The sequence below is a fragment of the Hypomesus transpacificus genome, unplaced genomic scaffold, assembly GCF_021917145.1.
Source record: "Hypomesus transpacificus isolate Combined female unplaced genomic scaffold, fHypTra1 scaffold_208, whole genome shotgun sequence".
Taxonomy (NCBI): domain Eukaryota; kingdom Metazoa; phylum Chordata; class Actinopteri; order Osmeriformes; family Osmeridae; genus Hypomesus; species Hypomesus transpacificus.
Genome location: NW_025813748.1, coordinates 1 through 115,000, shown reverse-complemented (window position 1 = coordinate 115,000; position 115,000 = coordinate 1). Strand labels below are relative to the sequence as shown.

At 49.3% G+C, this 115,000-nt stretch overlaps 4 protein-coding genes across 6 annotated transcripts; 1 reads left to right on the top strand and 3 right to left on the bottom strand.

Annotated features, from left to right (window-relative positions):
- The first annotated feature begins 16,867 nt into the window (after nucleotides 1-16,867).
- zbtb34 (zinc finger and BTB domain containing 34) lies at nucleotides 16,868-29,309 on the top strand. Its single transcript, XM_047013918.1, has 2 exons — nucleotides 16,868-17,018; nucleotides 22,420-29,309. Exon 2 carries the CDS (start codon nucleotides 22,453-22,455, stop codon nucleotides 23,980-23,982), a length of 1,530 nt encoding a protein of 509 aa, XP_046869874.1. The 5' UTR covers nucleotides 16,868-17,018; nucleotides 22,420-22,452; the 3' UTR covers nucleotides 23,983-29,309.
- Nucleotides 29,310-31,570: 2,261 nt separating this feature from the next.
- LOC124462276 (angiopoietin-related protein 2-like) lies at nucleotides 31,571-43,789 on the bottom strand. The gene is made up of 5 exons (XM_047013925.1): nucleotides 43,290-43,789; nucleotides 38,163-39,124; nucleotides 34,740-34,933; nucleotides 33,013-33,283; nucleotides 31,571-32,733 (listed from the first exon to the last, which is right to left on the bottom strand). Exons 2-5 carry the CDS (start codon nucleotides 39,118-39,120, stop codon nucleotides 32,534-32,536), a joined length of 1,623 nt encoding a protein of 540 aa, XP_046869881.1. The 5' UTR covers nucleotides 39,121-39,124; nucleotides 43,290-43,789; the 3' UTR covers nucleotides 31,571-32,533.
- A 12,597-nt stretch (nucleotides 43,790-56,386) lies between these two features.
- On the bottom strand, nucleotides 56,387-100,703 carry hmcn2 (hemicentin 2). Its single transcript, XM_047013919.1, has 81 exons — nucleotides 99,959-100,703; nucleotides 98,155-98,225; nucleotides 97,779-97,937; nucleotides 97,378-97,500; nucleotides 92,808-92,979; nucleotides 92,624-92,730; nucleotides 92,422-92,542; nucleotides 91,702-91,965; nucleotides 91,470-91,614; nucleotides 90,899-91,020; nucleotides 89,905-90,180; nucleotides 89,301-89,442; nucleotides 88,865-88,992; nucleotides 88,235-88,348; nucleotides 87,917-88,075; nucleotides 87,554-87,745; nucleotides 86,390-86,485; nucleotides 86,102-86,229; nucleotides 85,761-85,905; nucleotides 85,075-85,187; nucleotides 84,427-84,586; nucleotides 84,108-84,267; nucleotides 81,658-81,785; nucleotides 81,116-81,367; nucleotides 79,921-80,004; nucleotides 77,521-77,712; nucleotides 77,075-77,205; nucleotides 76,748-76,895; nucleotides 76,502-76,628; nucleotides 76,219-76,376; nucleotides 75,832-76,110; nucleotides 75,089-75,234; nucleotides 74,845-74,995; nucleotides 74,309-74,536; nucleotides 74,057-74,170; nucleotides 73,757-73,944; nucleotides 73,411-73,507; nucleotides 72,811-72,972; nucleotides 72,519-72,632; nucleotides 72,226-72,422; nucleotides 72,063-72,144; nucleotides 71,835-71,966; nucleotides 71,553-71,696; nucleotides 71,270-71,429; nucleotides 70,954-71,078; nucleotides 70,672-70,855; nucleotides 70,460-70,557; nucleotides 69,785-70,063; nucleotides 69,493-69,686; nucleotides 69,264-69,345; nucleotides 69,039-69,175; nucleotides 68,492-68,633; nucleotides 68,110-68,254; nucleotides 67,905-68,032; nucleotides 67,443-67,599; nucleotides 67,221-67,342; nucleotides 66,948-67,112; nucleotides 66,591-66,698; nucleotides 66,363-66,497; nucleotides 66,129-66,263; nucleotides 65,743-66,012; nucleotides 65,304-65,494; nucleotides 64,953-65,166; nucleotides 64,414-64,548; nucleotides 64,069-64,259; nucleotides 63,094-63,175; nucleotides 62,698-62,868; nucleotides 62,449-62,601; nucleotides 62,159-62,296; nucleotides 61,898-62,019; nucleotides 61,492-61,741; nucleotides 61,339-61,398; nucleotides 60,910-61,029; nucleotides 60,344-60,478; nucleotides 59,955-60,074; nucleotides 59,485-59,610; nucleotides 59,066-59,194; nucleotides 58,381-58,674; nucleotides 57,592-57,711; nucleotides 57,364-57,490; nucleotides 56,387-57,090 (listed from the first exon to the last, which is right to left on the bottom strand). Exons 1-81 carry the CDS (start codon nucleotides 100,215-100,217, stop codon nucleotides 56,709-56,711), a joined length of 12,636 nt encoding a protein of 4,211 aa, XP_046869875.1. The 5' UTR covers nucleotides 100,218-100,703; the 3' UTR covers nucleotides 56,387-56,708.
- Nucleotides 100,704-101,523: 820 nt separating this feature from the next.
- Nucleotides 101,524-114,288, bottom strand: ncs1b (neuronal calcium sensor 1b). Of its 3 annotated transcripts, XM_047013927.1 has the most exons (10): nucleotides 114,129-114,286; nucleotides 113,278-113,450; nucleotides 112,232-112,913; nucleotides 109,798-109,822; nucleotides 106,435-106,573; nucleotides 105,309-105,387; nucleotides 105,132-105,220; nucleotides 104,866-104,943; nucleotides 103,186-103,293; nucleotides 101,524-102,619 (listed from the first exon to the last, which is right to left on the bottom strand). In XM_047013927.1, the coding sequence occupies exons 3-9, from the start codon at nucleotides 112,293-112,295 to the stop codon at nucleotides 103,195-103,197; spliced, it is 573 nt and encodes a 190-aa protein (XP_046869883.1). In that variant the 5' UTR covers nucleotides 112,296-112,913; nucleotides 113,278-113,450; nucleotides 114,129-114,286; the 3' UTR covers nucleotides 101,524-102,619; nucleotides 103,186-103,194. The 3 variants fall into 3 exon arrangements, with proteins under 3 accessions (XP_046869883.1, XP_046869882.1, XP_046869884.1); XM_047013926.1 differs by lacking the exon at nucleotides 113,278-113,450; XM_047013928.1 differs by lacking the exons at nucleotides 101,524-102,619; nucleotides 113,278-113,450 and adding an exon at nucleotides 102,623-102,690 and having other exon boundaries at nucleotides 114,129-114,288.
- Nucleotides 114,289-115,000: the final 712 nt, after the last annotated feature.

Genomic DNA, 115,000 nt, shown 5'->3' with positions numbered 1-115,000 from the left:
CTTGGATCTGAGAACACAAGTACACGGTCTTACAGGTACACAGACACAAACACTCCTTGCAATGTGCACTAAAATAATCAATTATTCAGTCTCTTGTCATCACTTCACAGCAGGTTGCTGACGGCCAATTGTTCTGACAAACCTATTAAATGTGTTTTCTTAACAGCACGGGTTTAGTGACGAGCTGGCTGGAATGAAAACCTTGCAGTGTGATTGGCTGCACATTATTGAGCCAATAACCGACATCCTCTCAAGGAAGAGGTAGAGGTTGTGACCTCTGACCTTTCTCCCAGAGATTGCACCAGGTCAGTAGTGTCGTGATTTTTACCTTCAGTGTTAATCAGAACGTTATTTTGTCTTTTGGTGCATCTTCCGCGACAGAATGGACACGTGTTTCGTATACTAGGGGCATTTCTGTCCCCTGGTGTCCCAGACTCCCAGATTCAACCATCAGCACCCTGCCAGAACACCCCTACCTGGACACTCATCCTCATCCTCATCCCTCACCCTCATCCTCACCCTCACACTAACCCTCACCCTGGACCCTAACCCTCACCCTGGACCCTAACCTTCACACTAACCCTCACCCTGGATCCTAACCCTCACACTAACCCTCACCCTGGACCCTAACCCTCACACTAACCCTGGATCCTAACCCTCACACTAACCCTGGACCCTAATCCTCACACTAACCCTCACCCTTGACCCTAACCCTCACACTAACCCTCACCCTGGACCCTAACCCTCACCTTGGACCCTCGTCTCAACCCTATCCCTCACCCTGGACCCTCACCCTGGACCCTTACCCTGGACCCTAACACTCATCCTAACCCTAACCCTGGACTCTCATCTTAACCCTCACACTAACCCTCACCCTGGACCCTCACCCTGGACCCTCACCCTGGACCCTCATCCTAACCCTATCCCTCACCCTGGACCCTCATCTTAACCCTCACCCTGGACCCTCACCCTGGACTCTCATCCTAACCCTCACCTTGGACCCTCACCCTAACCCTCACCCTGGACTCTAATGACAGCTCCATAATGAGCCCGGAGGAAGCCTAGATAATCCCCCCTGTAAACAGCCTCCAAAGGTTAGCACATTTCAGCATATGGATTTTTCTGTGTCTATTCCCCAAATGTCATGGTTTTACACGTCATTACGCGCTGTTGCTCTTTTACAATATTCTGGTGCTTAGGGAGGTTAAGTGTTGGGTTTACGAGGAACTTTATTGGTCTTCCTCTCTGCGTAATTCAGATGGATTTGGAGATGGATGGTGGGTGGCATGAAGACAGCCTGGGTGACCTTTAAGGCTTTTCTTCCTCCCAAAAAAATGAAATGAGAAAATGGCTCCAAAAATAGAAAATCATCAGATGATAATGTGTATGTTGTACTGAAGCCAGATGTGGGGGGGGGGGGGGGGGGGGGGTATTTTTGTATTCTAACTTGACTCAGACATCAGGTGTCACCAGAAGTCATGACCTCCAAAAGTGACCCTGGCAGCAAATGCAGATATTGATTACAGAAGCAGAGCAGAACACACAGAACGCAGAACAGAACAGAGCAGAGCAGAACACAGAACACAGACCAGAGGAGAGCAGAGCAGAACACAGAACACAGAACACAGAACAGAGCAGAGAGCACAGATGCTGTGTTCTGCTGGAGAAGCTTCAGGGAACTGGCAGACCTTCCTGGGAATCAGAAACCAGGACATGTCCAAAGTCCATTTTCACCGTACGACGTGTCAAAAACCCCTTCCTATGACTTTGGTTTCACTGTGGGCGCATCCAACTCCTCCAGCTTCTTGCCCAGTGCCTGGTGAGGGTCTGATCATTACTCTCCTGCTGCCGGACAGGGCTTGGAGACTGCAGGTCATGATGGATGTGTCTCCTCTCAGGGATTGGCTGGTTCCCTCCCTCAGTGGCGTGAACGTACATGAGTTCATGCGGCCCTCTCCCTTGCCTCCCCGTATGTCATCAGACTGCCTGTATCCCTCTCTGACTGAGAGCTCCCAGTGTGCTTCCTGTGCCGAAAAGGGAGAACCGTCAAGTTACATGGTGTTGAGCGCTAACCACCAAGCACTCCCCCAAAACAGGATAAGTAGCGCTCTGTTTAGAGTTCTCTAAACTTGTAGATCTTTTTATAGGTGACTTTCTTTTTATTTTTTTTATTTTTTTTCTTCAGTAAATTAACTTCAAAATGTGTTAGAATATCGTCACAAACAATCTTTAACTGGAATGCAAACAGCCTTGTTTTTGATTCTGATGCAGTGATGAGTTGGATTCGGAGGCGAGGCAGCGAGGAAGCAAGCCCTGACAGAGCGCTTGCACACCACACCATCCTGGATTCAGCTGACAGGGCTCAGAGCTAAAGGCTAGCCACAAACACCCTTGCCTGTGGCGGCCGCTTTGAACGTACCTGTCACGTCTTGTCAACTTGCCCTGGGAACATTGGGTTCCCTTTACTATACTTCAAGTTTTTGTTTAAACTGTCTGGGAAAATATGTGGAAGATAAGCAGTGTCAGGAAAGAGATGTACTAATTCATTAACCCTCCAAATTAAAACTGTTTGCTGTTCTCAAGCCAGTGCTCATCTGCTTACCAGAGAGGGGACAGCCAGTCTTGAGACAGTATGACGTCCTGACTCTTAGCTATTACCTTTTAACTGTGACTGAAATTAGTTTGTGCTGTACATTGTTTACGTTGCTTCAGGTTGAGATGTTTAATCGAGCTTGTATTCTCAAAGTCTAATCTGTCTTCCCCCACGGTCGGGGGAAGCCTGAACCGTAAGGCTGTCACGTGCACACAACTTTTAAATGTACTTGTTCTCCTCCAGTCTCTCCAGCGTCCTCTCTCTGCCTCTTTACGAGAGCAGTATCTCCGGCTCCTCCTGGTCTCCCTCCGTGTCCGCCTGCCAGAACGCCCAGGTACACCATGTACACGAGACGCAGGGGGGGGGGGGGGGGGGGGGGGGGGGGGAGCGTGGCGTATTTGTGTCAGCGCATAAATTGAAACGGAACAACATTAATAGGCCGTGTGGATTGTAATGCGATTATGACATAAACATGCAAAGCGTGTGACTGTGTGTCTGTGTGGCCGTATTGCTGTTGACAGGTGTCAGCCATCTTAAGTGTTCCTGACAAACCTCCCATGGCAAACGATGTCACTCCAGCCGAACTTAATTCATGAACGATGTCAGGGAGCGTGTATCTCCGCACGAGTTTGGACTGAAACAATCTCAAACTGTTAATGATCCCAGCAGGAGGAGACCAGCCGTGAAACAATAAACCGATCTGTCGTGGATGTGCAGGAACAACTCCTGTTACTGTAGCGCCAAGCTCCCGGCAGACTGGAGGTGCTGAGGGAAGTCCTGGTGGGGTTTGGGGTTCTCTGTTGGGTTCTCTCAGCTGATGTGGAACAGCTGATGAAGAACATGCCAGAACCCCCAGAGTTCTTTTGTTCAGTCTCGCACTGCATCTGCATCATCAGTATTGTCTTCCTCCTCCTCTTCCTCTTAATCAACGACATCATCATGATCAGCAACTACATTTTACATTTACATTTAGTCATTCAGCAGACGCTCTCTTCCAATGCGACTTACAGTAAGTACAGGGACATCCCCCCGAGGCAAGTAGGGTGAAGTGCCTTGCCCAAGGACACAACGTCTTTCAGATTACTGGCCCGATTCCCTAACCGCTCAGCCACCTGACTCCCCTACATCCTCATCATCCTTAGTGCAATAGTATGAGAGAGGCTGTCCCTTTTTGGTGACTGTGGAACTGCTGCACCTAGCCCTGTAAGACCCGATTAAAAATTTCAACATCACCATAGCTTTCCAAAAAACACATTTGCAAATAAGATTATTTAGTTTGAACGACCACATTTACATAACCAATGGGTCCTTTTGACTTGCCTTGCAATGCTATTGGATACATTTGGTAAAAAAATAAAATAAAATGAGCAATTAAAGAGCTGAAGGTGACGTTGTAATTTCACAACAAGGGGTCTTACAGGGTTTAAGGTGGCTTGATGGTGTCACCAGTGTTATGTAGACACATCATCTTGCCACTGAAGTTAATGCAGCTTGTTTTGAAGCACTAGCAAAGGATGGTGATGACAACTGCTGGCAACCAACCTTAACTGTTTTGAATCATGTTCCTCATGTATTTAAATGTTTGCATGGTCCCTCTCCTCATGTGACATTGGTGCAGTATGTGTTTTTGGAGGCATCAAAAGAAACATCAAGCAGAAAGACAAGTCAGATATTACTTCAACAAATAGGGATTTTGGCTTCAATCAGCAGTTTATGTTAATAGAGCCAATTTTTCATATAATAAAAATGAGATGTCTAGACAAGTTTATTGTTGCCACTGTTCCTGTCAAGCTAAATGTTAGGTTTGCACATCTGTCTCTATTTTCATATGTGTTTTCACTGTCTATCACAGTGTGGTTTCCAAATGTTCTGGGTGTTTTCTTGAAATACCCACACAAATCCTTCCAACTGCTGTAATACATTTACGATCATATTTTCTCTGTGGTTGACCATATATATTTTATTCATTCTTTCAGATAGTTTTCTATAAACAAAGAAATAAACATGTATCCATTTTTATGGGCAGCATTTTTGCTGAAAAATATAATACACACTTACAGTATTTTTGGTTCATATCAAATGACTGTTTCAGAAAATGCCAATTCGTTCATTATTAAATTTGTTTTCATGAACTTTCATAGCAAGTTCAGCTAGCATCACATCTGATGGTGTCGCCCCCTCAAGTGACCAGGAGAGACTGAATGAGTCCTGTCCACCTTTCAGCAGAAAGGTTCATGTTGGCGTAAGACAAACATTGATGTGCAGTGTCTTGGATCGATTATCAGAAGGAAACACCCAGTTTGGAAGGGCTTAGCGAGTGCAGTGGGATGTTTTCTTCAGAGGTTTTTTCCACAGGGATAAGTTTGCACTCATCTTTGATAGTTAACCCTGCACGACCTGGTCCCTAGGGCCAGTGCAGCTCCCACACAGCAACTCCTGGTCCTCATTAGGGCCTGTCCAAGCGTGTGATCTGGACCCGAAGACCTCCTCTCAACCGTGTGTGTGTGTGTGTGCGTGTGCACACGCATGAGTGTGTGTTGTCCTTGTGTTTGTGTGTCATTGTGTATCTGATTGGACATTAAAGTCATCGCCCAGTGTTGGTTGGTAGAACACGTTACGGTGAGACCTGTTGTGATCCCCTTCAGACGGGACAAAGAGCCCTACAGAGTGAGGCTTGGGGCCAGGGGCCGGCTGGCAGTGGGCCCATCAGACTGACACCAGCCAGCCACCAGCTGCACACTGCTTCAGCTCTGGAACTGTGGAGGGCCTCTCCCTGGATCCCGCTCCTATCCAGCCTGCCCCCCCTCCTCCTATCCACCCTGCTCCCTCCTCCTCCTATCCACCCTGCTCCCTCCTCCTATCCACCCTCCCCTCCTCCCTCTTACCCAGCTTGCCGCCCCCCCCCCCCGTCGCACCCAACCTGCTCCTCCCTCTTACCCTGCCTGAACCCCCTTCCAGCCAACCAGCCAGCTAGCCTGCACCCCCACCCCCACCCCCACCCCCTTCCTACCCAGCCTGGCTCATCTGCATCCCAGCCTGATCCTCCTCCCACCCTCCTATCTGCTCATCTCAGCCGCCCTGGCAGGCAGGATGGAGGACTGTGGTCTCAGCTGCGACCCGTCCTTTCAGCACGCTCTTGCGGCCCGCCTGCTTGTCACATTATTATTGGTTTTGAGCCCAAAGGTGCCTAGCAACATGTGTCTAATATTGTTGTCTAATATTTCCTTGTTCACAAAGCTGCTCGCGTGTCTTTGAAGGACACCGTGGTGATTGGCTCAGTTGTTGATTTTCTATGTAATTGAAGTGTTTAATAATTTCCCCAAAATGTATATATAATTACATCATTTATTATATTTTAGCACACACACACACATTAAGCAACTCAATTTTTATAGAGCATGTATTTATATGATATATATAGATATATAGAAAATATTGGACCTCAAGCTAAAACCAGACTCTTAATATTAGTCACACAAATATGTGTTTTAACATACAGCCCTTGGATCAAGACGGTTGTTGCAGATCTACAAAGCCAATGTGTTGTGAAGGTATTTGAGCAGAATAGGAGGGTTCTCCTGCCATTTCCTGTGCTTCTCTGCCAGTTCAATGGCGCCCCCTGGAAAGCAATCACTGCATCGCAGTCACAATGTGAAAGAATTTTTTAAATCATGCAGCAATCTTTAAGGTTTAACATCTATGTAAAACTCAACCAAAACAGACTGTTTTGATAGGAACCTCTTGATCTTTTAATATCTAACATACACATTTAGTTAGGTACGACTTCAAATATATTCCAATGTTATTTCTACCGCGGAGAGATCACAGAATTTATCAAGGTTCCTGTCTCCGACAATAAGGAAGTGACGCTTCAGAAAACAGAAACTACCCTCTTGTCGCATGTTCTGAATTCCTGTGGAGGCTAGTGCCTGGCAAGATGGCAGGGTTCAAGACGGGAGTGAGATCAGAGTCTGTTCCTCCAGGCAGGGGGGACGGGAGGGAGGTGTGGGGGAGCAGATTTTGGGGATAATTTGATTTCTCAACATATTCCACCCCCTCACGCTCCCACCTCTCTGCTACAGGACAGCCGGCTGGGTTAGACAGTCACCCGCGGCTCAGGTGTCTCTCTCCCACGTGTCTCTCTCCCAGGTGTCTCTCTCCCAGGTGTCTCTCTCCCAGGTGTCTCTCTCCCAGGTGTCTCTCTCCCAGGTGTCTCTCTCCCAGGTGTCTCTCTCCCAGGTGTCTCTCTCCCAATGCCAACTCACGAGCCTGTAGTAGTCGCTGCCTGTGTGCAAGCACACACATGGAGTCAGTGATGTTCCAGGCATCAGCTGAAGAGGGAGTTCACAGAGGGGTCACTCACTGCTGCTTCCCCAGCCGTGATCATCAGAACCAGCTTTGAGAGGGGAGGTAGAGAGGATCCCACCCCAGGGCAGAGAGAGGCCTCTCCGGGAGAGTGTAGCCGTGTGAGAGGACAGGGCTGGGGGTCGGGGGAAAGGAAATTCCCTACGGAGAAAGGAAATTCCAAAACAGTTGTTATTTTTATCATTAGTTTCCTATCAAAAATGACGTAAATTAAAATCCATGTCAGGATGCGAAAAGAACAAACAGACACTGGCTTTTCTAAGCTTTGATCCTTGAAAATTCCGAGTTGAAAGCTCAGACTAGTTGGCAGATGTGAGGGGGGGAGGGGGGGGGGGGGGGGTTGTGAGGGAGTGAAATTATCCTGACCCCATGGAAACCAAATCCTGTTCTTGGGCTGCGTCAGCAGAAATATCAAGCAGGTTCAGATGCAGTTTCAGTCCTCCTCACCAAACCCTGACCGTTTGTCCTGCTCACGGGCACTCTGAGGGAGTCCATTTTACAATGAATAAACATCCTGGTGAGGGGGAGGAGCCAAGATGGCGTCCACAGGGGCACTGGGCGAGGCAAGCTGGGGATCCGACTTGCAGGTAGGTAGATGTAGCAGCGGGAGGGAGAGCATTCGGGCTGTCACATGACATGGGGGTGAGCACCCACGGGGATGGCGTTGACAGTCTCGGGTGAGAGTGTCTGTGCGGAGGTACCGGTTCTGACCAGTTCTTGCCGTGATGAGGCGGTTTTGGACCAAGTCCATCATCGGTAGCAGGTCAGGGTCTCTCGACGGGGGGGCACCTTGTCAGATCTGAGGGGAACACGCTGCGGTAGGCACAGGAGGGAGGGCTTTGATCTCCTGCCGTATGCTTAGCGGTGTGTGCCATGTCAGTAAACTGATCCACTCCCTCCCTCCCTCCCACCATCTCAGGATCCATTTGACTCTCCAAGAATCTGCGTCATTTTCTAAATATTGCCTCTGTCTGACCAATGCAGTCATGGAGTCATGCAGCCAAGCAAGGTAGACACAAACTCTTCCTTTCTCTGTATTTGTATGCTAGTTTGTCTTCATTTAATCGATAGAAAGTGGGTGGGATTAAAACAATTACCTTTCGGGCGTGTGTGTGTGTGTGTGTGTGTGCCTCTGGTGGGTGTCTTCACTTTAAAGGGTCCAGTGAACCATGACAACCTGAGACATGAGATGGTGCCGACCAGCTGTCCCTCTGGAACACGGGTTCATCCAGACAATGTGAGCTGTGCTGGGGAACTGTTCCGAGACCGGCTCCCTCAAACCCTCCTCTCCCTGATACATCATACCTTCACAGGGATCCGACCTGACGAGGGAACACTTTATCAGACAGCCTCAGACATTCCAGTTGATGAATCTCATCATTCCTTTAAGAGCAAAGACTGACCGACCAGGAGTGACTGGTTCACCCAAGCAGAGTCTTGATATTAGGCTCTGCTGTTTGCTGTTTCAGCTCGATACTCTGCCTGCTTCTCTCTGTGGTCCTTGTTTTCTGTGTGGAGGTTAGAGAGTCAGGGGCCTGGGGCCTGGGGGTCATTTTAGCTAGACAGAACCCCGGGATGGTTCCAGACACGCATCCTCTTTTCCCCCTCCCGTCGTCCTCACATCAGATCAACTTGGGGTGAGGTCTGACGGCCGACAATCAAAGCAGCATTTACATTTTCGAGCATCGGGGGTTCACAAGTCCTCTCCTGGGTGCGCTTGTTCGCAACGCGGCCTCTCCCCCGTTCCCCTGAGCGGCACGCGGGGCGGAAGGTAGAGTCGGGGGGGGGCATCGCGGCTAGGGTTACGCCGAGAATTAAAGCTGACACTAAGAAGCGCTCCTCACAATGACCCGCAGAAAACAGCAGACAAAAGGGTCCATTCTGCAGGGGGACAAAGGGGAGGTTACTGGAGATACCTGAGCTCGGCTCGGCCCCCCAACCCGTCTGTCTGGAGGAGGAGGAATGCCTGGGGAGACAGTCTCCCCAGACAGACCCATCTCTCTCTCTCTCTCTCTTTTTCTCTCTCTTTTTCTCTCTCTTTTTCTCTCTCTTTTTCTCTCTCTTTTTTTCTCTCTTTTTCTCTCTCTTTTCTCTCTCTCTCTCTCTCTCTCTCTCTCTCTCTCTCTCTCTCTCTCTCTCTCTCTCTCTCTCTCTCTCTCTCTCCAATCTCTCTGATACACAAACGCTCTCTCACGCATCCGCGGCCAGAAGACACACAAACACACATACATGCATGGAACATCTTCTCTGTCAGACAGGTATCATGTTAGTGTCATAACAAGCAATTTCTCAAGATTTCACGCGGCGCTGTGTTGGCGCACGCGTCCAAAGGAGGGGTTGGAACGGCACGCAACTCCGATACCAGCAGGGCGTGACACCAACAACCTGTTTCTCTCTCTCGCTTTGCGCTCCAGGAGAGTCAATGTTATCTCTCTCCATCTGTTCTCACCGCACTCTTCATCAGGCGCTCGCCTCGATCTTAATCCTCCACTTCATACGAGAGTCAGAATGACAGGCCTGGCCTTTCTCTCTCTCTCGCTCTCTCTCTATCTCTCTCTGTCTCTCTCTGACTCCATTATCTCTCTGTCTTCACTTCGCACAGCACCCTGTTGTGCTGAGACACGGTCGTGACGGGTGACAAATTGGTTGCCTGGAGCAAAAAAAAGGCGACTCTAAAACCGATTACGATTCATTTTCAACAAATGCATTCAGCCATTGTTTTTTTTTTTTTTGGGGGGGGGGGGACTGATGAAAGTCTTTGTTAAACTTATTTCAAGGGTCTCTGAAGGACAAAGGGGCACTGTGCACGTCTGTGCCTACATTTTTTAAATCAATTGCTGTACAAATTACATAATTTAGACTCTCATTGTCGTCTCTTGTCATGCCAAAGCCGTCCTATAAAGAAGCTTCAGTGTTTATGGGCAGGAGGGATTACAGAGGTGTTAAACAGCCGATGAGGAGATGGTGGATACCTCGCCGGTTCTAGTGGTGGGCCAGATCAAGACAGCTGTCAATACTAGTTTTATCTCTACATGGATTTATGTCCACATACAGCTTACACAACAATACCACTTGATTTTGGGCCAACCTTCCAATTGATTTCCCCTGATGTCCCAGAATTTCTATCAATTATTAAGACAAGAGCTTCATCTATTTATTTTACCTTCGTTTTTTTCCTGTGATATCGGGCAGTTAGTCTGAAGGGAAGAGTTTTACTTCACAGATCTCTGGCCTCCACTAGTCACTGTGAGACTTCACTTCAAAACACACATTGAAACAGGAACTCTTTCTAATTGAATTACCATCTTAATCACGATTCCAACATATAAATATTGTTTTGAACTTCTGACCACTGTCATGTCTTAAGTCTTATTGGAAACCATAAAACCTGCATGCCACAACGAGAGACTTAAACCAACCAGATCTTTTATTTTGTTTAAGAGAATAACCTTGGGTCACAAAGTGTCTGATTACTATCTGTTATACAAACTATGGTTTGGATGATTCTACAGTCTCACCGGAGTGTCCCCCAATGGGGTCTTGATAAAACATTTAGGAAAACGTTTTCTGGGAGAGAAAAAAGTTGCCGTAACATGTGCACTGTAGGCTATTTGCTTAGCTATACAGTATAAACACCTGCTGTTTGGGTCCCAAAGTGTGTCCCGTTGGGGTAACCTAAACATATCTATCCAATGAAAGAAGGCTCTACAGGGCACATCTTACCGAGCACATCTCTACAGAGTAGGACCAACCAAGAACGATTCTCCACCATAATCTCCAGGCGGGATCTAGAAGAGGGAGGACAGAGGAGTATGTTGGGGAGAAAAAAATAGCACTTGTGTTATACTTGTTTCTAGGTTAAGGCCAAAGCCATGTCAAATATCGCATCGTTCAGGAATGAGGTGTGAAAACACGTCTGCCAAGCCCACTCCCCCCTTATAACCTCTCCCAGCCCGTAGGCGAGAGTTATTGAGCAGGTGAAGTGACAAGCTCAACAGGTCAAGAGCATTTAAGACTCCGTAGGTTTGTGTTGTGTAGCAAAGATACGTATGTAGTCTCAATCCCTCTCTACTCCTGCCACCGTCTTTAAAAATAAATATCAGTTGGACTTTTGAATGGTGAATTTAAGAATACATTGGAGTTGTTCGACTACACAACTCATCGTTGTGGGAAACCTGAGCATTAATTTGACCAGGGTTAAGGGATTTTCTTTCCTGCTCCTGGCTGATTCCAGTCTCCACGGTTGAAGATTTACAAGCTTTGTTGACCTTCGCTGCTTCCCTGACTTCCTCTGGAGAACCTTCCAGACTCTGAGGAGGTGGGGGGAAAATGACACAGAGAAAAAACACATCAACTGTAGCACAATAAGACCTCTCTTTTTCTCTTTTCTTCTTTGCCTCTCTGTTCTCTTCACCCCAGAATACTTATTAGCAGGCATTCAACCTGCTTTTTGTGTTCGAAGGACTTATGGAGTCATGAGTCAGAGACCACTTAAGAAGCAACAGGGATTATGTTCATGGAAAACTTGGCAAACGGATATCTCTGCGGTCAATCTGTTCTGTTTAACATTCAGGCCAGGGAAATCAAGATTTGCTCAAAGAAAACAGGGGGCAAGCAGTGCAAATCCTCATATTCAGCTGCAGATAGTTTTCCGGTGCGGTGAGGAATGCGGAATGAGCAGCCTAGTCTTGGCAGTCTAGTCATTTCAACCCTATTAGCTATTAGAGAGACGGCATGATGAAACTGCCGTGTGAAAGTGTTCTGCTAGGCCAGGCCCTAAGGGAAGGCTGGGCTTGAGTTCGTGTCTCCGTGGGGTTGTGCTACAGGCACAACACCTGCATGCTTGGTGGGCGCTTTTGATGACTGCGAACTTGAGGTGAGTCTAAGTGCAAAGCGATATCTCCCTCATCAAAATGTCAGAATGCCAGAATGTCACATACCACTGTCACAACTGACACGTCGTTTGAAAGCACAGTGAGGTCTCTTTTTCTTCGATTGCGATAGTTACTTTTAGCGACACCTTTACTTCAACATCAAAGGATGCCAAATCTATATAAATCTTGTTTTTTAAAATGTCAATGGAGGCTTTCTACCCATACACAATCTACACTATCCTCATGGTATCTTAACATTTTAAGTTTCAATTTATTACAGTGGGTCGCGAGCCAAGAATAAGGGTTGTTTTCAACCCAGTGAGAGAATTTCTTTTTTTTCTTCCTAGGTCTGAGATCACTGTCTAGTTCTCAGTGCTCCCATGTAACTGCCTTAGGCTGCAGCTTGGAGATCTCTGTTCTGTTCTGCAGGCCATTTCAAGGTTCTCTCTCTCCCTTGAATGACCTGTTCCATAAACCTTGGTCTTTCATGAGAGATCCCAGGCGCTTATTTAGAAAATGTCAATTTTCTTTCTCCATTATTCCATGTTGGTGCATTCCCAGATCTTATCGGAGAGCCTGTATCTTATTCAAAAGGTTTAAACTTTAATGAAAGATGCTTTTCCTCAGTGGGGGGTGAGCCAGGCCATGGCTCCTACTGGTGTCTGTCAGGAAACACCAGAGACAGTCAGAGGTTAATGCAACGCTCTGGTTCAACACGGACACACAGTGTGTTCCTCTAGGCAGCCAATCATTCAAAGTCGATGCATTTTCCAGTACAAGTTGAATTACTTATGTCTGTCTAGCAAAAAAAGTTGTTGGTTTCACAGTTTGATAAATAATCAATTCAGGTATAACAGGATGCTCAATATTTGTTTTGTGAAAGGTTTATAGGAGAGAGTAAACTATCTAGTTCTTAGTTGTGCTCTGTGACTTTGGTTGGTTAGATGATTAAATCTTGTCAGTTTCGCACCCGATATGTTTAAAGAAGATGTCATTGCAGCTACTTAAGCATTGTTTAAAATCTATCATATAGAATGTCACTTCTTAAGAGGGAGAGAGAAAGCGAGAGAGAAATCAAGAAGAGATTTACTTGACAATCAATTCCCCTGACTGAACTCCTTCAGCCCCCTTAGGGAACATGAAAGGGTCAGGATCACCTTTCTGTAAATCTGGTGATGAAATGTTGACAAAACAACCCATTTTCTGTAATTTTGCCACAGCCGTCTCTCACCAGCCTGGTCATTCAAAACCCCTTCATTTTAAATGGCAGCCCACAGTAACCTTTGACATGCATCTCCTCCCTGCCTTCTCTGGCCAGGCAGTAAGACATAACAGTCTTTCAGGTCAGGTAGATGGCGTTTGAGACCCTGCCGCATAAAGGATGTCTTTGTCTCAGGGCAATCCCGGCACCCGGTAAAAGGATAAGAAATGCAGTTAATAGCTCAGTAGTGGGCTAATCATCAACTGCCATTACTGCTCCAATATCAGCAGGGATGACAGACTTATCAATAAAAAAAACGTCCAGACTGAACCTTCCACCTCTTCCTCATTGTGATCTCTGCTCCAGTAAGCAGGGCTTTCAGTTTCACTAAGCTCCGCATTGCACACCTCTGCTCCTCTTCATGATGTGCCAGCTGTCACTCACCTTTCCTCTGTGTTCCTTCAGAACCCCGGCCATTATGTCTCACAGTTTGGTTTTATTTCTTGGGCCAGTACGATATGATACAGGGAGGGTATTTAGAGTGTAATTATCGTTTGTATCCATGCATGTCCTGCTGCGATTTGGCTGAATTGAGCTTGCGGGCTTTTGTTCAGCTTTAGCTCAGATTGCAGTAGAGTAGATTTCCAGATCAAATTAAGATATGGTCAACAATTCTTTATCATCAAAGTATGTAACTGTTTGAAGATTTGAACGTGACGATGACATGAATTTTTTAGGAGCTGTTATTCAAATAGGTTTTTTTTCTCAAACTATACATCAAACCTCAAGGCTTGGAGGGGATCATTGTCTGATGCATATGCAGTACATTATCAATGTCACGGGTTTTAGTTTGACGACGTAACCAATCTTTTTTTTTTTTCATCACTAATATCTGTATTTTTTCCCGGCTCATCCTGCGACACAGCCTCCACTCCTTGAAGGAGTAACGTGAGAAGAGCAGAAGGCCGCCTCCACACCTGGACAAGCTTTCCTTCTCCCTGACAGGCAGGGTGAGGACCAGCCACTGACAGACTCAAACACCTGCTGTTGGGAAATATGTTCCCCATCAGTGGGTTTCGGGCCCACAGCCGGACTACGAGGACTGGGCTGCCATTGTTCCCCCTCAGCACTGACAGACCAGGTATTTCTGGTGCCCTGATGCAGAGGACAATGGTTTATTCATGTTGTACATATTAGGAGGCACACATATTAAATCTCCTCCAACTGTCAACAATCTTCACAAGTCGCGTTCATAAAAATGTATTCATATGTAATCATTTAGATTAGCAGATGTAATTGTACACAAATTACAGATACACACATTATACACCAAATTATGTATACAAATGGTGATGATGAAAATACATATGAATTGAAAATGGAGCCAAGGAAAATGCTTGTGAATTGAAAAAAGGATGTGATTGTATAGATGGAGTGATAAATTATCAAGCGATTGTATTTGATCAAGACCAGCATCAAAGCTGTTTGAAGATGGTGTCCCATCATTTTCTATGGCAAGTTCTCATTGGCTTCTATTCACTTCTATATTCAATTGATGTGCATTTTAACCCCCTCCATGTTTCTGTATTAATGTTTGTTACTTGCACCTGTCAAAGACATTAACCTGTTCTCTTGATCTGTTATCAAATGTTCAACCGCTGAGATATTCCTACCTGTTCAATAATGGCTTCCAAATGGATGAATGGAACAAAGTGTATCCACAATGATACAATTAGACTACAAGATGTTGAATATCTCTGTTTTCTCCAAACATAAGCACAGTATTTAGAGGTAAAAATATGATGAACCGTATTACAGTATAAATTTATTTGCTCGTTCATTATTGAATCTGTTGAATTGACTATGTCCAGAGAGCGATACAGAACAACAGATCTCATTATTCCTTCTTTCTGACACCTGAGATGTGGCCTTCAGACATATCACCTTGAGCATGTGCCCCAGGACTCGTGGAAGGTGGACACTTGGGAATTTGCTTAGTCACCTGAGATAAAAAGAAAGCCGTGAGTTCCTCCAGAAACCTGCTGTATCCCACCTGGAGACTGATCCTTGCCCCCGCATCACTCCAAACCAAGCCCATTAGTTCACTGCCAAAGAATTCTTGGTGGAGCAAACACCAGTGCAACTAACAAAGAACCATTTCAAGAAAGATTACAACTTAAAACAGGAAAGCCTTTGATTACAAGGCTGTTTGAAATGTTATCAATACCCCCGATCGTTCCTACAGGTCAACAACACCATCTCTAATCACCATACCTTGGCTGCGCCTTCAGTTATGCGTCGATCTTTTGAAAAAAAAAGAGAATACGTTTCTGTTTGAGAATAGAGGAGCAACTTGTTTAACAAGGAGCATGTGCAATGACATGGCGATTCTGCTTCTTATGTTTATCAGCCACCTGCACCACCCAGATTAGGTCAGATATTCACTAGACCTGCCAAGCTGTCACTCACATAATATGAAGGGGAAAAACACACAGAGGCTCGCATTCACTTTTGTCTTTGATAAATGCTACAAGCAACCAAAACCCAAAACCTAGAGGCTATCTGAGTCAAAACGTCTATTTCTCATGAGCTTAAACATATGTATTTTAGGCTGTGATGCAGTTATTTATTTCACACTGCTTGCCATTTCGTAACATAAAAAACAACAAAAAATAAAACTTGTTTTGGCTGAGTGTCAAAATAATTCTGTACTGTCACATTGTGAGCCAATTTATCATGCGTAGAGCTACATAATCTAAATATGTACATTCTATGAATAAACATTTTATACATTGGTTCATACATTCACAGGATTGCAAACTCACCTTTTTGCATACATTGGTCAGTTGCCAGGAAACGAAAATGTTAACGTTAAAGTAAATGTAGCTTCTGTTTTCATTTGAAATAATGCAACCAACATTTTAGTAAGTGTGCATTTGGATACTGTGAATAGATTTGATATGGTTGACAAGGGTCATTTGAGAAAGCTTTGAAAATATTATGTTGTTATGCAACATTAGGCATTAGGCAACAACTGTAGCTTCAATGATTTATTGGACCACACCACTACAAATCACTCTAATAAATCTTGACCTATGAATCTCTTTGCTATCTTGTACACGCTATGTTGGCCTAGCACTCAGATTTGTACTGTTATGTTTCCATGTTTCTAAGTTTCACATTCATATATGTTCTCAGTGTGTGTTTCATGGTTGAATAAAAAAGCGCCGTCAAATCCTGGTGGACCATACACAAACTAGAAAAGCAATTAAAGAGCCTGTCAACATACAACAAGGTTGACTTGAAAGTCTTGACTTGTCCAAATTTGCTTGGGTGTCGGGCGAAATCCAAGGAGTTTCAAAGGCACTTTGTTTAGCGTGTGGCGCCCCGTTGTGGTTAAACTGTTTAACTAAAAACAGACTGATAAAAGACAGACCGTCAATTCTTACTGTTCAGGATGCCATTGTTCTGACCTCAGAGTACAGTTAGAACAAAATGACTATGAAACAGCAGACACGATCTGTGTTACCACATACTGTTGTGAACTACTTTATATTTATGTGCATTATTATCAGATATTGTCTTGTGAAGTAGGTTAGATGATGTATAATAGTGTGTGGGTGTGTGTGTGTGTGTCCACGCAACAGGCACGCCAGCATGATTGGATGATTGACATGCTTACAAGCACGAATTCAATTATGTGGCATATCGCAGAACAGCTCAAACATGAATATAGCTGAGCCAAAATTCATTATTATTTGTTGTTCAAATATGATGGGTAAGTTATGTTTCAAGCAGGAAGACCGCGCATATAGTAACTGTCGACAGTACCAAATGCCGACCAATAAGACAGATACACTTCCGTTTGATAAAAAAAAAGAAAATTGCAGCAGCTTCTGACACAGCTGGAGTGGGGGGGACTGGAGGCCTGGCAGACGCGAAAGAAAACAACGGGGGGGAATGGGCGACGTTTGATTGGGAAAAGGTGAGTTTAGCATTCATTTGTTCGTTTCTTTGATTTCATACTAACATTCTTGAAACGTTTTAGCGGCTGTCACCGGAGGGCGAAAATGTTGCATGTTAGCGCTTTTAGCTTGATCTTGCTAGCTTGCTAATGCTAGCCCAAGCTAGCTTCCCAGCTAGCCCCCCTACTCCCACGTCGAGCTTGGAAAAGCCCTGGTCAGCCGTTCGTGGGAAAGTCATCTGTCGCAAGATAGTCATAATGACGTTTGCTAAATATATGAATTTATGGCACAGATTAATGTAGTCTGATATATACTTGTGGTTATTACTCAAAAACTGTCTGGTTAGCTAAATGTCACAGCTAGCCAAGCCAACACAGTTAGCCACAGTACTGCGAGTTATCCGTGAAGGGTAGGGCTGGCCAAGTGGGCACGAGTCGCTACGCATTCTCTAACTTTCCTGTTTGATATATTAAACTCTAGCACAAAGGTAACATATTGCACTGAGACACAGCCAACGATGTAATGCCTCTATGGACGTTGTGCATTGCAACAACAGCGGCAAAGTTCAACCTCGGAAGTGCAGTTTACTGAATCTTTTCAGGGCGTCGTGGCAAGAGCTGTAAAGCTTGCACTTTTATTTTATGTTATGACAGACACATTTTCAAGGGATTAATTTCTCCAGTGTGTATTTGTTGAGCAGATGGTCAGTACTTAAATACCTATGCAACGACGTACAGTTTGCTTGCTGTTATACATTTTTTAGCTTATCTTAACGTTCTTATCTTACGGTTTCATGGTTCCAGCAAACTTGTGCATGCCAAATAATGCATCCTTCTAGCTAGCTGGCTAGTCACCAAGCTAGCACTAACGTTGGCAGACTTTCTCATGCTAGAGCTTTCTTGTCATTTTGATTCATCGTTGTCTTTTCTGTGTTACTCATTGTATTATGTTTAAGCCTGCAACGATTTAATTGTCAATCCCTTAAATGTGTCAGTTCAAACGCCGGGTTATTTGCATTCCGCGAATACATTTACTGTAAAGGGCTTGCAATACATTTAGTAATTTTTTACCCTAAAATATGTGAAATCCACAAACAAATTGAAACTAAGCAATAATTAATTTACATAATTAATTATGTAAAAATTTAAGTTTAGTTTCATGTCGTAAACACTGCAAACTTGATTGCCATGGCAGTACAAAGTGCAGGCTACAGGGTCATCCGGTGCATTTGAGTTCGCCTTGGGTCCTGAGTCGCTTTTGTGGTTAGATGTGACTGGGACATTACATGACCATAACATTCAAACGTCAATAACGTCAACAGATTCACCAAGAACCTCAGTGTTTTGGGGTGTTTTCCAGCTGTTGTGGTTCTAATGGGAACCTGGCAAGTCCATCTTAACCACTTCGGATACCGAAAGGCATGTCAGAACAGACTTAGACACACCAATTAAGCCTTTTGCGTGAGTAGGCATTATGGCTTTGCACCCATTAAACCCTGCATCTTTATAACCACGGTTCCCTCTGGATAAGCTGTGAAACGGAATAGTCTCACCCTCCCTGTCTGCTACTGGATGGCGATTGAGCAATGCGAGGACAAACAAAACGATAGGTGATAACACGAGGATAACACATGAGGGAGTTGTAAGGACAACCTCCTGGTTGGATAAATACATGCATTTCACTACCACAAATATTTATTTGAATGCTGAGCGGGGCACCAACGATACCTATGTTTTCATGCATGTCAAGTTTAACACCCCCCCCCCCTCACAAACACACACACACACACCAGTATGGACCTTGATTAAATGATTAATAGAAGATTGGAGCTAAGTAAAGAGAGACTGTGAACACGTCAAGTGATGGATGCTAAATGAAGGATGGCAGCTTCCAGTTCAGGATTCATCTCAAGCCTCACTTGGGTTACAAATTTGTGATTGTAAAATGGAGGGAATTATTTCTCCACGGTGTCTACCAAGCAACTGTAAATTATTTTTATCTGTAGATAGGTCAACTTCATGCAAAGTCTGATTTCCCCTGCTAATAGGAGGGGGGGGAATCCATTTTTAATTAGGTCTGGTCTATGATAATGATAATTGTGCTTCTATTTTTTAAAGGAGGCAATCTGGGTATTAGTTGTGATGTGTCAGTCAAAATAACTATCTTAATTGCCCAGACTGTTGTGGATTGAGTGGCAGCGGCCTGTATTATGTCATCCAGCTACAATAACAGCCAGCAGGTCGTCTGCATAACTAGTCTAAACTGAGGAGGACGGACGTGCGGATGAGCTTGTGAATAAAGACCCAGGCTAGATTCACGAGCGAGGGGAGAATGATGCGTCATGGTTGGTATGTAAGTGTAAGCCTAACGGTTGATCTTGGGAGTCCTGAACTGACTAAACTAACATGTTCTGTGGCTCGGCTTCCAAGCAAAGCCTGCTCGTTCCTTAACACGTCTTTTAGTTCACATCAGAATAAAATAATGATTCTGTTGAAGTTGCACACCAAAGCAGATCAAATAATTCCTCCACCTTTTTCGCTTCGACTTCCAAAAGTCTGTCTCTCTGTATTTCCTCTCCTTCTCATATTGCTCTGGCATGCCCTGCTTGTTTAGCAATTTTAGCTTTGGATGCCGAGCAAGCTTTTTAGTCAAATAGGCAAAATATAGCTTATCTTGAAAAAAGCATTCAGTGCTTGTATGCTGACACAGCTTTTTTTGTTGAATAATTCCCAGTATTTTTTGTGAGTTTTCCTTTGCAGTGCTGTCATCCCCGTCAATCAATAATGTCTCAGAGCAGATCATGTTGACTTCTTAGCCTCACCGCTATCAGTCTGTTAGGGACTGTCCAAAGGGTCAGTAAGGCTGTCCTGTATTCGGTCAGTGCAGTGATTTCTGATTGATCAGTACATTGTCTTTAGCCTGGCTGCCAGCCCAATTTAGTCCCGCCCACAAAAGAAATTGGTCGGGAAGTTGGGTCTGGAGTAGCTCGGTTGCGGAAAAACTGTATCCGAACAGGAGCTGTTCGGACCAATGAAATTGTCAGGGCGGGCTTTATACGATGATGGACAGATGATCAACAGTAATGTAATCAACCACATCACCAAAGAGCCCTTGGGTTGAATTTTTTTTCAACAAACAACATATTACGTTGCTCTGATTGGTTGTAGGTTTATCCAATTGAGCGAAGAGGCATTTGTTTTACGAGTTTGGTTGAAACACGCCCCATACTCTCAGCCTAACGGAGAGTTATCAGACTCATATTCTGACCTGAATTATGAGTATGACAATGTCAGGCTACATTGTTTTAGGGATAGGCTAACTCCTATGTTGCCCAGGATAACAACTCAGTTGTTATTTTCTGAAATTTGGGTCATAACCCCCTGCCTTACATTGTCATCAGTACAGAAGGAAGTTTAGACCAGGTTGTTGATTTCAGTGAAAATTGTTGTAGGTAGTTTTAATACAGAAGGATCCACTCAGTTCTTGAAACAGACATGTTGGGCTAATGTACAGTAGGCCTTCCAGTTTCCAGTTTGACCAATCAGAACCTTGGTTGTTCACTTCACCCTTGGGTGCGACCAATCAGATTCTTACTTGTAGACCTCATCCTTGAGTTTAACTCGGCCACCGAGCAGGCATTCTTTGGCAGGCTTTCAACTTGGCAGTTGATCCTGTGTGTATGTTTTCTGGCTGGCACTGCTGATATATTTAATATGCATTCTATATTTAAAAACCCTGTAAGGGCAGAGAGAAAATCTGGTACCATGCTTCATTTTACCGTTCTTTCTGTTTTGCCTACCTTCCCCTTCTCTCCCATTCTCCTGTGCCAGAACATATGGGTTGAGAGACAGGTGTCTTGGCAAGCCTTGGCAATTGGAGAAAGTGTTTACATTCTGAAAGTGCTGACTGAGACTAAAAATGCCCAGAGGATCATGCTGAATTGCTAGGGAGGGAGGGAAAGGGAGGGAGAGAGGGAGGGAGGGAAAGGGAGGGAGGGATGGCATAAAAGGACAGATGGTGAGAAAGAGGGCCGAGATGGATTTAATACTGTATTTGCACAGTTCTGTGCATGGGCTCAATGAAGGAAACACAAACTAGCCTATCTCTAAAGAATGTTGTTAGAGACATTAGCATTTTGTTGTCACGTTTGTTAAATGTCCTAACAGTCTTGTGTTCTATTGCAGTGTTATGCGATGCACATTCTGCTATCCACTGTGATGCATTAAACTCTCCTCAATGTTTATAGAGGTTGCTAAATCCATGTTGTTGTGAACTTGAGGTTTATAGAGGCTGCAATGTTCGTGCAGCAAACATCTGCTTATATTTGTTGTTGCTTTTGGAGATTTTTCTGTTGTTGCACAGATTACACGTCTCTTGTGAACAGAGACAGGACCCTGGACTGAGTGGACTAGCTCTTACATGCAGTCTCAACCTGTAGATATCCCTACTCTCATTCCTTTGGCAAATTACTGTGAAATTGCCCAGCTGTGGGATCTTATTTTGAGCTGAGATTCCCAGATTGTTCTCATACGAGACTCAGTTAGGTCAGCATTGACTCCTGGCAAACTCCGGAGTGACTGTTAATGGCTGTACTTAAATGGGTCAAACACAGGCGTAGTTATGATTGGCTCACTATTTTCTTATCTGAATCAACCCAAGAAAACATTAAGTTAGCTGCAGGCTTATATAATTTTGTCACAAGACGAATGGATCTTTTGTCAGGCTCCACTTGCAACATATTGAGGCCAACTGGCATTAGCAATGTCTATAGCATTCATTTTCTCACTCCTGTGTGAATGTGAAATGAGGCAGCTCGCAGCTCCTGGTTTCTGCCACAGAGTTCCTGATTTCTCGTGTAGCGGGTTGGTATATTGAAATAGCCTCAAGGTGTTAAAGCTGCACAGCTAGCGAGACCTAAGTAACACAGAGCTACAGTACTGGTGCTGTATGTGCGGTTGAATATTGAGATGTTACGATTAGCTTTTGTTTCTGTTCTTGTGTGTGAGAATGAAACAATTCACATGTATTTTATTTCACATCTTCACATTACAGTTATTCATTTAGCAGACGCTCTTATCCAGAGCGACTTACAGTAAGTACAGGGACATTCCCCCCGAGGCAAGTAGGGTGAAGTGCCTTGCCCAAGGACACAATGTCATTTGGCATTGCCGGGAATCAAACTGGCAACCTTCAGATTACTAGCCCGATTCCCTAACCGCTCAGCCACCTGACTCCAATTTCTTGTCAATTTCATACTGGAAAAATAGTGGTCTTTTTACATTTCTGTAGTTTTACTTACCATCTTGTATTGTTTAAAAATCAAGCATTCACAGCAACACTTGAGTGTGAAATGAATATTAATCGTAGATTCACTTATCTTCCCGTAGTTTAATCTTGTTATTCTGCCGTTTCTCCAACCAGGCTGTGGACAAAGTGGCGCGACACCTCAGAGTCATGGAAGACGGCAGCAGCTACATCGAGTTCGACGTGCCGGAGTTCAGCAACACGGTCTTGAACCAGCTCAACGAGCTACGCCTGCAGGGTAAGCTGTGTGACATCATCGTCCACATCCAGGGACAGCCGTTCCGAGCACACAAGGCAGTCCTGGCCGCCAGCTCGCCGTACTTCCGCGACCACTCCGCCTTGGGCACCATGAGCGGCCTGTCCATCTCCGTCATCAAGAGTCCCGAGGTGTTCGAACAGCTGCTGGCCTTCTGCTACACGGGACGCATGTCGCTGCAGCTCAAGGACGTCATCAGCTTCTTGACGGCCGCCAGCTTCCTGCAGATGCAGGCCATCATCGACAAGTGCACCCAGATCCTGGAGGGGATCCACTCCAAAATCAGCTTGCCAGCCTCCAGCAGCCCCGGAAAGGACGGCTCTCAGGCCAGCCGCAACGGCGTGAAAGACAGCAGCCTCTTCATCAACCCCACCCAGATCTCCCCCCCATACTTCTCCCGGCACGGCCACGCGGGGAGCCTGGAGACGCGCTCCGAGCTGGCGGGAAAGGCCCCGGGCCGGGGGCGTCAGCCGGAGGAGGGCCAGTCGGACCGCGGCAGCAGCGACGGCGTGTCCGAGCAAGAGGCGCCCATCGAGGGCGACACGGAGCAGGTGGAGCTCATCGGGAAGGACGGCCAAGTGACGGACGTTCACGTGAAGCTGGAGAAAACCGACCGGCCAAGCTACTCGGACAGCTCGTCCGCCGGCGACGACGGTTACCACACGGAGCTGGTGGACGGGGAACAGGTTCTGGCAGTCAGTGTGGGCTCCTATGGCCCAGTCATCCAGTCCACCGGCTACACCTACTCAGGACTGTCTTCTCCCTGCTTCGTCAGTCTCAGCAGCTCCAGCCCCTCCCGCTCCATGCTCAGCGGCTTCCGGGGAGGGCGCGCAAGGGCCAAGAGGCCAGTGGTCGTCCCGGCTGAGGTGCTGAGTCAGATCAAGCCAGGGGCGGACGAGGGCGAGCCAGGGCTGGGCTCCTCCGGCCTGGAGAACGACGTCCGGGAGAGGAGCCTACGCAGCCAGTGGTACCCCTACAACGAGAGGCTGATCTGCATCTACTGCGGCAAGTCCTTCAACCAGAAGGGCAGCTTGGACCGCCACATGCGCCTGCACATGGGAATCACCCCTTTTGTCTGCAAGTTCTGCGGGAAGAAATACACGAGGAAAGATCAGTTGGAGTACCACATTCGCGGGCACACGGACAACAAGCCTTTCCACTGTCAAATCTGCGGCAAGTGCTTCCCCTTCCAGGGCACCCTAAACCAACACCTGAGGAAGAAGCACCTGGGGGCGTCAGAGGGCGGCAATCACATGGACTCTCCAGAGAGGACGGAGGGAATCTCCGGGCAGAAGGACCCAGAGGACGCCTCAGAGGGGATGGCGTTCGAGGCACAGTACTCTGAGGAAGCACCGGCCAATGACATAGAGGAGGCTTCAAAGTGCAGTCCAGAAGAGGCTCAGGCGTCCAGATGTGATTTTTAGGCCCGTCTTTAGGTCGAGCAGGCTTTACGACATGTTATTTGAAACCTTTTTGCGGACCAGCTCCCTCAAACGTTCAACCTAACATTGTGCATCTGGGGGTTTCTGCCTGACAGTTTGGGAGGCGGGCTTGTTAAAAAGAATTATTTTAAAAGGGAAAAGGAGTTTCAACTTACTATTTGAGGGAGGTTCCAATAATCAAGACCTCCTTTTATCTCTCTTTTTTATCTTTCCATGTTTTTAAAAACATATTTACACAGTAATATAGGCATGTTGCAATAATTGATAATGTGAAAGCTCTGGTAAGATGCTTGTCATATCACCTTTTTACCTGACCTGTTTTTGCACAGGTGGCCAAAAGGGGTCACTTACTCACAAGGAAAGATTTTTCTGCCAGTGCAAAGCTTTCGTGTGACATATCCGTACAATACCTCATGATACTACAACTACATAGTCATAGCAGGCAGTATTTTAGCTTTTTATTCAATTCCACCGGGTTCTACCTCATAGCCAAGAACCTACCAGGAACCGAAGGGTTCTCCGTTCGTTGTAGGGTCAGTTTCATTTGCCAAACCTTGGGCAGAACTCTCTCAACACAAAGCCTTGATACTAGGACGTGAAATATTTATTTGTAATTGTATGAATTCTGCTATAAGTCCGTGTCCTGTGCTTCACAGTCAGGCAGGAAACAGTGAGGATGAAGAAGGTGCTATATTTACATTTAGTCATTTAGCAGACGCTCTTAAGGTGTGGTAGAGATGTTACCTATTATTGTAAGAGAACACGAAGAGATGATCGGCACTGTCTTTTATCAACATCTTTTTGTAAACACACTGCATCATTCATCATCCTCCTCTCATCACTGGAGAGAATATCAAGATGGCAAAAGTGTGTGTGTTTGAGGCAGCCCGTGTAATGGGTGATCCTCCTGCAGTGAAGCCATCAGAAATGTCTTACATTCTGGTTTTTTGTTGTAGTTTTTTTTTTTACTCACAATTCTTTTCTTTTATATAACAGTTATTTTTGTCTCAAGATAACATTGGAAAAACAGGTGTAGTTAAACAGTTGAAGTCCCTTTCCTCAGCCTAGCGCTACAGGAGTAATCCAAATGCCCAGAATATGCAAACTGAGAACATTTAACCTTTTGGGGTTTTTTTGCATTTTTTTCCAGATCCGCTTCTTTATTACCAGACATGGCGGCAGAGCAGAGATGTGCCATGAGAATGTCTTGACTCTCCAAGTCTTTTCAGGCCCCGACGATAAACAATAAAGAAAGACGGAAAAAAAGCTTTTGATCCAAAGTAACGAGTGCACTTTCTTTAAGTAGCATAGAGCAGCCTGATTGGTCACACGTTTCTGTACATCTCACAGATTTCTGAGAAAATAAAACACTTATTTTATTATTTTCTGTCTTAATGTGCACTTCCGATTTGGATTCAGTAGTTGGTGATTAATCATTTGGGAAATTGAGTTATTTTATTCTGTGTTGGTGTCTGCGATTTAGGAGCTTTGACTGGGACTAGGGATCTGCCCATTTTCTTCTGATTCTGAGCATGTTGGCATAGCTAGGACTGGAGCAAGAGATGGGCATCCTGCCATGTAGTAGACCCTGTGGAGCTGGAACTACGGAATACAGTGTAACTTTGGTGATCATGAAAATGGCCTAGAGCAAACGGGTAATTTTGCCAGTTAACTTGTTTGGCTCAAGTCTTGATTGCTGTGTTATCTGGTCACCTGGCCCAAAGGAGCACTTCTTAGCAGTTCACGTCTGCCCCTTTCAGCATTGTGATGCCTTTCTTTTTTCATACGAGTAGTAATTCTGAAATGATTTGCTGTGTTGGAAACAGGTTTTTTTGAATACCCTGGATAGGGTCTAAACTCAAAATAGCCATCCATACAATCGTGCTCTTTTATGCAACCTGAGTAGTTCTTAGTTTTTGTTTAGTTTCATTCAGAAGGATTTCTTAGCCCTGAGATTTGGGTTTCATTTCTCAGTATGTTGATTTTCCGACCATATATTGTATCTGATCACTGATGTAGTCTTTTGTTGGGGCAAATTCTCACTATACAAGTGTCACATTGTTTTACTGTGGACCCATTGTCTTGTTGTACCAGGTGCCATCAAAACTGTCCTGAATGCAAAGGACTGTTTACTGATTGTGAGCTCAGACATTCTTCTGGTTTATTTCTCTAATTTGAATGAACAGGACATACAGTATATATATATATATTTTTTTTTTTTTGTCTTTGTCAAACCACCATATTTTGACTGTCATCCTCCATGGACTGTCCTACAGTCATTGATCTGTTTCTTTGAGGAGATTGTGTTGTCACTTCTTCTTTTCGGTAGTGCACAAAAACTGTGACTTTGCAAGTAGAACCATCTCGGTAAAGTCTTGTTAATTGGATTTCTAAAATGTTCTTCACATCTACATGAAACAAGGAAATCAAGCCCCATGTCGCCCTCATCTTTATGCTATATTGAGAACTGGTTATGGCAGCCACTTTAATGTACATTATTGCAATGGCAGACGAGACCAAAGAGTTAAATTGATATTCAGTCACTTCTGCAAAACTTCTGTCTTCAAAAACTGTATTGACCATAAAGTCCTATATTAATTTGGTGACTAAAGGAACACTTTGCACACATTTGATGTTGCTTAAATTCTTTACATTCAAGGTTAAACCTACCGCCTTCAGTCGAAAGTGGTAAAACGTTCGGTAAAATGTTTAAAACTATCAAATGTCAGTTGACATGACAAAAGTACCCAGTTAAGCCATGCGTTGTGCAATATATCTTTTATTATTAGGATATTTCATTTTTAAGGCCAAATCTAGAATTTGTGTACAAAAATAAAATACAAAAAAGTGATGGGTAAACTTTGTGCCTTGCCACAAGAATTTACAGTTTTGTCTAATCCCATGTTCTGGCACTTGGCTGTGTGTCCCTGGGTCCTATTAGATTAAAGTATTACGGACTTTTTTCCACTCCTTCTAGTACGTTCATTATCTGTGTGATGGATGGGTGTGTTTGTATCATGTTATGTTGTATGGTGCCCTGCATAGCATTGAATCACATTCAATACACCAGGACGTTTGTTTTCAACTGTGTACATGCACACTGTGTGTTATATGTTGGAACTGAGGACAATCTTAAGAAATGTGTTCAGAGAAGCGACTTTAGCTATACTTTTTTTTTTTTTGCGCGCGAAATGGTTCCTTTTGGATTGGGTTGCAACATAAAATGTTTAAAATCTAAGAATCAGAAGGTGGCTCACCTGAATCCAATAGCAGTAAAAGTAATTATATACACAGGATGAATATAGATATTCCATAGATTGAACAACTTCCATCAAGTTAGTTTGAAACAAGCTTTTTTTTTTTTTTCCCTACTTTCACAAAACGTTCATCTGTTTGCTGTTATTTTAGCTTCAGTGTTCTGACAAGCGAACAGTGCTGGTCTAATTGTGATACAGATATATATTGCACGTCTCACCCACATACATTAATAGCCCTTGGCTATTTGTAACTCAATCATTAGTCTCCACAGGCATGCACATACAAATGATTCTACGATTCCTACCTGTTCCAGAAAGGAGGTACTAATCGTTCCATCCTCAGTACATCCTCAAATACTCTTAATAGAAAACTTCTAATCTTGGTGCTTTTAGGCAGGTCAGGTTACATTGATTTTATATACAAATAACTATACGCGTACATATATATGTTAATGGGGGGTAAAGGAGGGGATATTTGTGTAAAATGCTTTTATGAACCATAGTTACTAATGCAACAATATTCACCCACCCACTGAATCTAAGACATACTGCATTCATTCTCTTTGTTCAAGACTTCATAGAACATGAGCAGGCAGACTCTAGTTGACTAGGAATAATCAAGCAAAGTGTTTACAGGAATAGGACTACTTTTAGAATTTTTCAGCTCGTCCGATTACTTTTTAACTGACTAAACTTCAGGTAGTTTATGAACACTGATATAGACTTGTCAAAAAAATCGTAGTCTTCCATTGTTTTGTTCTTTTTTTTTTTTTTCTTCAATTTATCTCCACTGTGTACAGTATTAAACAAAAGCAATAACATTTTTTTAAATGGTGTATTGGTGTCTGTGCACCTAGGCTAACCCTTGGTCTGTCATGTCTCAATCAAACCGAATGTCAGGGAGCTGATTATCTGAAGTAGGACCACAACAATTTGATATTGATTTATTTTTATATTTTTTGTGAAACATTGAAAAAGTCGAGTGAAATTGCTACTTAGATGAGACTGGCATTGCTAATAATCTAAGTGTGCGTTTGAAGCTTATGACTGTCATTGAGCCACGCGCGAAGCTGAATTGGTGATCAAGACTCAAGGTTCAAGTTCAGAAACTCCGTCATTTTTAAGGGGACGATAAGTAAGCTTAGGGGAGGAGCATTTGACTGCAGATAAACAAATTGCAGGAAAAAAAATCTTCCCCTACTGTATACATTGCTTTGGATGAAAAGCGTCCGCTAAATGAATGCATTACAAATAAGGGATTTGGGTCTGCTTCACCACTTATGAGAAGGTCAAACTGTGTTCATGCTGAAACTCTGAGGTCTCCTCTCCACCCCCTAGTGGTGAGGCTGCAGACTGCAGGCCGGGATCGGGAGGAGCCGGTTAGCGCTGCTCGGATCGACGAACAGGCTAACCTACGCTTCTCTCGTCGTGAAACTCCCTGGTCTCAGACGCCGTGCAGCCTCTTGCTATCATTCATTTGGTGACAAGGCAAAAAAAAAAGTAGAACTCAGGGTTTCTAGTTAGTGGTATCTGAGCAAGGATCTCCTCTGAAACGTGCACTTCTCTTCAGGTGGGACAGCTACCCCTCACTCAGTGGTTCCCAAAACATTCTGCCTCAAGGCTCTCTCCCTGAGCCCATATTTTATGTTCCCTCTCTGCATGCATGTGAAAAGCACAGAGTTTCCAGTCCAAGGGCGCAGGGGAGACCAGTAGTTTTACCATGAACGTGTGTGTGTGTCTGCCCTTCTTCCGTTCGTCCTCTCAACACAACCTCACAACCCAACTGTGAACCTCAAAACTCTACTGTTTTGTACAACTATGAAGTGAAGAAGCTAGCTAGAGCTGATGCTGTAACTATGAACTTGCCATTTATGAATTTATTTTATAGCATGAAAATATAAGATATATTTATTCAAATTATATATTTTACTCATAATCATTCTGTGCTGCTTTATTTCGGTTCTTAAGCTTGTAAATTGCTTTTTTATGATACAAAGAAATGTCAATAAAAAATGCGTTTGTTTGTAAAATAAAGATGCTGATTTGGCAACCTCTTGTTTCTTGTATTATTATATTCATTCCTATTATAAGATGATCAGCTCATGTTGGTGTTATAGGGTCTGTTGTAGGTTCATCAATAATTCTGTAGCTGGTAGGTTAACTAGTTTGGTAAAAAAAAAAAATGGTACAACAGCACAGTATTCTGAAACATCTTGAAAATAGTCATAACCATTTGATTCCAACAGAGGATACTGTTCCATTATCTCTGGTGACTTTGGCGCAGTCTTCTGATACACTGAGAAGCCAGTAGAGGGCGATGTCGGATCATCATAGAAGGACTGGTACCATATTCGTTCAATTGCCTCACTGATAATGTTGACACGCTGTTCAGGGGTTGAGTTTCATTATATAAATTGATTGTATGTTATTATCGGTTACAGCTATGAAAATGGCTGTATGGGTCTTCCAAGACTTGTTAGAATTGCATGTTAAAATCTAAACTACACCGATGGGTGTTTATTTTTGCCAAAGTAGATATACAGTCATGGCTGTAAAAAAACGGATTGTGAAATAACAGTTCAAACCGCTGTGTAGTGAAATACTAGAATCAAATTCCCCACATAAAAGCTAAGGGAAAAAGACTTATTTTATTTATACAACAGCAGGGTTCAGAATGAGGGAGGGGGGGGGGGGGGGTTTAATGTTCAAATTCCAAACATAAGATTTCATAACTTTAAAAGTGGAATAAGATACAGATAAGATAAGCAAAACAGCCTGAAGAATTTAAGATGACATTTTCATTGACCTCCCAACATAGGTCACTTTGAACCCTTTCTAACAGTGAGAGTTGTTCAAACACTCTGGGTCTGTGATAGACTGGCCAGGTCTACAACTGAGTCAGTTGGTGAATGCCCGTGATAGTCTTTGAACTGTTTTAGAGGGTCACAGGCAGAAAGCATGTCACTGGTCCAGTGTTTTTTTTAACCTCAGATACCAATGGCAGTGCCCTCACCTGCCTCTCTGGACATACTGTTACTGCCAGAGCACAGTGTAACGTCTGTGCTCTTGAGTGTGTAACTGAAGGATGTTGAGAATTATAGAAGAGACAGGATATAGACCAAACAGAATCCATGTTCTGTTTGTTCAAACCCCAACACCAGCAGCAGGACTGAGAGAGTTAGCCCTTGAGTCTAGATGATGAATTGTGGTTGGCCTGTTTCCTTGTGCACCAAACTAGTTTATTTATGGGTCCTTCTGGTGCAGTATTTCTAATGGCACTTAGTGCTACTAATTTCTGTGGGCGTACCGTAAAGCTTTGATTTTAGTGACAAACAACTCTTAGTTTGCTAGGTTTATTTTCTTTGGTCGTATTTTCCAAAGAGTGATTTGACAAAGTATTTCTTTTTGTTGCTGTATTTGCAGGGTGAAACTGAAATAAGGGAGAGACTTACTGCAACGTCAGTGCTGGTTTCCAAAAAGCTTTTGCAGATCCCTAGTAGTTGAAAGGAATGGAAGGTGAGAAAAAGAAGCATTGAAAGACAGAAGTTATTCAGATGTCAATCGGAAAATGTGTTCTATACCATCATCTGTCTAGCAGCCTTTAACGGGAAAACAGCGAGAGGGAGAGAGAGAGAGAGAGAGAGAGATGAGTGCGCTGACAGAAAGATAGATGTGTTTCTCTCCACTGGAACCTTGTGGTTGCTGTCAGAGTCATAAAGCCCTTTAAACCACCATGTCCATAATGACACTCCTCATCCCGCCTATGGTGACCAGCCTCTACGTACGGCCACAGACTACCAGCAAGGACTCTTGAAATGCACCCAGCAGGAACACAGCCATGACACCCGATCTTCCAGCCGCTGATGAATGAAGCGCTGAGATGTCCAGGGCGTTCAACCTCAGAAAGACTGGCGTGGAACCAGAGAGCCGGTGCTGAAACACAAGTCCATCAGATGTTTGATGAGACCCTAGATCATGTTCTCCAAGCTTTCCATGTCGGGCTCTCCGAGCGCTGTGGTCCTCTCTCACAGATATTGTTCTATTGTGGTTCCTCAAGACAGACGTTCCCTCCAGAGAGGGTATTCTCTGTCTACGGGATGGAAATGTTTAGGCAGCTTGTTCTGGTGGACTGAACACAAGTTGGGTGGTACCATAGACCACAAAGGCCAGTCTGCTGACAGAGGAGAATGGTTAGCTGAGGCTGGCATTCTTTGACATTGTCTACACACACCGTTCTGTGAACGCATCCAACCTATATGCTGTGGGATGTGAATGTACAGTAGCACTAAGACAGGGTACATTAAAGAGAGTCATAAGGAGCTGTACATAATTTATTGCAACTTTATAGTGATACATGATGAACTAGTTACATTATATTACAAATCTTTTATGTACAGACAAAATGTGTTGGAACTACTGATACCAACAATGAATTTATACAGTACATACACTGCTTGGTTTTGTTTTTTAATGCAAGCAAATTTAAAACCTGGGCAAAGCTTGTTTTTGTAATAGTTGTTTTGTGGTGTCACCTTACCCTGTCTCGCAACACTGTAAAATACAGAACTAGGAATGCTGATTTATTGTCTTCAATTGTGATGATCCATGGAAGAGTATTTCATTTCTGAAAGACATTGGCCTCGTTCCCAGGGGGAAGTCAGTATATCTGAAGGATCATCTTGAATATCGGTTGCTACAATTTACTTTCCTGAATAGTTTGTTTACAATGTAAAAAGAAAAGTCACTGGAGATAATGTTCCTGCGTCAACATCTATAGTTATTTGTTGTATTATAAGTATATAGTAGGTTTGCTATCCCAAAGCTACTCATACCGACTTCCCGTGTCCTTATACCAGACACTGCATCTTCAAACATGAAGAACGGTGCTAGAATGAACCTCCCTCGACCCCCTCTCTATCCCGCAACAGCCGCTTCAAAGTCAGACTTTGTGTTTGATACAATCCATTACAACTGAGCAGGAACAGAAGTTAATAGTACACCAATGCATGGGTATAGATGCAGTAGATGTGTGACACCCACTGCCAGCCAACAGTTAATACTGAGGGCTTAGATATTGCACGTTCTTAGTCACTGTCCTGGTGAGTTGTCTGTAAGGTGCCTTAATGCCACATGGGAGGGGAGAAATGGGGACATATCAGTGTGCTGCAGCCTGGGGGACCTAGCTGATGAAAGTAGGCCTGGCTAGTAAACGGGAGAGCTAGCTACAGATAGAAGCGCTAGCTACAGATCGAAGCGCTAGCTAGCCAAAAGGAAAGCTAATGAAATGTATTTGGGTTGGGCCGGATCATCATAACCACTTTCTTTAGAGAATAGGCCCCGCCTCTGAACTCTGCCCAGTAGACACCATCTTGGTATCGACTGCGGTAGTGTCCTCCTCGGTACCAGACTCCGTTGAGGTTGGAGTGGGCACAGGCGTTGTACCACCAACCGCCCTTCTGGTAGTGAGCACAGTTGCCTGGGAAGAATAACAATACAGAATTATCATTGTTATCATTATTGTCAGTATTAGTATTGGAGGAAGTGGATTGCGTTTGAAAGTTGCTAAACGATGCTATTGGCCTAAAATGGTGCTAAAATTGGGTTTCACAGTTATCAGAAGATTTGATCATTCAAACAATGATTTTTACTGAGGAAGAGTAGCATACACAATGTTATTGTTCATTTTCACGTTACCTTCTTCGGTTTAATAACCCAAACATGATGAGACCTGAGGTAACATGCCGTCTGTCCTCACCTGTGTACACGTCGTGGTCTCTGTCCAGCGTGGTGAACTGTTTTCCGTTGTGCCAGGTGAGGGAGTCTCCAGCGTTGCCGTGGTAGCGGCCTACCCTGAGCTTGTAGAAGTCTGCCTCGGGCTCCAGTCGGAAGCTGGCGTACTCTGCAAACACCTTCCTTCCTGACCAGTCCTCCAGGGTTACCAGCAGCTTGTAGTTGTCCTGATTGGTCAGCCAGTAGATGTTCTCCAGTCCCAGCCAATACTCACCGTCTATATTTCCAAAACCTTGCTGGGAATGGCAGAGGGAACAGACAAGACTCTCACAATGGTGGAAAGGCCCTTCATGCTGTCGAAACACTGTGATCGTCTGACATTCAGGACCTCTTCCCCCTGCCCTGGAAGCCACAGTCCCTGCAGGGTTAGACACTGACAATACTCTGTCTCCCAGTGCTGTCTGTGGGGTCAGATGGCTGAGCGGTTAGGGAATCGGGCTATTAATCAGAAGATTGCTGGTTCGATTCCCGGCCAAATGACGTTGTGTCCTCGGGCAAGGCACTTCACCCTACTTGCCTCGGGGGGGAATGTCCCTGTACTTACTCTAAGTCGCTCTGGATAAGAGCGTCTGCTAAATGACTAAATGTAATGTAAATGTCTGAGAGCAGAAAGAGTAACAGCGAATCAACCTCGGGACCATGTTACAGGATTCAGTGCCCAGTATGTTGGAGCAGTTTGCAGTCCAGTGGGGGATCTAGGTCTCAGCAGACCATATGCTTTGAATCTTTGAAAACCCTTCTCAAGCTATGACACGTGTCATTTCTGACTCATGTGGTGTAAGGTGTATTGTAAAGGTCTTAGAAAGATCTCCGGTATTAAACTTGGCAAGGTTTTAAACAAGACCCTTGCATATTTGAAAAAGCTGAAGAACCATTCAACTGCTTTCGCCCTGTTGGAAGAGTTTTACATCCTCTCAGCGTACAGAAGAAACGGAAGTCCCTGCCGGCCATAGACTTCCTCCAGTTCTACTCTCTGAGGACTGAGGATATATCTCTGCAGTAATGTCAATATAAATCACTTTCCTGAAGAGGGAATAATGTCGCGTTGGCCCATTTCTGCACGGCAGCATTTCTTTTCAGGCAAGGCCACCTCTTGCTCCCATGTGTTTCTGATCAGGCCTCTGTGTTTCCTGACTCAACAAAGACCCTCCTCATGTTAGCCGTGGTTGTGACTGACAGGTGGAGCGCCCCACAGATACGCCGGAGCTGAGCAGGGGAGAGCGAGCGAGCCGCCTAAAACCTCAACAACCGCCTCATTCATTATTCCCTCACATCTGTTTAGGGTCAACCACGTGTGAAAGCTACCTGGCCCTGCCCCCCCCCCACCGCGTCAATGCTCAGAGTGTGATGCAACGCTACCTGTCAGGACTGCAAGTGTGGACCCAAAAGCCGATTCCTCTGATTCTCAAAATATGCACCTTTTCTTCTTTTATTGGAAGTTCAAAATATATAAAAAGCAGACCGTCATAAGTATAACCAAGGAACTCTAATGTACACTGTGCCATGTGAGAAGAACGAAGCATCCAAGCCACATAAAAAGCACAGAACAAACAAGGCACAGGTGAAAACAATATATCCTAATGAGAATAGATGAACAGAACCAAAACCAAGAAAACACAGCGAGGTCCTCGGATGGCCATCAAAGGGGTCACAACCCTGACAGCAGGCGGTCCGCCCCGTGTTCTCACACACCTTGTACGTCTCCCAGTTCCTGAAGAAGTTGACGGAGCCGTCCCCCCTCCGCTGGATGACGGTCCAGCCTCCGGGGTCGTGCCTCTGGTCGCACCACACCTGCATGAGGCGGTTAGCGTTCTCCGGCTTCACCAGGTACATGCCGCTGGCCGTGTGGCCGTCCTCCAGCGCCTGCAGACAGTCCTTCCACGGCCCTGCCACAGAACGGCAAACACACACACACACAGGTTTGGGATCACAGGTCACCAGTGTGGATGCTTTACATTTACATTTGAGTCATTTAGCAGACGCTCTTATCCAGAGCGACTTACAGTAAGTACAGGGACATTCCCCCCTTCGAGGCAGGTAGGGTGAAGTGCCTTGCCCAAGGACACAACGTAATTTAACACAGCCGGATTCGAACCGTTAACCTTCTGAATAACAGCCTGATTCCCTAACCGCTCAGCCATCTCCCCCCCCCCCCCCCCCCCTGTCCTGCTTTATTAAAAAGCAGTGTGATTTTGGAAGTGTAGAAGCTCTGAATAGTAGCCTGATGATTCAGCTCTCGCACTGACAGAGGAACTTTCAGTGGCAACGGCTCTCAGCTTTTAGGTGGGATTGAATTTGGCTGCCACTCTCACAGGGGAAATGGCCTGAAGCGATGAAGCCAAGATCAACATTGGAACAGAAGCAAAGGGAACCCTGATTGTGAAATGATGCAACAGCAAATAGATCTTAGATTCCACCTCTCCCTCTTCAGTACCGTGAGCTGTGCCTACAGACATTCCATCTGAATAACGGTGTCTAGAACGCTGTTGGCTTCAAACTCTCATTTGTTAAAGTGGTGATCTTTATCTCAAACTTTCAGACTTCAGCTGAGAAACAGTGAAACAGTGGCCCCCTTCATCTGGAAAGGTCTTGTCACTTGTTGTGGGTTTCAAACGAGGTCTCTCACCAGGACCCAGAGCTGAGCCCTGCTCCCCAGAACTCCACAATGTTCTATGCAGCTGTTGCAAGGGGGTCCGTAGACAGAGCCTTTTTCAGTCAAGTACAAATACAAACTCTGCTCTGTCTTGACTAAAGGTCAAAATCTTTCAAGCGGAGACTGAATCCTGGAGAGGAGGCTCAGAGGAAAAAAGCATATGACTTCAGTTTTGCTTTCGCTCTCTGCTGTTAAGAAAAACTGAGCTGAGGGTCCTCCCTGTCAGACTGGCTGCTTGTCTGGGGAAAGACTTCTAGAACTGTACCAATTTCAGACAACACCAAGTGAAAACCATGAAACCGTTTTTCAGTTCTTGCCATGTGGAGACTTCTGGATCCAAGCCCAAATTCCAAAACAGAACCCATTCACGTGACATTCTTCAAGTAACAATAAATTAGAAAGTAGGCAGTTGAGCACCAATACTTTTGTGAAGTCTGCTTTCGTGGGCATGCTGAGAAGGGATATGAAGAACAGTGATCATCTGTGTTCCTTATCTCAGAGCTGCCTTTCACCCTGTGGTGTCTGTGAGTCCTTTCTCATCTGTATGATTTCATCAAGCGTAAAAAACAGACCTGCGTCTCACAATTGGAAGGTTTGACAGCTGCAGTCGGGATTGTGTTTTATATCGTTCCATTAAAACGTAGGTTTAAACAATGAATGGAGTTCACGTGCATCTCAGCATAACTATGGTTTATGTCTCAGCTGGTTCCATATCTGTTCAAATGAATTGGCTTATTGCCCCATCGTCATTACACTCCCCCTCCAGTCTGAAGCTTACCAGTCAGCAGATTTGGAGAAGAAAACAGGACTTTTTATTGGTCCAGTGGCTCTTCAGCTCTAATTGGATGTGAAAGTGTTTACCTTCTTCAGATTTGGATGAAGGAGAATCACTAACTGACCTAGTTTAGAAACTGTACACAGGGAATGGACACAGACAAGACGGAGAAAAACACACCAAACGGGGAGAGGCGAGAAGCATTGAGAAGAAGAACCTTTTTCATCCCTTGTCTGTCGAGTTACTCCAACACTCACGGAGCACATGAAAACGTGGGAGTTCCTGTTGGTTCTCCAAGCCAGAGCTGCAGGGTGTATCAGTGGTGAGCCGAGACCAGACACAGCTCTCCCCTGATAGGGCCTGGAACAAATGACATCACACATACTCTCCCTGTTGGTCTCTCTTATCTTACTACAGACCTCTTTCTTCTCGAGTCCAATGTGATACTGTACTTTCTCTCTGAGTCTCTCTTTCTCTCCTCCCCCCCCTGGTCTCTTTCATTCTCTGTCTCCCCTCTTTCTCCCATGTGCTTCTGTCCTCTCTGTATCGTCCATCTCCATGCAGGTCAGAGTTGGACAGACCTCCTTCTTAGTGTTGAGGGTTTACTTAACCTTTAGGGTGGAAGTTGCACAGGCCCGGACAGGAAATTGCGCGCCTCTCTTAGAAAGTACTGTCAGAGCACACTGTTCACAGCTCCGGAAAAACAGCAAACTGTAGCTAGACGTTGAGGGATAAAGTGCAGCATGGGGAAGGCAGGGTTTTGAATTCGAAAGCCTTTCGTTTCCGCTGAACAAAGTACATTCCCAGTCCCAGAGCTAGCCTGCTCCGCTCCTGTGAAGCAGGTTTGCGTTTCAATCATAACTGAAAAGTAAAGCTTAGCATGACTTTGTTGTGAAAGCCAGAGTGAGCATTTGTTCGCTCTGCAGTGCCAGGCAACGGCGAGCAAGGCCACACGGGCCCACTTAAACACTCACTGTACGGGGAGAAACACCGTCTGCGTAGAGACAGTTCCCATCTGCATCACATAATAATACCCACACCAGTGCGGACACAAGCTTACAAAACTCCAGGATTGAATTAAAGACTTGGGACGGACTTATCACGCTGCAATCTCGGGAAACAATACGAATTCCATTGATTAAACGGTCCAGATAAGGATGCCAAACTGGATCATCACCACAGGCCAACTCTAGGCTGCCTGACTATCAGTTGTGTTTTAAACGAAGACGCTTCTCTTAAGCTGTTCCAACCGTCCATGACTTCAAACAAATACTGTTTACCCTTTCACAGCGCTGTGTGTGTATCAATCGAGCCAATAGATGAATGCATCTCAAAAGACTGTGTACAACAACAGCCCTGTTGTCCTCAAGGCGTTTCTGGGAATGTGTGTTATTCATATGGACAATGGTGAGGAGAATGGATAGCTGCTTTTGTCTGGTGATTAATGATTAGACGGGTCTATGTGCAGCTATATGTGCCTACGACACACACTTTTTCTCTCTCTCACACACACACACACACAGAGCTTTCTGTTTCACAGTCTACTCTTTTGGGAGAGTTTACTGGAATTTGCTCCCATGGATATTTTCCACTTGTTTACTCTGAAAGGTTGAACTTTGCAACACATCCCACCCCAGTCTTAAGTACAGAACAGTTTGAGTCCAACAACTGAGTTGCGAAAACTCACCCGAGGGTTTGTTGGTGGTGGAGGGGCTGTGAGTGCCGCTCGGCATTGTGGGAAGGGCAGTTCGTTGGAGCTTCTGGTTTTGGTCACTCTGGATCTCGTTGGTGATCTGGTTGGTGAGACGTGGGGAGGGAGGGGGCTGGAAAGGCTTGACAGGGGTCGGAGGTCGTGGCAGGGGCTGGGGTCGGGGTTGGACGGGGGGGACGGGGCGCGGGGCGGGCCTGCTCTGACACTGCTCCTCCAGGAGGGCAATGAGGACCGACTGGTTGGTAGCCAGTGTGGCCAAGTGCTGGTACTTATGCTCCAGGTCCCTGTAGCGATTAGTGAGCATCTGCATCTCGGCGGTCTGGTTCAGGATGCGGTTCTCCATCTGGGCCAGCTCCAGCGAGTTGTCCCTCTTCCTGATGATCTCGTGCAGCAGCTGCATGTAGAGCTGCGTCACCCGGGAGTTCATGTTGCGGCTCTCCTTCCTCAGGAGCTTCACCTCGCTCACCACGCCTCCGTCCACCTCCACCAGCTGCTGCAGGGTTTCCAGCTGCCGCTTCTGCTTCAGCAGCTCGCCGTTCAGAAGCTCCAGCTCCTGCTTGCTCACCCGGTTGGCCAGCAGGGATTCGGGCTCCCTGGAGTTGACGCAGATGGCCCCCGTGACTTTCTGCTGCGGTACGACGAAGGTGTAGGAGCACTTGTCGGCCTCCGGGGGGACGGGTGGGGAACGCCGGCTCCTGCTTCTTCCCCCAGTGTACAGGAACTCCCTCCCCAGGCTCTCTTCGGGGTTCTCCTGGCCCCGGTCCCGGCCCCCGTCCTGGGCCTCGTCCTGGGCCTCGTCCTGGGCCTCGTCCTGGGCCTCGTCCCTGGTCTGGCTGCCATCTCGGGGTCTCCCCTGGTTGCGCTCTGCTCCACAGCCCATGCAGAGCCCATGCAGCAGAAGGACCATCAGCAGCACCGCTGCCGGTAGCTCCATGAGTCTAAGAAGAGAGAGAGGGGGGAGGGGAGGTCACATGGAGAGATGGAGAAAAACAGACAAGATCATAAGAACACATACTGTCAATGAGAACACGTGGCGTTAAAACCCGCTCCTCCCCCCCCCCCCCCCCCCCCCCCCCCCCCCCCCCCCCCCCCCCCGGCCTAAACTTCATAAGCACCATATCGGCTCTTTTTCTGACAGCACATCCAGACACGCTTTTATAGGTCTACTGATTGGGGCCAGACACCCTGTCCCCAGGATGCTCTAAGTGTTCAGTACCACGCTGCTCAGGGCCCCCAAGGGTGCTGGCTACCCCGTATTCATTACCCACCTCAGCCCCCAGGCCGTTAGAGCTGGAGAAACCAGAAAGACCAAATGAAACAATATCCTCCACCCCTGCCGAGCCAGGCCTTGGGACACCGGGGGAGTTATGGTGTTGGTGTTGTGTTGCATGAACGTCAAAGAGGAACGCTTCACTGCAAGGTTCAGGGGACTCTGGTTCAGAAGCTTCCTGCTACCGCCAGACCTATCTTCACCACAGCAGACGCACACACAGACATGTTCCATGTGGCTGTCACTGGTCGCAATCCTTTCCACTCCTCCAAAGGAAACTATGTATTAATTATAATCTGTTCATAAATTATCGGTATCTTTAGAGGCTTTGTTAAGTCTGTTATTGCTGCTGTCCGGGAGGGAAGGAAGTTGTTTAGCTTAGCTGCCTGTCCTGGATCCAACTCTCCCTGGGGCTGTGCCACACCTAGGATCTGCTTCTCTCTGCTCCATCTGTTGCCTCGGACACCATTGCTTATGGAAACAGTGAGACAACTGCAACTGATGCTATTCGTGGAAACTGTTTTAAATTAAATATTGATCTAATTGCATCAGACCGGAACATATATAGAGGTAGGATAGAAGAGGCACTGACTCTGGTGAGATGAATGTGTCGTATTCTTCCCTGGAGTTTACTTTATGTAACTTTTCTATTTTGCTTCAGATAAACAGGATGAACTTTTGCCTTTTTCAACCCTCCCCCTGAGCTCATTGTATTCTGGCCACAGACGACCGGACAGCACGGTTACAGAATGTTTCTCATCACAGATCATTTGTCTGTTGTCTGACAGGAGATTATGACATTCGGTGGGATGATTGTGTTTGGTTAAAGTAATAGGAAGGCCAGTCACAAAGAGAACTCTAAGTGCCATTTAGCGGGCAGAATGAAAATAGAGGCAGTCTAGGCCATGTGTCCCAGAGTTCTGGCATTATTAAAAATCTAACTGGTAGCTGCAGCTGAAGAGGACCTGTTGTTATGAGGAGTGGAGGGGATGCCGCTGAGAGCAGAGGAGAATGTAAGCTCTGTGTAAGGATAACAAGACCTTGCACCCCGAGGGCTTCCTAATGGAAAGCTGCTGCCGATTGGATTACAGAGGATGCTTGGTGGACCACTTCCCCAAACTCAGAACCAGGTCTAGGACCAGGACCAGGACCAGGATCTGGTCCAGAGAGGGGGGCCTGGAGCAGGCTTCTCAGCCACACCACCCTCAGTGTCCTACGATGCACAGCTCTGGTCATAAACTCTAAGAGGAGCTCAGTGAATCATGCTGTTTCTCTGGGAACGAGGCCACCACTGGATCAGAAAGATGTTGACCTCCCTAAGAACGAGCCTTTCCCTGGTCTCTGGTCAGTTTCAAACCACTATGGTTTGGTTCTCTGTCTAATAAATCCTCTGTTGATGAATTGAAAGGGACTGACTGAGTCCCCAGAGTTCAGATAGACGATGCAATCTTAGCACGTTTTTTATGCTAAGACAAAGAAGAACATCAATGGGATTAACTACACATTTTAAACACCCAATCATCTCAGTGAAGTAACTGCTTTCATGGTTTGGTTTCAGAGATATCAGAGTCTTCAGAGACTGTCAAGAAACTTCATAGGAATTTGCCCAATCAGTTCCAATACCAGCAACAACAGCATCATAGTTTATACACTAATAGAAACTAGTGTGTGTCTGTCCAGGAAGCGGATGACTAGGATTGGTTCAGTGGAACGATGACACATGCAGCAGGCCTCCCTCACCTCTGAACAAGGACAGGAGTGTGTATGTGTGTGTGTCTGTGTGTGTGTGTGTGTCTGTGTGTGTGTGTCTGTGTGTCTGTGTGTGTGTGGAGAAGGGGGTGGCACCAGGGAGAGTCCCATCTGCCCATGAAGAAAGCCCTATCATTAACCTCTCAACCCCTACAGCCACAACCGCCTCACATCCACCCCTCCATCCATCAACCCCTCCACCCACCCTCCCACCCATCCATCCATCCACCCACCCCTCTATCCATCCACCCCTCCATCTCTCCGTCTGCTATCTCATGACAGCCTCAGTCTGGTACAAACTAAAGCTACACAGCCAGCCAAGCTCATTACTGTCACGGCATCATGTGAGTTGACAAGCTGTCGGTGACGGGACACCCGGTTCCCATGATGACCAGGTGTTGAGATCATGTCCCTGTGGAGGACACCCTCCAGAGGACACCTCGGGACGCTACACCCCCAGGAGGGACCAGGACGGGGGAGTGACAGACGATGATACACAGTCACCACACAAGTGGATCAGCCTTCGAGAGCGAGAGGAATGTGTCTCAGTGACCCGTTCTGGGACAGATAGCCGGCGTGGTGACAGACTTCCTGCAGTGTCCCACTGCCCACATATTCACAGGTCTGTGGCGGAGGGCTGTCGTCCGTGTCTGTTCCTCTTAGGATTCAAGCCAGCACGACAGGCAGGGCTTTGTGTCGGTCAGTGTGTCTGCAAAACAGCGGTGCGCCCCAGTGTTTTGTTCATGTTCAGCACGTAGTAATTAGAAGGAGAGCGGACCATTCAGAGCCCATGTCTCTCGCCCCCAGCCCCTCTCATTTTACCGTGAGTGTGGCATTCCTCACATTCTTCACGACCTCATTAGAGGTGTGCAACCACGGACACATATACAGACACGGTTAAAGAAACAGACACATCAAAGCTACAAACACAGCTACAGACACAGCTACAGACATAGTTACAGAGACAACTACAAACGCAGAAACATTTACATTTAGTCATTTAGCAGACGCTCTTATCCAGAGCGACTTACAGTAAGTACAGGGACGTTCACCAGAGGCAAGTAGGGTGAAGTGCCTTGCCCAAGGACACAACGTCATTTTTCTCGGCCGGGAATCGAGCCAGCAACCTTCTGATTACTAGCCCATTCCCTAACCGCTCAGCCACCTGACTCCCTAGAAACAGACCATTAGGTTCCATAGGTGAAAGTGGGTGCCATGTCACAACTGTCCCAGTCAAAGCCTCCTTATTTTAAACAGAGAAGCAGTACAGATATAAGGCAGCTGCTTGCCCAGTTTTGCCCAACCTGGCCCATATCTAATATCTTATATCTATAATATAATCATATATCTTATCTAAGCTCTGCCCAACTCCGCTCAGCCCCCCATCTGAAGCCAGGATGCCATCTTACATTTTAGACTTATTTTCAGACATTATTTTCCCCTCCAATAATTCAGGATATCACAACTATCAAGCCAAGTGAGGCTTGGTTTTCTATATCTGTATTCTGCTACTACAGCGTTCTAAACATCTTGGAAATTAAGAAGCTGTTCTTGGGAAACCAACAGCCCCTCTCCATGCGGTCTCTTGTGCCTGTCTGTCTTTGTCAGGTGAGTGTGTCTTTGCAATCTAATGCTGCGAGGCTGAATGTTTATCGGTAGTTGACAAGCACTTCTGTCCCTACCTGGTGGAGCCTTAATGCATCCACTGCTTCTCTAGCAGCCCCAGCTGTGCTCTCCTCAAACAGGAAGGCCTGGGACAACAAACCTTTCATTGTAACCCCAGACAGAACCTGAGGGCTGAAACAGATCAGGATGAAAAAAAATAAATAAACGCTCTCTCTTTGAGCAGCATGAGAGCCAGCAGTCTCACACTCTGCAGCTGCTTTGCCTCACAAGGTAAGTCCTGGTTTATTAATAGATAACACAACTGAGCTCATGGAAGATTTCAAAAACGTTTGCGTTTACTTGAGTCTCTTTTATCAAGAACATCCCTCACTGAATCCCCAAATCCCCCTGCCTCTGTTTTCCAGTAGGCAGCGTGTCATGACGATGTAGTCAAAAGTCCAAAGACAACAAACGCTTACCAGATAACTGGAGACTGCTACTAATCCTTTAGTTCCCTTCTCTTCCTGGTGGATGAAGTTCCCCCCGAAAGAAAGTCATCCCCGGTCAGAAAGCAGCTCTGGGGTCTCTCTCTCTTTCCCCTCCCTCTCTCTCTCTTTGGTACTTTGTCACCCGAGTCCAGTCTGGCAGTTAGAGGTGACGGAGGGTTGAAGCCTATTATTAAAACACCTCCGTAGCTCCACCAGCAGCTTGGCCGGCTGGGGACTGAGCAGAGAGGCTGGAGACGACGACAGACCCCAGTCTAGGAACAGGAGAATACATCCACTGCAGGATGCAGTGTCTTCAGAAGCACAACCAGATTGTGAGCCAGTGAGATGAGATGGTGTTTCTCTCTGGATGGACTGGTCTGTCGCTGGCTGTCACTGGCTGAGAGCTGATCCCATCACTGCTTCATAGTTCTCAGAGGCAGTCTCTCTCTGAAGCACCCTGACTCCACTTCTCCTCTCTCTCTCTTTCTCTCTCTCGCTCTCTCTCTCTCTCTCTCTTTCTCTCTCTTTCTCTCTCTCTCTCTCTCTCTCTCTCTCTCTCTCTCTCTCTCTCTCTCTCTCTCTGTCTCTCTCTTTGGCACAAGGTCTGCCCTTTCTCCTCCCCTCGCAAAACAAGATCCTCACGCTTGAGATACAACCTCTCCACCCCCTTCTCTCTCTCTCTCACACACACACACACACACACACTCACACACACACACACACACACTCGCACACACTCACCACTGACACTCCTGGTTCACCACCTCTTTCTCTCTCTCTCTCTCTCTCTTTCTCTCTCTCTCTCTCTCTCTCTCTCTCTCTCTCTCTCACACACACACACACACACACACACACACACACACTCACACACACACACACTCACCACTGACACTCTCCTGGTTCACCACCTCTTGCAAAAGAGAGCAGTGTTGTCAACCAGGATCAGTTATCAGGCATGTGGACAAATCCACAGTATCCTGGCTCTCCTTGTTGTAAAGTTGTATTAGCTTGTTTTTGTCACGCTATGTTGCTTATTGGGAGTTAGTTATTGGGAACATGTTATTCATCCAAGTTGATGAACTTACTCTCATGTCAGTGTGTTGACAAACTTACCAAAGCTTGAAAAATAGACGATTGGTCACACAGAGAATTGGCAGTGATGGTGTTCCCCACCTGACTCATGGAGTCTGATGGAAGTTTGGTTCTCATCTGGAATGTTCTCGTGTTGTTCTCCTGTTCTGGATCAGGGCTGTGGGGGCGGAAATGTTTTTGTTCAGAGCAATCATGTTGTAATCTAATGATGTTGTGACTGAGTGCTTCTACTAGCTGTTTATTTACTGACTCAAACCTCCCTCCATCTCGAGTCGGTTGTTTACAAGGTAAAGTGTGTGCGATACTACCTTGTGGAAGTCAGTAAATCAAGTCATAAGTGAACCAAATATTTTTAGATGCCCTGCTAAATGCTCATCTATGTCAATGACGAGTGGACGGCAATTCTGTTTCAAAGCAAATTCGAATGTCAGTATAAATATTTGTGATGAAAGCGTGTCGCAAAATTCAGTGCCTGTGTACAAACACAGACTGTAACATGCAACAAGTCTGTAAGGTTTCGTAAACATGCCACTTGTCAGTGTTTTATGTTAGTCTTGTGGACCATAAAAAACACCAAGTAAAAATGCAATGTTTTACAACATACAGGATGTCAGTCTTCGCCCTGGAGCACATTACAGTTTATTAACGCACGTGTGTGTCTGTGTGTGTGTGTCTGTCTAGCAGATTTTAAAATGGATGTTGTGTTCTTACCTGGTCCGGATCAATACATGGGAAGCTGAATTATGTCTGGTGTTGATCTCTGTCTTATTTTGGAAGACCAAAAGGAACAGGATTACAATTATCCAGCCTGTGAGTCCTAAAAGCGTGCACAAGCCTCTTAGTATTGACCTGGGAGAAAAACAGACTCACTCTGTATTCTGAGAGATAAAAGGCAGATTGGATCACATTCCGGTTTTGAGCATTGAACATTTGATTGGAATCTAACACATATATATATAAAAAACATAACACATGTTTTTTGCATCATGTCTTGCTCCTTGGTTCTCTCACCAACACGTTGACAGCTGGATACATGTGATCATAGTTCTGTTTCATAGATGATAGACTTGTTGTTCATTACAGAAGGAAAACGTGAGTTTGTCCAATGAAGATACAGCTGTCTTTGTAAAACACCAGGGTGGAGGATAAAAAAAGTGAGGCCATGGTGTTTTTAGAACACTTTATTTTGTCCACTTTTCTAGGTCAAACAAAATTAGGTGGTCACATGTTAAAAAGACAATCCCTCAAAGCTATCTTTGTTTCCCACCAAAAGTAGTTAAACTTCAACACACGCTCTCCATCTGTTACCAGAGGGCTATTTGGTAGGTCTCCTTCAATGTGAGACTTCTTCTTGTCTCTCGTCTCTCTGAAACAGCACATACGCACGCTGTTTCAAAAGTGAATAAAACAGTTCCCCTGCTGGTGTTGAGACAGAATGCATTTCCCTGGGCCAGATCCAAACTTGTGGTATGGAACCAGTGATTGCTCCTCTGTCTCGTTGCTGTACTAATCCAGAACAGGTGCGGGAACAAGGTCATGTAAAAATGTCAGAGGAAAATGTTCCTACTATATTGACATAGAGACTGATCACTATGTTATAAACCAAAGATCCCCCACATGGGAACAGTCTGGTAAGTACGTCCACATCTTGATATGTTTCACAGATGCTTTGTCTGTATTGGTGAATGAAAGTGCTGGAAAAAACGTTGGTTTTGAACACCACTCATCAACAGTTTACCAGGAGAGAGAGAGACAGAGAGAGAGAGAGAGAGAGAGAGAGAGAGAGACAGAGAGACAGAGAGAGACAGAGAGAGAGAGAGAGAGAGACAGAGAGAGAGAGAGAGAAGGGGGGAAAGCCCAAGGAGAACTTCAACAGAACATAATGAATGAGGCAACTTAGAACGGATGTGGAAATGTAGCTGACTGTTTGAAACGTGTTTTCAGTGTTGCCAGCCAATGAAACTCACCTGTCTGTAAACGCGTGCTTCAGATGAAATATAACATGAAAGCGTTTCCTGGACAACTGTGAGCTGTTGTCCTCTCGTCTCGTCACCAGGGTAACATTTTCCCCAGCAAGCAGGACGCAGACGAGGTGTGTTACTGAACCACTTTTGTTTCTCCAGCTTGTTTCATGAAGTGCCAAGTGTACATCTGGCTTGTTGGGTTCCTGCATTATTATTATCATTATCCTGCATTATCATTATCATTATCATTATCCTGCATTATCATTCAGCGTCATTCAGCCCGTGTGTGTGTTTGTGTGTGTGTCTCTGTATGGAGAAGATTTGAAGGGTTTCAAGTGTTTGAGATGCAGTGTAAGAGACATCTCCATCATAGACAACCATGACTGTGAGATTCACAGAAGAAGAAAAACTGCTTAGTTCATCACCAGAATTCTGGTGCTTTTCTATATATATATATATAACAAAAAAAATTAAAATATTTTGTGGAGAGACGTTTGATGAAGAGCATGTCATTTCAGTCGACCACTGGATGTTTAGGGACTTTGCGTTGCTTCAGTTCTACTCAGCAAAGTAGAACTAAGTTCACAGACACTGCAAAGGGGAGACTAGTGCTGTAGCTAGACCTGGGACATCCCCAGGCTAGTGAGGGAAGCTGCACCATGGTTGAGAGTGTGTGATGTGTGCGACCCACAGTCGGAGTAAACACAGGTCTGAACCGGTCTGAACCGGTCTGAACCGGCCCGCCGTGTGGCCCTAGCTCAGCACACCAGTGATGGATGGTTGCCTGGTAACCTGCAGTGACCTTGTGACCCCTGGTCAGTCCCACACTGTTAGTCACTGTTTGGGATGTCTGGTTGACTGACAGATCTGTAGACCTGAGGAGGAATACGAGAGTGAAGAGAAAGCCTGGTCTCGTAAGTCATACTGTGATGTGACTGGAAGCCTTGTCTGTGATTTAGCACGTTGAGCTTATGACTGGAACCGAGGCTGGTTCCGACAGGAAGTTTTATGATTCAAGTGGAAAACATCAGTCTGGCACGGGACTTTGTCAGAATCACCCGACTGTTACGAAGCACCAAATGAGAGCCGTAAACGTGGAATGTGTGAGAATCCCGAGGAAGGGGGTTCTGATCCAGACTTTATGAGTCTGAAGCTGGGCTGAGAAGCCGTCTGTGTGGCCTGCTGTACACATTTTAGAACCAGTAAATATGAAACCATGCGGTTCGTCCATCTCCAACGCTATTTCAACTACAAACGTCGAGCTGAGGAGATCTATACACCTGGTCTCAATCTTTACACTGTACTTTGTGACGTATAGCATACCATTACTACTCTTCATACCATTGCTATTTAGGATTTTTACTCTACCCTGAAAACGCTACAGGGTTAGAATGAGCTAGATAACCCAGTGCAGCTGTCCTAGGCACTTAAACGCATTTGACAATAGATACTCTCTCTGTACCATGCCACTTAAAGTTCAGGGTTACATTGGTATGTTGTATGGAAAAGTCAGAAGGGCTTCCAAAACTGTTCCTCATGGGCTCCAGACACATATTTAACGACACTGACTCGCGTGTGTGTCACTGGAAAAGAATCCAGGAAAAGATGGTGATTAGGTAAAGCTTTCATCATGTGCCACGTGTCTGGGATCACGCTTACAGGCCGGAACAGCAAACAGAGGCAGGAACCGCGCTGATGCACCGCTTGAACACAAATACTGACCTAACAGAATGAGGTCACGAAGAGACAAATGACCTAGGCCCGTTTATCTTGATTCATCATCAAGAACTGAGGAGAGCTTCTCGAAGTACAGAGTCTGTTTGTGTCATGACCAAATGACATTAAAAGGGAACTGTAATGAATGGTTCCTCTTCCATCCAGCTCATACAGTGCTGCCACACACTCGCCAAATACTTAACAAGTTACTCCTTATGTTAACCAGTGACCCCTGCATGTCAGTTATTCTAACACGCTCATACAACATGTTTATGTGACAGCTAGCTTTATGGCAGCGTCAATAAATACCTGCTCTATTTTTCGCACCGTCGACAAACGTCTCGTTTTCGCAACGGACAAATTCTTAATTGGCTCCAACGAGGGGTGGAAAAGAATCGTTTCTGACCCAGATCTGGCTGAGGCGGTCGGGGAGTGCTCCCGAGCCAGGTGTGACAGGGAAGAACGTGAGCACAGGCCCGTTTACCTCACGCCTCGCCCCGCGCGACCCAGGAGAACAAGGTGGGTTCTGTTGCCACGTGTTTGGGTTCAGGTCTGCTGGCTTTAAGGGCCGACGTCCCAGGGACACCAGCGCAGTGGGGGCCCCCCTGCCCAGGCTCATCCTTCCCTCACGCCACCCGGGTTTGTGGAACTGCACTGTAGAAGGGGCACCTACTGGAGTAGAGTATGTGCTTTGTATAACCGTGGTGTAGTATGTGCTTAGTGCTATGCTTTGCATAGCATACTTCAGTGTATAGTGTGGTATCGAAGTACACCGTCCAGGTCACATGATCGGGAGCCCGGGTCAGGAGTGGATGGTCTCTGTCTAAGCAGAGCATCTGTATTTGTGTGTCCCTGTCAGCGAGTTTGGGTCTGTCTGTGCTTACATAACCCCTCCCCCCCCCCCCCCCCCCAGTGTCCAGATGTCCCTGAGACACCAGTGACTGATGAGGCTGTCGTCCACCGTAAGACGCACAGCAACTCTGGATGTTTGAGGAGTCTGTGGAACCTCCTCGCTCTGCAGGGGGTCCAGTGATGTCACTCGGCCCTTCAGGACCGTGAACACAGTCAGGTCAGGGTCAGGTCACAGTCAGGTAGGTGGACTGGGACCACCTTGACCTCGCTTTGAAAGCTACCGCTGTTTGGCTTGGACCATTAAAGCTCAAACAAACTGTCTGTGCTTCGCTGGACTCCTTGCTGTTCGGTAGCTGTGTGGCTGGTAGGCCTCGGTCATCTAGATGAGGAAAACAGTCTTCAACTTTAGTCTTCCTTGGAGGAAGTAATACTTGACCTTGTAGCGTGGTCTCTTAACGACATTCTCACATTGTAGGTTAGTCTCTGTTCATGAGGAGAGATCTGCATTATGCCCTGGAAACACATGCTCACTTCTCCACAGGCATTTTCCATCAACGAAATCTGTGATTCAGCCGGAGAACACGCTGGAATGATTCCAAATGTTTACAAGCTCTCAGAGTGAATGCTCTCTTATCCCTTGATGCATTCTATTGTCATTTCTTCTGCGTCTGATCCAGGTCCAACCAATCACGTCACTGCTTTGGATGGAGTGGTTTCCACTTCCTGTTCAGGCCCCGCCCCTCTGAGTTCCCACTCATCCCAGCAAGACAAAACCCCCACTATACAGCAGGCCAGTGGGCTGGAAAAAGACTAGGGGAGGAGGGGGGGCAGGTTGGTGTCTGTGGTTGGAAGGATCTGCTGACTGGAGGCCGTCTCCTGCTTACTCTGCTCTGTGGGTCTGAGAGGAACCCTGTGGTTCAGTGAGGAACCCTCCACTGTTGATGTTTCCCATGTTTTGGACCTTCAGTGCCAGGATCAGAGACCAGGGGAGAGACCAGGGAGACACCAGGGGAGACACCAGGGGAGAGACCAGGGGAGAGACCAGGGGAGACACCAGGGGAGAGACCAGGGGAGAGACCAGGGGAGAGACCAGGGGAGAGACCAGGGGAGACACCAGCGATACCTCAGAGATGGACTTTCTGTTTTCCCGCTGCGTATGAGATGATGCGATGAAAGCGGGGCGTTCCCGGATTCAGACACAGACTGGTACATTATGTCCACCACACGTTTCACCTGATGATTTCTCGAGGTTTTGATTTTGAGTTACAAATCCTCTCTTCTCATCAGGGCTTGGTTCGCCTTGGCTTCACCTGCGAGAAAGGAAGCCCCCCTTGTCTCTTTTTTTTTTACAGTCCAAGGAGAATCTGAGCTATCAGCTTCAGTACTCTGTTTCTGCTGATGATATGGACTGCTTGTATGGTATCCCAGGAGAAGCTGAAGCAAAATCTGAAATTTACAGTTTCACATTTTAAATTCAGCAAGTGGTTGAAGTGTTTAATTTCCTCCAAGTGGCTGGGTTCCGAGCAATAATTATTTCCTCTAAACGTCTTTTGACAGATGAAGCTATAAAAGTCACATGTCATAGTCGGGGACTTGACTTTAGGATGTAAAATCCTCGCAGAGAGCTCAAACGCTGCATTCATCCTGCACCCAGTATTCTAATGACACGTTTCACTGGGTTCCCCTTGCCTAACTGGCAGCTCGATTCACTCTGGAACAATGAGGCATCTGTTGATTGAATGCACAAATAGGTGGACTACTTCATAACATAAGCTGGAGCTCTGAAGCCAGCCACCAAGCCTGCTTTTCCAGGCAGGATGTCCTTAAACCTCTGGAGATATTTAAGCTGCAATTACCAAAGCATCCATTTGAAAGCATTGCTGTTGAACACATGGCCAGTGTGCTCCTTGAGTTACACACACGAACAGAACCCACAAGTTTTGTGCAACGAGCAAAGCTTTATTAAAGTTGAGCCGAATCGTTTAACAATACCCTACTCCGCTATTATTTCGTATGACGTTTCGTGGTTTTATCAAGCATTAAAATACAAATATGCATTCAGTCCTCCAGTAAATTGCTCTCCACATGCCATGTCTCCCATTAATGTCTTCACCACTTGAAAAGCTCCAGCTACCTAATGACCATCAGTTAGAACTTGAATGCATTAGAAGCCAATGTTTAGCTTTGACGAATGTGTCATCTCTTTCCGTTGGCTTTGGCAATGCCTCTTACAGTGAGCGTCTGAGCTCCAGACAGACTGACTGGCCCTCGACTGAGTGTTATTCCAGCAACTGTCTGTCTGTCTGTCTGTCTGTTCTCTCTCTCTCAACCAACATCCGCCCCCACCCCAACCCAATCTCTCTTTGCTCCAGGCACCCTGGTTCATATCCATGTGGCAGAGGCCTGTTTGTCTCACCAGCTCAGAATAGATGAGCTTAAAATACGACATCGTTCTCCACAAGACCTTTTATTCATGATAGCGGGAGTCTAACAATGCTGTCCGTGTAGACTTACACAGTATGTTACTGTGTGTGTTGAGCTATTGGTGGTGGTTCCTGGAAAACATGCCTCACCTATTGTGCTCTCAGATGAGAGGGCCTCCTGTGCTGTTAAAGCTGTTTCTCAACAGCCAGCCCCAGTCACACCTGTCCGGGGAACACCTGGTGTTATTCACCACGGAGGGCTGTGTCACAGAACCACTGTACCTCAGAGCCCCAAATTAGCTGGGTTTCTACAAAAAGACGCTTTCTGCCATGACTGTAAAGAGAAAGGGACAAACAGCGGGGTCAGATGGCTTAGCGGTTAGGGAGGCTATTAATCAGAAGGTTGTTGGTTCAATTACCAGCCATGCCAGATGACGTTGTGTCCTTGGGCAAGGCACTTCACCCTACTTGCCTCAGGGAGAATGTCCCTGTACTTACTGTAAGTCGCTCTGGATAAGAGCGTCTGCTAAATGACAATGTAAATGTAAAATGTAAACACTGACTCATCTTCTAGGAGGAGCACTGGTCAGATTCCTGATTGATAGCAGGGAAAAAGAGAGGTTGTTTGTTATATTTGTGGCCACATGCACATGCACATACACATGCACCCCGTATCTCATCCACCTTGCCATGGTAGAGTGTGCGTGGTCTATTTGAGTTGTAGAAGTCCGAATGGGAGAGGCTAAATATAAGCATGTATTACATTTCAAGCTGCGTAAACCATGGAGTCTGTAAATGTCCGTGGCTGGGCTGGTCAGTGCAGTCAGGCAGGAGGTGCCAAGGAGCGCACACTCCAGGCGTGCCCCGCTGTCTGTTGGAAAGGAACGTGATGGATGTTAGCCCCCACCACTACCCACACTGGGTCAGCTCTACTGGAGGCTGGTCTCTACTGGAGGCTGGTCTCTACTGGAGGCTGGTCTCTACTGGAGGTTGGCCTCTACTGGAGGTTGGCCTCTACTGGAGGCTGGCCTCTACTGGAGGCTGGACTCTACTGGATGGTGGCCACCAAACTCTCTCTTTTTCAGGAAGCCCAACTCCAATCCACGTTTCTAGACACTCATAAACTTTCAGATGTGTCCTAAATTGAGCCAAACATAATAATATATTTAGGAATAGTGACTTACTAAGTTACTGTTGGCCAAGACCTTTCTGGTAAAGTATGCTAGTATGTGTTTTTTACACATTGTTGTTAAAATATAAAAATGGATGGCTGACTTGTCGGATTTGATTTACTCAAACCTTCTGCCGGTATATAAAGGGGTTTCACACCTAAGTGTCAGCTTGTGGAACTGGTATGAAATGTGTCAGTAATTCTTATTTGTCTTTTCACTTTCTTTTGGCCTTCACGTCCCCTAGTACTTTAATACCCTTCTCTGCGGGGTGCCAAGCCCTGCAGGTCCAGGTCACTTCAGACCGTGAGGCCTCTCGCCAGGAGAATGTAGAGGCCAGGACAGAGACCAGGCCACCCTGGCCTGCTCCTACCCTCACACACGCCACTATTTCAGGGAGGAGGTTTGGGTTTCAGTCAAGGTCCCTGCGCTGGGCCTCCCAAGGTCGTGACCTTTCACCTCATTACACATGTTACACATCCGACAGAAGTATATATTAGTATATCCACGTTTAAGATGGTCACATTAACCTCGGCCGTCATTGTGTTGTAGAAAGAAAGAGGCTGATAAACCATGTTTTACTGCCTTGTTGATAAGGATGAAAGTGAACATGATTTAAGTATTCGTAAAAGTCAGTAGTTCAAGACCCAAGTCATGATGACTGCCTTGTCTGCCTGGTTTGTAAATCAGCTCCGTCTAAACAGTCATCAATGTGACTCCTCTCCTACATACACAGAAACAGCTGTGGTGACCAGGGACTATGAACAAGCCTGAAAGTTTGGTTTGAGATATCTGTTTACGAGTGCCTGATTAGAGACAGCGACTAGCATGGCATCTGTTTCAACGTTGGGGAGGAGCGAGGAAAGGAAGGCCAGCTGACCCCCCCCCCCCCACCTCTTCCGCATCTTCACCCTGATAGTTATTTTTTAGAATACCATAAAACATGGCCCTGTTTCCCCTGTTATATGGTTGGTGCCATGTGTCAAGGACTGTTCTGTTCTTTTCACTTTACAGACCAGGGTGAAGCTGATGGCACCCTTGGTCCGGGCGTGAGAAAGCAGTCCTTGGTCCGGCATGTTCCCCCAGGGCAAACATGGGAGTTATAACCAGCGGAGGATTGACAATTACCTGTCCAACCAGCTCGTAAATCTCAGCCCTCTGATTGGTGGATGGGTGTGGGAGTGAAGGATGAACCTAGCAGACTAGAGGCTCCTAAAGCCCCTCAGGGCTTGTCAGAGTTTCCCTTGATTACCCCACCTGGCTGGAAGTGTGGCCATCTAAACGGCAGTGAAGGTGTCTTTTTTTGTCAGACTGACATGTAGTATTGGAGTAACTCTACATGGTTAGGTTAGCCTTGGGTACTAACCTGTACATCAGTTGTACCGAAATCTGTGACCTAGCTCACTAATTTGAAAGAAAACGGAGAAAACTGTGGGGGAAATAATCGTCTCCTTCTACCCATCAGCCCCTCCTGGTAAGAGTAGGACGTGGAGCGTTGAGGGGGAATGACAAGCAAGGTGGAAGGCATCCATGTGGTTAGTGCTGCGAGGATGAAGTCAGCGTCTGAACCACATGAGACATCCTCTACGTCTGGAATCAGGCATCTTTATGCTCTGCAATAACCACAGAGAGGAGCCCTTTGTAGAAAGACGGCTTATTCCTGATCCTCTGGACCCTGGATAGACACAGCTCCGTGGTGGGGGATGGGGGGGGTTAGGGTGAAGGTCTGAGCGAGGTGGGAGGTTTGGAACCAAGCCTTTCTCAGTGGTGGAACTATGATGTCATTGGCCTCATGTTCTAGAAGCAGGCAAGCTAGTGTTATACAGGACCGTAAAAGGTAGACGTTGACCTGAAACTCTGAAAGAAAGCTCTGTTTTCTTTTAACAGGTTGGTGTCGTGTGCTATCCAGAGCAACCCGAGGATTGAGATGTGAAGTGTTTGACCGTAGAGTTTCTGCAGAATGTTCCTCCCAGCTTAGTTTGTTTTCAACATGTTTAACTCTGGGGCAGAGAGATTTAATACAAATACTAGTTTCAAATAGCTGACATTCATTGGCTGTGATGTTTGAATTCATATGGACATGCATCCCTGGCATGTAATGGTGTGTTCACATGTATGTTTTTTTAAGTAACTTGTTCAATCTTGTTTTTCTCAGCTGCCATAGTAACACAGTGACATCACAGTCCTTTACTTCTCATGACAGCTAATCACCAGTCCAGAACACATACACACCTACTAATGTGTTAGCCACAGTAAACGAGGGAATTAATATGTCATCTGGAAATATACAGCATTCATAAATGTGTCTCCACAGTCGAGCAAAGATGACAAATGACTCCATAAAAAGTAACTTTTAAATGGTTTTGAAAGTATGTATCGAGCCGCTTTTCTACGTAGCGCTCGTCATTTTAAGATGCAGGAACAGTTGTGCAGTCTGACTACATGTGATTGAGCACTTGTTCCCCACGACCTAACATGTCTACTCTCCCGTCACACATCTTTGTGTTACTTCATCCACAGCAGCAACCCAGGTGGCCCACCAACATAAAACACTTAAAGTGTTTAAAATATATATTTTAATACAACACTCTCTTTGGGGAAGATCAGTGATGGGGAGTTTAACTCAAGCCTACAGTTTACATAGTACACACACCTATCCAGTGAGCTTCCAATCCTGGAGGTGGCTTTTTTCACTACATTCAGCATAACTTGGGCTTATCAATTACATTTGCTATGGTTTGATCATGCGGTTTACAAAAAATTCCCATAGGATTCCTGCCATGTTTAGGCATTTCGACGCGCCTTGTAGCGGCGCTAACCACAACCAGGACCATCGTGAATGTGTTGACAGCATTTCTCCCGTCTCTTTTGAGAGTTCACTGTAGCGACGTATCTTCAGTAGTAATGGACTCATAGGTTGTCGTGTTCATTAGAGAGTGGAGCTGGCAGAGGAGCCGTGCCCTGCTGTCTGGGCTATATAAAGCAGCAGGTATGAACAGGCCACGGGCCATCCGCTCAGCATGCACCGAACTCAAAACAAGTCCACTTCCACTAGCACTTCGTGTTTTATAGCGTGGAACAAACCCCCAAGACTGCCCTACAGATGGTAGAATGTGTTACGGGGAATATGTAAACGAACCAGGATTTAATTGAACTAATAGAAGTGTTTTTCCCCAGAATCTCGTGCCTATTTCCTAATGATTTCCATCTTATTAGATGCTTTGGTTTGCTTCAATGAGGCAAACGATGTTGCTTTTGCTACCATGCGGTTTTAGGACTATTACAACCCAAACTGCATACTCAGCATTGTCCTAATAGGCTTCACATGTCTATGGGGTTGTTAAATGACTGTTTAGCCTAGAATCAGGGAGGAAGGTAGGATCTTGTTACAGTCAACTTAAACTGAGGGGAACTTTTGCATTAAAGGTCTCGATTCAATCTGTGTTGTCTATTTATCTATGTACTGTATAACACACCGTTTGAAAAGTTGACGGTTAATAACGAAGAAAAAATTAAATGTTGTGATTTATTGTTTCTTGTGACAATTTTGTGCATTCTAACTCTGATTCCTGTTGTCAGACCAAGACAAGTTAGGAGGATTTATATCCCAGTTAATGAGCACCAACAGGAATTAGATCAAATTCATGTCTTTGACTAAAAGACTCAAGTACATTCAGAATAGCACCTAACAGCTTTTACACAATCAAAATTACTTAAAAAATAAGAATAGAAAATACACAGAGATCACTTATTTCCACAACACCTGTTACATCTTTCCACAATATAAATATGCTCGCCATTCTTATACTAGGGGGCCACAATAGGCTAGTTCATTGTTGATACGTCAACCAAACCTATTAAGGTTAATATTCTTTTCAAGAATATTTTTTTTTTTTTTTTTACAAAACTTTACAAAACGGTATCCCCCACAATTTAAGGTTAATTTCAAATCACAGGTAAGGGGGCCCATAATATCCTGTAAAATACAAAAGGTATTGCATGTCGGTAAAGGCTGCGTTTCCACACCGGCCACTTTGCACTGTACCTCCTCCATGCAGAGGAGGTGCCCTGGCAGGGGGAGGCAGGAGGAGGGGAGCCCCAGGGGAGGATGGGGGCCATCAGGGAGGGGGGCACCAGTGACCTTTGAGGGGCCTGATCAGTTTCATGTCCATCTCAGCGGGGGGGTTGGGTGGCTCAGTAGGGGTATCTGGAGATGGAGATGTAGATGATGAAGATGCTCTGGTAGGTGATGCGGCCCTGGGCTGAGAGGGTGGTGGCCTGCACCCTGAGCCGCACCAGGCCCGGCCTGTCCAGAGAACGCAGGGTGAAGAGGATGCCTCTGCCAGCCTCGTCCCTGATGCCAAACTGCTGCCCGCCCGCCGTGCCCGCCTCCCAGCTCTGCTCCAGGAGGGCGAAGGTGGTCCTCTCCTGCAGCACCCCGGACTCGGAGAAGGCTGACAGCCTCACCACGTTGTGATTGGCCGGGATGCTGAGGGGGAGGGTCAGCAGCTTGTATTGGAGGAGGAGGGGCGGAGCTCCGGAGGCACAGTTCAGAGAGCAGGGTCTGTAGCACGTCCTGGAGGGGGAGGGGGGAGGAGGGGGAGAGAGGGGCGAGGGAGAGATGGGAGAGGGGCGAGGGAGAGAGCGTAATAAGGGGGGTGGAGAGGAGAGACAGGGAGAGCAAGAGAACGGGGAGAGACAGGGAGGTGGAAAGTGAGACGGAGAAGCGACTACTCTGTGTCACATGATCGTCCGTAACAGAGCGGGCTGTGGGTTGATGTGTGGACCCCAGACCCCTGTGGGTTGATGTGTGGACCCCAGACCCCTGTGGAGCCAGTGGGCAGCTTACCCCGGGCTGCCCCCTCTCTGGTAGGAGGCTGGGCAGGGTGTGTCCAGGCACTGGTACCCTCCAAGCGTGTTGAAGCACATCTGGCCGGCCCCACACTGGACACCTTGCACGGCGCACTCGTCTATGTCTGGAAGCAACGAGAGACAAGAGATCCACGTCTGCTCTCAGAACCGTGAACGTTGTTCTCCGTCTGTCGTGACGATGAGGTCAAAGATCAAAAGGCCTTACCTTTGCAGCTCCGTCGGTTGGGCCCAAGCTGGTAACCGTGGGGACAGAGACACAGGAAGCTTCCCACGGTGTTCTTGCACTCGTGTTGGCACGGCTTCCTCAGCGCACACTCATCCACATCTAGACTCACACCCAGGACCAGTGACATGCATCAGAAACATCAAGATCAAACATCACATACACATCAATAACACACAGGACACGCCTGTACACATGAAACCCATCCATCACATCTAGGAGGCTAATGTTGCTTAGATGTATTATTATCAATATCTATACATAACAAACATTATTATCACTAATATATAAGCACGTTTGAAATTGATGTGAATAATAAATATCTCATTCTCTCCAGCCTCTGACAGATCAATCTGCCTCCAGTCATCCTCAGGGCCCCCCGGCCCCCCGGCCCTCCTTTCTTTATCTCTGGCCACTGCCTGTCTCCCTCCCTCCTTCTATCTCTCCCTCCCTGCCTGTCTCCCTCCCTCCTTCTATCTCTCCCTCCCTCACTGCCTGTCTCCCTCCCTCCCTGCCTGTCTCCCTCCCTCCTTCTATCTCTCCCTCCCTCCCTGCCTGTCTCCCTCCCTCCTTCTATCTCTCCCTCCCTGCCTGTCTCCCTCCCTCCTTCTATCTCTACCTGCCTGTCTCCCTCCCTCCTTCTATCTCTCCCTCCCTCCCTGCCAGTCTCTTTCCTCCCCTCTCTCTGATTCACTCCCTGGCTGTCCCCCCTCGCTGTGTGTCAGAGAGGTAGTGTATAAAGTGTATGTGGTGCCAGACAGATGCACCCACCCACACACGTCCCGTCCTTGTTGCTGTACCCCACCGGGCAGCTCTGCCTGGTGATGCGTGACACGGCGTGGTGGCGTGACAGGACGGGCCGGCCCAGAGACGACACCAGCTGGGGGCGGATGCCGGTTCGAATCCGGGTGCCGTTGCTGAAGCTACGGCCCCTCTCCAGGCCGGCGCAGGATCGCCCGTCCCCCAGCAGCACCGTGCCCGGGGGGCAGAGGCACCGGAAGCTGCCCGGAACGTTCCAGCACTGGTGGGCACAGGGGCCGGGGGTTTGCTGGCACTCGTCGATGTCTGGGAGACAAACGGCAGACAGACGTGTCAGCGGAATGTTTTTGGGTGATGTCTGAAATGTGTCACTGTGTCTTCTATGGGCCAGACTGACCTCTGACCTCTAGAGTCCTTTAACTGACTACTGCTATGATGTGAGTTGCATAGTCATGCATGAGGCTTTTGACGGTATAAAATGCAGGCTGTTACTTGGCTCTTACCACTGAAATACTGCACACTACAATGATTATTTGCTGTACCTACCATATCCACTGTTTGTAAGTCGTATTGGATAAAAAGTGCTACATGAAATGTACATGTATGGTGTCTAATTCATTGTTTATCAGCAGCTTCATTGGGTGAACTTCCAGCAGGTCATGTGACAGGAAGTGAAAGATCGTTTTCTATATCTTACCCTGGCAGGGAAGCCCCACCCCCTGGGTCCGGTAACCACGGGGACACACACAGCCGTAGCCCCCCACTGTGTTCTGGCAGGTCTGGCTGTAGCGACACATGTGGCTCCCATCCGTACACTCGTCCACATCTGGATACACACACACACACACCACACACACACAGAACACACAGGGAACACACACACATACACACAGACCACATACATGGAACACACATGCACACAGAACAAACAAACACACACACACACATATAGACAGAACACACATACACAAAGAAAACACAGAACACCCACAGAAAGAAAACACACAGAACACACAAACAGAGAACACACACACACAGGGGTCAGAGGCAGGTGCCTGGGCTGAGGACCACAGAGCTGAGGAGGTATCAGAGCGTGACCAGGCTGAGTCATCTCACCCATGCAGGTCCCGTCCTCCGCTGCGGTCATCCCGCTGGGACAGCTGTCGAAGCACTGGTACCCTCCCTCTGTGTTGCGGCACTGCTGGTGGGCGGGGCACACGTTCCTGGTGCACTCGTTAACGTCTGGGGACAAACAGGAAGCAGAGCTGGACCTCAGACGGGCTCCAGGCGGCTGCACACCACGGTGGAGAGACTGAGAGGCAAGAGAGAGGCAGAGACTGACAGAGGCAGGAGAGGCGGAAAGACTGAGAGAGGCAGAGAGAACGAGAGAGGCAGGAGAGACTGAGAGGCAGAGAGACTGACAGAGGCAGGAGAGACTGAGAGAGGCAGAGACTGAGAGAGGCAGGAGAGACTGAGAGGCAGGAGAGGCAGAGAGACTGAGAGAGGCAGGAGAGACTGAGAGAGGCAGGAGAGGTAGAGAGACTGACAGAGAGGCCGACAGAGGCAGGAGAGGCAGAGAGACTGACCCAGACAGCGGTGTCCAGACAGCTGGTAACCAGGGTGACAGGAGCAGCGGTAAGACCCCAGGGTGTTGAGACACTGCTGCTGACACGGGGACAGAGAGGACTCCTGACACTCATCCACATCTGAAACACACACACACACATACACACACACATACACACACACATACACACACACACACATACACACATGTTTATTGTACACTTTCTTATACAGTCTGATCACTACAGTAGTGTCAATGCACAAGGGGCTTCTCTTTCATACATCTTGTAATGTTTCAGTGCACGACTGAGTGAACATTTGGAGCTCTACCTAAACAAGACAGCATTCTCAGAACCTCCACACAGAGACAGATCTTATACAGTGAAAGATGTTTTTTTTGATGACAGACCTTCGCAGCTTGTTCCGATGGCACTGGGTTTGAACCCTGGGCCGCACTTGGCCTGGCATCGGTAGGTGCCAACCGTGTTCACACACTGCTGGTTGTAGTGGCACATGTGGACTCCCTGGACACACTCATCAATATCTGCAGGTGGACCACAGAGGGTCAAGAGAACCAAGACTACACGTGCACACACTTCAAACATAGCTACTGTCCTTCCCACAACACCTGCGGTTAAATATGACGCATCAAACTAATTCATCTGAATGTATCTGTCCCTGTCAGACTGAATATAAATCGAGTTTTGGGGGGTTTTCCAGCCTGATAGTGGAGGTGTTCTCAGGAGGGGGGTGGAGCCTGACAGTGGAGGTGTTCTCAGGAGGAGGTGGAGCCTGACAGTGGAGGTGTTCTCAGGAGGAGGTGGAGCCTGACAGTGGAGGTGTTCTCAGGAGGAGGTGGAGCCTGACAGTGGAGGTGTTCTCAGGAGGAGGTGGAGCCTGACAGTGGAGGTGTTCTCAGGAGGAGGTGGAGCCTGACAGTGGAGGTGTTCTCAGGAGGAGGTGGAGGTTCCTCACCTTGGCAGGTGTTGGTCTCCTGGGAGATGGTGAAGCCTGAAGGACAGGCGCAGGAGAAGCCGCCCATGACGTTGTTGCAGGAGTGAGAACATGGAGACTGGAGCGCACACTCGTCCTCATCTGCACATCACAACAAGGTGGCTGAGCGGTTAGGGAATCGGGCTATTCATCAGAAGGTTGCCGGTTCGATTCCGGCTACTAAAATGACGTTGTGTCCTTGGGAAAGGCACTTCACCCTACTTGCCTCGGGGGAATGTCCCAGTACTTATTGTAAGTCGCTCTGGATAAGAGCGTCTACTAAATGACTAATAACACAGATCATCCAAAACTGTACTATTGTTATACCCCCCAAAAAATGTCCAAAACCTTTTTCTCACTAAATACACACACGGTCAATATACATCAGAATAAGAAGCGTAGGTCCCATACCAGCACAGTAAGAGGCCGTATCCAGAACGAAACCCTTCGGACAAGTCTCTCCATCGCCATCTACAGGTAGAAACAACCACGTTCAGTCAACAAGCATTCAGTCCTGCAAGTGCACTTCACTAACGTCAACTGGCTCGCGACTTCCAACCAGACCTGGTATGAGCAGCGAGGCGGTGATGTGGAAGTCCAGGCTGAGCGTGAACCTGCTGTAGGCCCCCGTCATGCTGGACACCTTGAGGAGCTGGAGGAGGGGCCCCGGGCGCTCCTCCCGGCCCCCAGGGGCCTCGTACACGATGGTGTGGTTACAGCGCAGGGTCAGGGGGCGGCCCCCTCTCTGGTGGCTCTGGGACGACCAGGAGTACAGCTGGCCGGGCCCAGTCTGCACGTAGGACTCGTCAAACTCCTGCAGCGAGAGGCGAGGGAGAGGAGCACAGAGGTATGGAGGTCAGAGGTCAGAGACAGGCCAAAAAGGTTAGAGATGTAGGTTGGACAGGTCATGAGGTTTGAGGTCACAGGTCAGAGGTGAGAGGTCAGTGTGGCCTGTAGAACAGTAACACACCTGCAGACTGAGGTGGGAGGCAGACAGAGTGGGTGGGACGTAGCCGTTGATGACGATGTCAATCAGGAGAGCTCCCTCGGAATCCACACCTCTGGCTACATGTGTTAAACGTAGAGTCTCCCCTGGTGAACACACACACACACAGTTCCAGTTTCACGTCACGTCAGGAAGACACTTCAGCAGCAGCATGTACAGAAGCAGCTCGTTCCTCTCAGGAGGCAGAGGGTGACGGCGTGCTCCTCGTCGAGCCGTGTGTCTCACCCGTCTCAAACTCCAGCTGGGACTCCTGTCTGAACAGGCCCTGTGTCAGAGCGTAGCCGTTCCTGGTGGCTCCTGTCTGCAGCACCGTGCTCCAGTAGACGGGAGCAAACACCGACACCAGCACCCGCAGCAGAGGACCTGCAACCCAGCAGCACCAACAACACAAGCTTGAGAAGGGTCCGGAAACCTCCGCCAGTTGAAGCTAGTCGTGTTCACCTCGGACACGTTCCCGTCCAGCCCTCCTCCTCCCCTACTATGAACCGTTCTGCGGTTCTTGTGTTCTTCCTCACCCAAGCTGGGAGGAATGTTGTCCAGGTGGGCCTGGAAGGAGCTGGTTCCCTCCTCCAGGTTGTTGGTGATGTTAGCTTCCAGGAAGGAGACCCCAAACTCTCTCTCGTTCACCATGCCGATGAGACTGCCCCTGGCCCTACGGGGCACCTCCCCTGGACACACACAGACCCAACACAGAGACACGGGTCAGAGAAGGGATCGCATCGTGATCGACAAAACAGTATTATTCCATAGCTCCACAGCTGTACCTGGACAGAGACCAGACTGGCACTTCCTGGAGTCCATACTTGGACCGTCACATGACCGCCCCCCATTGGCTGGCTCAGGGTTGTTGCATAGCCTGATTCGCTCCTGGATCCCTCGTCCACAGGTGCTGCTGCATGGACCCCACTCCTCCCAGCTGGAGTAACCTCCGTTTACTGACACGGAGAAAGGGAGAGAGGGAGGGAGGGAGGAGGGGAAGGAGAGAGAGACAGAGGGCAGGACAGGGAGAGGTGAGAGAGATAGGGACAGATAGAGATGAAAGGGAGAAGGAGAGGGAGAGAGGGTGTGAGAGAGCAGCCATTGTTCCGAGGGGTCCTTTTCCACATGTACTCGAATGCGTCCCGTGTTGGATAAGCGTGATCTCATGTGGTGACACTCACTCTGCACCCTGAGGGTGATGGTCCTCTCGGCCACTCCTGCCTCGCTCTCAGCCACACAATTGTACTCTCCTGCATCTCCACTCTGACAGGCAGGCAGAGAGGTCACGGTCAGGAGAGGGCATCACAGGAAAGAACCCCCACACAGACACAACGCTTAACAGAAACAGGGTCAGGCTGATGCTGGAATTTGACATTGCTAAAAGTGAATGTTTTCCCAGGGAGAGGGTTAGTGAAAAACATTGACATGTTACTCATTTAGCAGCTGCTTTCATCCAAAGCCATGTACAAACAGCAGACCTATTTCAATTATCTTGTAAAGAGAACCCATCCGCCCTTGCCCAGACAGAGGAAGTATCACATTAGAGCACTCTGGGAAGCAGAGTTGTTTTGTCTGGACTCTCAGCTGCAGGGTGAAGCTTCTTTTAGAGAGGAAACACGGTTAGAGGAAGCCTCTCTACATGAAACAGCCTCCCCCCTGCTCCTCCTCTCCAGATAATGCTGTTAGCTCCCGGGACGGAAGCCCCGCTAATCTGAGTTCAGACTGGGACAGGACGGCACAGTTACACTACACCCTGTGGGACTGAGGCTGCAGATGGACGATTACTGACTCAGAACAATCCTCTTATTTACATTTAGTCGTTTAGCAGACGCTCTTATCCAGAGCGACTTACAGTAAGTACAGGGACGTTCCCCCCCAAGGCAAGTAGGGTGAAGTGCCTTGCCCAGGGACGCAACATCATTTTTGCATGGCCGGGAATTGAACTGGCAACCTTCTGATTAATAGCCCGATTCCCTAACCGCTCAGCCATCTGACCCCCCCCCCCTCTTATCCTCCCACCACCAGCCAGCTCCACTAAAGTCTGTTCTTGGTTAATTTTTTTTTTCTCCTTTTTTCTCTATCAACCCTCATCAATGATCAATTCTCAGGAGAAGGGAGGGTGGATGGAGGATTGTGTGTGAGGCTCCAGGCTTAACCGAGGCGCTGTAGATGATCAGAGAGCCGTTCTGCAGGGTCTGGAGCCGGAGCGAGCGCAGCAGGGGCCTGCCGTCCCGGAGCCAGCGCAGGGAGGGGATGGGGCTTCCCTGGGCGGGGCAGTCCAGCAGGGCAGCTCCTCCCTGGGCCACGGTCTGGGTGGTGTGGGCTTCTCCCTTCAGCACGGGGGGCTCTGGAGACACACACACACACAGATCACACACGGATCACACACGTATCACACGCGGATAACATTCAAAGCAGCACACAATTGTGACTGATCGGTAGAAACAGGCTATTGTGACTGGTGGTTGGAAAGTGTCTGTTGTGATGTGGCATGTTTTAACCTCTGACGCGGACGAACGCGAGAGCCCGGATGGAACCCACGCGGTTCTCGGCCACACAGACGTAAGTTCCTGCCTGGCTCAGGGTCACGTTCTCTATGAGCAGAGCGCTGCGGCCAGCTTCGTCCACACTGGCTCCTGTTGCACCAGGAAACACCCAGGAAACACCACAATTACACCAGGAAATACCCAGGAAACACCACAATTACACCGGGAAACACCACAAAAACACTCAGAAACACCACAATTACACCAGGAAACACCACAATTACACCCAGAAAAACCACAATTACACCGGAAACACATCAATTACACACAGAAACACCACAATTACACACAGAAACACCACAATTACACACAGAAAACACCACAATTACACACAGAAACACCACAAGTACACTCGGAAACACCCCAATTACACTCAGAAACACCACAATTACACCAGGAAACCACAATTACACACAGAAACACCCCAATTACTCACAGAAACATCACAATTACACCAAGAATCTCGTTTGTCCTCAATGCTGACCGTGCCATACCTGAGTAAGGGCTGTTATTGGCTGTCCAGGAGATGACTGGAGTGGGCGTGCCCTGGGCGTGGCAGGACAAGGCCAGACTCTGACCTTTGTTCAGGGTCACATCCCCAGGAAGCTCTTTGAACACGGGCCTCATGTTCACAGACAGGTGTGTGTCCTGTCTGGCCGTGCCGGCCGTGTTGGTGGCCACACAGGTGAACACACCTGCGTCCCGGACCTGCAAGAACACAACCATCACAACCTCCACAGACCAAACTACAGTATACTGTAACACTAATAACAACCTGCACAGACATATGGACAGTGTAATATGCAGTCGACCGCAGAGTGGACGAGAAGTGCTTTGTGTCTGACCTCGGCCCGTTCGATGATGAGCTCTCCGGAGCGCAGGACCGTGTATTTGCCGGGCAGCTTTGGCACGGCAGTGCCGTCCTTCTCCCAGGACACCCGGGGCTCGGGGGACCCCTGAGCAGCGCACGGCAACAGTGCCTGGAAACCCTGTATGACTGACAGCTCCTGCTGACCAATGGGAATCATGGGCGGGACTGAAAGACAAGTTCAGCGTATCATGAAAGAAATGCATAGAAACAAACCGCTGAATCAACAGGCGTAACTTTAATTACATATCATTCGATCAAAATGATATTAGAGATTATATCAACAAATACATAACGGTTTGTGTTTTGCACAATGAATCCTGAATTGCTACTTTGTTCCATCAGTTATTTCATGCTACAAGTATCAATCCAAACCTCCATTCAGCCTCTCCTCTCTCATCAGCACCAGTACTCACTCAGTATGTCCAGCCTCATGTCGTGGCTGGCTCTGCCCGCCAGGTTCTTGGCAGAGCAGGTGTACAGTCCGGCGTCGCTACGCTGCGTGGCGCTAATCGTTAGCGTGCCGTTAGCGAACACGCGTAGGCGTGCCCCGTCCACCACGGGCTTGCGGTTCTTGTGCCAGGACACCACAGGAAGGGGCTGGCCGTCCGCCGCACACTCCAGGCTGGCCGCCTGGCCCAGCACGGCCGAATACTCCACCCTGGGCACGGTCAGCACCGGAGGAACTGGGGGGACGCAGACAGGACACAGGGTCATCCAGGGCGGGGAGGACCTAGGTTTGTTTCCTTAGCACACAGTGCCTCTGAGGTCCTCCATGCCCTGAAGGTGTATCCCACGTTACCTTGCAGTACCAGCAGAGTCCTCCCCACGGCTACGCCAGCCTCGCTCTGGGCCAGACACTGGTAGGAACCCGCGTCGCCCAGCGTGACCCGGGAGAACTTCAGAGCTCCGTTAGACAACAGGGCCAGTCTGTGACCTGCCGACCCCAACACCACACACCTTACAGACAGGTTCTGATAGCCTTACTGTATGCTACAGCTTGCAGACTGGATATACCTGAGGGATAATCACTCACCGGTTGCTATGGGAACGCCTTCTCGTTGCCAAGTGATGGTGGGCCGGGGCAAACCCTGGGCTTCGCAGGGGAGGACCGTTCCATGATGCAACACTACGTGCACCTCCTCCGCCATGGGCCTGATCTCAGGGGGTTCTGGAGGTCAGAGACACAAGGTCAACAAACGCCGCAAAACCAAAATGTGACCTTTGAACCCAAGACATGTCTCTACGGCGACCCGGGACTCACCGTGCACGGTGAGGGTGACGTGCTTGTGGGCCGTTCCGGCGGGGTTACGAGCGGAGCAGGTGTACCGGCCGGCGTGGCTGGGGACCGCAGCTATGATCTCCAACACTCCTGGATAGAAACACACACAGCACTGACAGCACTGCAGAAACACATACAGCACTGACAGCACTGCAGAAACACACACAGCACCGCAGAAACACACACAGCATCGCAGAAACAAACACAGCACTGCAGAAACACACACAGCACTGCAGAAACACATGGCGCTGTGTAAACATGAGTACTGTCTACCAACATTCCTCTCACGCACAGCTCTGCCACAAGCCTGCCATCCCATAACTGAGCCGGTGGTCTCACCTGTGGGCAGGACTCGGTAGCTGCCACCACGGGCACCGAGTCTGGAGCCACTCTTGGTCCAGGTGAGCATGGGCTGGGGTCGACCCTGGACCTGGCAGGGCAGCACCACGGGGGACATCTTGACGGCCGTGACGGCGGTGACGTCATCTTCTATCGTTGGAGGAACTGGAAGACCAAGAGAAAAAGAGTTGAAATCCGGTGAAAACATCTGTGTTTTGTGTTCCGAGGAGGAGTTTGTCTGGGACTTTCTCATCGAGACCGGCAAAACCAGACCTTGCAGGATGACCTCGATGACCCTGCGCTCCTCTCCCACCTCATTGGCCGCAGTGCATTCGAAGTATCCCTCGTCCTGATTGGACGGCGCCGAAAGGACCAGAGATCCAGAGGAAAGCAGCCTATAGCAACAGCAGCATAGCAACACGACACAAGTTATCGTATTGTTTCCGTCCGTCTGGTGTGGTTCCAGGGCGACAGCAGCTGTGTGGCTCTCTGTACCTGTAGGTGGAGGGCTGCTGGTCCACACTGAGGGGAGTGCCGTTTCTCTTCCAGGAGACGGTGGGAGGAGGGATCCCTGTGGTCTCACAGCTCAGCACGGCTCTCAGGCCTGTTGTCACGGTGACGTTGAAGGGCCCAGGACTGATGGAGGGCCCCACTGCAGAGGGAAACACAGACCGGTCAACACAGCTAACAGACATGCTGCATCCAGCACCAGCGCAGGTTTTGTCCTTCCAAACTGAAGGGTGGTGAGTGCTCTTTAGTGGAAATGAGAGAAAACGGCTTCAAAGTGTTTACTTTTGTTGTTTTGTTACAGCTGATCAATGAGCCTTTTTTTTCTCAACCATTTCAACCACGTCAAAGCAAAGCAAAAACTACAGTGAGTCCGTTTCAACCAGATGGCCGGTTCATGCCGTCTTGCTTGGAAGGGCAGTCAGAACAGCCAAGTGAGAGGGTGTTTACCGAACACACGCAGGTCTGTTCCACGGTGGTCAGAACCAGCCTGGTTATACGCCGTGCAGTAGTACCGGCCCGCGTCTCCCAACCGGACCTCACCGATACGCAGGGAGCCCTCCGACAACTGGGAGTACCTGCAACACACACACACACGCATGAATGCATGTACACACACATACAAACACACACCCATACACACACCTTTGTTTACCTGTTGTTGTTAGGGGCCAGTGGGAGACCATCTTTCCTCCAGGTGACCGTCACCGAGGTTCCTGCCTCTACCTGGCAGGGCAGCAGGGCGTCCTGGCCGCTGTGGGCCGTCACCACGGAGCTGCTGTCCCTGATCACTGGAGCCACTGGAGGGACCAGACTTTAGCTCTTTATTACCACTCACATTCTACGGTACAGATGTCAGAGAAGTCAATCACCGGACGAGATCTTTATGAGATTGTTATTTACATTCTATGTTACAGATGTTTTGAGTTGACGTTCCAAATCACACCAGACGAGATATATTTGTATAATTATATGTGAGTATTTGATCAAATGATGCTATGATGTATGAAGAAGATGTGGTCGTCGTGGTAACTCACAGAGGACCTCGACGGTGAAGAACAGGCTGGTGCTTCCTGCCATGTTGGTGACCACACAGCTGTACTGACCGCTGTCCTGGGAACGCATGTCCTGGACCTCCAGGTACTGACCGCCCGCCAGCCGCTGCACACGACCCCCCAGCTGGAGGGAGGGAGGGAGGGAGGGAGGGGGGGAGGGAGGGGGGGAGGGAGGGAGGGGGGGAGGGAGGGAGGGGGGGAGGGAGGGAGCGAGGGAGGGAGGAAGGGAAAGAGAGATAAACAAGAGAGAGGACGACAGAGAAAGAACTTGGACCTAGGGAGTCAGATGGCTGAGCGGTGAGGGAGTCGGGCTAGTAATCAGAAGGTTGCCGGATCGATTCCCCGCTCTGCCAAATGACGTTGTGTCCTTGGGCAAGGCACTTCACCCTACTTACCTCTGGGGGAATGTCCCTGTACTTACTGTAAATCGCTCTGGATAAGAGCGTCTGCTAAATGACTAAATCTAATCTAAATCTAATCTAGATAGTCAGGGCTACTCTGTCCTCCCTCATGTCCTCCTTCTTCTCACCTGCAGTTTGACGTCATCCTTGTACCACTCGATCTCCGGAGGGGGGTCGCTGTCAGACTGGCACTCCAGCGTCAGGTGGCCCTTGGCTGGGACCGACACGGTCCTCACGTCACTGGAGCCCAGGAGAGTCGGGGGGGCTGGGACAGGGAGACACAAACAGGCGAGCTTTAACAAGCTGCTGCTGTAACGTGGGTGAACCAAGAGAGGACGGATCCTGTTTATCACCTTGGACTCGGACCCAGTAGTTTCTCCCGTCCTCTCCTGCAGGACTGGTGGCCAGACAGGTGTATAGACCTGCGTCCTCCACCTAGCAACACACACAGACAGAGCGTTCACCTGGGGGACGGCTCAAGCTCAGCAGTACAGCGTGACTACAAGGGTGACTACATTACTGTCTTAGGACACAACCAGACGTCTGCTACAGCCAGAGTGGCGTCGCTTCCGGACCCTGTACCTTCACGCTGCTTATCCTGAGGAAGTGCCCCTCCTCCTGCACTATCCCCACGCCCTCCAGGGGGCGCCCATCCTTCAGCCAGCTCAGCGTGGGAGGGGGGACGCCCTCCGCGGAGCACTCCAGCTCCAGGGTGTTGTCCACCGCTACGGTCATCTCCTCAGAGGACGAGGCCAACACAGAGATCTTCGGAGGCTCTGTGTTCAGACCATAACACGGTTACGTCTTCGGTGTCAACGTAAAAAATGGCCTCAAAATGCAGTGTGTGTGTGTATGAATGTGTGTGTGTGTGTACCTAGCACGGTGAGGTTGAAGCTCTTGGTACTGCTGCCGGCCTGGTTGCTGGCCACGCAGCTGTAGATGCCGGCATCCCCGGGCGCCACGCTGGCCAGCTGCAGCCTGGTCTCCTGGCCGTCCAGCAGCAGGTTCCTCTGCAGCGCCAGCGGCCCGCCGTCCTTCAGCCACGCCAGTGAGGGCGGGGGCACGCCCCGCGCCTCGCACGTCAGCGTCACCAGCGAGCCCTGCACCACCGTCACCGGCTCCACCGGCTCCACGCGGTCCACGCCCGGGGGCACTGAGGGACGGGACGGAGGGAGACACTTCAGGACAGGGTTGTGGGGGAGGAGGTGTGGGGCGGAGAGGTGGACGAAGCAGAGAGAGGTGGACAGAGGTGGACGAAGGAGAGAGAGGTGGAGAGAGGTGGACGAAGGAGAGAGAGGTGGAGAGAGGTGGACGAAGGAGAGAGAGGTGGACGAAGGAGAGAGAGGTGGACGAAGGAGAGAGAGGTGGAGAGAGGTGGACGAAGGAGAGAGAGGTGGAGAGAGGTGGACGAAGGAGAGAGAGGTGGAGAGGGGAAGGAGAGACATGTGGAGAGAAGAGTAAGGTGGAGCAGGAGAGGTGGAGAGAGGAGGAGGAAGAAGAGAGGTGGAGAGAGGAGAGAGGTGGAGGAAGAAGACAGAGGTGAAGGCACCTTGGACCTGGACGTCGTAGCTGAGCTCAGCCAGACCAGCACGACTTCGAGCCACACACGTGTAGACCCCAGAGTCTGACAGCTGCACTGGAGAAATCCTGGACACACACACACATAATCAACACACTTTTGGGTGTGTAGCCCAAAACACCATCATCATGTCAGACGACACGTCTAAATGTAGCGCCAGACAACACGTTGGTGAGTGGGACCTGAGCAGAGCGTCGGAGGACAGCAGCCGTGTGCGAGGCGAGAGGAGCAGGGGCCGGCCGTTCTTCAGCCAGCTGATCTGGGGCGGGGGGTGACCTGCAGCCTGGCACTCCAGGGTCACCACGCTGTCCTGGGGGGTCACGACCTCCCTCGGGATGCTCGTCTCCCCGGAGATAGAGGGAGGCACTGTGGGGGGGGGGGGGGGGGTGAAGACAGTCATCACCCACCCCCGTACAGAAGATAAACAGAGAGGTTCAAGCTGTGGTGGTTGATGGAGGACTGACCCAGGACCAGCAGGGTGTAGATCTTGCTCTCCTGTCCAGCAGGGCTGACGGCCAGGCAGGTGTACGTCCCTGAGTCCTCCCTCCGCACGGCCAGGAGGGTCAAGGTGCTGCCGTCAGGGCTCGTGCTGCACCACAGAACACACACACACATCAACCCTGACCCCCTCTCACACACACACACACACACACACACACATCAACCCTGACCCCCTCTCACACACACATCAACCCTGACCCCCTCTCACACACACATCAACCCTGACCCCCTTTACACAGCTTAGTGGAGTCCGGTGAGGATGTGGGCGGGGGGACCTACTCGATGTGCTGGGTGTCGGAGCTCTCCAGGGGGCGCCCGTTCTTCAGCCAGCTGAGCTGGGGAGGGGGGGTCCCCGTCACCCGGCAGTCCAGGATCAGCTGCTCGCCCACGGGGGTGCTCAGGTCCGACGGCTGGCTGGACTCCAGGATGGTGGGTGACACTGGAGAAGCAAAAATAATAATAACGTAACATAACCAATGCTAAATGGGGGACTTCAGTAGCGTCTGAAGCTAGGAAATGACCTTGCACTGTCAAGGTGTAGTCCCTGAAGCTAGGTAATGACCTTGCACTGTTAAAGCATAGTCCTTCTGCGTGCGTCCCTTGCTGTTCTGGGCCACACAGGTGTACCTGCCGGCGTGATCCAGGGAGAGAGGCCCCAGCTCCAGTCTGCTCCCTCGCACGGCCCACTGCCACTGGAGACTGCTCTCTGGATGACACACATGTACACACACACACACATGGAAGATTCAAGCTTGCACATGTAGGTCTTCACCATGTATTACTGTATGTGCACGTGTCACGACCCAGCCGTGCTGAAGAACAGGCTGTGGTCACGTGACCTCACCGATGGGGGAGCCGTCCTTGAGCCAGGTGACGCTGGGGGGAGGAAGCCCCGAGGCCTCGCAGAGCAGGCTGACGTGAGAGCCCAGGGACTGGGTGAGGCTCTCCTGTGGGGGCCCCTCCAGGACCGGAGGAACTGGGGACGCAGCCAAGAAGAGGGACACCTTGAGAATGTTTTGCCCCACCTGGAGCTGTGGACATGTGTCACGTCTACAGGGTTAGACTGACTCACCATGCACGCTCAGTCTGAAGGTCCTGTCCACCTGGCCCGCCATGTTGGACACCTTGCATGTGTAGACTCCTCCATCAGCCACCTAGAGACATCCAGTCATCGCACCTGTGCTTGTCTGTCTGTGTGTGTGTGTGTGTGTGTGTGTAGGTAGGTGTGTGTGTACCTGAACTCCTAAGATCTCCAGCCGGTGAGGGTCCATCTTCAGCCCGTTGCTGGGCGCCAGCTGGAGTCCGTTCCTGTACCATGTGACCTCAGGCTCTGGGATGCCCCGGGCCTCACAGCCCAGAGTCACCGAGGAGCCCACCTGCGGGGTCATGACCTCTGACTCAGAGGCTGGGCGGGGCTTCAGCGTAGGCAGCACTGTGACAACACAACGGAGAGGGGAGAGTGAATCAACTCAGCTCACTGTCAGCTCCAGCAGCAGCAGTGTCCAGCTGTGTCCAGCAGGGGTCTCACCGTAGACAGTGAGCAGGATGCTCTTCTGGTCCTGCCCAGCAGGGTTGGTGGCGGTGCAGACGTACTGGCCCGCGTCCTCCAGTCTGGCCCTGGGCAGCTGCAGCATCTGGCCCCCTGCAGACACACATGGAGGAGGTGTACGTTCCAACACCTCACCACACAGGGCATTAAGCCAGATCCAGATAGGGTGGGTCAGGATGTGTGTGTGCCATGGTTAGAGTGTGTGTGTGTGTGTGTTTATGGTCAGGGTTGGGGGTGGTCTGGCGGTGTGTGTTGCTGTGTGGGCTCTGACCTGGTAGGATGTGTATGCCGGAGCTGAACTGGAGCAGCTGTCCGTCCCTGGTCCAGGTCATCTCAGGGGGAGGGTAGGCCTGGACGTCACACAGGAGGGACACCATGTGACCCTCGACCACGCCCACATCCTCCTCCCTCTGGCCCTGCACCCTGGGAGGAACTGCACACCACAACATGGCCTCTTCATCACTCACGTCTGCATTCACGCTTACATCCAATCCAAAACGGCTCACAATACGAATGCTAGTCCAGAGGAGGTCAAGTAACTAAAATAATGCGTCCCTAATCTGAAAAGGCCTCTACAAGAACAGGTTATATGACACGATGCTCCACGAGGAGTCATCTCTCCTACATTTAGTCATTTAGCAGACGCTCTTATCCAGAGCGACTTACAGTAAGTACAGGGGACATTCCCCCGAGGCAAGTAGGCCTTGCCCAAGGGCACAACGTCACTTGGCTCAGCCGTGAATTGAACTGGCGACCTTCAGATTACTAGCCCAATTCCCTAACCCCTCGGCCACCTGACTCCTCCTGCACTAGAGGGCGGGGGGGGAGGGTGGGTAGGAGGCTCATGAGGAGAGGAAGGGCTGGGTCTCACCTTGCACAGTGAGGCTGAAGAGCTTCTCCATGGTGCCCACCTTGTTCTCAGCCACGCACACGTAGCCTGCCATGTCTGCCACCTGCACGCTGATGATCTGACAAGACACACAGCACCTCAACACCACCGTACGCACACCGGCTCATTCACACTAGGATATACACACTAGGACATACACACTAGGACATATACACTGGTTGGTTTCTAGGGGTGGTGGGGGGGAAAATCGATTCACATTTGAATTGCAATTCAGTCTGCTAGCCATTCAGATCGATTCACAGATGTATGTGAATGGATTTTTTGTCGCGATGTACCCAAACCTTCCGAGGCCTATTGGTTTCCTAACCTGCAGCAGTGTGCCGTCCTGGCTGAGGAGGTGGTGTGTGTCTGAGCGTACGGGCTGGCCGTCCCTGAGCCAGGACACGGCAGGCTCCGGGTGGCCCGTCACCTCACAGAGCAGAGACACCGTGGTGTTCACCACCGCCCCCACCTCCTCCATGAAGGAGTCCAGACCCCCGGTGATCACGGGGGGAACTAGTCAAAAACACAAAGAAACTAGAGGTGAGGATGATCGTCTCGCTTTGAATACAAGCGTACACTAGATGAAGAAAAATGTCAATGGATGCAAATGTTTTGCTGTTCCTACCCAGCACCTCCAGGTCAAAGGTCATGCGGTCTTCTCCTGCCTCGTTGACTGCCTGACAGGTGTACTTTCCAGAATCTTCCTTCTGCACCCGGGAGATCTGCAGCACCTGTCCACCTGAGGTCCCCCCACACACACACACACACACCACAAGGTACACCCCCCCACCAGTGAGCATCCGTGTCAAGCAGCCATGTCGTAATACACCAAGGCAGAATGTGATTGGGCTAGCAAACAGGAAGGAGTTCCTTTAACCTGGAAGTAGTACAACTCCGTCGGCGGAGGTGAGCTTGCGGCCCTCCCTGTACCAGCTAAGGCGGGGCGGGGGGATGGCGTTGCTCTCGCACGACAGGCTGACAGGATGACCCAGAACCACCTCTGTCTTCTTCGTCATCCCCTCCTCCGTGTCTTCCTCCTCCTCCTCCTCCTCTCCCAGACCCCAGGCTGCAGAGCCCGGGGTCACCCTCTGAAAGATGGGAGGGACTGGAGAGAGGACCATGTGTCAATAACACAAACATAGACACAGACAGGGACATGTTGTATGGAATTACAACCACAGACAAACACAGACATACGTGTCTCTAAACAGCCCTGAAGGACACACACACACCCTGAAGCGCACACACACACACCTTGAAGCACAGCACACACACACCCTAAAGCACACTCACACACCTTGAAGCACACACACACACCCTAAAGCACACACACACACCTTGAAGCACAAACACACACCTTGAAGCACACACACACACCTTGAAGCACACACACACCCTGAAGCACACACACACCCTGAATGGTGACATGGAAGTCCCTCTTGTCTTCTCCGGCTGTGTTGGATACAACACAGGTGTACTGGCCCTCGTGGGACAGCATGGCAGAGCTGATGTGGAGAAGGTGACCGTCGCCATGGATACCGGCATGGGAGCTTCCTCTCAGCAACTAGGAAACAGAACACCAACAGCCCTCACTGATGACTCATCTCAACGGCATTCAGTGAGTGCACAGGGAGGACTTGGAGAGACGGACCCTCACCTGTCCGTCTTTGAACCACTGAGTGGAGGGCTCGGGGAAGCCTTTGGACAGGCAGGACAGGGTTAATGTTCCGTTGATCTTCACTTTCTCCTCTCTGGCACCGAAGCTGAGCAACGTCGATTCCCCTGCCTCGATCTGGGGAGGGACTGAACCAAACAGCAGACAGAAATAAGAACATGAAGAAACTAATTAAACACTTACTGCCTACTGTTTTCTTGTTAATCCCATGCTTCTACAATGAGGTCTAACACAGCCTCAGTGCTTTCTCAATGAGGACTAACACAGCCTCAGTGTGCTTCTACAATGAGGTCTAACACAGCCTCAGTGTGCTTCTACAATGAGGTCTAACACAGCCTCAGTGTGCTTCTACAATGAGGTCTAACACAGCCTCAGTGTGCTTCTACAATGAAGTCTAACACAGCCTCAGTGTGCTTCTACAATGAAGTCTAACACAGCCTCAGTGTGCTTCTACAATGAGGTCTAACACAGCCTCAGTGCTTCTACAATGAGGTCTAACACAGCCTCAGTGCTTCTACAATGAGGACTAACACAGCCTCAGTGTGCTTCTACAATGAGGTCTAACACAGCCTCAGTGTGCTTCTATAATGAGGTCTAACACAGCCTCAGTGTGCTTCTACAATGAGGTCTAACACAGCCTCAGTGTGCTTCTACAATGAGGTCTAACACAGCCTCAGTGTGCTTCTACAATGAGGTTCAACAGCATCAAAGGCCTTCTGTCTCACCCAGGACAGTGACTGTGTAGTGTTTGTGGGCGGAGCCGGCAGGGTTGGAGGCGCGGCAGGTGTACAGGCCAGCACTGTCGCCCCGCGCCGCCCCCAGCCTCAGGTCCCGCCCCCCCTGCGTGTAGGTGAGCTGGGCGCTGGACACGATGGGTTGGCTGTCCTTTAGCCAGGTGATGCTGGGCGCAGGTGAGCCCTCCGCCTCACAGGAGAGCACCGTCGGGAACCCCAGCACCACAGACACCTCAGAGGAGTCACTGCTACCCTGGATGGAGGGGGGGGCTGGAGGGAGGGAGGGAGGGAGGGGAAAGAGATTTAAGAAGACATCGTAGAGGTACAGATAAGGCTGCATGACAGTATTACTGAACAGAAACGCAACGAGGTGTTTACCTTGTACACTGAGTCTGAACTGGCGTTGTTGAGTTCCTGCGTTGTTGCTGGCCAGACACTGGTACAGGCCCTGGTCTCTCTGTCTGACGGAGCGAACCTTCAGCACCTGGCCCTGCTCCAGGAAGTCCACATGGGGGTCTCCATCCCTCGACAGCACTCTGGAGGGAGGGAGGGAGGGAGCATGAGCATAACTGTCCTTCATGGCAGACCAAGAAGAATGTTTTAAAATATGCTGACTCAGTCTCACAGCAGTTTAACCAGCCTGTATTAACAGATGACTCACTCTCCATCGCGGCTCCACTCCACTCTGGGGGCTGGACGCCCGCTGACCCGACACTGGAACTCGACTTCCTGCCCCAACACCACCAACACTTCCTGTAGCCTCATGGTACCAGAGATCACTGGTGGAGCTGTTACACACACACACAAACACACACCAAAAGTCAAAAAGACAAATGCATCATCCAATGTATATAACTTGCCCTGCATGTGACCCCAAACCTAGGATCAAAGTGTCATCAGGACTCACCTTCCACCAGTATGCTGTAGTTCCTCCGCGCCTCTCCAGCGCTGTTGTGTGCTGCGCAGGAGAACTGACCAGCATGCTCTGCCTGGACCCTGTAGATCCTCAGCAGTCTGTTCCCATTCTGCAGGTACACTCCAGAGAACTCAGCCACCTGCACACAGCCAGAACCAGGGAGTCAATGGATCAGGGACTGTAATTGGCCAAGCAGCCACTAGGTGTCACCCTGTTATAGGATACGATTGAGTCCCGGAGGTGTGTCTGGATGGACGGCTGAACGCTGGAAGGCATCATGTTTGTAACCCTTTGTGTGTGCTTGAGCAGGTGACTTACAGGACGGCCATCTTTGCTCCAGCTGATGGAGGGGGAGGGGATGCCGAAGGCGTCGCAGCCCAGGGTCAGGGGCTGTTTCAGGGTGACGGTCAGGTTCAAGGCCTGTCCATCATCCTGGATCTCTGGAGGAACTGGACGGAAGCAGAAGAGACGCTAATTCCATCAGTGTATTTTCTACTAGATAAATACTGTATACTGTTAACAAAACTATTGTTTAAATTGCTTCATTTTATATATAGTTTTCTGTAAGTCTAACTTGTCTGCACTGTTGGGGAAGCCTGTAAATTTTGTGCACGAGACAAACTTCCTTGTGGTCACTGATATATAGCTGACAGTATGTCATGTGCAGTCACAACAGGCTGGGAACCCTGGTAACCGTCCCCTTAGAGAACAAACCCCTGTTTGAGTTCAGGCCTCAGAGATGTGATTGATTAATGACGTCTCACCAATCACTTTCAGCCTCGTCTTCCTCTCAGCAGATCCTGCCTCGTTAGTGGCCACGCACTTGTAGTCTCCGCTGTGACTGGCCGACGCCGAGCCAATGAGAAGAGAGCTGTCCGCCGTCACGGACAGCTCTGATTGGTCGGCGTGTATCTCCAAGCCGTTCCGGAACCAGCGCACCTTGGCTGGAGGAGAACCTGTGGGGGGTGGGAGGGGGGGGTGGGAGGGGGGGGGTGGGGGTGGAGAGGAAGGACAGGGAGCTGGGTGAACACACCTGAAGGCTTCAAACGACCTTGGGTCGACCGAGATCAAACACACTGCAGTCGCTCTGCCTCTCTCCAGGAGGACTGACCGGGCAAGGAGCCCAGGCTGAAAGATGCCAGCTCTACATTTATCTGCTGGACAGCGGGGGCAGTAGAGAAGCCTTGCCAAAATAGTTCCTCAGAGTCCTCTCTATGCCTGAGCTAGGACAACACAATGTCCTGAAACACCCCACCTACGACAAACACACGTCATCGTACGACGTCTGACTTAAAGTGGTAACGATGTATGACAGGGATAATGGGTCAGGGATTAGGCAGCGAGAGCAGGAGTTGGTCGAGGCTGTGGTTCAAAGCATTTGGTGTGTTCTCTCTGGCTTCTAAAACAGGTGTGTTTGTAGCTTTACTCAGGAAGGCAGGGGGGGGGGGGGGGGGGCAGGGAAACCTGGGGGGGCTGGAAGGGGAGGAGGTCTGTGAGGACTAGGGGGCGCTCCCCCCCCCCCCCCACACTATGGTCCTGGTCTCTCTCTGGTCCACCAGAGACAGGTTGAGACACAGCCTGGCCAAGAAATACAGAGAAGCTTAGGAGGAGCTTAACCAATGTCATAACGCATCCAAAACGACACCGAGAGACCAGAGGCACTGTTGTCAGCCACTCCTACGCAGAGCACATGTTTACAGTTTGAGAGCTCTGACTCAAATTTATGACATCACTGCTGGGAGGAAATGCAGGCAGATGTTCTGTTTTAGATGTTAAATTATATCATTAAAGTCTTTGAGTCTATTTAGATTTCACCAAGCATAGCTTCACCTCTGCCATGAACATAAACATATCTACATATACAATTATAACATAGTTATAGTGATGTTGTTATAATTACAGTAATTAGTTATAGTTTTGTAGTTGGTGGACATCATTCTCCTTATGGATTTGTAGGTATAGCATGTCTGTCTGTCTGGGGTAAAGAAAGGACATAGGGCGCCTGTCTGCCTGTCTGTCTGCCTGCCTGCCTGCCTGCCTGCCTGCCTGCCTGTCTGCCTGTCTGTCTGTCTGTCTGTCTGCCTGTCGGTCTGTTTGTCTGTCTGTCTGCCTGTTTGGGGTATAGGAGGACATAAGGAGCCTGTATGCCTGCCTGTCTGCCTGCCTGCCTGCCTGCCTGCCTGTCTGTTTGTCTGTCTGTCTGTCTGCCTGTTTGGGGTACAGGAGGACATAAGGAGCCTGTATGCCTGCCTGTCTGCCTGCCTGCCTGCCTGCCTGCCTGCCTGTCTGTCTGTCTGTCTGTCTGCCTGTTTGGGGTACAGGAGGACATAAGGAGCCTGTATGCCTGCCTGCCTGCCTGCCTGCCTGCCTGCCTGCCTGCCTGCCTGCCTGCCTGCCTGCCTGCCTGCCTGCCTGCCTGCCTGCCTGTCTGTTTGTCTGTCTGTCTGTCTGTCTGTCTGTCTGTCTGTCTGTCTGTCTGTCTGTCTGTCTGTCTGCCTGTTTGGGGTACAGGAGGACATAAGGAGCCTGTATGCCTGCCTGTCTGTCTGTTTGGGCTACAGGAGGACTGGAGTAACCTGTCTTCCTCTCTCCCTCCTCCTCTTCTGCAGACATCTCTGTACGTTAGTCCAGCCTGTAATTAGGATTCCTCTCCCTGTTGGCCCACTGCAGAGGAAAACAGATGTGGGCCGGCGAGGAGAGGGGGGCGGGCAAGCATGCTTCCAGCTGCTGCTTCATGTAGTGCACCCTCTCCTCACCTTCCCAAATATGTCCCCGTTACCATGGCGAGGCCCCCACACAAACAACAGCTATTTACTCGCCCTGTCGGGAGGGGGTGAGGGAGGGCGCTAAAACACATGAATGAATGCACGGCACAGATGTAAATAAACACACGCTCGTTCCCCGGGGCCAAGTCTTCTGATGAAGCCGGCCTCCCCCCTAACTGTGGTGACTTCTACCTCGTCCTCGCCGACACGCTACAGCAGCAACCCTGGAAGAAACCACCCCGTCGGTCTGACGGGGGGGGGGGGGGGGGGGGGGGGTCGCGGCACACTGTTGTTCCACAGCTTTGACCACTACAAGCGATGTGGCAAGAGAGGGGCTGAAGGTACGGAACAGTGTGCTGGGAAACGGCCTCCAGTGACTCATCCCTATCGGGGTCGTACCTTGAGCAGGGCAGGGGATGAGCACCGGGCTGTTAGCCACTATCTCCATGACGACGTCTCCAGCCTCGGCGAAGGACGGAGCCTCTGTGGAGAGATGAGGAAACAGGAAGTGGTTAGATCTGGGGAAACAGGAAGTGGTTAGATCTGGGGAAACAGGAAGTGGTTGGATCTGGGGAAACAGGAAGTGGTTGGATCTGGGGAAACAGGAAGTGGTTAGATCTGAGGAAACAGGAAGTGGTTAGATCTGAGGAAACAGGAAGTGGTTAGATCGGGAAGGGTCACTAACATCATTAGACACAGGGCTAGCTTTGTCTTATGGCAGGGGTCATACCAGTCCAGCTCCAACTTAGGGAGTAACGATCATCCTAACGACATGTCTAAATCTTCTAAGCGCGTAACGGCCTGACTCCAGTCTAGTTTAGCCTTAGGCAGAGCGTTAGTGAAAGGGTTAATCTGAGAGGTGAGACGAACACTGTTCTTTCTGCCCTGACATGATGAGTCATGTGTCCTCTGACCTCTGCTCCCTCATTAACCCTGCATCCCGGATTCCTCTGGGACCATCCTCACCCAGCCCTGACCTTCAAGGTCAAAGGGCAGCTCGGTCAACTGATCAGCTAATACAGAGGTCAGTCTGTCATGGTCCTCGATCCTCTCTAACCATGCTGGTTCTGCCTCCAGAAAACACATCCTCAGAAGATCCCAGAGCTTCCTGGGTTGAGCTCTCCCTGTCAGCTCTGGTCGTCAGCCAGGGGAATCTGGACTTTGAGCTCATGACTAAAACCTTGTATTTCCTACTGTGATGAGCCAGCGACACTGCAAACCCATTTCAACATCATCACACTGACAGAACCTCCCAAAAAACGAGTTTGTTTTTAGTCTGACATGGTGTGCACGTGTGCAGCAGTATGTGGGGAGTACTGATGCTGGTGACGAAGTGATCTGGTGCAGGTACAGTGTCTGATGTGATGGTTGGTGCAGGTACAGTATCTGATGTGATGGTTGGTGCAGGTACAGTATCTGATGTGATGGTTGGTGCAGGTACAGTGTCTGATGTGATGGTTGGTGCAGCTACGGTGTCTGATGTGATGGTTGGTGCAGCTACAGTGTCTGATGTGATGGTTGGTGCAGCTACGGTGTCTGATGTAATGGTTGGTGCAGGTACAGTGTCTGATGATGGTTGGTTCTGTGGACTCACCCAGCACCTCCAGCTGTATCAGCAGGGTGTCCTGCCCCGCGCTGTTCTCTGCCACACAGCTGTAGCTGCCCCGGTCTGCCAGGCTGGCCCTCTGGATCCTGAGAGCCGCCACGTCCCTGGTCTCCAGCAGGCGCCCGTCGTGGAACCAGCTGACCTGCGGCCGGGGTTCCCCCTGGACCACGCACGGCAGGGTCACCGTCTGGCCAATCAGAGCCTTCAGCACCGACGGCCCGGCCTGGATCTTGGGCTTGGCTGAGGGGAAAAAAACACGATGCATCTAATCAGGGACGCAGGTTTTTATTTCAAATGTGGGTTGGAAAGCTTTTTGTTTCTTTTTTTTTTTTTTAAGGTTGCGGACATTAAATATACTTTTCTTAATAAGAAGAGGGGAGGACATCTGTTATTTTCATCCCCCAAAAAGTACCTACACCCCTGAATATACCAGGCCTGCCTCTGCTAATGGAACATAATGTAATGTGAATGTTGACATGTTCAGCCTCAGACTTGGCGAAACCTGAATGAGGCCTGGAGAGGAGGGGTACCTTGGATGTTTAAGTCGTAGCTCAGGGACACGTTCCCCGCTGGATTAGCCGCTGAGCAGGTGTAGCGTTTGCTGTCACTCAAACGCACGTCGGAGATCTTCAGAGAGCCAGAAGGAAGCACACTGAACCTGGGGAGGGGTCAGAGGTCAGGGGTCAGAAAAACATTGTTACGATCTACAAGCTTGTATATGTGTTAGTGTGAGCCCAAACTAACAGGTGCGTTTAGACAGGCTTGTGTGTGTGTGTGTGCGTGTGCATGTGTGTGTGCAAGTACCTTGGTGTTGTACTTGTGTCCATGCATTCATAATTAGGCATGTCAGTAATGGGAACTGAAAATCCATCATAACATGATAGCAAAAACCTGCTTCAGAAGCTGTCCAGCCTCATGAACAGATACAACCACTATCTAAACACAGGCGTGGATTAATCTAAGATAAGTGTGTCTCCTAAGCAACTAACTTATAACAATAACACGTGTTAAGTGGAAAGGCCTGGAAACATAAAGACTGTATTTCAACACGGCACATGGAGCCTCTAACCTCCCTCTGCCCTCTGCCCCAGCCCCTAACACCAGCAGCCTCTAACCTCCCTCTGCCCTCTGCCCCAGCCCCTAACACCAGCAGCCTCTAACCTCCCTCTGCCCTCTCCCCCAGCCCCTAACACCAGCAGCCTCTAACCTCCCTCTGCCCTCTGCCCCAGCCCCTAACACCAGCAGCCTCTAACCTCCCTCTGCCCTCTCCCCCATCCCCTAACACCAGCAGCCTCTAACCTCCCTCTGCCCTCTGCCCCAGCCCCTAACACCAGCAGCATGTCAGGGCCTGGTCTGACCACAGCCAGCCCCTAGCACCAATAGCATGTCAGGGCCTGGTCAGAGCAGAACCCTCACAGGGGACCACAGCCAGCCCCATCCAACCAGCCCCCGGCCCCATCCATCCAGCCCCATCCAACCAGCCCCATCCATCCAGCCCCATCCATCCAACCAGCCCCATCCATCCAGCCCCATCCAACCAGCCCCATCCATCCAGCCCCATCCATCCAACCAGCCCCATCCAACCAGCCCCATCCATCCAGCCCCATCCATCCAACCAGCCAGCCAGCCCCATCCAACCAGCCCCATCCATCCAACCAGCCCCATCCATCCATCCAGCCCCATCCAACCAGCCCCATCCATCCAGCCCCATCCATCCAACCAGCCCCATCCAACCAGCCCCATCCATCCAGCCCCATCCATCCAACCAGCCCCATCCAGCCCCATCCAGCCAGCCCCATCCAACCAGCCCCATCCAACCAGCCCCTCCTCCTCCCCACACTGGTGTCAGCACCTGTGTGAACACAGACTGACCCCAGCCTGGCTGGAGCCCCCTGGAAGAGCCAGAGCGGCCTGACAGCAGCTCTCCTGGAGGTAGACCCGAGGAGTCCTGACCCCTGGCAGTATATCCAGCCTTCCTTGACACTGGAGGTAGATCCAGCCCAGTGGATCGTGAAGGTAGTCCCAGTCGCCCTGACCCTTGGAGGTCACCCCAGCTCTCCTAACTCAGGCTGGGCTGACAGCAGCTCCTCTGACCCTTGAGGAAGACCCAGGGTGGGCTGTGGGAAGGGGGGAGTCCAGCTTGGCCTAATGTCTCACCACAAGGCCGGTGGTGGGGGGGGGGGGGGGGTGCAGGAGGTTGAGGGGGGGGGCACTCCCCAGACAATGAGAACACAGACATGCTTGGGTATTATCAGCTTCCTCTGGTCTCCCTGGCTGGGCTGTAGTGTTGGGGGAGGGGAGTGTGGAGGGGGCAGGTTAAGGGGGGTATTGTGGAGGTGTGCTATTCTCATCAGACAGGCATGGGAGTCAACATGTTGTTTTATGGCAGGAGATCCACAGGGGACCGAACGTCAAACGGGACAGTCTCTTCCTCTCGTCTCGTTGGCGTGCCTCCCTCCCTCCCCTCACCCACATCCCTTCCTGGCCTCACGCACGTCTCTCCCTCTCCTCCTCCCTCGTCTCCATGCAGTGACTGTGGTCTGGTGGTCTGGTGGTCTGGTGGTCTTGCCCGGGGGTCTCTCTCAGCTCGGGTGTGTGCCCCACACTTGGCAGCAGACATCGGGGTAGACACATCCAGTCAGACGGGACCACATCACACATCCCTGAAGAACCAGATGTTCCTTCTCAGAGAGCCTCCTTGCAACTGCACACAGATCTGTCTGCTCTGCTACACACTACTCTGCTCTGCTTATACCAAATGTCTGCCTTTACTTTAGTCTGATCTGCTCTTTGCTCATCAACACTAAGCCTGTCTGTCTGCCTTTAAAGGCACCTCGAAATGATCTCAGAGCGTTCATGTCAGTTTGGGAGAGCAGCCGGATTTAATCAAAGGCCCTCGTTAACAGTGAGATGGGGGTTGTTAGCAGAGTAGGTTAGTGAGGGTCTGGACAGGGGGCTGGAGAGGCGTTTTTCTTCTCACCACGCCGTGACTGGAGGGATGGGCTGTCCGTCACGGGTCCATGTGATCAGGGGGGAGGGGCTTCCCTGGACCTCACAGGGGAGAACCACCTCGGATCCCACCGCGGCAGCCATGGTTACCGTGTTACCATGGCCGCTCACTCCCATTATCTTAGGTTTGGCTGAGGAAGAGGAAACAGTTAAGGTTCCATTGACTGATCTGAATTTTTTTTGTATTTTATTTCAGTTCACTTAATGTCTACGTAATCGTCTGAGGCCATGAATCGGCATTTCTCAAACTGTGAGGAGTTTTCTCCTGGTGAGGATTGCGTGTTCCTTACTGTTGACGCTGAGCTGCATCTCCCTGCTGGTGTAGCCCACAGCACTGCTGGCAGTGCAGGTGTAGACGCCAGCATCCTGGAGGGTGGGGTTGGGGAGGTGGAGGTGGCCAGCCTGGTCTGGCTGGGGGAGGGTCCTGTCCTTGGGCAAGGCCTGTCGACCCTGAGGGGGGGGGCGGGTGGCGGAGGGAGGGGAGAGAACAGTGTGAGCACTGGAGTCGTGCAACAGTACAGGAACACGCTACAAGGCAAGTTCAGAGACTCACTTCTGATGACGCCTGTAATTACAGAGCCCCTTCTCTGGAAACTCTCTCTTTAACTGAAGTACACACAGGCAGGCACACACATGTACTTATCCTCTTTAACGAGGTGGCTTTTACAGTGCCAATTTCACCTGACAGAAACATACTAGACAGAATGCACAAGGCAGAAAGCACAAGGCATGCCCCTACTAGAGGAAAATGATATAGGAAAAACAGTTTGCTACATTTGTTTACAGTTGATTTATATGATCTCAATGGTCATTCATCTTAAGACTGATTAGGATTAAGGATATTTCTATGTGTGAAGTTACAAAAAGAATTTCAGGGAATGTGGTCCAAACTGTCATTTGTGAAATGTTGCCTTTGAACGAAGCCGAACAGACGTTACCTTGGACCAGGTGACGGTTGGCATGGGAACGCCACTGGCATCACACGACAGGGTGATGGCCACGCCCTCGCTGGCTGTGTAGTCATACGGACCGCTGTTGATCTCAGGGGGTACTGTGGAAGTAGAGCACATCCACCATGTTTCAGCTGTCTCTACGACATGGACACCCAGCCAGGGCCCAGGAGCAGAGGTCAAAGGTCAGGCCAGGGGGCAGGTCTTCATTACAACCCGATGAAGACCCTTCATCGGGGCATCCATTACTAAGGGTGCGGAACAAAGAAGCCCCTTTCACTAAAACATGGGCGGCAGTAATGAAGCCTGTGTGTATTATGATGGCCGGAGGTCAATTCTGAAACATGGGATTTTTCTCCACAGTCAGCACATTGTTAGCATGTCTAGAGAGCCTGTCCACATGGGGTGGACCCTGGCCGGCCCTGAGCTGGCAGAGAGGAGGAGGAGCTCCCACAGAGAGGAGGCGGAGCTATGGCAGAGAGGAGGCGGAGCTCCCACAGAGAGGAGGAGGAGCTCCCACAGAGAGGAGGCAGAGCTATGGCAGAGAGGAGGCGGAGCTCCCACAGAGAGGAGGAGGAGCTCCCACAGAGAGGAGGCAGAGCTATGGCAGAGAGGAGGCAGAGCTCCCACAGAGAGGAGGCGGAGCTATGGCAAAGAGGAGGCGGAGCTCTCACCGTGGACTTCCAGGCTCACAGAGATGTTGACTGAGCCCGCCACGTTCACCGCCGTGCAGACGTAACTCCCAGCATCCCCTGGGGCGGTCCTCTCGATGTGAAGGCTGCCGTCGCTCCGCAGGAAGGCCCGGCCACTCAGCGGCAACTACAGGGGAGCACACGCTGGCGTTACGGCGACCACGGCAACCAAGCATATTATGGGACACATCCCCCCCCCCCTGTATAGCTGTAGATGGGCTCGCTTGACTGAACATTGAGTTTCAGAATAAAAGCGTTTTTCCGGATGAAAACTTAAAATAACTATTAAACATAAGGAGACTGGAGAATGTGTCCTTTCTTACTGGTTTGCCGTTGTGGGTCCAGTGGCGTTCAGGCAGGGGGATTCCATCCAGCAGCATGCAGGGGATACTGAGAGACTGGCCCACTCTGGTGGTCAGGACCGGGGCTCCCTGGGCCAGGACTGGGGGCTCTGAGGAACGAATAGGAGGATATCATCTAGATACAACCCAGATATAACTCCAGCAGCTGGGTAAACAGAGGAGGATACATATCAGCTATTATCAGACGGGTCTCCGTGGAGACCGCTGGCATAGTGAGGGGAACTAGCAGAGGGGAGATCTAGGCCATACCTAGCCCAGTTACCGAGACTCTCACTTCGGTCCTGACAGTCCCAAATTGGTTGTTAGCCTCACAGATGTACAGACCCTCATCATCCAGCCAGACGCCTGCAAATACACACACAGTCACTTAGAACCATCATATTAATTGTCATATCCCCCACATATGTATAGAGAGGCCAAAGAATGTCCTGTAAAGCTAAATATGAGAAAGGTCATCTATACATTTATCTACAAGTGATGACGTACAAGATAAACATATTGGACCAGAGCTCAAAAACGTCCCTTATTTAAATGTGTCGAAGGATCAAGCCATTTGTATAAGTCAAAACGTGAACATACAATTTGGGTGTAATGTGCTGCAGCTGTGCCCATGTGTACAGTGTTTCCTAAGAAGCAGATTCTGCTCCGATCGCATGCAGACAGATCTGTGTTCAGTGTGGAGATCAGTGCGTGGGGGATGAGGTAAATAGCAGAGTAGGGCCGGGGTCATATCTGAGAAAGCTTTACATATCTGACATGTTTACAGCCCATGGCGAGGGTATTCATCTCTTCTTAATGCTAGGTAAACACCAGCCATCTGCTGCAGTTTGAGCAAATCAGGTCAGCCCAGATGGGCCTATAGATGTGCTATGCAAGTACTACTGGTGCTACTCCAATAAAACAAAACACAGCCCATAAACATTTAGGGTCTGTTGTTCTCTGACAAGACATGGGCCAAGAGCCGTCCAGCGCGTACAGAAGGACCCAAACCCAACCACCTCTCTCTCAGTTCTCCACTTGCCTGGCTCGCCCCCTCGCCGAGAGAGAGAGAGAGAGAGAGAGAGAGAGAGAGAGAGAGAGAGAGAGAGGGGAGAGAGAGAGAGAGAGAGAGAGAGAGAGAGAGAGAGAGAGAGAGAGAGAGAAACTCAATGCTCTTGAAGCAGAGCCAAGACGATCGTGTTACATTCACACTCTTAAGAAAACGTTAACCGAATCTTATCTGGGGGGGGGGGGGGGCTCCACCTTTTCTATATATACACACGTTTATATTCATTCAGGGAATCTCAGCAATGCCAGTCAGACAAACCCATAGGAGGGGCAGGGCAGGGCCGATATGCTGTGAGGACCAGGCTCATGGGGGGGGCAGTGGGTGAGAAGGGAGGTGAGACGGGGGGTGAGGGGTGTGTAACTCACTCTTTATCTGCAGATATCCCATCCCCAGCTTCTCTGCTCCCTGGCTACCAGACCTGGTCTGGACCCGCCTGCCGTCCTCTCTCCGCCACGTCACCGCGGGCAACGGGAAACCCCTGGCGACACAGGGTATGGTGACGTTCTCGCCGACGCTGGCCGCGACGTCCCCCGGCACCTCGTGAAACACGGGTCCCTCTGACGAGAGGAAGAACGGCACACCCGCGTCAGCTCCAACACAAGCACCAACCTCCTGGGACTAAGTATAGCTGTGCTGAAACGACAGCCCTGATATAGAAACAAAGCCAGTCTGTCGTCCCTGTTAATGTGAGAGTGTGTGAGCGAGGCTAGGACTGCCGCCCCCCTCACCTCCGACCTCCAGAGTGACGGTGTCCGAGGACGTGCCAGCGGAGCTGCGGGCCTCGCACCTGTAGCGGCCCGCGTCCATCACCTGCGCCCCTCGGATCAGCAGCACGCCCAGCTCCACATCCTGCTCAGCAAACGGCCAGGAGCCCACCTGCAAGTCCCCTGGAACATCCCCCCCACACACACACACACAGCACGACACCCCCACACACCCCCACACACACACAGCACAACACACACACATGGCACGTTAGGCTATCCCTCCAGCACGTATTCACGGATCCTTCACGAAGCCCTCTCACACGAACAGGCAGTCGTTACCTTTAAACCAGTGGAGCTTGGGAGGGGGGGCACCTGTGGCGAGGCACTGCAGGGTGGCATCCCCTCCGACAGCCACCAGGACCACCTTGAGCTTGGCCACAACACGGGGGACCTCTGGAGGGCAGAGGAGGGGGACACAAACACACACACAGCTTAACTCAGACACGTGATTCAAAGACTTGAATCACCCACCAAACGGCCAGACATCCTGGCAATTCGACACCTGATAAAAATACCAGTATGTGTGAATTTAATTAATTCAAATCGACTGGACAGTGGGGCGGCGTCAGGTTAAATATAGAGCTGACTAACATCTCCCTGTGCGTCAACAGAGAGAGGGAGTGTCTGTCAGAGAGGACGGTGGCCCCTCAGCCAGGGACAGCTGGCTGAGGGGCTGCACCCAGCCAGTCGCTGGGTATCTTGACGGATATACTATGTTGTTAAAAATGAAACTCGTAGAGAAAACTAAGTGTAACCCGAAGGAGAGGCTACCATGGTACATAGCCATTCAACTGCAGATCAAGAGACTGCAAGTTTAAATGTACGTCCCTTCGGATAAGAGCGTCTGCTAAACAAATGCATTTTTTCAACTCCGTGGGGAACAGTGTTTCGCAGCTCCTGGGTTCCTACCTGCAAATGTCAGAGTCACTGACTGAGAGGAAGTCCCAGCCTCATTGGTCGCCAGACATGTGTAGTTCCCAGAATCCTGAGGCTGGGCGTTAGAGATGGTCAAGACCCCTTGTTGGGTCAGAGTCAATCTGCATCAAATCAAACCAGCATCAGGGACTTACAGTTTGTTGATCTTATATATAATGGAAAAGACAGATGTCTCAATGAATCACTACAGTCCCTGCTTTTATTCCAAAACACATTTCAGGATGGCTTGAGGCTGATTTCTTTTGAATATGTTATGTACAGTAGAAACGTTCAGAGACTGGAAGTCTGGGAGTAGTTTCTTGTGTTGTTGCGATTAGAACACTTAATGATTGGGCCGACAGGATCTGACATGCACGTTGGGTAAAACCAATAACTTCCTGGAGGTGTTGAAAGGGCAGGGTTCCCGTACCTTGGACGATGACTAAGGAAGAGGTTTCCATGACTCCAGAACAGCTGGGGCGAGGGGGATCCAGAGGCGGAGCAGACGAGCCGGACTTCGTCCCCCAAAGAGAAGGCCTGACCCTGGGGCTGAATCACCACAGAGGGAGCCTCTGCAGGGGGGAGGAGGAGTGGTATGGTGAGTCAGGGCCAGGTCACAGCTCTGGTGGCAGAGCTACGGCACAGCTCTGACACCCGGGGGCCGCGGGCTGGCGCGGAGCTGACGTCATCAGGGCTACATCACACTGAGAGGCATGTTCCACATTTGTCCGGTCATTTGCAAACACGTTACAAGCGTCTGAGAGTATGACCATGATAGAAACCACCATTTTTTTTTTCTTTCTAGCACATAAATTTGGCTGATGAGTAACATGCTGTGACTGGAAACAAGTCCATGTAAGGGGAGGAAGGGGTGTGTGTGAGGGGGTGTGGGGGGAGTGGGGAGGGGGGGGGGGGGGGGGGAGTAGGAGCTGGGCTGAGATGGAAACCAGATGACAAGAGGTCTCAAGGAGGAAGCAAGCCTGGGCTAAATGTTCCAGCAGATGAATGCCGTGCCGAGGCACCCAGAGCCGTACCTGGGACCAGGAGCCAGAAGGAGACCCTGCTGTCTCCCTGGGCATTGGTGGCCACGCACTGGTACTCCCCCGCGTCCTGGAGCGTCACCCCCCTCACCTCCAGGGAGGAGCCGTTCCCCAGCGCCCTCACCCTGCCCCCCCGGGCCAGGAGGACCCGCCCCTGCCTCCACCATGTCAGGTTGTGTCGCATGGACCCCTCCACCTGGCACGACAGGGTGGCCGTGCTCCCCACGGACGAGGTGACGTTGACGGGGGCCTTCAGCGCCGGAGGAGGTTCTGTGTCGCGGGGGAACACAGTGAGCATGGTGAGACAGCAGGGGGAACACAGTGAGCATGGTGAGACAGCAGGGGGAACACAGTGAGCATGGTGAGACAGCAGGGGGGAACACAGTGAGCATGGTGAGACAGCAGGGGGAACACAGTGAGCATGGTGAGACAGCAGGGGGAACACAGTGAGCATGGTGAGACAGCAGGGGGAACACAGTGAGCATGGTGAGACAGCAGGGGGAACACAGTGAGCATGGCGACACAGCAGGGGGAACACAGTGAGCATGGTGAGACAGCAGGGGGGAACACAGTGAGCATGGTGAGACAGCAGGGTGAACACAGTGAGCATGGTGAGACAGCAGGGGGAACACAGTGAGCATGGTGAGACAGCAGGGGGAACACAGTGAGCATGGTGAGACAGCAGGGGGAACACAGTGAGCATGGTGAGACAGCAGGGGGAACACAGTGAGCATGGTGAGACAGCAGGGGGAACACAGTGAGCATGGTGAGACAGCAGGGGGAACACAGTGAGCATGGCGACACAGCACATCTACGAGATTGTCTGATGCGACTCTTACAGTACGGTGTTTAGGCGGGAGATGAGGATCTCTGGGATGGATTTCAGCTAAGTCTGTGGTCTGCGAGTCTCTGGGTGAGTGCGTTCATGTGTGTGTGTGTGCGTGTTCGTGTGTGTGCGTGTTCATGTGTGTGTGTGTGTTTGACGTACCTCTGACCGTGAGCTGTGTGAGAGCCCGTCCCAGCCCAGCGCTGCTCTGAGCCACACACTCATACGCTCCCTCGTCATCGCCTGAGGCCTGGGGGATTTCCCATGATGCTCTGGCTGAAAACCTGGGAGCCAATTGTCAACAGTGATCAGTCATGTGACCGGGAAAGTGCTCATGGGATCCCTGTCTGAGATCACACACCACTAGCCTGGCTGGCACATGGAACAGAAATACCTTTCAACAAGCGCCTGATTCGGTTCAGGGATGTAATTCGAAACAGAGTGTCAGGGAAGAAAAAAAAAAGGCGTTCTTAATTTTGTTTCCAAGATGACATAGTGAAATGTGTAATGTACACAGACTCTTTTGTGTATACCCGTTTTCCTGATTGATGCATCAATAAAATGCAGCCGGCATTGTCAACACTAATGTGTTGCAGCCGTGGCAACAGCACACCAATCCCTGTCAGTTACCTCATAATCTGTTCTAACAGTCGGTGAATGTGGATGCCTTAAAGGAAGTCTAAAGGTTCAGGAACACACAGGAAGACACGTCCAATACAAGAAGTTGACTCACTGAAACTGCTTCTCTTCTCCTAGGGTGAGCCCGCCCCTGGTGAATCTCAGCCTATAGGGAACGTCGCTGTCCACGGAGCAGCCAATCACAGCGGGCTGCATGTAAAAACCCTTCACCGCAGTGGGCATGCTCACCGCAGGGGGGTCTGTGTCGGGGGAGAAGAGGTCAGACGTTGACTCGAACTCAGGTGACCACAGGGGTGGGGTGGAGATGGGAGGGGGAGTGGTCCTACCTGGGATGATGTTGGTGTAGGACACACTGGACAGTCTCTGGAAGCGGTATCCCTCCTCATCCTTACCCGTCACCCTGAGGAAGAAGCTCTGAGAGGGGGTCCGGAACTCGGGCAGCGCCCACAGACCCCGCTGGCCCCCGTCAGAGGGCAGGGGCACGGGGAGGGTGCGGATGGAGCGCCCTGATCCAGACACCAGCTCCACGTAGCTCAGCAGGCCCGGGGCCTCCAGGCCCGTACACTTTAGCAGGACGTGGGCAGGGACGCCTGGAACACCAAATACACATGAGTCACTTCCCTTCAGGGGTCAGATGGCTGAGCGGTTAGGGAATCGGGCTGTTAATCAGAAGGTTGCCGGTTCGATTCCCAAATTCAAATGACGTTGTGTCCTTGGGCAAGGCACTTCCCCCTACTTGCCTCGGGGGGAATGTCCCTGTACTTACTGTAAGTCGCTCTGGGTAAGAGCGTCTGCTAAAATGACTAAATGTAAATATCCTGTATATTATATCTCATGTTTTGTGGTTGTTTAGTGATCTATTGTAGTCATCTAGAGCGACATACTGAAGGAATTTGAACCTTGAATCTTGACCTGCAGTCAAATACTCCACCACAGAGCCATACCGACGTATCCATGTGAAACTTCAATACACATGTACATATACAGTTTTCTTATAATAGTTCATGTGTGTGATGATATCAAACCATGTGGAAACAGAAAATCACCTTTTATCGGTCTCTCCCTCGTGTGGTTAAACTCAGAGACAGGAACGCTGGAGAACCCGGCTCTGAAGTCCAGCTTGCTGACTCCTGTCACCCTCAGAGTGTGCCGGCCTCCGCAGCTCGTCTGGGGAAAGACAAGCTTACTTGTTCCATCGTGCACCATACTACAGGGAGGATTGTGGGGGGTCAGGGGGTCAGGGGTTACCTTGAGAGTCCAGGCTCCCGGCCGTGGGAACTTGAGGTTGACGACGCGGGCAGAGTTGGGGATGTTCAACAGCTCGGTGAGCCCCTCCTCCACGCCGACCGTCCTGCCTGGAACACACTCACACACGTTAACATCCTGTTCTCGGTCCGACAGGAGGGTGGACACCAGGGGGCCGGAGACTCACCGAGGGGGTCCTGGAGCTGGATCTGGGGGGCGGGGCCACTGAGAGACACGGTGACCTCTCTGAGGCTGGGATCGAAGGGCACCTCCCACCGGTTCTCCTGCGCGCTGTCATGATTGGACGAGAGCAGATGGACCTTGAGGGCCTGGACAGTCTCCTCCACCCACTTCAGGACCTGGAGAGGAGGAGAGGGGCGGGGCACAGACAGCCTCACTTAGAGCACAGCTGGACGGACGCTCTGGAGCTCTGCCGTCCTCTCTGGAGGACCACGACAGGGAGACGGCACGGGAAGGATGCGGCTGTGACGAGCGCGAGCACACACACACACACATGACACACACATGACACACACACACATACACACATGACACACACATACACATCACACATACACTCATGCACAGATATATCACACATACACACACATGCACACGCAAGTACACATGCACAGATATATCACACATACACACACATGCATGCACACACACACTCCCACACACACACACACACCCTGCAAGCTGTTCTTTGTCTCCGGACATTCTTTTATTGCTGACGTTCGTCTCCCAGGGATTCTCCATAAACAAAAGATAAACTGGCAGTAAGATAAGGTCCAGTTTTGGTTCCATGTTCAGTGTGAGCTTTCAGAGGAGTTCCTGTCATAGAGAGGGCCCTTGCTGTACTGAACCTCAGGTTCCCCTGTCTGGGGGGGGGGGGGTGGCAGTGGGGGGGAGCGCTACAGTACGTGATAGTATGCGAACATTGTCCTCTGTGTTAACATTCAAATTGGATGGACTTAAAATAGCTGATTGCGAGCGGTCTGAATGAGAAGCCAGCCAGCCGTCACGTTCTGAGATGAGGGTCGATTTCTCCTTCTGCAGGAACAATGAGGAGCGGAACGGCAGCAGATCCCCCCGGCCTGTTCACACACAACACACTGCGGTTCTTCCCTCTACTGAACGGTGGGCTATTCCATCCTGAAAATATCGTTGGAATGTGCTCCACCGTAAGAGGTGAAAGGACTGTGTGCAGACACAGGGTTAAATCAACTGTGTCGGTCTCTCTTCAGGGGGAGAACCCGGCTGAATTAGAGCTAAGGGTCTCGTTTCAGCAACCGGACTCTTTCTTTTCCATCTTCTTAGACCTTAACAAGCAGCAGGGGCCTTGTGTTAGGTTTGTTCTGATGGTCCTTAGACATCTTGGCTGCATCGTTTCCATAATGAAGCATCCGAAGAACACTGCAGCAGTAAGCCCTCTGGGACGGAGGTTAATGCAACAAATCTTAATATATTTAGGAGTAACACAGAGAAACGGAACAGGCCAGGGCCGAGCCTTTGATAATTTAATTAGCAGGCCTCTCTGCTCTGTGTATCAGTGCTGACAGCAGCTGGTTTCTGGAACGTTTTACAACTGGAAACAGCTGCCACATGTGTAGCTCTCTCTCTTTCCCAGTCCAGCAGGAAACCGCTCGGGGTGACCTACATCTGCCGCAGGAGGGGGTCCATTTCATCCCCGTGCCCGGGGAGGGGAGGCGAGGGATGTGAGCCCAAGTAAGGACAACAGGCCAGGCTTCAGAGACCAACCTCACTGCTGTCTGGGAGCCAACGTGTGTTCTCAAGAACATGCTGCCCCTCCCTCCCTCTCTCCCTCACTCCGTGGCCTCACCCAGGCTGAGGGGGAGGCCAGGGGATCTAAGGGTCTTTGAAACCTCATCTGGCAGGTCTCAGCTGAAGAGACACCAGGCGCTGTGTCAGGAAGAAGCTCGTCCTGTTCTGGGAAGCGTGAAGGGAAGCTGAGAATCACAGGGTCAGCTGAGGCCAGGGTGACCCCCCCCCCCCCCCCCCCCACCGCTACTTTATCCTCCCACTGAGCTTGTCTCAAGGTCTCCTCGTCCAGCTCCTTCAGAAAATCAACCTGCTCCTTCATAGACTCCTCCCCGTGCTCCTTCAGAAAATCACCCTGCTCCTCCTTAGACTCCTCCCCCTGCTCCTTCAGAGCATCACCCTGCTCCTTCAGAACATCACCCTGCTCCTCCATAGACTCCTCCCCGTGCTCCTTCAGAACATCACCCTGCTCCTTCAGAACATCACTCTGCTCCTTCAGAACATCACCCTGCTCCTTCAGAACATCACTCTGCTCCTTCAGAACATCACCCTGCTCCTCCAGGAGTGGAGGTTGTGCCATAGCGTTGGAGACAGCGTTGGGAAACCGGACACCTAACAGACAGGGGTTGGTATCCCCCAGACCTGAGGTTAAGGCCCAGCTCCGACAGTGTTAGCAGGGCAATGGGGTGCCAGGAACCAAGCCATTAGACCAAATCACTCCCAGATGGGACCACTTCGCCTCCTCAATATGAACGTCAACACACCTGCCTGGTCTTATCCTCTGACATCTTGAGGGAAGGGTCGACCACATGTGTCTTCCTGTGTGTAAGAGTTGCTGCTAGACTGGCTACAGAGACAGGCATTGTTCTCCAACAGCACAGAGAACAGGATAGGGGATGCAGGTTAACTGGGGTTAGCTTCGCTGGTTCGGAACACTGCTTTTCCTTTACCTCACTACTGAGTCTACCTGCTTTGGGAATACTCAGGACAAGGTTAGCTATATTCCTGGAGGACGAGGAAGTCGAGCCAAGGTGATGTTAAGCAGCCAGTGTAGATAAGAGGCTGCAGCCGTAACTCATGACATCATATCCTGTCTCAATATCATCTGTTCTACACACAGAACGCAGGCTGATGTATGAAGCCATTCTCGATGCAGGATATGCAGCTTTTCACGGCCCACATCTTACTGAGAGCTGACAACAGCCAACAGGATTATGGAACATCCAAGCTTTGGTCCGATCTTAGAAAAACTCCAAACTTAGTTTAGGTCCAAGCTCTGAAAGACTCCAAGCTTGAGTCCAGTCTTAGACAGCACACCAGTGTTCTGTTGCGGGTTCACGGCTGACTGGAAGATCTCTTTAGATTACAGACCGTTGAAATGTGCACACAACGGGCTGTTGTGTGAGGATTTGGAGCCAGCTCAGCAGGGCAGCTGTGAGTGTGTGTGTGTGTGTGTGTGGTGGGGAGTTTAGCCATGACAGATCATATCCTGGGATTAGAGAAGAAAATAAGTCTGTTTTCCCTGTACTTTTCTCTGAGACCACAAAAGAACGGTCTATATTTGATTTGCCTAAGCTCATGTTAAGAGGGAAGATTTAAGTTTGATTTTGTGGTGCTAAGGTGATTTTTAAGGATAAAATGATTTCGATACATACATTAAATAACAGCCATCCAGGACGTATCAACGACTACGCCGTTGCGTATGAATGTGTCTCTAAGTTCCAGTACCTGTATCTACTGTAGTCAGCTGGAGATTCAGTTGGGGAACTACACATGTGAGTTGGGTCACTGCTGAACATTCATAACGTACTCCAGCCTGATCTGCCACTTTGTGGTCAGCTGGGGGTCAGGGTGTGAGACAGGACTGCAGTCAGCTGGAGGTCAGGGTGTGAGACAGGACTGCAGTCAGCTGGAGGTCAGGGTGTGAGACAGGACTGCAGTCAGCTGGAGGTCAGGGTGTGAGACAGGACTGCAGTCAGCTGGAGGTCAGGGTGTGAGACAGGACTGCAGTCAGCTGGAGGTCAGGGTGTGAGACAGGACTGCAGTCAGCTGGAGGTCAGGGTGTGAGACAGGACTGCAGTCAGCTGGAGGTCAGGGTGTGAGACAGGACTGCAGTCAGCTGGAGGTCAGGGTGTGAGACAGGACTGCAGTCAGCTGGAGGTCAGGGTGTGAGACAGGACTGCAGTCAGCTGGAGGTCAGGGTGTGAGACAGGACTGCAGTCAGCTGGAGGTCAGGCTGTGAGACAGGACTGCAGTCAGCTGGAGGTCAGGGTGTGAGACAGGACTGCAGTCAGCTGGAGGTCAGGGTGTGAGACAGGACTGCAGTCAGCTGGAGGTCAGGGTGTGAGACAGGACTGCAGTCAGCTGGAGGTCAGGGTGTGAGACAGGACTGCAGTCAGCTGGACCGCTAACCGAGGTCCCCACATCCCAGCCTGCGTCCGACCCAGTAAAGGACTGCCACACAGGCATGACATTTAGGCACTCCTCTGAAACAGCCGGAGGTTATACAGGAGGTCAACAGAACCAGGCCCCACACACCAGCAACACACACACACACACACTTCGAATGATGTTAAATAAAGCAGACCTACGCAAGTGCGCGAGCGCGCGTAATCAGGAGTAGGTTTAGGGGTTCAGTGGGCCTCAGTGAACAGTCCTACTGAGCTGGATCGTGTCACAGCGCTCGCCCAAGCTCAGCCATCTCCTGTGTTGACGGGCTGCAGGATACCACTGTCTCTCTGAGAGGAAGCTGGCTTGTTTAAATCCTGACAGGGAACTACTCTGGCGGGCTGACTTTGGCTGCCATGGCTCAGATACAGTTACACGCTGCAGACCATGTCAAGGAGCAACTCAGCTCTCACAACATCGTCGACGGTGCATCCACGACCGTAAACCCGTCACAAAAACCTTCAAAATAAATGTATTTCTCTTTTTTTTCTCTTTTTTTTCACTCCTTTAAAACGACTCCTCACCTCGTTGACCTGCTGCTTGTCCAGGTGGAAGATCTGTCCCGAGGAGGTGGCGGCGATCTCTTCGTAGGCACGGTACCCAGGCTGGGAGCGGTCGCCACAGTCCCCCGTCAGCACAAACACCACCTGGGGAGAGAGGAGGAAGGCAGGGTGCACACAGTGGGTACAGGGTACGGATCAACACCGCAAATCCCACCAAAACGCGTCCTGGTTACAGTCAAGGGGAAATTATTTCCTTGTCTTGGAAGATGACAGAAGGCGGTTGGTTACAGCAGGATTAGACGGTCTCAGTGGTGTTTCGCAGTGTGCGGTATGAAGGTGACCAGGCTTAGCTGGGCTTGTGGCCTGTAGCCTGTAGACTGTAGCCTGTAGCCTGTAGCCTGTGGCCTGTAGCTGGGCTCTACCTGTGACTGTCTGAGCTGCACCAGCTGCAAGACGTCTCGTTTCAGCCGGAAGTCCTTGGCCCGGGCGTCCGTGAAGACATAGATGAAGGAGCCAGGCAGGGAGACCTCCAGGGCTTTCTTGATGGCTCCTATACTCATCTCAGGACAGTCTCCTCCACCCTGAGGAAACACACGGGCAGGAAGGGTTAGCGTTACACAACCCCCCCTCCGACACCGGCCCCCGAGGCCCTCCCCAGCTACTTTGTTCATCGTTCCTCGTCCTCCGTCTACAGACGGCACAGAGCACGCCTCGATGCCGTGTACAGCTTTCTGTACACGGCATAGCAGTCTACCTGTAACCTGAGAGGCCCGCGCACATGGCTGCTCTGGTACACACCTGGACAAACAGATCCTGCAGGTCCTGCTGGAACTTCCTGGGGTCAGTGGTGATGGACACCGGGCCGATGTCTGAGGGGAAACATAGCGCAGACGGAGGTAACGTTACACATGATCAATGGACGGACAATCAAAGCGTCATCCCAGGACGTGGATTAGTTACAGTGTCTAGAACAGATGTTTGATGGTCTTTAAATCATGTAAGTGCTTCTTTAAAACCCAGGAAATCTTCCTACTACACACAAAAGCCTTTGCTGTTGCCTAGGAGTAGTTCAACACCTAATTCAGCACTAGCAGATTGACTTAAGTAGACAGAAGGGCACAGTCAAAACAACACAGCCCAAATGCCACTTGTTTTATTGCCACTCCAAGGCACATGCACCATAGCAATTCCAGTCTCTTTGGACAATATCTGTCATCCCCTTCTACTGGATACGACTTCACCATGCGTGTTCTTGTGTTTGGAAGACACCTAAGATGAGTGTCATGTCCACGATGACATGCTAATGAGTTGTCGTTAGCTCTGTTTGCTGCTGCGCTACTTTGCAGTCTCTACGATGTCTATATTCCTCTCCTCGTACAGCTGTGGGGTAGTCCCAAGCCTTCAGAGGCTGGATGTCGGGCACAGTAAACATTAACCAACACACAAAGGACACATTGTTTGTGATGTATAGATTAGCAGTCCTTGATTACAGTGCTGAGGTTCAGAAGGTAGATGCTGCCAGTATGATTGTGTGTGTCTATGTGTGTGTGTGAGTGTGTGTCTGTGTCTGTGTAGGTCTGTGTGGGTGGGTGATATGGATGTTTGATGCGTCAAGTTGTCCTTATTCAGTCAGTCAGCCCCTCTATCTCTCAAACTGTCTTTCTATGCATTTGATTAAGCCTTTGTCTCTTCCTCTGCCATGGGGCCCGTAAAAACACTGGCAGTGTCACACCTCTTTGTCACTAACACAGTTTCTTTGCAATCTTAGAAGTTTACAAGGACCCCAGAGGCACAGCATGTTTAACAGAGACACAGTGTGTTGAGTTGAGCAGCAACCCCACTTCCACCCCGGCCCCCAGCCTCTCTCCACCCAGGCACCCAGCCTCTCTCCACCTAGGACTACGGCCTCCAGCCTTTCAGCCCCACAACTCCCAGCCCCCAGCCTCACAGCCCCCAGCCTCACAGCCCCCAGCCTCACAGTCTTCAGCCTCACAGCCCCCCAGCTTCCCACCCCTCAAGCCTGGACCAGAGGCGAGGAGGGGGGGGGGGGGGGGTGACTGGGGTAATTACACACAAGCAGACAGCATATGCTTCTCATCAGCGACCAAACACCCTCCCCCCATTAGAACTCTTGGTTTCAAGCTCCAGGTTTCCCCTAGTCAAGGGAGTGAAGACCCTGCTGAGACGTACCCTCAGTATGAATGATACAGCCAAACTGTGTGTTGTCATAAATGTTTTACTATCTTGTTGAAGTGAGATATTTGCCGATAAGATGTGTGTCAAACTAACGTACACAACATAATGTATTGATATAATGAAAAATGTACCGATGCTGTGTATATTACCTACATCGTAGGTAAAACAATTAAAACATCACACATCATAATATATCATTGAATGTGTTTTCCTTGATAGCCTACCATTAGCAAGATATTTTGCCAGTTTGGTTATGGCGGTCCCTGGTGGTTTTATTCATTACAATTAAGCTTTATTTACCAATATGAATACAACTGAGGACAACATGTGAAAACTTATATTAAGTATACTGTATATGTGTTGCAAGACATAATGTTCAGGAGTAAAGCTTATGATAAGTATTTACCTGGGTCATGAAATGGGACAAGGACAAAGTTTTTGATGGGTCTGGTCCTCCGGCTGAGAGTTTTCTCCAGGATCCGAGAAGCGCCCTCTATCACCTGTTTGAGATCGTCGTACATGGAGCCGGTAACATCGAACACAAAGGCCAGAGTTGAAGCGCTGTCACTGGACCCAACTTCTTCCTCAACCCGCTGGATTGCCGACACATTGTGCGCGCTGATGATGAGTGCCAAGGCAAGGCACTTCAACACGATATCCGTCATTTTCTTTCTAGTACATCTGTATGCTTTGAGAATAGTATTGAACAACTACAACCTAATTAAATATTGGAAAATGTCCAAAACTCATCTGTAATTGTCTGTTTTCACTCCTACAGGCGAATTAGGATAGATACCTAACTTAACCTTGGAATCAAACAAAGTTGCTTTCTGTGCAAATGATGAGCTATAGTATTTCCAGAGATGCGTTACATCCGTGAGCAGAAGTTTGGAAGGACTGATGCCTTAGACTCCCCAGGAGAAATGGTCCGGGGCACTCCAAACGGGGGGCGGAGATGGGTGTTAAAAAGGGTCCTGAAGAACAACCTGATTTTCAGAGTGAAACTTGACCCGACTGTGACTTCCAGTGCTAACCCCCATCCCACATTCTATTGGACAGCTATTCTTTCGTTTCTGAAGCGTGTACAGTACTAGAACATAAAATAAATTGATAACATTACGCACTTTATTTGTATGGCGGAGAGCACTTTGGTTATAAGCCATGAACATTGTCTCAGTGACCACGGTTTTAAAAATAGTTACCGTTTATATTCAGCTGCCACGCATCTAATTTTATACCCAGTCGCCTACTGCTCATGGTGAATAAAGTAGATTGACATAAGTCAGAGAAACATCACGTCTTGGACAATAGCCTCGTCGTATACTTTTTTGTTATACCTTACATCCAGACATTAAACAGCCTACTTGAAAAGTTGAGATCTGGGTTCAGCTTGTTTGCATTTTTTCACTGAACTGTTACAAACAACGCGATGCACGCCATTAGAAGCCATTACACACGTTTGAACAGTATTGGGAACTGTAGGTTGCACGGAATATCAGTGATGTCACTCCTTAACCTCCAAGCCTGTCATTTCCTGTTTGTCAAACCCTAGGGTTCCTTTATTCCTAATGGCTGTAGATATCTCCTGCAGCCAGCACAGTTGGATAAGGATAAATGGTAATGTTGACCTGGGTCGACAATTGGTCCGGTTGAACTGGTTGGTCTATATGTAGTCAAGTCTCCTACACGACTATCATCAGAACACATTCCTACTCCAGTTTGAGTTCAGCCTTTGGATAAACATTATATTACCATCGTATTGTATACCTTTGTGTTGTTGTTGTACTGAACAGCCTGATTGCAGCACAAAAAAATACAAAAATAATTCCACTGTAGCCTAGGTATACACGCTTTGACGTAATCTCGTGATTACATGGGTCTTGATGTTTACTTAAAGTGAGTTGATATTGTCAACTTGTAAGTTTGTTGTTTAGAAATAATTTCAATGACACTTTATGTAAATAAAAGTCAGTTAAATGTTTTTTTATTTATTGTGCTCTAACACTACAAAGAGGAAATTACATTACAGTGACCTCACTTGCATAAGGCTGAATCAGAGAGCTAGTTAAACACCGACTAGTAGGAAACGATATAACTGACCAAAAAAAAATGTTTTTAACATGCTGGATTCCGCCTCAACAGAACAATTCTCCTAAACACACAGCCTGCAAAAGCTTCACAACGACAATCTGCCTGTCTGTGTCTCCACGGCCAACCGAGGCTGGTTGTCCACACAGGGAGTACTAACTGTCGCTGGAACTGACGATGCTAGTTTGGGTTGTGTCAGCTGTGAGGGATTGAGCCGTGTAGCATGGCATGCTGTTCAGGGGAAGGGGTACTAGCGGGGCTACATGGGGGCCGTTGGATGAGGAAACACGAAAAAACACACACCACAAATATAAAAAAAGCTGTTCATAATTTTCTTTAAATTAAAACACACCCAAAAAACAAGCGTTCATTAAAAAAAAATATATCTTTGATTGACAACACTCCAACCAATAACGTAAAGATAATAAAATATGACAAGCAATATTTGCGTTGGCATGTAATCTGTGTTGACATGGGAATACATCTAATTGGCCTCCATTCTCTCCAAACACATCCCCAGGTCCTGAAGACGTGTCCAGGTGTGGTGCTCAGACGGCTGGAGATGCCACAGGGACTTAGTTCAGGGGTACACACACACAACAGGTGGGACTACCAGGAAAAATACTTTCCGGAACTTTCTCTCTGATAGGCTCCACTCCACAGCGTGACCGTGGACGCTTCCTCTGCTGCCACAGTCTTCTGAGAGGACCACAGACCACGCTGTGGGGGGGCGGGGCTCTCCTCATAGCTCCTCCTCTTCTGTGACGTCACAGGGGTCAGTGTTGTTTTACTATGGTGGAGATGAAGATGTGCAGCTGACGACATGGAATCTCATGCAAGCCAATGTCTGTCTGTCTCCCCCCCTCCCCCCACCCCGAGCCCAGAGCCCGTCTGCTACCAGAGGCTGGGGAGGGGCAGGGGGGGGGGGGGGGGGGGCATCCTCCACAGCTACAAGTCTGCTGGTGCCAGACTGGACCATCTGGGAAACACAACACACCGTGATTCATCAGGACAAACGTTGTGTTCATCTGTGTCTGGAAACATCATTTCCTGTTGATAGGGGTGAATTAGTAGCATTTCATCTGGCGCTACTGCAAAGACAGCAGGCAGCCGCAAATTCAGCCCATTGAGCTTTAACTGTCAACCGCGATTCAACAGCAATTGGTAGTAATGGTGTGTTAGCCGGCGGAGCGAAGAGAAGGCAGTTTACAGAAGCTCTCTCTCCCCCAAGCCCTGCTAGTCTGTCTGACGGCCAACAATCAGCAGAGGTTTTCCTGAATAATTCATGAGGACTAACTGTGCACTGACGACGTCCTCTCCACTGACCTCAGTCTGTCGTCAGCCTCTACAAGCACCACTCTTTGTAAGGATAAAAGCATTTTGTTTCACTATACTACTCATGTTATACTGACAAGTTTGGCAAATATTCTGGGCAGTTCACTATACTAGAGAGACGAGTGAGTAGATCTGGGAATTCCTTTGGGGTTAATAAAAGGAATGGAACATCCAGTTGGTGTTTTTGTTGTGGTTACTGTTGCCACTGACCTTCCAGGTCTACACCAGGCCGTCGTAGAGAGACAGAGCTTGTACGATGGAGGGGTCTGCCTTGGATCCCTCCTGGAACTCCTGCAGAGTCAGCTTCCCATCAGCATTCTGGAACACAACCAGACAGAGCACCTTAACCTCGCTTCCAAGGTCTTTTCTTTCATCTTCTAAGTCTTTTTTTGGCACCTTACTTTATATGTCATTCATTTATGTAATTCCACGATTGGAGAGACAACTTTGGACCACTAGGTTCACCCCCAAGCACCGCAACCTCCAAGGTGTTTTTGTATTTTATAGTTTTGTTTCTATGGATGTTTTCTACGTCTTGTTGCAAAACCAACTGCCCTCCGGGGACAAATAAAGTTGAAAGTTGAAGTTCTGGAACAAAACTTCCTCTCATTCGAGTTCTGGAACACAACCAGATAGGAAGAGTACAGTTTTGCTCTCATTCCAGTTCTGGAACAAAAACTAGACAGAGAAGTACAGTAGCTGATGTTACTTGCTCTCATCACCAGGGGGCATACCAGTGAGAAATGTATCGTGGCTTTTCAGCACAGTTTAGCTGATCCAGTTCAGTACACTCGGACGGTCACTCCCTCTCTCCCTCTCTCCCTCTCTCCCTCTCCCTCTCCCTCTCCCTCTCCCTCTCCCTCTCCCTCTCCCTCTCCCTCTCTCTCTCTCTCTCTCTCCCTCTCTCTCTCTCTCTCTCTCCCTCCCTCCGTTCCTAGTATAAATAACTGAGTGTTGTGGTCTCTGGCGAGTCTTCTGGGCCGACCCTGGCACTGAGCAGGCAGCTGACAAACACGCCCATGCTGTCTCAGCTTTCACTGGGCTGCCGTCAGAACCTGCCCCAGGCGAGGGGGTACTAGAGCGGGACTCTGCTGGGTGGAAGGCTGGGTATCTGGGGGTATTAGAGCGGGACTCTGCTGGGTGGAAGGCTGGGTATCTGGGGGTATTAGAGCGGGACTCTGCTGGGTGGAAGGCTGGGTATCTGGGGGTATTAGAGCGGGACTCTGCTGGGTGGAAGGCTGGGTATCTGGGGGTATTAGAGCGGGACTCTGCTGGGTGGAAGGCTGGGTATCTGGGGGTATTAGAGCGGGACTCTGCTGGGTGGAAGGCTGGGTATCTGGGGGTATTAGAGCGGGACTCTGCTGGGTGGAAGGCTGGGTATCTGGGGGTATTAGAGCGGGACTCTGCTGGGTGGAAGGCTGGGTATCTGGGGGTATTAGAGCGGGACTCTGCTGGGTGGAAGGCTGGGTATCTGGGGGTATTAGAGCGGGACTCTGCTGGGTGGAAGGCTGGGTATCTGGGGGTATTAGAGCGGGACTCTGCTGGGTGGAAGGCTGGGTATCTGGGGGTATTAGAGCTGGACTCTGCTGGGTGGAAGGCTGGGTATCTGGGGGTATTAGAGCGGGACTCTGCTGGGTGGAAGGCTGGGTATCTGGGGGTATTAGAGCAGGACTCTGCTGGTTGTTTATGGGTGTTTAATATAGACTGCAGCCAGGGTGGTGTTTGTAATGCTGCAATGGCTACAACTGACATGTTTAAACTGCACTGCCTGCCTGCCTCACTGACCCACAGCGCAGGGATGACGACAGTGGCCACACTCGCCTCCTCTGGGATGGGAGGATGAAGGGAAATGCTAAAGGCTTCAGAAGCAGGCTGGTGTAAAGGGTCTACCTTGTCCATCATGGCAAAAATGCGATCAACTCTCTTCTCAGGTGTGTTCTCCTCTTCTGGAAGCTCGACCGTGTTTCCCTGTAACACACAACACACACCTGAACTGTAACAACACACACCTGGACTGTGACACAACACACCTGGACTGTAACACACAACACACACCTGGACTGTAACACACAACACACACCTGGACGCACATAAAGGCTTTCAATATAACAGAGAACAAATACCGTCCATTAGTAACGTGAAACAAAAACACTTACCACCATCTGATAAATGGCGTCTACAATGTTCAACATCTCATCTCTTGTGATGAAGCCATCGTTGTCCAGGTCATACAGTTTAAACGCCCCTGTTTAGACGGCGAAAAAGAACAAGTATTAGATAATTTTTTGCCGGATGTCAGCGCCTAACCCTAAGGTCAGAGGTCACCCCCTTACATCTCAGCTTCTCGTCCAGCGTTCCCCTCGAGGTGACCGACAGGGCCTGGATGAACTCGGAGAACTCGATGCGTCCGTCCTGTGGGGTGACAGTGGACAGCCATCTCAACTTTAGAAAAAAAAATTCACACAGTGAAAGGAGAGGGGAGAGGAGAACAGAGAAGTCTAAAATAGAGTAAAGCAGAGCAGAGGACAATAGAGTACAGTAGAGTTTAGTAGAGTTCTAATCAAGTACTCATCAATGATGCAAACCTATTTTTGAAAAAAATCGCAGATATATTTTCAACCTTTCGAAACTTTTTTGTCGAAAATATTTTTCAAACCTTTAGAAATTCAGACATTGATTTGAGCCCCACGACTGTATGGATTACTTAAGTAGTATTGCAAATAACCTAGACCCATGTCAAAATACACAAGAATTTAGATGTTGGGACAGGCCAAATTCAGTTTGGGACGTTTAATTTTGCAAATTCGGGGCCGTGAGGAAAAAAAAGGTGAGTTGCGAGCACTGCTTGTGGGCCATGCCTGCTGCTATTCCTGCCCCTCACCTGCCAGTCCTCTGAGCCTGCAGCCCATCCCCAGGTCATTAGGAAGATGGATGCTGCTGCCACGCAGCTTCACAGTTATTCCCAGCACATAAGAACCCCTGTATTTCAGGGGCTTATCACTGAATACACAGCATGAATGGACACTTCTTAGCTGCTCTTCCAGGCCCGCGGGGTTACTGCCCCTCCCGGGACACACTGGTCTGTCCTGCGCTATGCGGGGTTCCCACCCACCATCACCATCAGGCCACAGAACTCCAGCCCAGAAGGTCCAATTACCCAACATGCATTGGGGGGCAGCTCTGGGCCCCACAGCATGGGTAGGAGTCAGCCATCTTCCGCCTCAATGAAAATTTTGCTTTTCCCATATTGTCAGAAATGTCATTTTTCAGAAATAAAACCACTAATAATAATGATCATCAAAAAAAACACTAACAATAGCCCACCTAATAATCAGAGTCAAGCGGTTGCTATGGTGACTGTATCTTCAAGACAGAACGAGCTGCATGTGTTAAATGACAGTAACTACAGTAACGGCAGGATACAGCAGGCCCGCCCACAGCCCTGCGACACCACCGTACCTTGTTCTCATCAAACACGTTGAAGACAAACAAAGCGAACTTGGTGGGGTCTCCAAAAGGGAAGAACTGCTTGTAGATCTTCTGGAAGCCCACAGCATCGAGCTGACCACTAGGACAGTCCTTGATGAAGCCCTTGTACCTAGCACAGGAAAAGAGACGCAGGGAGTCATGGTAACTCGGATAATACAGAACAACCGACTGTACAAAAAACAGAAACACTATGATAATTATACTGATTATTATGAACAGCTGTGTAATCTAACAGTTTGTATGAGGGAAACACATTTCTTACACAAGAAAACTCATTTGATCTCATTTTAAATGAGTATTTCTTGAAATGGCGTAAACCTTTGTTAGGTTATTTATCTCCTTAGCAGATAATACCAGATACAGCTAATCCAATAGATGGGACCGACATAGTTAAGTTTAAATCCAATCACTTTAGAGTATTTAGTTTGATAGAGTGTATAACTGATAGATAGATCTGCTTTATCCAGCTTGGAGATAATACATTTGAGCATCTTAGACAGCTCTAAATTTAGAACGGGTTCATATGCAATTTCAAGCGCAGTCACTCAAAGGTGGGCATTGTACAACTCAATTAAGCTTATCACGCTGTAATAACAAGACAGTAATGGCTCTCCACAGATGCCGAGGGGGACGGGGGGGAGACGGGGGGGACGGGACGGGACGGGGGAGATGAAAAAGTAATAGGAGAGATGATTAGTTGGAGAGAGAGAAATAAACTCTCTCTCTCTCTGTCTCTCTAGTCAGAGAAGAACTATTATTCAAATAAACCCACATTCCGCACATCCCTGCTCAGCCCAACCCTAATGAGGCTAGGCTGTAATTAAGGCCAGACACGGTACAAGTATGGAAACCCAGGACACATATAGGGTGATTTATCTCCCTGTGACTCCTCACTCTAAAAGCCATACTTCTAATCTGGTTGACAGATGAAGCAGGGCCTCAGTCCGCAGCCAAAACCATCTTAGAGACACTGAAGAAGGGTTGGAGAAGAGGAGAAGAGGGGGGGGGGGGTCCATTCAGTCATTTGCATATCTGGAGATATGGGAGAGGAATGAAAGTCCAGGACAATAAGGAACTACGCTTTCGTTGCCAGAACCGAACAAAACATTGCGTAATCTTATTGGGAAATGACCCAATTCATGTGAAAGTTTGGAACTAAAACTTGTAACTTGGGAAAAACACACAACTAAAAAAATATATCAAAATCAGGGTAATATTCCTAGCAGGTTCATTAAAATGAAATAAAAAAATGTTTTTGTATTATTATAGACCAAGTGCTGCTTTCATATCCGCTGCTCAAACACGTTTACTAGCGTGTTAGTCACGGACATGGTGCAAGAGGACTGGGTTTATCTTGTGTAGAGCCCTACTTGTTCTGGATTATACTGCCCCTAATATTAGTAGGGTGAAGGAGGGCTGGAAGTTTGATCACACAGCAACACAAGCAGACTGCTGTTGTTGCTGAGAGCCTCCTGTAGTTGCTAGCTCTCTTCCCTTACGCATGGTACATGCTACATAGGACTACTTGCTACGTGTCTGCTACATGCTAGGACCGCCCTGCCTCTGTCCTGCCGGCAGAGACTACTGGGGGGTAAGTTCATCTCACTAAAGCTACTACCCCCTTGACTATAATCCAAATAAAAACACATTTCATTTTGCGGCACATGCCCGTTCATCTAATAGCGCTAATTCTTGGATGTCAGTGTTCCCGAGCACTAATTACACCCCATCTGCCTGCTCCCTGGTTAAACTCCTCTCCTCCTCATCCCTCATACACACTGCACTGTGTCGATCGCTCCTCCTCATCTCTAACTCACACACACTGCACTGTGTTGATAGCTGCTGATCTGCAAGCGAGGAGTCAAGCAAAGTTTTCATTATAATAAACAACTACTAAACGCCTGAGGCGGTAGTGTCCAGGCTGGGTAGGGAGGGGGAGGGGGGGGGGGGTTATTCCACACCAGTGCACCCCGGGAGGACTCCCTGGAGACAGCCGGGCCGTGGAGCCACTGGCCCCAGTCCACGCTGGATCCCGCCTCCACACCCCCGCTCACAGGAGCGCGGCTCCGCTCACGCAGAATGCTTGGGGTCGTGACTCCCAGCCGCGACTGATGCAACCTAGACCCTCGCCTGCCAGGCACTGGAGACCCCTCTCTCCCTCATCACTGAATGAGGAGACACGTGGTTCAGACCGACGTGGTGACTGCAGTTGGCTGGTGAGGCGTTGGATGCCCGCCAGCGCTAGCGCGGGGGGGGGGGGGGGGGGCTGATACAACAGCGATGACGTCATCTGCCGCTTGGGACGAGACCGGGTTGCTGCCGCTGCTATCTCCGCGGTGACGGAACGCAGCCAAGAGTCTGTCTGAAGACAAAGAGCTCTCTTCACACCTCTCACACACCCTATCAGAGCTCTCTCTGGTAAGCAGCAGCAAAAGGTAGGTCAGGCCCAGATCAAGGAGGAGATTCACTCAGTGTTATCAGACTCTGTACTCAGACTCTGTACTCCAACCTACTAAGAAAGGCTATTTTGAGAACGTGTCTGTTTGAGGGAGAGAGGACCGCAGGCTTCAAACCTAGTATCAAGTCCACTCCTGCCCTGGTTTACAAAACCTTCTCCCACAACCCCAGGACTGATCTTTGTACATGTTTGTCCTGACGGTAGGAACTCCACACAGACCTGCTGCAGACAGAGTCATCAGTCAGACACCGTGAGTCAACAGGCGGTGACTCAGAGTCTGGCTGATCTTTGGTCCAGCAGGTCAGCCACCCCAGGGGAGCTAGAACAGACCTGGAGGAACACCCTCTCTCCACACACAGCCCTCTCTCCTGAACACAGCCCCCTCTCCACACACAGCCCCCTCTCCTGAACACAGCACTCTCTCCTGAACACAGCCCCCTCTCCACACACAGCCCCCTCTCCTGAACACAGCCCCCTCTCACAGCCCCCTCTCCTGAACACAGCCCCCTCTCCTGAACACAGCCCCCTCTCCTGAACACAGCCCCCTCTCCACACACAGCCCCCTCTCCTGAACACAGCCCCCAAGATCAAGACAAGATCATCCCAGACCCACACACTGACCGACAGGTAAACACCAGAAAGGAACACATGAAGGAAAGAAAAACTGGAAAACACGAGACAAAACAGAGGACCAGCCAGGGCCATGACAGACACAGGGAAGGTTTGGAAGGGCTGGCCTGTGATGTCACAGGATGGCCTGTGATGTCATCCTGTCAGCTTTCACAGAAGCCTCTCTGCCACAAAAAAGGTCCTTCCTTTTTCATGGAAGGTTTGGAAGCCTGGAAGGTCATTAAGCAGGGTGAGGTTGTACTCACCACTGTTGCACTTCTTTCTCTGTAACTGTGAAAGAAACGAGAGAGAACAATGATTAGTTCAGTCAACACAGACCAAGTAAATAGGCTGAACGATTTTCTGTATAATTATCTCAGCCCTCCAGGAAAAGCTAAACATTTTGTAATTTCAACAGAGTAGCCCATATCTGCTGCAGACAGACCACAGGAGAGATATTAGAGAGCAAGTAGGATAGAGATAAGGTGGATGGATAGAGAAGGGGAGGAGAAGGAGAAAGGGGATGGTGAGAGAGAGAGGGATGGAGAGAGTTAGAAGGAGGAGAGAGATGGGAGTTGGAGAGAGAGAAACTGACTGAGAAAGAGAACCAGAGAGAGAGACAAACTGGCCAGCAGCAGTGAATCTTATCTTATAATGGAGAGTAGATTAGGGAGCTAGATTACGATCATGCCCACACAAGCAAAATTGTGATCTACCAGTCCCCCCCCCAAAAAAAACAATCCCATTAGGCCTCACTGCCTCGCTCCTTGCTCTGGAAGAACCAAAGCAATTTTCACCATGTGAGCCCTGGGGCTAGATACAAGGGCAGGATCTACAGTAGCAGTTGGCTATTCTCAATCTGCGCCAAGTGAGTGAAATGTAATGTATAATGAAGGATAATGGTAATGTCATGGACTGAACGACTTCTTTATATAGACTGTGCGCTAAGTGCACTGCCTTTAATCAAGTTGCTATAGCTACCATGTTCTAAGAATATGGATATCCAAGATCAAAGACTGACAATAAGCCTGTGCTCACCTAAGCATGCTTCTCTGTGTCACATAGCTGGGCTTCCACAGTAAGGATCATGTGACCCAACATGAGCAACAAACGCCACAGTCAATTTCCCTACTGTCAGGCAAGCCAAGCTACCATTAAATTGGCCTCAAAAGTCAGCCTTGTCAGAAAATTGAGGCAATTCACCATGGCTTAGATTCTATCAGCTTTTATTACGCAACTCAGCCAGAGGCGATGGGCAGTAATGCAATCAGCCTATGAAGAGGAGAGCGGAGCTAGCAGCTAAGCTTTGGTCAGCAGGCCCCACCAGCTCTGTCACTATCCCACTCCTGACTGGCTCTGACCACTGTAAACACACTGGCTACTCCCAGTACAGTAGAGGCTCAGATATCTCCTTCACTCATGTTGCTTTCAAGTGACTACATATACACTTCATTCGGGCGAACAGCCTCAAAGACCTGATATCACAGGAGGAATTGAGACGTGTAAAGTCACCAAAGCCTCAAAGCCTCCATGAAAGCTACTCGACATAAGGAGGAGAAATAAGACAAGATCACAGGAAATGAAGGGACAACGGAGTCTAGATGAAAAGAGAGCGTGGTGAAGGGTTGGTCATGCTGGGATGCTCGGCCCTCGGAGCGATGTTAACCAGATAACATCACAATTACACTGCTCCATTCCCAGGGTAATTAGGGGATGGAGAGGGAGAGAGAGGGAGGGAGGGAGGGAGAGAGAGGGAGGCAAAGAGAAGGAGAAAGAGAGAGACAGAGAAAGGGAGGGAGAAAAAGATAGAGAGGGAGGGAAAGAGAAAGAAAGAGAGTAAGAAAGAAAGAGGGAGAGAGAGAGAGAGAGAGAGAGAGAGAGAGAGAGAGAGAGAGAGAGAGAGAGAGAGAGAGAGAGAGAGAGAGAGAGAGAGAGAGAGAGAGAGAGTGCTGGTTAGGGACAGCAGCAGACCGCCCATCCAAACATGAAGCCTAATCTTCCTCCACAGCAATTTCCTTCCACAGCAGCCTTGCTGGGTCTTGGCGCACAGAAACCCACCACACGAAAACACAGTCATTAAGCAGCCAATGGCTGTCAGCTCCCACCCCACACCTGCTCACTGTGTCACCAACCAATCACTGAGACAGGCTGAACAATTCTTTACTGCTCCTGAGGAAAGTAGACTGCTGTAAACACTTAAATGTGCATTAAGCTTAGCTGGGTACTCAACAGAAGATAATGGAAACAGGCTGGTACTGAATGAGATCTGCCCTGAAATTAAAGAAGCTCTTTGCCAAAAGCCCCATAGGGGACTTTTGAATGAAGTGCATGTAAGCCCTGTGTGCATTCATAAGCAGTTAACCACTACCGACGACCAAAGTCTTCACCATTACATTTACATGACATTCATGTGCATGAGATTCAGCCACAGCTACTTAATAAGGGGAGACTTAAGGGAAGGGGGAAGAGGGAGTATTGGGATTGGCCCTTAGACTAAACAAACAGCCAGTTCCTCCTCAATAGGGACATACTTCACTGTACAGTATGTGGGTCCTTTTGGGGTACTTGAACGGAGGCACGAGCCAAAACCTGCTCATGTGAACTACATAACATGAGGGATAGATTCAATAATTCAACAGTGTTTCTCCAGCGGCAAAGACTTAAGAGTGAAAAGGAGACTTAAGTATGTTTAGTACTCACAGTAGGTCTTCCTGGTCAGCTCCTCCACCACCTCTGGTTTGAGCTTGCTGTTGGATTTACCCATGGTGGTTGTTAGTTCAGCTCACACAGCACGCGACACCCCCCCCCCCCCCCCCACTCCACCTCGGAGCAAAGAGAAGCCCCTTTACAAGCCTCCAGCTTCCTCCTCGACCAAACACATGCAAATATGGACCTCCGACCGGAGGTAGAAGCAATTAAGCCCCTGAGATACGAGGTAAGTCCCTCCGTACGGTCGACAGACCTCCCGTTCGCCGGTCTAACGTTTGGCGCTGTCCACCCTGGAGGCGGTCGGTCAAGGCCAGACGGTCGTCCTCTCTGCCCAGACAGCCCTCACCAAACGTGGGCGCTCGGCTCAGCCTGCGGGGGCACGGCTCAGTCCCTGTGAGTAGAGTGGCTGCCTCCCTCTTTCTTCAGACGGCTCCGTGGGCGTGCGAGAGTGGCGTTTGCGATGCGTTGCTACCTCCGTCCTTGGTTACGGGGAGTCACTCAGTGTTCTGGGTTACGCAGGCTCACTCTCCCTCGCGTTTCATTTCACCACTCCTTCCTTCCCTCTCCCTCCCTCTCTCTCTCTCGCCCTCCTTTTCCAGTACTGTCTCTTCTCTGCGGCGTTTGGCCAAGTTGGGGGAATCCTTCTCCTTGACAGCTTAGATAAGGGTGTGAACTGAAACACAACAAGCAGAGCTGGCCTTAAGTGACACTTCTGCGTTCTGCTGCACAGACCCTCTCACAGCTTAAACTCTCACATACCAAAACAATTACACCACACATCCTCACAAAGTCACACTGTCAGGAGCTGGAGCTCAGTCTAACAGAGAAACAGGCTCTTTTTCCGGGTTCTCAAAAAGAACATGTATGGTCCGCTCCCTGTCTAAAGACAGTGTATATCTAGGGATATATTGAGTTACTGTTTTTTCCTTCTTTCTGAAGGACAAGTCGGCCTCGTTCCTAGACTCAGAAAGCCTAGGGTAATAATTTCCGGAGGACAATGGAGTTTCTTCGTGTCAGGTCAAGGGGTTGGAATTTACCGATGAGCAGCAACCAGATGAGACTCAGAATGGAGGCCTATGGTTGGATGTTCCCTCCTGCCTTGTGCATTTCTAGAGCTTTGCGGTGAACCTGGTCAGAGACGCCTTTCCTGTGCAGCCAGGGTAATCTGCATCTTGTTTACTCAGCCGAACGCTCCTGTGTAACCCTGACGCTTTAGAAACAAACAGACAGAGCAAGGTCAGAGCAGAGCCAAAAGGGCCAGATTACTGCGGGCAACTAGCAGCTATAATCCTTGTGATCTCACAACCTCCACACCTCCATGTCGGTGCCGATCTTGGCAAAAGGATGAGGGTTTTTCAACTCCTTAAGCATTCTCAGCTGAACCAACTTGCTCATAATAATAACAGTCATATTTCTAGCAAGGTTACGTAAAAAAAGCATATATAGACATCTGAAGCCAAGCTTATAATAACAGTAATAGAGCTACAGTAATAGCTCTGCTTTTTCCGTTCGGCGATGCAGAAAGTAAGCTAACTACAACTAAAATAAACCAATCGCAATGTCTTGAATACAATACGAAATTTGATCTTCAATAGGACTATATTTCTACCCGGCTGCTGAAAATTCGTGGTTTTAAAAACATTGTTTTGAGACCGTGTCTTGCAGCTAAAAGTGACAGACAGCCCCGAGCACTTCGAAGCCGTCCGGACGCCATTCATTGCTTAGCAACACTAACAGTTACCCAGCTGGTTATAATCTAGCTCAGAAAGATAGCTAGCCCACTGCTAGCTGTGTTAGGCACTCGGTTCCGCAAGTCACAAAGATTTCAATAAATCAAGTAATAGTTTCACTGACAACTTTCTAGTTCTATATTTATCTAGATACTCACCTCTCATTTAGACAGCAGACCAAACAAGAGGAATCACTGTAGTTTCAGACAGTAGACGAGTTGTCTGGTTTTAGATAGTCCCCGCGTGCCTTCCTCCTCCTCCAACGGTAGGCGCGCGGCTGTCAGACAGGTCGCTGACAGGCACCGCAACACTACCAGCGCCCAATGCATTTCTTCACGTTATCTTATTACATTCATAGATTGTGGGTGCAGTGGGATACTTGAGACAGATGCTAACACAATGACAATTCAATGAGAATAAAGACGCTACAATGTCACACTTTAATGTCATGGTAGTCTTATTCGCCACGTTCGTTTTTAACTAGTCTACTCTGCATGAGACAGGCTGCTGGTAGATTTGCACTTTGATTTGATTGATTGTTTATTTCAGCAAATAGCCTGCTGTGTCTGAATCCTTTTTTTAAAGCTGGCACCATCAGCCTAATATTCCAGGCTGTTCGAAAATGTAAGAAAATAGAAACGTATTAAGACAATCATAACAGAAAAACAAGAGTCTATACACATCTTGCCATCTGTTCTCTTAACATTCCGGACAGAGGACAGTTCACTCTGCCAAAGCTAGGGCCAGTCTTAGTATTCACTACAAGGAGCCCTGCAGTCCTATATCTGCTAGCAGGGTCCACTCTTTCTCGGCTCACAAATGGACTGAGCCCAATGCTGTCTCATCCAAAAAATGACACTGTTGCCAACACAGACCTATGACACTTGAGTAATGCCAAAAAAGACCATGTCACCATTCGCTGATTGAAAGAGATGGAGTTTTTAAATGAGAAAAACGAATTCACTCACCAGGTACATTTTTGACGGTTTGGCTTGTTTGAAGGTTTAGGACTGTGTCCTCAGAAGTGATG

What these genes read in the sequence shown, in the direction of transcription:
- zbtb34 (XM_047013918.1), top strand. Translation starts at nt 22,453, where the DNA reads ATGGAAGACGGCAGCAGCTACATCGAGTTCGACGTGCCGGAGTTCAGC.
- LOC124462276 (XM_047013925.1), bottom strand. Translation starts at nt 39,120, where the DNA reads ATGGAGCTACCGGCAGCGGTGCTGCTGATGGTCCTTCTGCTGCATGGG. An exon ending in GGAACTGGGAGACGTACAAG is followed by an intron (nt 33,284 to 34,739) that starts GTGTGTGAGAAC and finishes TGCCATTCCCAG; the next exon opens with CAAGGTTTTGGAAATATAGA. An exon ending in AGACCACGACGTGTACACAG is followed by an intron (nt 32,734 to 33,012) that starts GTGAGGACAGAC and finishes TATTCTTCCCAG; the next exon opens with GCAACTGTGCTCACTACCAG.
- hmcn2 (XM_047013919.1), bottom strand. Translation starts at nt 100,217, where the DNA reads ATGACGGATATCGTGTTGAAGTGCCTTGCCTTGGCACTCATCATCAGC. An exon ending in CAAGGACGGCTCCCCCATCG is followed by an intron (nt 71,697 to 71,834) that starts GTGAGGTCACGT and finishes TGTGTCATCCAG; the next exon opens with AGAGCAGTCTCCAGTGGCAG. An exon ending in CTACTGGGTCCGAGTCCAAG is followed by an intron (nt 69,176 to 69,263) that starts GTGATAAACAGG and finishes TCCCTGTCCCAG; the next exon opens with CCCCCCCGACTCTCCTGGGC.
- ncs1b (XM_047013928.1), bottom strand. Translation starts at nt 112,295, where the DNA reads ATGGGTAAATCCAACAGCAAGCTCAAACCAGAGGTGGTGGAGGAGCTG. An exon ending in ACGTGTTTGATGAGAACAAG is followed by an intron (nt 105,388 to 106,434) that starts GTACGGTGGTGT and finishes GTCACCCCACAG; the next exon opens with GACGGACGCATCGAGTTCTC. An exon ending in GCTGGACGAGAAGCTGAGAT is followed by an intron (nt 105,221 to 105,308) that starts GTAAGGGGGTGA and finishes CCGTCTAAACAG; the next exon opens with GGGCGTTTAAACTGTATGAC.